Source organism: Hevea brasiliensis, chromosome 12 (assembly GCF_030052815.1).
Source record: "Hevea brasiliensis isolate MT/VB/25A 57/8 chromosome 12, ASM3005281v1, whole genome shotgun sequence".
NCBI lineage: Eukaryota > Viridiplantae > Streptophyta > Magnoliopsida > Malpighiales > Euphorbiaceae > Hevea > Hevea brasiliensis.
In genome coordinates, this window is record NC_079504.1 from 2934102 (window position 1) to 3035182 (window position 101081).

A 101081-nucleotide genomic window follows, 5' to 3' on the forward strand; every position below is an offset into this window, starting at 1 on the left:
GCAAATATATATATATATATATATATATATATATATATATTTCAAATCTCCACCGCACCATGTTACTGAAAAATCAGTTTAGTAAAAGATTGGCAACGTGTCAGTCAAGTAATATAGATCAGAAGATTAGTTTGGTGAAACCAACCTGAGAGGATCACTTCCTTATCTTACGGCAGATGTGTCTGTCCGAGTGAGCAAAATTTTCAAGTTTTCTTGCCCTAACATACATTACCGTGCAGAGGCGTGTCAGTAGGCTCAAAAAAAGGTGAAAGAAGACGCTTCTTCTTTCTTGTGATACAAAATCCCTATTTCTCTTCCGTCGGACTAGTCAAGTCTAACATAGATTCCAGCTAAATTCTCTCCATTCTTTGGATCGAAACGCCAAAGATCTGCAATTGCACCCTTGCTTGTACAAAATATATGGCAACAACAACAACACACTGACCCAAGCTTCTCCAATGGCAAACACCCGCAAAGGCAAGTTGCTTTCTTTTCTCTCTCTGCTTTTCATTTTAGCTGCAATTTCGGGGAGCTGCTCTAGCTCGGTACCTGACGATCACCACTCTCCTGACCATGAACCTGAGACTGATACTACCTCTCAATCCTACCAGCAACAAGTTTTATTACATAAACTTGAAGAATTAGTGAGGAACCTCAGTGAAGTAGTTGCTAGATTAGAAACAAAATTATCGGAGTCTGCCAAAGTAGATGTATCTTTAAAGGGTACTCATCAAAATTGGGAACAAGATAGGGTTAATCAGATAAAATCCGATAGTAAAAGATCGGTTATTAAAGTCCAAGAAGAGGGTATGGGTATCAAGGGAAAAACTCGAGATGAGGAGAGGGCAAGAGCAGTATCAGTTACAAAATACAGTCCATTTTGGTCAGAGAGGTTTCAGTTTGTGTCCGCAGTGAAATTAGATTCAGACACAACTTGTATTAATGTTTTGCCATTTCGAGATTACGAGGGTCTTAGTAAGTATGTTGCTGTTGGGGATGATCAAGGCAGGGTTTATGTGTTCTCAAGGAATGGGGATGTTTTGATTGAGCTTTACACAGTGTGTGATTCGCCTGTTACTGCAATGGTTTCATACTTATCAGTTTATAAGAATGAGAGTATTGTGGTAACAGGACATCAAAATGGTGTGATTTTGGTGCACAAGGTTCTTGAAGGTCTAAATGGAGAGGAATGGGGCTCATTGTCTATGGAAAATGTCGGTAAGTTTATTCCTACTGATCACTCGGAAGAAGGTTTAGCGATAACTATTTTGGAAGTGCATCATGTTGGGAGATCGAGGTATATATTGTCATCGGATGCTGGTGGGAAGATTCGCGTTTTAAGAGAAAATGGGACTGTACATGGTTCTGCTATACTGACAAGTAGGCCACTTGCATTCTTGAAGCAAAGGCTTTTGTTTTTGACGGAGAATGGTGCTGGGTCATTGGATTTAAGGAGCATGAAAGTCAGGGAATCAGAATGTGAAGGATCGAATCATACTCTTGTTCGGAATTATGTTTTTGATGCTACAGAACGGTCCAAAGCTTATGGATTTACATCGGAGGGTGATTTGATTCATGTATTGTTGTTAGGAGATATAATGAATTTCAAATGCAGGGTCAGATCCAAAAGAAAGTTTGACATAGATGGACCCATTGCAATGCAAGCCATTAAGGGTTATTTGCTTCTTGTCAATGAGGAGAAGGTTTTTGCATATAATGTTTCGACTCAACACTATGTTAGGGTTAGTGGACCTCGGCTTCTGTTCTCTGCTGGTTTGGATGAGATTAGGTCATTGTTTCTAAATTATCAAGTGGTGGATGCACGTGTAGAGTGGAGAAGGGTGATACCCTTAATAGCCAGTAACCGAGAAAAACTTGTTGTTCTTGGCCTTGGGGGTGGGTATGTGGGAATGTATCGCTCTAATCTTCCAGTATTTAAAGGAGAATTCAATACAATGCTATGGACAAGCCCGGTGTTGTTCTTCATAGTCTTTTTATTTGGAGCATGGCAATTCTTTGCTAAGAAGAAGGATGCACTTACGTCATGGGGACCGGATTATCCTTTTAGCTCCACACCAACTGGAGCTCCAATAGGATCTAGCTCTGGGGACCGATCAATTGTTGATTCTTCTTCAAGAAGAGATGAACTAGTGGACTTAAGGGCTGGTGGTTTGAGAGGTCCATCAAGGAGGTATGTTTCACCTTCACGATATCCCGGGGGAACAACCACCTCCTTTACGCCGAGCTCTGCTGATACCACCTCCAGATCTACTTCTGTTGATCCTAATTATAAAACTTCGTCGGAGCTAAAATATAGGGGTCCAACCCTGGAGTCTACAGGTTTTCCTAAAAGAAGAGAGAATCTATTTGTAAGCAATGAAGTTGTGGATGATAGCAGTTGAGTTGTAAAATCAGTTCCTCCAACAAAAAACTTAAGGTGCTGGAATTCTTTCTAGTACAGTGCATTTGGTATCAGGGAGACTTTTATGAACTTTCAATGCTGTAACTTAATTTCCTAGTTGCTTCAAGGAAAATTAATGATGAAAAATTCTTGTTCTGAAGTGCCTTGCAATATTTCCATTTGCCAGATTTATTCATTAGAGGCATTATTAGCTGCTCTGGGGGGCATCGAGTCCACTTTCTATTAGTCCGGCACAATGCGTCGTCTTAAGAATGAACGGTCAATTCGATTTAATTTATCAGACTTATTTTAAATTTAATTTCAGTTATATGTTTTATCTTTAATTTTAATTTAACTTAACAATAATCGATTAAGAAAATAAATAAATAAATAAACAAAGTCAAAACCCGATAAAAGAGAAATTATAAAATTTACAATTTTGTTTTTAAGAAATATAAATAAAGAAAAAGAGATCGTCACACTCACTACGGTTTTTATCCAACTTCACACCGCGCCTCTTTCTCAACTAACCGAAACAGTACACTCATTCTTCTAAAAAAGAGCTAACATCTCTAACGGCTGCTAATATCATTTTGCTTCACTTCTTAATTCCATGACCTTTCTTGCTATTGCCAACTAATTTCGATCATGGACGAAACCGATGGAAAATTTTCCTCGCCGCCTGATATTCCGTCCAGCTTGAATCGGATTAAGACTCGCTGAGTCCTCTCAGTTCAAAATCGGATGTCTTGACTCAGTCCAACAGTTATGTATCTTCAAGGCCTGCCTTGAACGGGAAGCAGAAGCAGAAAAGCATGTTTCAAGGACGTGCAAAAGTTTCTTCTTCCAGAGAAGGTTCCATTTTCTCTTTTTAACTTTGATTTGCTGTTTATTTTGTTTTATTTAGATCCTCGTTCTGTTTCGGCATTGGCTAATTTGGTTGGTTCTCTCGGTTTTTGGTGATAAATCGTATTTTTAGTTAATTGAAGCCATATCAAAATAGCGGTGAAGGATAGTGTAGATTTTCAAAATCCAGCTTGCTTTTTTTTTTTTTTGGTTCTTTTAGCCAGTTTGTCCTGTCAATCTTTTTGACAAGTGTTTTAAGCTGTGAGTTAAGAAAATAGGAATCCAATTGGCAGCACTGTGGAAAATTAATTGCAGAAGAAAAATTTTTAGAGAGGGAGGGAGTTGATATGATTTTAAGTTGCACCGGGATTTTCAGGATTTATTAATTTAGCTATTACTGTAGAACTAGCTTTTGGAGTTAGGCCAGCTTTAATGTTGGGCCACCGCAGACTTGAAGTACAAATGTTCATGCCTGGGTGCATATATTTATGCCTGAGTGAGAAAGGTTGTATTGTCCCACCACCTGGCCATTAGTCGCTACATCCATTGCCACTCACTCACTATTATCGCTATAAATAAATTAAATATTGAAATAAAATTATTGTTACATTACATTATATTACTTGCTTTTTTATTTTGCAACCAAATATGAGAATAGAATTACAATTATATTAAATCATTCATTTTATTACATGATTGATTATATTATATTGCGTCGTGTTCTACCAGACGTAAATTAAGAGTATTGTGCAAAATCTTTTACCTGGACTGTTTTAGAGAATTCCACATAATGACTGCATGGGAATGTGCTTTTTTAAATGATTTTGCCCATTAAGAAGTTATGCTGAGATCATCAATTGTCAACTGGCACTTGGCTCCAACAAAATTGAAACCATCGGTTTATCCCTGATGAGGTTTAAGAAAGGTACCATATGGTTAAGTACTTAAGTTTTTATTATGTAAGGCCCCATACCTTGGCATTTTGGTGAATGATACTCTTTGCTCAAAATATAATGTTTATGGTTCCAAAAACTTAAGAAATGCAAACTTAAGCTTGAACGGAAGTGTTTTTCTTATTTTTTGACTTATTTTTTGAATTATAGTGGTTCCTCCTTTAAACCTGGAGTGTTGGTTCTACTAAAGAATTTTGAAAGGAACTTAAATAGGAAAAAACAATGCACTGGCTTCTTTTTGGCCTCTTTTAATTAAGAAATATGGATATTTCCTAAATTAGTAATTTGACCATTATTCCATCATTTGTTCCTTTAAGGAGTTACTGTCTTGTTATTATGAAGACTTGTGGGTTCAAAATTCCTCCTATGAGCTCTTAGGTATAATTTGAGGGTTTTCTATTTGTGGGCAAATGATGAAATTATTGCTATATTTTGTTTCTGCTATAATTGGACAAATTGGCAAGGATGACTTCAAGCATTAATTAATTAAAATGTTATATTACAAACATACCTCTTTGAATTTAAAATATCTTCTCTTTGTTTTTCTTGTTTCTTGATGAGGAATTTTGATTTGTGTAATAAAATGAATTGATAATTGATGCAAGTTGGTTTCATATTTGTAGAACTCCATAAACGAAAGAACATAATTCGTTGGTTCACGTCATATTTTTCCAAGGATTCTAACCAAGTTATCAGTGATATTTCTGCTAATATTGAGGTGAGCTTTGTGTAAGGATGCTTTGGAGACTAGTTTTTTAGTTACTCCAATGTGTGAATATACTTTGTACTTCGCCAGATAGTATTAAATAACCCATTCTCCTAATTTGACAGGGAAGAAGCATGAAAGCTAAGATTCTGGATAAAAAAGAATGAGCAGGAAGCAAAATTTCCAATGGGGAGGATTATCTAAATGGAAAACAATCTTCTCTGGAGAGTCTAAGCCGAAGTAAAATGCCAAAAGGCTTAAAAAGTTTTTCCCATGAATTAGGGCTGAAGGCCGGCATTCCACCTGTCCTCCCTTGAGCTCATAGCTAAAGTGATTTGAAGGTATTCTTTAATAATTCACTTAAGAAGCTTTTGGTATTGGATTGTTCTTTTTCATTTTCATAGGCAAGAGTAAAAGGGAGTGAGAATGAGTAAGATTGTACTTTTAGTGGTATGTAAATTTTTTTATTGTTACATCATTCCTTAGTCCTCTACTTTTACAGTCTGTTGTTTCAGTGATTACTGAACTCCCACTTTTGGTGGTTTATTTACATTTCTTTGATGACATATAAGGACGGAGACTAGTTATGTTATAGCTGATCCTATTGATATGATGCACAGTAAATGAACACTCATTGATGAGACTTCTGATACCAAATAATTTTATAGCATGTGATGAGCAAATTGCCAATTCTTTTGGTGCCTATGTCTATGTGCATAGAAAAAAAAAGTAATTTGCAGTTTATCAAACTTTACGATGTAAGCAAAACTTTTTTTTTGTGCTTCCATTAGTTGACATTAGGAACTATTGAGTTCACTGCATTCAAGATTTGATGGTGCCAAAGAAGTGGTGAATGCAGAACTGGCTAGTTTTGCAGGGGATGCCATGGATGTCCTTGAGAAAATTGACTCTTCATTGCAAAAAGAGTTGAAAATGGGAGAGGATCTTCTGATTCTGGCTCAATTGTTCATAGAGATGAACAGTGCCCAGTTTCGTGTCAAGTGTGAAATAATTGATCAAGATCTGACTGAGAAAAGACAACAGTGTCAAACAGGACTCCTGAAAGTGGCTATTTACTCGCATGCTTTTATTACTGACACGCTGCACTAGACTATTGCAGTTTCTGAAGGATACCGAACCTATTGATGAAAAATCACTTTGTAACTTCAAAAAGTGTCTAGAAAGTGTTCCTTCTGTTGAAATGAGTTGGATTGCCTCTCATGGAATTGGTGATTCTGGTCTTGGTTATGCTTTAAATCAGAAAGGTGATGCCAAACAAAAGTTGCAGGGACAGGATAATAATTTATCTTCTCTTCCTGAGGCAATGTGCATCACATACTGATTGCACATGATGGGCACATCTAGGTCTGGTGTTTAAATTGTATGGTTCTACCAATTCTTATAATATAAAAAAACAAAATAATTATTCAGCTTGAATATGCCAGTTTGTGCATTAAAACACAAGCTTATATGTAAGAGTGTCTAAAGCTGCTTGTGAATTTAGACGTTAGTCTGCTTTCATATTAATGTTTCCCTGAAAATTCTTTCCAATCTACTCTTTTAAATAATTGTTTTGGGAGCTAAATTAATCAATTGATCCATTAGCTATAAAACCTCTGGAAGGGCATTTCTAAGTTTCTTCTTCTTATGGAGTTGATCTAATATTTATCACGTGAAATTTCCCTGCACCCCTATTTCTTGTAGGTTTGAATTCTCTATCTGCATCAGCACTCAGCTGTTGGAACACCTGACTATCTGGCACTTGAAATTCTTCTTGGGACTGAGCATGGTCTGGTTGCAACCTGAATTTAGGTTTGTCTGGAGTTCCCAAGGAGTTGTATTTACCTCCTGCTCGTTCATGCAGGTTATGCCACAGATTGGTGGTCTGTGGGAGTAATTTTATTTGAACTTGTAACTGGAATTCCACCTTTCACTGCTGAACGTCCTGAGGTATCTTTCATACTTGACTCTTTTCTTGATGGTCCTAAATTCTAGTGGTTAGGGATGACAGCAATTTTTTTAAATGTATTACCATAAACATTTTCATTATAGTGTTTTACATCTGTTGAAGCAGCACCGATTGATTCAGTATGAGTTTTCTGGATCCTATGATACATATGGTTGCATGGAACTACCCCTGTACTGCTATTTACTGTCTTCAATGTCTTACAAACATCTTAATTTTCTGTATGAACTGTCCCTTGGATCTTTACGTGAAAATGAGTTTCTTTATTGGGATTTAATTGGCTTTAATCTTGGGGCTGCATATCGTTCTTGATAGCATGATTTACTTCACAATGATGTTACTGAATTTGGAATTTGGATTATGAATATGTGAATGGGAAAAATGAGGCATTGTAGAAAAGATCTCTCCCTCTCTCTCTCTCTTTTTCTAACATCATTTCTGTATTGGTAAGAGCTGTACTGTTATAGAATTATGAATGAATTATATAGAATTATGAATGAATTATATAGAATTATGAATGAATTATCCACTGAAGTGGATGGAGGATATGAGAAATATGTTTTTTAATTTTTAATTTTTTAAATGGCTGCTCATATATTGATTATGAACTTATATTTATGAACCTTTAATTGCAATGTATGTGTATACCCACCATGTTTACTGCTCTCTTTGCCTTGCCTGACCTGTTTCCTTTAAATAGATTCCCTAATTTTTAGCTCTTTTCTCTTTGTGATGCAGATAATTTTTGACAACATTCTTAATAGAAAAATCCCCTGGCCTCCTGTTCCAAACAGCATGTCTTATGAGGCCCAAGACTTGATTAACAGGTTGGCAATTAGCTTTGAATCTCTAAGCAGTTGTTTGCATAATTTATTTCTAGATCCTTTGAAGCATAGTGTCATTTGCTTTTCCTTAAAGTCGTCATTTTGTTTAAATTGTTGAGTGTGAACATGGCAGATGGTCCTTAGATTTAAAAAGGCATTGACCTTGTTACTATATACAATGACTACTAAGATGCTTAGCCTCTTTTTGGGAGAAAGTTTTATAAAGTGACAAGATTTTTCAATGTTTCAAAACCTTGGATTTGTGTTTAGGAAAATTCGTGATTTTTTTAAAGTAAGGTTTTTGGAAACTCAACTCAACTCAACTAAGCCTTTATCCCAAAAATTTGGGGTCGGCTATATGGATTCGCTTTCTCCACTCTAAACGATTTTGGGTTAAATACTCAGAAATGTGTAATGCTTCTAAGTCATGTTGTACTACTCTCCTCCAAGTTAATTTAGGTCTAGCCATTTTTTTCTTTCTATCCTCTAACCTAATGTGCTCTACTTGTCTAACTGGAGCCTCTGTATGTCTACGCTTTACATGACCAAACTACCTTAATCTCTCTTCTCTCAACTTATTCTCAATTGGCACCACTCCTACCTTTTCTCTAATACTCTCATTACGGACTTTATCTAGTCTAGTATGGCCACTCATCCACCTTAACATTCTCATCTCTGCAACTCTTATCTTAAACGCATACGACTCCTTCAGTGCCCAACACTCACTACCATATAACATAGCCAATCATATGGCTGTACGGTAAAATTTTCCTTTCAACTTATTGGGAATCTTGCGATCACATAAAACTCCCGTAGCACATCTCCACTTCAACCATCCGGCTTTAATCCTGTGACTAACATCCTCCTCACATCCCCTATCTACTTGAAGGACTGAGCCGAGATATTTAAAGTAATTACTTTGGGACAGTACCACTCAATCCAAACTAACTCCTTCCCCATCACTAGTTTGGCCTTCACTGAACTTGCAATGCATGTATTCTGTTTTCGATCTACTTAACTTAAAACCCTTTGACTTTAGAGTACTTTTCCAAAGCTCTAGCTTTCTATTGACTTCTTCTCGCGTCTCATCTATCAGAACAATATCATCCGCAAACATCATACACCAAGGAATACTCTCTTGTATATGTTTCGTCAATTCATCTAAAACTAATGTAAAAAGGTAGGGGCTTATAGCTGATCCTTAGTGTAATCCAATTGAGATCGGAAAATCTCTTGTGTTCCCTCCAACTGTGCGCACAATAGTAGTTGCTCCTTCATACATAACTTTCAACACTTGTATGTACCTAATAGATACCCTCTTTTGTTCTAACACACTTCATAAGACATCTCTTGGAACACTATCATAAGACTTCTCCAAATCAATAAAAACCATGTGTAGATCTTTCTTCACATCTCTATATTTCTCCATCAAACTTCTAATGAGAAAGATCGCTTCCATAGTTGAACGACCGGGCATGAAGCCAAATTGATTGAGAGAAATAGTAGTATCATGACGTAGTCGATGCTCCACAACTCTCTCGCACAACTTCATAGTATAACTTATGAGTTTAATTCCCCTATAGTTTGAGCAACTCTGTATGTCTCCCTTATTTTTAAAAATAGGTACTAAAATGCTCCTCCTCCATTCATCAGGCATTTTCTTTGAATTTAGAATCTTATTAAATAATTTAGTTAACCATGCCACTCCTATATCTCCCAAACACTTCTGCACTTTAATTGGTATTCCATCGAGTCCACAGGCTTTACCCACTTTCATTCTCTTCAGTGCTTCCTTTACTTCTAAAGATCTAATCCTTCTAGTATAATTCACATTCTTTTCTATTGTTCTATAGTCTATATTCATGCTATTATCATTTTGACTATTATTAAAGAGATCATTAAAATAATTTATCCTTCTTTAATGTCCTCATCTTTCACCAACATTTTTCCTTGTTTATCCTTAATGCACCTAACTTGATTGAGATCTTGACATTTCCTTTCTCTCATCCTTGCTAATCTATAAATATCTTTTTCCCCTTCTTTAGTTCCAAGTTTCTTATATAACTTTTCAAAGATTTGTGCTCTTGCTTGACTAACTGCCTTTTTTGCCTCTTTTTTTGCTATCTTGTACTGTTCATATGTCTCATTATTATCACATTTAGGTAATTTCTTATACCATTCCCTTTTTCTCTTCACTACCTTTTGTACTTTCTCATTCCACCACCATCTCTCTTTTGAGGGTGGTCCATGTCCTTTAGACTCTCCAAGTACTTTTCTAGCTACTTCTCTAATCTTTGATGCCATCTGTATCCACATATTATTGGCCTCCATATCCAGCTTCCATGCTTCGGACTCGAGAAGCTCATTTTTGAACTTCACTTGCTTTACTATTTTGAACTCCCACCACTTTGTTCGAGCTACACTATTTCTTTTGACCTTACTTGAATTGTTCCTAAACTTGACATCCAAGACCACTAACCGTTGTTGACTTGTTAAAGCCTCTCCTGGAATGACCTTGCAATCCTTGCATAGAGTTCTATTTGTCTTCCTGGTTAAGAGGAAGTCGATATGGCTTCTATTTCCTAATCCACTTAATTGGTGGATTGAGAAGATTTTCTTTTTAAAATCTCTAAATACCTTAAAAAAAATTTTTTTTTCCTTCCTCTCAATCAATAAAAAATTATAAAAGTTCAAAAATCATGAAAAACCTTATTTAAAAAAAAAATTACTTTACAAAACCTTACTTTACTCCACCTCTTCCCAAACAGAGTGCTAAGATCCATATAAAAAGTACAACATAAAAAACCATCAATTATTTGAGTAACATCTGCCTTGAATTGCATGATAATCTTTTCTATTTCAAATCTTATATCTACACACTTTAAGAAGTAAACATTTTAAACATGTAAACAAGTAATTTTAGGTCTTTAGTGTATTTGTGTCTTAGGAAAAATAAAAAAATTGCATAATTTGCATGGCTTCAAGTGAATAATCCTACTAATAAACTTTTTGTGTATTTTGTCACGCGTCATGTTGTGACACTAAAGTTGATGTCTTTGAATTTTCAATATTGCTCATGCTGTTCTAAAATGTGTCTACCTTCATTCATATAGTTCATGTATCATCTACAACACATTCATTGCCAACGTCTTGTCACCAACTCATACCTGCTTGTGCAACTAAGGCCAACACTCGCATATTACCATTTTGGTGTGACAAATTTTTTTTTTAATGCATACATCTCGCTAAGTATTATGTGCTAAATTTTCTTTTTGTGCATGTGTTATAGCATGTTAATTTTATGGTCAAAGAATTACTCAGTTTGAATTATTTCTTTACAGGTTAATTTCACATGATCCAAATCAACGCTTAGGAGGAAATGGATCAACAGAGATTGTATTTCACTGCCTGAAACTTTGTTCATTGACAATGCCTTTTTTTCCTTTGGGTACCATGAAAACTCAAAAAAGAAATAATGAATTTTGGATAGTTTTTTAATACCTTGCATTGATTATCTTATAGGTTAAATCACATCCTTTTTTCGGAGGAGTGGATTGGGACAATCTTGCATTGCAAAAGGTACTAATCCATGCTGCTTGGTGGACTTTAGATTCATAATTTCTTAACAACTATGATAGACCACTTTACGTCAGTTCCTTTTTTTTTTTTTTCTTTTGTATTGTGAAGTAATTGATAAGTACTTGAGAGGAATGATTAAATGAAATCCCTTGTGACTAGCAAATCTGTCCCATGACAATCTTTTGAACGACAAAAGTATACATTGGTAGAATAGGTCAACCAGAGAAGAACTTTGGTTAGTGGGCATGCTGCTCCTCAAAGTCCAGGATGTGAAAAAATACTGCTTTAGTTGGATATTCATTTATGCGTGGTAAAAGTGCTCTTTTTCTAGGATAAATGGCTTTAGCTTAAAATATGTGTGCTTGGTTAAGTCCTTGCAATAAACTTAGCTTGCTTCATCATCTTCTTCCTGTGTCCATGTGTTTAAAATGTTTACATATTTCTAAAGTATATGTTATTTTCCCCCCTTTTTGGAGTTTGGTAAATTTTGTTAACTTGGCCTTAATTTTGTTGATAGGCTGTCTTTGTACCAAGTTCTCTCAGTGCAGATGACACAAGCTATTTTGTGTTATGATTTTCTCAAATGTCTAGGGGAATGCCAAATGATAGAAATAGTGGCTGTTCTGAAATTGATGGTTATGACTCTGTTGCATATTAGCCTGCACACTTACTAAAACAAAGGAATAAGGAGAGAGAGATAGAAATAGATGAGAAAAGAATAGAAGTAGATGAGAAAAGAGAAGATAGTAGATGAGAAGATAGAGAATATTTCAGAGATGAGGGATATTTTTTTATCATTAATGATCTTGGATAGTCTCCTCTTTACAATTAAGTTCCTATTTATACTTCTTTGGATCCTATTTATACTTCTTTGGATCCTATAACTGGAGAGTAATTACAATTGACTAGTACAATAAAATCTTCCTATTTAACTACTGGACTAACCCCCTAACTGCTCTACTCCTTACTCATAACATTCCCCACTACTTGACATCATTCTTGTCCTCAAGAATGAAGAAAAGCTGGAAATGGAAATGAATTTTAGGTGCTGCCTTCTCATCAGCTGACAGAATGTGAAAATCCCACATAGTTTCTTTTGCTCGCCAGTTAATTCCTTGAATTTTGGAATACCAAATGTTAACTTCCATCATATGCTTTAGCTGAAATGTCCCATAGAATTGGCTAAAAGTTGCGGGTGATAGTATGAACTGTTAATGAACAAAGAATTTTTTTTTTTTTTTCTCCAAATTTTCCTTGCTTGTTCCTTAAAGATCATAATACCATTTGATGGCTAAACTTTCTTCCTTTCCCTTCTTGATATTTCCCATTCATCTTCTATGAGACTTATAGGATTACAACAGCTGAACTCACCATCTTGGCTCCTAAAATTCTGCCACTTGCTTACAGTAACCACATTGTTTGTAGCTCCTTTATCTTTCTTGTTTTCAGGAATATCCCCAAAAGTTTGTGCAGCAAGAATTTCATGATTAGCTCCTGCATTCCCCATTGTCAACTCTAGTTTAGCATCATCATCATCTTTATCCTTCTCCTCCTCATATTCCTCTCTTGCACTAGACAAATCAAAAACAAAATCCTGATCTTGCTCCATCTCAATGCACTTGTCTTTCTTATTGGAAGTTTCATCAAAGAAATCTTGTTCTTCACTTAAATTTTCAAGAGGTGGATCCTTATTATTAAAGACTGCAACATTCTCCTTTACCACTTGAATTGCTTCCACCACTTTGTCAATTTTCTCTTGAAATGACTTCTCATATTTCTCTAATTTTTGTAATAACAATTCTTCCTGCCTTTTTAATACTCTTTCAACAACTTCCATAATCCTATCAAGTAATTTTGTTCCCAATGATGGTCTTCCATGATCATCTTGTAGAAGGCTGAGTAGGATATTGGAAAATTTTATTTCTTAGAGAAGAAAAATTATAGGAACTGGGGAAGAAAAGTTGATGCAGAAACAAGGATTTCAAGAATTTCAAGAAAGAATAATGAGAAGAAATTAGGGAAAAGGTGGAGGAAGAAACAGGTTTCTAGAAATTCAAAGAATTTCAAGAAACAGGTTTCTTGAAATGCAGGAAGTGAAAAAATTAGAGAAAAGAAACAGAAGAAAGAACTAGAAATTGACAGAAGAAAGAAATTTGATTCAAGAATTCAAGAAAGAAAGAAGAATAAAAAAGAAATCTGAATAGAGGAAAGGGAAGAGAAATAGAAGAAAGGAGAACAAGAGAGGAAGAGGATAGATAAGAAAAGTAAGAACAGAAGAAGAAGAGGAGGAAGAAGAAGAAGAATAGAGGGAAAGAAGGAAGGAATTTCAGAGAAGAAGAAGAATTAGAGGGAAGAAGAGAAGAATAGAAGAAACCTGGCATTTTGAGGAGAGTAATCTGCCGTAGATGCAACTCCCATGAAAAAATTTTTAGTAATTGCCCACCAATCTAACAGCTCTGATACCAATTTGTTACATATTAGCCTGCATACTTATTAAAACAGAGGAATAAGGAGAGAAAGATAGAAATAGATGATAAAAGAATAGAAGTAGATGAGAAAAGAGAACAGAGTAGGTGAGAAGAGAAAGAGAATATTTAAGAGATGAGAGATATCTTTGATTATTAATGATCTTGGATAGTTTCCTCTTTCCAATTAAGTTCTTATTTATACTTCTTTGGATCCTATAACTACTCTCTATAATTACAATTGACTGGAGAGTAATTACAATAGACTAGTACAATAAAATCTTCTTATTTAACTACTGGACTAACCCCCTAACTGCTCTACTCCTTACTCATAACAGACTCATCCTCAAATTCTGGAGCTGAGATATACATAATTAACTCCTAAAGTAGACTGCTTATAATTCTGATTATATTCAGGGGACTGCAGCATAAAATGTTAAGTGAGTCTTACAGGAGAAATTTCCGGTGATGCTTTCTGCATATTAGATATTGTGGGGACTCATGACGGTTTTTCATGGCATAGTTCTAGCTTTTAGGCACCTATATTCAGCAGATGTGTAGCTGAGGTCTCTTCGTCATTTCTTTCTGGCCAAAAGGCTTCTTTTCCTTTTTTTTTTTTTTTTTTTTGGGTGAAAGTGCTGTTGAATACAACCAGAATGAATGATGAATTTTCTGTACCAAGATGAAAAAATTGATTTTAAACAGTCTGATTCCTTCTATGGACCGGGAAAGAGCTTTTCTTTTGGGTGAGAGAGAGTGGAAGAAGTGGTGGTGAAGGGTATCCAATGTGATTAGATTGAGCTATTTGACCAGTTATTCATTTGTTTTAAGTTTCTGATGTCAGGATTGAGATCTGATCGTTTATCTTCTGTTTTCTTCTGTTCAGATGGATGAATGTGGTGACCTTGCAGAGTTTGATTCTTCTCCACTCTCCTTGATAAATTTTTCTTTCAAGGTAAGGCTTACTAGCCTCTTGACTGTTAAGTCATTTCTTTTCTTTTCTTTTTCTTTTTTTCTTTTTTTTTTTTTGAAATGCCTCATTTCTTTTCAATGGGACTCAAAGATTACCAACTAAGCTTACTTTGAAATTATTGCCCTGTGCTGTCCCTATCACCAAGTACTAGTAAATATCCCAGATTCTGCACTAGTGTTTATACTTTAGTCGAATCAACCACATTCTTGGAATTCGGCTATTACCACCGCACCGTAATAATCAACACTACGATAGATCCATCACCTGCCATTAGAAATGCAGCAATTCCCCTCTCCAGCCTACCGCACCGCCACCCACCCACCCACCTCGAAGGAGGAAAACGATAACGAGAAAAATAAGACCGCAAACCATCAGAACGGCATATTTGTTGACTAAAGTTTACTTTGCAGAATCTGTCAGTTTGTAAGAGCAAGTCGTGGTTAATGAGAGAGATTCAGCAAAGCATTCTCCATCTAGAGCTTCAGACACATGGAATCACAGTAATGAACATATTTAACAGGTAATTTGTTTACAGTGATTACGTGCTACGAATATTAAAAGAAAGGGATAAATACTCCAATAAGGATTTTTTTTTTTTTCTTTTACAGCTCATAGCTTTATCTCGTAAATTAAAATGATAAAATATTTTCTTTGTACAGAAAACAATAAAATCAAAGGAAATAAAAATACTCCTTTTCATTGTATTTTGAAGTTGACAAATGATTTTTCTCCCCTCAATTTAAGCGTGTGAATATCAAAGCCTACCATCCAACATTGTGATGAGATATTTTTTATTGAGGAAAGAAGCTCATTTTTGTCCTTGAATTTTTTGTTCATTTTTAATCTTGTTCACTTTTAAGTATCCCAATTTTTAAATTTAAACTCAAATTTACCCCTTTCTACATGGAAGTAATTAATTCATATTTTTAAACAATTAATATTAAAAAAAATGAACTAATTTAAATTTAACTCAAAATGTTTGGCTAAATTGGATTAAAAATTTTAAAATAGACAAACAGGGGCAAAAATGAGGGTTTATCTTTTTAGCAATATGGTACTTAAGGTGGCCACCAATTCAATCAGTTCCGTTTCTGTTTTAAGGGGATTAAATTTAAACTGTAAAATCTCTTTAATTTTTTTTTATATTTTAACAGTTAAAATTTTAATTTTTTTAGAAGAAAAATTCAAATTTAATTTAAAATTGGATTGATTCAAAACCAATTTTGGTTTTATTTATTTATTAATTTTTTTATACTATGGTTGGATCTCGGGAATAATCCATACGTAATGGTCCATATGGAAAGAGAAAGAAAAATGAAATAAGATTTGTTTGAATTATAACTTGTTGCATTATGGAGCTAATAAGCAGCACACTTGGGCGCATTTTCAAATGAATGTGCTGAAAAAAAGCCCAATCATGAATAAATATATATTAATATTAAAAAATAAATGAAATATCCACCCCCAAAAAAGCACGCAGGTGAAATAATAAACCAAGAATGGATCACTAAAATTGGTAAAGTTAATTCTGAATTTTCTTGACCACAAAAAAAGGTAAACAAAAAACTACAATCATAACTTTCACAAAATAATGCTATTATCATGGACTAGTCGTCTTTTAAGCTTTTTGTGCAAGAAATTCATTTCTATCTGCTGACTGGTTAAAAAAAAAAAAAAAGAAGAAGCTCACACAGGGATTGATAAGCCCTTTTTCGCCATGCTATCCAGGACATCATTCAAGGCCTGACACAAGCCAACAATCTGCAGTGTAACGACCAGGACAAAGATTAGACATGAAAAATAATTAATACAAACATTTCAATCCTCAAACAAATCAAAATTCACTATGCCATTAGCTTATACCAAAATTTATATTCCATCTCCGTGATAATAGCAAACAAGGTTTTTCTTTATGTGGATTTGGGGTTGTTGGAGATTAGCTAAGGCTTATTGTTGAAGTTGGGCTTGAACCATGTACATTAAATTTCATCAATGAATCTCATTTTCGATTTAAAAAAAAAAAAAGGTTGATAATGACCTGTTGATCCCATTGCTGCAGCTCTTCAGAATCATCCTCAAAGTGAATGACAGCTTCCACCTGATGTAATAAAAGTTCAGGCAGATGCAATATATATTTAAGAAATGAGTTTTCCTAATTCAACAAAGCCAGAAACAAGGCAAGGAGAGCCTCAGGCCAAATAAAATCGATAGCAATGAGATATTGGCAACTTAGTCATGATAGAACCTTAAGTTAGAACATTTTTAGAAGTTGATACAAATTCTAAGGGAAAATTAATCAAGCAAAAAGTAGAAACCTATTGTCCAGTTTCTCAGTTCATTATTAACAAACTGCTATCATACATGCAAGCAAGCCTCAAATGGATGATGACATTTAAATTTTGCAAATATTACTATTTGGTCCAAGTAGCAAAACTAATTATGATCAGACCAAGAAAAATTCTTGTTAGTTTGAAACTAATGAAATTTAGCAAGTTGGAATTAGAATTTTTAGAATTTGACACCTGATCAATTGATCCCCTCATTCTATCCTCATAAATCATTCTTGATGCTATCTTTTCTGCCTGCAACCAAAAGAAGCAATGTTTTCAAGTTTTGAAAAAATAAATTAAAACATGAGTGTATCCTCCATGTGTGTGCATGTACATGCAAGAGAAAAACAGAGAGACAAAGGGAAAGAAACACCTCAAGGTCAAAATAGAACAAAGACCCACACTACCAGAGCATTTACCAAAAGCATTGCAGATATGGTAAATGCAGAGCATAGAATTTGAAGTCCTCAACAGGCACAAAAATTGTTAAAGCTTACACAATTTATAGTCTTAAATAAACTAGTAAAGGTAAAGCCAATCAACATCAAGTTTACAGCCAGTAATACACGGGCGAAGAAAGTTGGAGAAGCAAAAAGAAGCAACAGCAAAGTGCACACAAGAAATTCAAATTCTAATCAGATTGTAAAATAATACCAATGGAGGATAAAATATTGACTTGAACACAATTAACTTTATGAGTATTTGGTAAGCTGATGCAATATGCTAAAACAATGATAGAACTAAGAAGGGAAGAACGACATTATTAATTTTCAATACTCACGAAATTAGGATAGAACTGTACCTTATTTGGAAGAATTCCCAGCAAGGTGCCCAATTCATCAAAACTGTGGCCAAGAAGTAAAAAAACAAAAACACTGTTTAGTTTAGTATAAAATCACAGGCAAGGAAAATCAAGGAAAAATGAAATCTAAAAGCATCATATTTCCAACCTTATATTTGTGTAAAGTTTACTTGCACTCAGAAGATTGTGCTCAATCATAGCACGATCCAGAACAGTAAAATTGTCTGGCAAAAGAGCTTTCTGTTGAGCCACCAAAGAAGAGGCATTGATTATAGCTTACAATGTTAAATGAATGTAAAATCCTGAAATACAGTAGAAAATATGTCTACAACCTGATGTGCTTTTAATTCTTCAGCAAATGCATCAATTTCAGGTTTTCTCAAAATTCTCTCTAAATAGACCTGGTAAATTTTGCATAAGATCTCCATTAGCAGAAACTATAAGGCATTGAGAAAAAAGTAAAATGAAACCTGCAATACATTGGTGCAGATGTGCTGCACACATGCAAATATGTGTGTGCATGTGTGTGTGTGTGTGTGTGTATGTGTGTAAGAATGTGTGCATAGTAGAGAGAGCAAGTGAGAACCTTTTGCAATATAGGATAAATTTTTAGCTTTGAGCATCGCTCATCCTGCACCATATCTCAATGCATCAGTATCTCTTGCAAATGCATAATGCAAATTACATTTACATACGAACTTCTTATCAAGAAAGTATGTTAACCTTGTACAAAGTGGCAAGAACACGAGAGCGTTGAGGACCTGCCGCAGCCAAGATTGTACATGTCACAGCAGCAGAGAGAGCTTGTTCCAAAGCTTCCTCATCAATGGTTCTTCAATGAACACAACAGAAATTTAAAAATAAAAAAAAAAAAAAAAAAAACACTTTGTTCCAAGTGCTATCATTTTCAGAACAATAAAATAAAGTAGTATTTAATAAATAACTTTCAGTATTACTATAAAAAAAATAATATATCAAAAATAATAATAATCATAACTTTCAGTTTTACATACTCATCTCCTATCTGCCTCTTCTCAATCTGAGATATATCATAATAACGCAGTGCAGCTTCCAAAAACTTCCTCTTCAAGTCCAAGATCCTGGCGTAACAAACCTGACAACAAAACAGGAGAAAGCATCCTCAACAAAACAATAAAGCTTCTATCCGTGTACTAAATTACCTTCAGAGAATGTAGAATGATGCTGAACCTTGTATTGTAAGTTCAATACTTCGTGCTGGCTGTTGCTAACCAAAAATGACGCTTTATTGATGAAAGCCTCAGCATTAACTGCATCATCATCCTGTAAAAATACGTGATAAAAAAAAAATTGGTGACTTTAATAGTTTTTGAGACCTTAGAGTGAGAACAATTGGCTAATCCTTCCTCCAGGGATGTGTTGGATCCGAAAGAACCAGTCCAAGCTCTAAACGAATCTTAAAATACAAGTAATAAATTATATTTTTGGTTTCAAGGTTATCAATCTGCTACGATTAAAATATCTTCAGCATTAACAGCTGAATTAGTTTGCAGGAAGTGGTGACATGATCAGGGTTTTGAGAGTTTACAGCAATGGGATAGCACAAACTGATGAGTGCAGGCATAAAACATCTCAACCAAAATAAGACTTAGATCTAGGCAAAATAATCCATCTGGTCACTGATAACTCTATGACACACCCAATAGAAGGCATATCGATGAAGTTTGTTAAATTCCACACAAATTCCAACGTTTTCGCTTGAAATACACCTTCACTTGCTTTGAAAGGTTTTGTAATAACAAGCATCTTGTTACAATTATTGCTGCTTAAGATAGTGCTTCAATATGTCCTAACACATTAAATTATATATTAAAACAATATCCAAAATCAGGCCCAAGGGCAAAAGGACTGCTAATTAATCATTCACCATATAAGCTAATCAAGGATGATAAAGTCAATACCTCAAGATATAATCTAGCAATTTGGACACACTTTGATAGCCTAAATGTATCATCAATGACCCTGATGAAGAAATCATTTGAATACATGTATTGTCAAATAAGCATCATTAAAAAAAATTAAATGAAAAGAAGCATTATAACACTTCCATGGAAAAATAGAAAAAAATCTTACTCTCAGACCTCATTCCAGAGTCCAGATCAATGCCACTGAGCATCTGAGCTGCTTTTGACCACTGTTGTTCAGACTCATATAACTCGGCGAGTTTCTCTCTAATTACTAAAACCTGCAATTCACAGAATCAAACAATTGCTTGTCAGTACAAAGACTTTAAATTACAAAACTTACACCAAAAAAAAAAATGATGTTACAGATAGTTAATTGTCAACTACAAAAACCATATGATCAATCACATATATAACTAAACCCAGAACCCAAAAAGGAAACCAAAGAAACGTTCAAATGTTTTGACTATAACATGGAAAGCAATCTAACTTGGGAAATAGCAATTGAGCAGAACAATCTCTCGCGTGGAGACCCATTTTATAGAGAAAATAGTAAGAGAAGCTCCTATTTTTATGAAACTATAAACCAATAAATGATCTAAAACTAACCTGTTCTTCGAAAGAAACAACCCGAGGTTGAATCTGAGCAAGAGTATAATGAGCAATCTCCTTTTGCGTCTCCGGCTCCAATCTCCCCAACTCCTGCGCAAAAGTCTGTAATAGCTGCCTCGAGACTACCAATGGCACATCGTCCGACAACACTGCAAGTTGTTTTCAAACTATTAGCAATAAAAAAAAATAGCGTAATTGAAAAACAAAATCAGAAAAGAAAAACCTAAGTGAATAGCAAAACAATAGTGCGGGAGAAAGGTACTGTGATCGATAAACTTCTTGGCCTGAAAGATGTCGTTTGACGAGATGACGGAAGCGAGAATGTGCTTGTACTGTTCGATCTTTTGCCTCTGGTCTGCGATTGCAGAGGCGCTCGCAAAGGCACTCTCCATGGCTGTTAGATTTTTCCCTTTTTCTCCTCCAATTTCGACGAAACCCTAAACCCTTTCAATTTTCTAATCGGAGAATTCTCGGCTTCCTCTGCTAATAGCTACCGGTACAGTTTCTGCGACTTTACGGTGATGGTGGTGATCTGTACGTTGGTTTTTACAAGGCACGGAGCGTTCTTGTTGGCGTTTTTCTTACACCAAATCAAGCAAGTACACGTCATAATCCATCTGCTATTTTTACAAGGTGCGGAGCGTTCTTTTGATGTTTATCATTTAGCCAATCGAGCACAAACATTTCATAATTATTCTGTGGCAAAGTTGTGTATTTGTGATGCAGTACATTAAATATGCCACTTTCTCAATTGGTAATTTTGTACAATTTATTTGGAAATTTTTTAGAATTAATTTATAGAACTTTTGATATTTCATAAATATCAAGTAAACTTCTCATTGTTTTTTTTCATATATCTGTCATTAATTTTTTTATTCAAATTATTAAATATAATTTAAATTTTAATAAATTGAAATTAAAAAATAAGACATTTATTTAATATTATATAAGAATGAATTTAATAATTATTAGATTAAAATTTTATATTAAAATTTATGTAAATTTAATTAAAAATATATATAATAAATATATAAAATTAAATTAAAATACTAAATTTTTAATAAAAATAAATATTTAATTTAATAATTACTTTTTTAATAATTATTAAACAGCAGATAAAAAAAAAAAAAAAAAAAAAAAAAAAAAAAACACAATTTTATATAAACTGAAGCTTAAAATAAGCGCATATAAATTTTATGTCGTCGGAAGGCAGCATGCCTAAAAAGATAATTAATTGAGATTTTTAACTTGGATCGGGTTACAACCCGATATTTGAAATCTCGCACGTTATCATTTATCAAATCCATCGACCCGACTCGATAATGAAACTCTAAATCAATGGACCAAGTCGAAAGCCGATAATAAACGCCAGGGAGATTTTAAAAGAAGTGATTTTTCTCTGTGTCTTCGTCTTCCTCTGAGATTGCAGTCAGCTCTATACAGGTTATCAACGTAGATGATTAACTGTGACTACCTTTATTAGATATTTTCATTTCTCTCGTTGCTTGATTGATTCTAACTGCATGTTTATCACTCCTTGTGCGCAGGTTGGAGAGCTATGAACTGGATTCAGCGCAAGATCTATCTGTATAATGTCACTTTTGGTCTCTACATGTTGGATTGGTGGGAGCGTTGCCTTTTCAGTATCCTTTTTTCCTTATTGTCACTGGATTTGATTTGATTTATGTGCTCCATGCGATGTGTTTTGAAGTTTAATTTTATATGATAATTGAATGGAAGTTTTATTAACATTTTCTTGTGGATTTTAAGGATTCTTTTGTTAGCGTTCTCTATACATATATACCCTTTTGAGTTTCTGAACTTTGCCAGATACTTTGGTTGTCGTGCTTCTGTGGTTCATTTTCTACAATGGATCGCGATATGTGACTGAGTTCTGTAAGAGGTAACAGTGATGACACAATTTTCTCTCAATTATCATAATCGAATTATTGCAATTGGCATAACTGAACTATTAGAACTACGAATCTACAAAAAAAACTGCTAACTTTTACATAACATTGGGATGAATTTAAAGTAGAACTTTCATATCCTTGAATTTAGCTGCCATCAGGAAAGATAGGTTTTGGCTCATCTGGAAGTTAGATGAATGGATGGAGTATTCATTCACGTTAAAAAAATAATTCCTCTTTGTTGAATTCTTTTGGGGCTTATCGGTTCTTATTATCCATTTTACTTTTTTTTTTTCTTTATGATCATTTAATCGCTATATTTAACAAAGCTTTCAAACTAAACTTTTGAACATCTGAGTGATGTGGATTTTGAACTTGAATGATTTCCTTTCACCTATAGTGATTTTGGAAAGTGTGATGACGTGTGTTTGTATTTCTTGCATTTTCCAACACTGCTTAATAGCCTTAATTGAGGTAATGGAAAACTTCTACATTTGACTCACTTGATTGGTTAAGTACCTCAATCTTACCATGCAACATAGTCTCTGAGTGTTAGAAACTCCTTGCCTTGGTCCTCCTGGTAGGATAATGTTTATTTGTGTGCTCACTAAGGATGGTTATTGGTTAAGTGCCTCATTCTTTCCATGCAACATAGTTTTAGTGTTAGAAACTGCTCCCCTTAGTACTCGTAGTGGGGTAATGTTAATTTGTGTGCTCACTGAAGATGGGCTTTTACTTGTTCATGTTGTTAAGCATGATAAGCTTTACAGGGATTGAGGGAATCCATTTTTTCTTATAAACTGGTATAATTGGATTTTCATGAGCAATCCATGGCTTGCATAATATCTCTTACCAGTATGAAGGTTAGCTTGTGGTTAGATGTCAGAACCATGCTTCTTCGGCCTTTTGATTTTGTTGCTCTTTAAGAGCTTCATACTTTTTGCTCAGATTCTAAGACACTCTTACATAATCTTTGGTCCTCATCCAATCCTTGGAAAAACTGGGTTCCTTCCTTCTGTTTAGACTCATAAACCAAATTTTGTTATCATCACTTCTCATCTCACTCCACCTTTTTCCATGCAAAACAGCCCATGTACCTTGGATTTCGCTAGGCTGTCCTGCATCAGCAGGTGCTGAGCTAAATAGGCTCATTGACCAGAATGAATGTTTTGTATTCTCTGTACAGACCTGATATTGACTGTCATTTGAGTAATCACCTGAATTCATATTTTAGCCTTTGATAGTATTTGTTGCTTTTAATGGTGCTTAAGTGCAGCAATGTTTGCTTATTAGTTTTCTGAAACCCAAATGAGATGGCTAGTTATAAGATAGACTTATTAGGTTATACTGAATTTTTCATTGGTAACTAGCAGAAAAGTGTGTGTGTGTGTATAATAAATTTTGATTATTAAATTATTTTTTGTTTAAAATTTTTGCTAAATTAATTTAATTTAAATACATTTTCTTTTGTTTTAATATTAACTTTTTAGATTAATTTATGGCAAAATTATTTAAAAAATATATATTTTTAATTCTTTTTATACATAAATTAATGATAGTTTATATAATTACTTTATTTAAAATATAGTTACATTATTTTATTTACAAAAACAATTTAAAATTTACTAATGTTATTAGTCAAATAAACTGTGTAACACTAAATTACTACCTAATCTGATAAGATGATAAACTTAGACTATTTTAACATTTGATTCATTGATCAAATTATTGTATACATCCTATTTTTTAATTTGGCTTAAGTTAATATTTCCAATTATTCTTGCTTGTAATCAAATTTTCGATGTAATTCTACTTTTATGTATCTTTGACATTTTTCGGTTGCAAAAAAATGTTGTTATTTAACTAAAATAAGAAAATAATCCAATGCAAAAAAGCAAATAAAAAGGAAATGGGAAAAAATGATTGTTAGCCTCTTATAGTGAAGATTTGAAAGATAACTCTCAACTTTTTAAGAAAAAATTGCATTAGCTAAATAAAAGAGCTAAGATTGTGTAGGTTGACTTTATATTAATTGATTACAATATAATATTAATTTTTATTTGATTATTTTAATTTAATTCATAATTTGTGCAGGTTTAACTCTTTTTTTAACAAAAAAATTAATTTATTTTAATTTTGTTGTGCCTAATGGAGTGAGAAAAGGAAAATAAGAATTAAAAATAATAAAATTTGTGAATTAAGACCAATAACTCTTGAAAGAAGCAATATGAATAATAAAGCAAATTAAAAGAGGATTTAAGAGCAATTAGATAATGAGAGAATGCTTGGTGAGAAAAATATTTGGCGTGTATTAAATGACAGAAAAAATATTAACTAGAGAGATAGAGAAAATTCAAATTAGATTTAATTAAGCCATTAAATTATTGTTAATTAAAAAAACATTATTTTCTAATTGAAAAAAATTTCAATGTTGCTATTTAAAATATTAAAATTCTAAAACGCTATCTATAAACTTTAGCCAAATAAGTTGGCAGTTCTCTCAAATCAGTGGCTTTAATGGCCATAAATTTTTATTTGTTTATAATAATAATAATAATAATAATTCTTAATTTTTTATAATTTAATGAAATATTAAACTTTTTGGATTGGCAAATTATCAACAATTAAATACTAAATATAATTGCAGTAAATGTATTTAGAAATATTCCACTAAATGGTTTTGATTTTTTTTCAAAGTAAATATAAGTCTTGATTTTACTGCTATTAGCATTTTCAAATTAAAAATTAAGGAACATAATAATTGATGATAATTATATTTAGTAATTATGTATTATAACTGTTTAGAAAATACAAAAAAAATTAATGGATAGGAATTTACCTTTAATAATTAGACATATTTTTTTAAAAAAAATTCATCATTAATTTCTCACAAAAATTCAAATATCCTTTGATACTTGTTTCTAATTTGAAAAAAAAAATATTTAAAAAAAAATAAACTTTCAGTTATGGTAATTATTGGATAGTCATGATAATATTCATTGAATTTTGAAATTAAATGTCTTGGGTTGATAAATCACCAACAATTAAGTATTACATTTAATTGCAATAAATGTAGTTAAAAATATTTCACTAAACGGTTTTGATTTTCCTATAATTCACTAAACGGTTTTGATTTTCCTTTAAAATAAACGTAGCTCTTTTAAAAGAAAAATTATCATCAATAAATACAATTTAAAATTATCACTTCGCATAAGTATAATAGATTTGAAAGCCTATATAGCAATACTAAGGAAAACCTACATGTTTTATATATATAGATAGGTTTTATGTATAGGATATCATAAATTAATGTTCAATTTTCTTTAAATTATTATTATTATTATTATTATTATTGTCGTCGTCGTCTTTTAAATTATTTATATTATTATTATTATTATTATTATGGAAGGTGACATGTGATAAATAATGTTTTTGCATAAATAAATTTATAAAAAAATAATATAAATAATTTATAAATATTGCATTTAATCATAAAATGAATTAATTTTTAAAAATCAAATTTTAAAAAAATAATAATTTGAATCATAAAAGTTTAGATAGTAATGTAAATAATAATGATAATTAAAAAAGAATTAAATAATAATTAATATAAAAGAGAATTATTTATGTGATACATGGCAAGCTCTTCAAGAAAAGTGTCATATGGCAGTATTACGAGAATGCCTATCTGCTTTATATATATATATATATATCTCAGTGTGTGCGCGTTTGCTATTAAATAAAATGAGGCTGGACTAGTGCATGGTTAATTTTATCTCCTTTAAAGCATCGAAATTGTGAGACTTGACAGCATTGCTCATTGGAAACTTTGTATCTGGCACTTGCAAAGTCAATTGTGGAATGCTACCTCATGTCCTTAAGCCAATGTATGGTTATAAGTAAAAATGTCTATCTTTTTCTTTTTGTTTCAGGCATCTGTGGTGAAGCTCAAGCTCAGATGTCAATTTGGATGATTGCAATTGTAATGGTCAAGTAGAACGTTGGACTGTTGCTGTGGCATATCACATCTATTTGCTTGAAAATTTGCCTTGTTCTTCTTCCTAAATTATACCGTACACCTTGTAATAATCATCTATACCCTTGTCCAAGATTTGAAACTTTGTTGTTGTAATTATTTGAGCTTTTCTGCTCATTTGCAATTTGCAAAATTTTCGCATTCAGCTTAACACTGCAGACCTTATTTTCTTTCATTCAATTATCCTGTGTGTTCTTGATTATATCTTGCTTGTAACCTGAGGAAGGGTCATAGCACATGTTAAACAACATATTCAAAGAAGGCAACTCCAAACTTGGAAATCAACTGTAGAAATTACAGAGATTATATTCAGTGCATGTCGTTTTAGATGGAGTTTAGTACACAAATTAAGATTCATGCCCATGTGATTATTTGTACTGAAGTAAACAAAAATTTTGATACTTGAGCTTTAAAAGAAAATGAAAAGGCAGTGTATGGATGGTGTTGGCTTTGTGATGCAAATCCTACGTCACTTTGTCTCTGATCTCTCTTTATGTTTGCCCCACCTCGTTTGCCCTATTAGGACGTTGCTAGCTTCCCACCAAGTTCCATTAGTTGTGTAATTATGCGTTTATTCTTGTGAAAATAGGAACTTTTTGTTTTCTGAAAGGACGAAATGGTTGCACAAACTGTATTCAACCTCTCAACACGTAGTCAAGTACGCAAGTTCATGTCCATCTTGATATAGTGCTTTAGTGGGGGAGCCGAAATGAGAAAGGATGGGACTTACTGATAAATCATTGTGTTCTAAAGAATCATCATGGCACCATATAATCTCATCAGCCTCTGGAATTTGCCCTTTCAATGTGGTCAGGAAACGCTCCTTTGCATTGGAAATGCCTCTTTCTATGTGGTTTTTATTTCCCACCCTTATAACCTGCTGAAAAATTAAAACCATCGAATCTTAATTCTCGGTCGTTTGCTATACTGGTATCATACAAATGCTGAATCCAATCATAGCCATAGCCAGAACTTAATCATTTAATAATAATTGTTTTATTTTGCAAATCATATTAATTTCCTGATCAATAGTATCTCAATCTTTAAATACCAAAGCAATGTGATTCTCATAACAACAAAAATAATAAATAAAAATATGTCGAACTTTTATTTTTTTAAAAATGTTAGTTTTTCTTTAGTTATTTTTGGGTGGCTAGTTTGGGCTACAGTTTCGTGCTTGCTTTATGTTGTGGTGGATAATTTCTTTCTGCATAACTCCAAGAGATTTCCAATTTTCCATATGACAATGAATGCGAACCAAACAACTAGTACAGCCAGAGAAGTAGACAGTGTAGTAAACAGCCTGTTCTTAGTTCTTACCACATCATGCGGTTGTGGTGTTTTTGTGTCTGAAATAACAGATAAGAATTTCTATACATGGTGTTGGACTTGAACACCTTCATTTACTGTTAATAGCAAATGAAAAGTTCCCAAGGTTGACTCTCTTTGTCCCTATTCCCTTCTCCCCTCAATATGTAGCAGTAATTGTTGGCTCTAAAAATGCATCAACTCAACTCAACTCAATTAAGTTTTTATTTAAAAAATTTGAGGTCGGCTATATGGATTCGTTTTCTTCACTCTGAACGAATTTGGGTTAAATCCTCAGAAACGTGTAATGCTTCTAGATCATGTTGTACTACTCTCCTCCAAGTCAATTTAAGTCTACTCCTTTTTTTTTCCTTTCTATCCTCTAACCTATAATGCTCTACTTGTCTAACTGGAGCCTCCGTATGTCTACGCTTCACATGGCTAAACCACCTCAATCTCCCTTCTCTCAACTTATCTTCAATTGGTACCATTTCTACCTTTTCTCTAATACTCTTATTACGGACCTTATCTAAAAAAGCATCATTATATTAAAAATATATATATTTATTTAAATATTTTAAAGGATTTATGGGCAAAATATATTAAATTAAAGTTAAAAACATGCATGTATTGGTCATTGACCCTTGCACTTAAAGGCAGGCATTTGGCCCCCACAATCTACATTATATCAGAATTGTAAGATTGGATTTTATGGAAATACTCTTTTTGTAAAGGAGGAAAAAAGTTATGGAGGGCAGCGATGTGCCCATCAAGATTCGAGGTGCCTACTTCAATGAGAAAAAAAAAAAAAGAAAGAAAAAAAAAAGCTACTAAAAGATAATCAAATTAGTGATCATTGCTTGGGGGACCTTTCACTCAATTTTCCTTTTTGACATTATAATTGTTCTCTGTGCTTTTCTCATAACTCGCAACTGTATTTTCACTATCTAATGTTTTTCCCCCTCTTTTTAGCTACTGTTCTTATTTTCATTAATCTTAGAAATTTGTTAAGAATAAATAGCCACTTTGTGGAGAATTTGAAAAGGAATTCTCATTTCTCAACAATAAACACACGTTTATCATTACTAATGGAAGACTCCTAAGTAATTACATGGCAAAGTCAAATTTTTAGATTATCTTTTACTTTAATCACGTGACTTCAAGTGGAAATTTGTTGACTAATTTCATATAATTAAAAGATTTAATCGAGCCTATATAAAAATTTTTCATTAGACATGTAGTAGTACAATGAATGAGAGAAAATAAAGCAGGGAGGTGGTCCTTGAAAATTATATGAGACAAAGAGAGAGGTGGTGGCTTGCCCGGCGGCGCCGGCCCTTCCTCCGCCGCTGTGTCTCTGTGATAGGACTAGCAATTTTACCAATTCTCAAGCAAAACCTCCAAATTCTAAAGTAAGTTTGTTTTTTCATTGGCGGAGCCCAAAAAGAAATCTGAACGAAGGAATATCCACTGTGGTGGAATGGATGATTGATGAAACGTGGAACACAAAAAGAAAAGGGGTAGTAAATTTAACCATTAATAATTTTAAAAAATAATTCTTTTTTTTAATAAAAAATAAAATTATAAACTTTATATATTTTAAATAATAAATTACAAAATAACCTTAGGCCCATCAACTTTGCGTTTTATTCATGCTTACGGATTAGAGAACATCTTGTCATTCTGAGTCATTTTCCCACACACGTCCAATCAGCTTTCTTTGAACATAATCAAGCCAATTTTGAAACCATTGCCTCTTTGATTTCTGTTTTTATCTACATGTAGCAATCGCGTGCCCCATGTATGATTTATCCCTTTCATCCTTTTGTTTACATTTCTTGTTTTCTCCTCCATCTATTAATCATCATTCCATTGTTAGAATATTAGCCTGATTACCATCATTATTTGATTTGAGTCAACACCAAATTCAAATTATTAATATCCATTATATATTACTCTATTTTATTTTTTTTTTAATTTTTTTTAAAAATAAGATTACTTTAATTTATAAAAATGAGAAGCTTATATTTCTTCTGAATATAAAGAATTATTGAGCTTTTTATCTTATATTGAAATTGGTGGAGGGCAAAGTAGCTTAGTTGGCAAATTGTTATTAAAAAGTCGAAAACATCCCCACATTGGGTAATCATTTTAAATTTGAATTAACGAAAAGGGGTTTGGCCCTGCCTCAGGTTAGTCAGGTACGAATAGTCTGATTATGCTGGAAAGGTATACCTCTCTACATAAAAGGACAACATCAAATTCACCTTTTTAAGTAAAAAAGATGAAAGATTCATTTAATTTAAAATTAATTTTTAATATATATTTTTTTTTAGAGCGTAAACTTTTGAATGAATATATTTTTAATTAATAATAATTTATTTCTTTAATTTAAAAACTTTTTTATTTGAAAGAAATAAAATTTATATATAAAATTGTAAACTAATTTAAAATGTCAAATCAAAGGCGAAACAATTCACCATGCACCCGAATCGAGCCACTTCAGCTGCGCATCTACGTAGTGATCAATAATTGAACTCCTCATTGGCGATACCATCAAGATTGCGATGAATAGGCATACATGGGGTCATCGCTCTCCCTCTGTCTTCGATTAAAAGAATGCCTGTGAGCCCATGAGGAGTTGGAAGGACCATTTGTCAATGGTAGAGTACTGACGTACTGCAGTGCCTACAAACAGAGATAATTGAGGCTAGTATTTTTAACATGCCGAAAATGCCCTAAAACCGCAGCATTATTCACGTAATTGCCACTGAGCTTCCTGCCTAAGCTGTGCTTGATCTTCTCATGCTCAGTTTTGCTTGCACACGAAGGTAGGCAAACAGATTTTTACAGATCGCGTGCTTTTAATAAGGGCGCTAATCCTCGTACTTACGGTATTGAATTCGCATTTGTATCATTGCATGGAATGTGTTAATTAAAATTTGTTTTTATATTAAATTTAATATTTTTAATCACAATAATTTTATATTAAAATAACAATAAGATAAGTTTTATAAAATTGTTATTAGATTAGTTATAATATATGAAAGTATAATATATTCAAAAATGAATATAGCATTGAAAATTTATTAATTTCAAATTAATTTTAAAATATTTAAAATAACAATTTTATAAAAAAAAATAAAATTTAATTTCCATGCTAAACAACCTATTCGTCTTTGCAATAATGTAAATTGATTGAACTAAAATTGAATTATACATGGAATTTTTTTTGAGTTTTGACAGCAAAGAAAGCTGCAAATCTATGTGCTGATTTCGACCATGAATAGAAAAAAAAATATATTTTGTCTATTTTCTACGATTAAAAAATGGTGAGGAAATTATGTATTTAAATTTTTATAATAAATATATTTATATTGCATTAATATAATAATACTAAAAATTTTTTATTTAAATCAATTTATCATAAATTTAAAATATAAATATATAAAATTAATATATTTAATAAATAAATTTTTTTTATATATTATATATCTTAAATTATAATAAAATAAATATAAAAAAAAATTCTAATTAATATTAAAAATTAACTATTTTTATATATGATTATGTTTGCCTTCTTAAATCTTAAATAATTAGTAATTCAATTTATTAATTAATGATAATTCGTTTTTAACATTTAATTATTAATAACTAAATTTTAATAAATAATTATAATCTCTCAATTAAATAAATCATAAGATTTAAATACTTTTTTTTTAATATCGGTAAAATGATAATCAGTGAGCTAATTAGGCAATCGGACAAGGTTTTGCATCAAATTCACGATAATACCACAACGTGGACAAAAAGCGTAGAAATCACTTCGTGTTATTCAACATAAAAAATTAATGTCTTCAAACGGAACAACGGTAAACCAAAATGTAAATATTTGTTCACCCTCATTACTCACACCATCACACGTTCTGTTCTTGTCGAAAACCCCATTCTGTCCCTCCCTTTGAAGGGTGAAAGGAGAGGCAAGTCATGGGCTTTATTGTCTTTTTACTACTAGTGCTGCAAAATGTTCAAAAAAATTACAGGAAATTAACAAAAAAAAATTCCATAGCTTTTTCTGCGCTATAGGACAAGCACCGCCTCGTCCGACTTCGTCCGACAAATGTCAGCAACAAGGAGACGTTGACACGTGGACGGTCAGATTTGATTGAGCAGCCAGAAGGAGAGTCATAGCTCAGGCATCAGCCCTTAACCATGGTTAGACATACAGGTTTCAAGCTTTAACCATGGTTGATTAGCGCCGCTTTAAATCTTTTTTTTTATTACTTTTTCCACTTCATTCAAATCCTCTCCACTGTCTCTGTTTCTGCCATCTCTCTCTCTCTCTCTCTCGATACGGAGATTAGTATGAACTGAAAAAGCCGCCTTTGGGGACCGTGAACCACCGGTCACCGACTAAGTTGAATCGGTGTTTTGTTTCGCTTCATTTCGAGGGAGTTCAGAGGGAAGAATTTTGTAAAACTAGGTCCTTCTGTTTTCCTATGGAATGATCCAATTGCAGAGAAACAATCAGTCTTTATGCATTAAAACACCAATTGTAGTTAATTGGTATTTTGTGTTAATTTAGAATTCATTCGTCCAGAATAGGTAGGTGTAGCTAGTTTTGGCTGAGTTCACCATTTGCCTTGGTAATTGAGCTTTTTGATCTAAACCCTAAAACCCTATATTCTACGCTTCGACACTGACAGAACTGGAAGGGTGTAGTCACCTTGAGGTTGATTTAGCTTTGAAGGAAATAGCATGGTAGAAGTTGAAAATTCATCTCAAATGACAATTTCTACTGCTTCTGGAGAAGCCACCAGTGTGTCTTCTTTTGGTAATCAAGCGGCGCCACTCTCAGTGCCGCCACCAAAGAAGAAGCGAAACCTCCCTGGAATGCCAGGTAAATAATATTTTACCATACCTCAGAAAAATCAAGACTTCGTATTTCTTTTGATATTTCTCAAATTTCTACTTTTACCAGTCTAAGAATTTGTATCACTGTGCTTCTGATGCTGTGCGTTTCAGATCCAGATGCTGAAGTGGTTGCGTTATCGCCAGAGACCTTATTGGCCACAAACAGGTTTGTGTGCGAGATTTGCAACAAAGGATTCCAACGAGACCAAAACCTCCAGCTTCACCGCCGCGGCCATAACTTACCATGGAAGCTAAAGCAGCGAACCAGTAAGGAGCCACGCAAGCGGGTCTACGTGTGCCCAGAACCAACTTGTGTTCACCACAATCCAACGAGAGCTCTGGGAGACCTCACCGGCATCAAGAAGCACTTTTGCAGAAAGCACGGCGAGAAGAAGTGGAAGTGCGAGCGTTGCTCGAAGAAATATGCAGTGCAGTCAGATTGGAAGGCCCACATGAAGACTTGTGGCACTCGAGAGTATAAATGCGATTGTGGCACTTTGTTTTCCAGGTTCGTAATCCTTTTATCTCTGATTCTGCTTTATTACATCTTTTTGGGTCTGTCTTATTTGTTACTGATATTCCTGTTTGGTGTTTTTGCTTTGGAATCAAGGAGGGATAGCTTCATAACGCATAGGGCATTCTGTGATGCCTTGGCGGAGGAGAGTGCGAGGGCACAAACCGTAACGACTATGGGTAAGGAGGGGAATACGAATGTGAAGAGCGTGGTTGCTTCACCACCGCCTCCACCTCTTACTCCATCCACTACTGTGGTATCTCCGGGTCTGTCGGTTCAAAGCTCAGGTAAATAATTAATTTGATCTCTTAGTATTTATGTATACGCATTGCCTAGCTTTTTCCCCCTCTAGCATTTATATATTCATTGATTAGTTGTGTAGGTCAAAACAAGGAATGAACTACTTCGGATTTGATTCGTGTGTGTAAGACTCTGTGTTTTAATTTTCTTTGTGGCTGGGAAGAGAAGGTTTTATGTGTTATCTACTGGGATTGGTATTTTATAAGCGCGTCGTCTTATATTGGTTGCTGTTCTCGCGTGGATATTAGGTAAGTATAAGAAATGTGTTGGGTGCGTGCATTTTCTCTCATAAAAAAAAATAGAGAGGGGGTGGAGGGGAGGAGCGATTTGCTGAAGGGGGGAGTTTAGTTATGATTCACGGGCACTGCAGGTTGCACGTTCTAGGTAAAAGCTCAAACATCGAAAAGCTAATAAAGGGGATTGAGATTTGAGAGAAAGGACGCCATAATTGCTTCTCGCTTTTACTTCTCCAATGTAGCTTTAGAGTTCAAGATGCTAACTTCAATAGCAACTCCTTTTATCATCTAAAAGTACCATCTTTTACTCCCTCATGGAGAATTTATTTAGGTCACTCATTTTCTCTTTGTAAGTGTAGTTTTTTTTCCTCTTTTCTTTGGTTTTATGGTCTTTTTCTTACATCTCTCTCACTTATGATCACAGAATTAGCAGAAAATCCAGTTGGACTTTCGGCGGCAACACCAGCAACTACATGCTTGACAGCCACGGTTACAAGCACCAGCTCCACCAGCAATGTATTTGCCAGTGTATTCGCATCCTCAACGGCAGCGGCAATCTCACAAGCAGCATCCCATGCGTCATCAGCTTCATTTTCCAATCTTCTTTGCGCCTTAACTAGCGCAGATTGCGCAACTACAATACCAACACCCAGAGCCATAGAACCTCCATCGCTTTCGCTTTCCTCTTCTCTTTATCTCTGCAACGATGCCTCCTCCCTCTTCGCAGACCAAGAACATCGACACTATACTCAGTCTCCCCAACCCGCCATGTCAGCTACTGCATTGCTTCAAAAAGCAGCACAAATGGGTGCAACATCATCAAACTCATCATTTCTCCGTGGCTTGGGATTGCCAGTTTCATCTTCCTCTGGTCGAGATATCAACGGCAATCAATGGGATGTAAAGCCAGATAACAATGCTGTTGCAGCTGGGCTTGGCCTAGGACTCCCGTCTGGAGATGTTATGATAGGTTCATCTCATTTGTTTGGGAACAAGCCGACCACGCTTGATCTTCTTGGGTTGGGCATAGGTACTGGCTCCGCTTTGCTAAATCCCTACGGTGGCAGCTTCAATGTTGGAGCAGCAGCTGCTGCTGCTGCTGCTGCCGCCGCCGCCCCATATGGAGGAGGGAGTTCTGAAGAGACATGGGAAGTTGCACCCGAGAAAAAGCCAAATGGGTCAGCCTCGCATTAGCGAGCTTCACTTTGCCCAGGTATTTTTATGACGGGTGAAAAAGTTAATCTCTGCTCACATCGATCTCTTGCATTTAGTTCGTTTTATACGCTTTTGTTTCTCAATATAGGGAAGGCCAGAGAAGGTCTATAGAGTAGTTTTACAACGTAAGAGGACTTTCTCATTTTCTTTGTAGTTTTACTTTGTAGTTTTACTCAAATATATATATATATATATATATATATATATGTATACTTTATGGGCACCTGGGTGCTTTGGTTTAATTAAAAATCTGAGAAACTCGTGTGTGGGGAAAGCCTGTACAGTGAACTCGTGTACGTAGTGAGCAAAATAGCAAATGTAAGTGAAACTACCTTGAAGTGGTAGTTGCTTTTGGTTCATTTCTCGTCCTCATCCTCCCAGAGAGAAACATGGGTGTTGCCTCTTGTTTTTGGCTAATAAACTAGTAATAATGTAATGACGCTGGTTTAAGAGATGGCTGAAGACCTAAGACATTCATTTGTTAGTTCCAAACGACCTTTATGTCGTGAAACTGTGAAAGTGACGCACATGTTATATGAGCCTGACGTGTTTATTGGAGGATAGCTGTATGTGAGCAGAATTTTGGTCAAATGGATGGGGTCCGACAATCAAATATAGTAACTGATTTTTTATGTGAGTTCATTGTCAGACTGGCGCAGTGTAGTGTATTCAATACGGTGAGTTGGCAACTGCGTCCGTGTCATTACTAGTGGGTCCCTTCGCTATTATTGTTGGCGGCCCCATCTTTCCCGTTTTCTGCTTTGCGCTCGTGGCACTGGTAACGTAGGGCCTCAGCTGGAGGGGAATTTATAAATGCGTATTAATCTTTTTTTTTTTAATTAAAATGCCATACTGAAATAATTAAAAAAAATAAATTTAGAAATTTCAGTTTTCTATTCCAATAATTATTTTAAAAATAAAATTTAAATTATTAAAAAAAATAGAGAAATTAAAGAGATTCATATTAAATGAAAAATAATAGAGATAATAAATTTATTTTATGAATAAAAGTTAAATTATTTTGTTAAAATATTATTGAAATTATTTTTATGAGGGGATATAGATATTTAAATTTTAAATTATCTATTATATTTATTATGATTATAAGTTTTGTTTACTCTCTTTTATTTTAATTAATAATTTTTTTAATTAAATTTACACATTAAAAAAATATCTTTATACAAGTTAAAAATAAAAATAAATAATATATTTTTATTTTAATATTTAAATTAAAATTAAAAAATATAATATATTATTTTATTATAATTAAATAAATTATGAATTTGAATTTAAATTTGATTAATTAATGTATATATAATAATAAATGATTAATTAATATTATAATTTTAAATAAATTTAATTGACTTAATTAAAAAAATATTTTTTATAAATAAATTATTTATTTTTATTCGATTAAAATAATTAAATAATTAATTCACTAAAATGTTTAATCAATCTAATGTCACATTAATTGAAATATATATTTAATTGAATTATTTAAATAATAATTATTATAGTTGATCCAAATATATATATGAATAATACGATATAATGTGATATATTATATATTTAATTAATTTAATTAATTAAAATATAATATTTATTTTTATTCGATTAAAATAATTAAATAATTAATTAACTAAAATGTTTAATCAATCTAATGTCACATTGATTGAAATATATATTTAATTGAATTATTTAAATAATAATTGTTATAGTTGATCCAAATATATATATGAATAATACGATATAATGTGATATATTACATATTTAATTAATTTAATTAATTAAAATATATATTTAATTGAATCATTTAAATAATAATCATCACAATTGACTCAAAATATATAAAGTGAGTTGATTTAATTGATTCAAAATTATATGGTCAATTAACATAATGTGATATGTTATATAATCAATTTATTCAATTTACTCAGTTAATTGCTCAACTGACAAAAATATATGATCAATGTAACATGTCACATGTTTAATTAACTAAAATATATGATCAATGTAACATGTCACATATTTAATTAACTAAAATATATGATTAACTAAAATATATGATCAATGTGATGTCGCATACTCAATTAATTTAATTAACTAAAATATATATTTCATTGAATCATTTAAATGATAATCGTAATTAATGTGATATTATACATAATCAGTTGATTCAATTTACTCAATTAAATGTTTAATTAACTAAAATATGTGATCAATGTGATATGTTATATACTCAGAATAATTCAATTGATTTAAATACATATTCAATTGAATCAATTAAATGATAATTGTTATGACTCTAATATATGTGATCAATGTGATATCACAAATAATTAATTGATTCAATTAATTCAATTAAAGCTCAATTAAATCTCAATTGACTAAAATGAATGATTGAAGTGACATGTTATATATTCAAATTGAATCAGTTAAATGATAATTTTCGTAATTGGCTTAAATATATATATGATCAATGTGGCATGTCACATACTCAGATTGATTCAATTGACTCAGATGTATATAATTAGTATTGACATTACACATAATCAATTTGATTTAATTGACTCAATTAAAAACTTAATTTACTAAAATACATATTCAATTGAATCAATTAAATGATAATTGTTATGACTCTAATATATGTGATCAATGTGATATCACAAATAATTAATTGATTTAATTAATTCAATTAAAGTTCAATTAAATCTCAACTGACTAAAACAAACGATTGAAGTGACATGTTACATATTCAAATTGAATCAGTTAAATGATAATTTTCGTAATTGGCTCAAATATATGTATGATCAATGTGGCATGTCACATACTCAAATTGATTCAATTGACTCAAATGTATATAATTAGTATTGACATTACACATAATCAATTTAATTTAATTGACTCAATTAAAAACTTAATTTACTAAAATATATTATTAATTTGACATGCAACATACTCTAATTAGTTCAGTTGACTCCAATATATACATTCAATTGAATCAACTGAATTATAATTTCACAATTGACTTAAATATATATGATTAATGAGACTTTACACGTAATCAATTGACTAAATTAAAAGCTTAATTGACTATAATATATAATCAATATGACATGTCAAATACTGAAATTGATTCAATTGACTTAATATATATTAAATTGAATCAATTAAATTATAATTTTTACAATTAATATAATAAATGTGATATGTAACATGCTCAGTTTATTTGATTGATTAAATCATATATTGAATTAAATTCATATAGATTCATCCTATTTACTCAAAACAAACAAGCATATTAATTTATCTAAAATTCAATTTCCTATCATAAATCAAATTTAAATTAATTTTAAATTGAATAATTAATTAATTTAATTTAAATTAAAATCAATTTTGTTTAAAAATGAAATAATTAAATTTAATTAAAGTCCGAAATTAAAATTAAAAGTGAGATGAATAATTTGATTTAATTAAAATTAATCATAATATTAACCGGCCATTTTTTTTAACTAAACTAGCCAGATTATGTCACGACCTAACCTATGGGCCGGACCGGCACTAGGACCTGGGCCAGCCTAAAGCCCCCGAGGCCCGTAGTAAGCCTAACTGTTCATTTACCCAATTCTAAGGCCCATTTGGGCCCAATTTCAAGAAAACAAACGGACAGAGTCCGGCCATAAAAATGGACTTTCCAACGGGGAGTTTTTGACTCACCCGACTTGTAAACACAATATATAGTCATTTGGGGAGCTCAGCTCACCCTCCACATACTCATCAACATAAAAATAAATGGGAGCTCAGCTCCCTCATCCAATCCATCAAACATGCATAGCATATTAAGTTTTCAGGTCCCAAAATAATAATTTAGTTTACAGACCCAAATCAATTAAACATTTCTAACACATGCGGAAATTCTAAGATTTAACAAGTTTATACAAACAGTAATAATTGACCTGCGAGGGAGAAAGCAGGTTAACCTCAAAAAATATCCTCTTGTGGCCTGTAAAAATTTTTGAACAGGAGTGAGCGTTCGACTCAGAGAGTAAAATATCAATTTTAACCATAATCTCTATAACTATCTAAAACTAATGCAACCTGTGGAATGAAGTGCAACATCAGCAATAAATTCACATCATAGCATCAAAAAGGTAATTTGGAGCACTCACACACCCTGTAGTATCAATCATAACATATGGGAGCTGATCCCCTATACAGCTCTCTTAAATCCAACCTGGTGCCAGCGAATTACTCAAGCTCGGACTTCCACTTAATAACCAAATCGAGGGTCCCAGCGAATTACTCAAGCCGTGACTACCCCATCCTATCCATAGTCCACACCACATCACACGCACGCCAACGCACGCACACTGCTCCAAATTACCACAACAACATCCATGGCACATCAACAGTTATGAATGCAACATAAATCGTGCCTAGAGTTTAACTACATAAATATATGCATATAAGTGATGCATGGGCATGCTTGAACATATAATAATATCGAAATTACAATTAAAATTAATATTTTACTCACAGACTTGACGGTGGTCACTGAGGCGGCTGGGCGGAGGAAGAAGGCTGTCCCGGCTCACCTGACAATTTTTATTACAATCATTTAATAAATTTGACTCAATACAAACAAAGAAAAAGACCAATACGTCCTAAGTCGTGCCGAAAATCCGGCAGAGTCTCCCCTATACCTAGGACCTACCCAACCTGCAAAAGGGTTCAAAATACACTTCTATACTCACAATCCATATATCCACAACTCAATCACATCACACAGCCCCTCCTGGGCCCATCAAATCAATCATCCATCACAATATGTAAAATTTCAATTTAGTCCCTATAATTGATCATTTTTGCAAAAACTGCCCAAATCAGCTCTAAAAATTCTAAAACTTTGCCCCGCGGTCCTTAGCAATATTACTAAGCTATTGCAAAAAGAATCATAATTTTCTAAGCTACCACGAATATTTTACGGATTTTTAATCCTATTTAAGCACTAGAAAATTACGAAAAAGCAAGGTTCGGGTTTACCTTTGCCGATTCCGACTTCGGGGACGCACTCGGGACGTCTGACAATGGGGGGTAGCCAAAACCTCGGTCCAATTCGGAGACTTTTCCAGATCAGTCCGTTCGCCGAATTTATGAACCGGCCAATCGTCGAATTTCCGCGAATCGAGGAAACTTACACAAAGCCCATAACACGGGGGTTAGTACATAAATTTTTCAGAATTTTCTAAGCTCATTTAATGCTAGGAAAAACACTGCGAAGTTCCGTGGGACCCATCGAAAAACGGTGTCGAAAAAATTCAAAATTTATGTCGTTGCGAAGCTCTTGACGAGTGGAGCATGCTGGTAGCCTCGGTTTTCTCGTGGGATTCACGGTTTTCGAGAAATCTAGCCCAAAAGTCGAAATGGGCTAAAAACTTCCCGAGCAAAAATTGGACAAACCGCTCGATGGATTTCGGCGTTCTTGGTGTCTATGGAAAGCTCTCGCCGAGTAGATGATTTTAGACACAAGACACGGTCCAATTGGTGGCCGGATCGGCCGGATTTTGGCCGGGAAAGCCGAAACGTCGCGCTCGCAGGGGAGGGGAGTTCGCGCTCGTTTCCGGCCGTTTAGGGCGACGACGGCCTACCGGGATACCGGGGAGGCAACACGGCGAGAGGGGGACGCAGGAGGCGGTGGCGGCAGGGGAGGGGAGGAGAGAGAAAAGGGAGAGAGAACGACGTGCGCGGGGAAGAAAAAGGGAAGAAGGAAAAGGTGTCCAGGCGTCGCGGGCGTTCCGCCGTTTGGGCGGGCACGGCCTGGGATACCGGGAGGCGCGCCGTGAGGGGGACGCAGGAGGCGGCCGGGCCGTGGCAGGGAGGGGAGGAGAGAGAAAAGGGAGAGGGAACGACGCGCGCGGGGAAGAAAAAGGGAAGAAGGAAAAGGCCGGTCCGATTCGATCGGTCCGATCCGATCCGGTTCGATTCGGCCGGTTCGATTCAGAATACAAAATTTTGAATTTTTACTCTGCTTCGGGACCGAAAACGAGGTCCAAAAATTCCGAAAAAATTCCAGAAAACTCAAAAAAATACATAGACTCCAAATATATTTTTAGTTTTGCCACGTGGTCTTTAAATTAATTTTTAAAAATAATCAAAGTTTATATTTTTGGAAAATCGAACCCGATTTTTAAAATCCGAAAAATCTCAAAAAAATTCCTAAAATTTAAATAAAATTAAAATACCAAAAATGCTCATAAAATTTAAAATTTTGGGGTGTTACATTCTCCTCTTACGTAAAATTAGTCCTCGAATTTTTTACACAAGGCGTAATAAAGCACATGATTATACATTGAGCAGATATGGGTACTTGCACGCATGTCCCGCTTTGACTCAGTGCACTCTTCCACCGATCGACTCCTCCACAAAACCTTAACCATAGGGATCTGCTTTGGATCTCACTGTCTCACTTGGTAGTCCACTGCGCACAGTGCTCCTCAAATGTCAAGTTCTCCTTAGCTCTATCACATCCATTGCGAAGACATGAGAAGGATCGGGAATGTATTTCTGAGCATGGAGATGTGAAACACGGATGAACGTGAGAAAGGTTGGGTGGTAGCTCCAACCGTGAGGCAATCGCTCCAACTCTATCCGTAACCTCAAAAGGTCCAATATACCGAGGTGCCAACTTGCCCTTCTTTCCAAATCTCATGACTCCTTCATTGGAGAAACCTTAAGAAATACATAGTCGCCCACGCAAACTCCACATCCCTTCGTGCGGGTGCATAACTCTTACGCTTCATCAAGGTCGTTTTTGATCGTTCACGATTAAAGGAACTACCTCAAGTGTCTTGCACTAGGTCTATATCATGCACCTTCGCTTCCCCCATTTCTGTCCAACACAGAGGAGACCTACACTTTCTTCCATATAATGCCTCATAGGGTGCCATCCCTATGCTGGAGTGATAACTGTTTTTGTAGGCAAACTCCACCAAAGCTAGCTGCTCATCCCATTGACCTCCAAAATCCAAGACACTCATGCGAAGCATGTCTTCCAGTGTTTGGATTGTCCTTTCGCATCGCCGTCTGCATCGAGGGTGGAAAGCCGTCTTGAAGTTCAACTGTGTGCCAAGTGCCTCCTGCAACTTTCTCCAAAACCGAGAAGTGAATCAGCCCTCGTCGAGATATTATGGAAGCCGGAACTCCATGCAATCTGACTATTTCTCGAATGTAGAGCCGGGCATACTATGCCACAGAATATGTAGTCTTCACAGGTAAGAAGTGAGCTGATTTGGTCAAGTGGTCTACAATTACCCATATCGAATCATATCCTCGCGTGGTACGAGGCAACCCAGTCACAAAATCCATAGTGATCATTTTCCACTTTCATTCTGGGATAGGGAGCTCTTGCAGCTTCCCTGACGGTCTCTGGTGTTCAAACTTCACCTTCTGACAAGTCAAGCACTTGGACACAAAGTCTGCTATGTCTCTCTTCATGCCATTCCACCAATAGCTATCTTTCACATCGTGGTACATCTTGGTGAAACCTGGTTGGACACTGTACAGTGTGTAGTGTGCCTCTCGCATGATTTCATTCCTGAGGTTGTCTACATCGGGCACACATATCCTAGAACCTTGTACTAGGGCGCCATCATTGGCAAATCCAAACTCACCACCTTCACCTTGCTGTACTCTCTCTATAATCTTCATCAATTGTTGGTCTCTGTGCTGGGAAACTCTAACTCTGTCCCTCAAGTCTGGCCTCACTGAAAAGTGAGCCAACAATACCCCCTCATCTAAAAGATCTAGGATTAAACCTTGATCCATCAACTCATGTACCTCCTGAATCAATGGTCTCTTCTCTACTGAAATGTGCGCCAAACTGCCAGAAGATTTTCTGCTCAAGGCATCTGCTACAACATTGGCCTTCCCAGGGTGGTACTGGATGGTGCAATCATAGTCTTTCAGAAGCTCCATCCATCTCCTTTGTCTCAAGTTTAAATCCCTCTGCTGGAAGATGTACTTCAAACTTTTGTGGTCGGTGTATATCTCGCACACTTCACCATACAGGTAGTGTCTCCAGATTTTAAGTGTAAAGATTACAGCCGCCATTTCCAAATCATGGGTGGGGTAGTTCTGCTCATGCCTCTTCAGCTGCCTTGAAGCATAAGCCACTACCTTTCCACTCTACATCAAAACACACCCTAGGCCAACTCTGGAGGCGTCACAATACACGGTGTATCCTTCACCACTCACAGGTAGTGTCAATACAGGGGCAGTGGTTAGACACTCCTTAAGCTTCTAGAAACAGCCTGATCGCAGGTCTATCTTGGAAAAGAATCTAGCTCCTTGGAGCTGATCAAACAAATCATCGATCCGAGGAAGTGGATACTTGTTCTTCACAGTCACCTTGTTCAGCTGTCTGTAGTCGATACACAACCTCAATGACCCATCCTTCTTTCTCACAAATAGAACAGGAGCGCCCCAAGGTGAAGTGCTCGGACGTATAAAACCCTTGTCCAAAAGCTCCTGTAGTTGCTCCTTTAGCTCTTTCAATTCTGCTGGTGCCATCCTGTAAGGTGGCATGGATATGGGATTTGTACCCGGCACAACATCAATACAAAACTCTATTTCCCTTCCTGGTGGCAACCCTGGAAGCTCCTCTGGGAAGACATCCATAAATTCTCTGATAACAGGAACATTTTCCATGCTGACACCTTCTATAGATGTATCTCTCACCAATGCCAAATACCCTTGGCATCCACGCCTCAACATTTTTCTGGCACTAATTGCTGACACCAAGTTATATGGAGCTACGCTCCTGTCACCATCAAAGCTAAACTCTTCCACACCAGGTATGTGGAAATACACCTTTTTGTTCCTACAGTCTAAAGTGGCATAGTGAGTTGCCAACCAATCCATCCCCAAAATTACATCAAAGTCCATTACTGGTAGAGGGACCAAGTCTGCTGGGAGGATCTTTCCATCCACTACTACTGGGCTACCCGGAAAAACCATGTCTACATCTATGTTGTCACTAAGTGGGGTAGCTACCGACAAAGGACATTCTAAGGTTGTAGGGTTTCTACCCAACCTCATGGCAAACACAGGGGAGACAAATGAGTGCGTAGCACCCGGATCTATCAAAACACGAGCCTCATAAGAATAGACCAGAAGAATACCTGCCACAACTGCATTTGAAGCTTGAGCATCCTGGTGGGTCAGGGTGAAAACTCGAGCTTGACCCCTACCCTGAGTGGCAGAACCCTGATACTGACTTCTACCTCCTGATCTGCCTCCAAATCCACGTCCCCCTTGTCCTCGACCCTGTTGGCCACTGAACTGACTGCCTGCCATGTTGGAAGCACCCGGATACAATTGTCAAGGAACATTCGCAACAGAACCTTGTGACCCCATCTGTGGCTCGCTGAACACGGGGCATTCTCTAGCAAAGTGACCTGGTTGGCCACACCTGAAGCATACTCCTAATCCCATCAAACAAGGTCCTGAATGTCCTCTTCCACACTGTGCACAAGGTGCCAAGGAGGATCCTGAACTGCACCAGGCTGTACTCGAACCGTGACCACCTTGGATCTGCACTCGTGCAATCCTCGTGGTCTGTGTCTAAAACAACTTTTCTTGCTCCTACCCTTTCCTCGGTAATTACTCTGGCCACCACTATCAGGAGTACCCATTTGGGGAACACCTGAAGAACCCTCTGCTTTGTTTTTTTTTGCTCTTCCGCTGTCATCCACAGCATAGCTAATCTCAATCTGTCTGGCTCGATCAACCACCACATCAAAAGACTGATCCGACATCATGGCCAGGTTCGCATACCTCCTGTCAAGCCCCTTTAGGAACTTCTTCACCTTCATAGTTTCTGTAGCTACTGCTGTAGGGGCATATCTGCTCAATTCCAGAAATTCTGTAGCATATTCATCTACAGACCTGCCATTCTATCTTAGGGCCTCAAAGGCCCACTGTTTCTGATCTCTGAAGCTTTCTGGCATAAACTGATTGATGAAAAGTTCTACAAACTGAGCCCATGTCAAACCCTCCATCCGGGGTAACACGTAGTCATTCATCCATTGTCTAGGCATAGGCCCCATGACATGCTGCATACACTCTATCAGTCTTCTATCACCAATCAGTAATTCTCGCTGCCGTCATAGGAATCCAAAAACCGGTATGCATCGTCTGACACATCATAAGTACCAGGCACCAACTTCTTAAAATTTATGATCTGTTTGTAAGGTTCCCCTCTTGGTGCGGTGGACTGCTGCTGCTGTGGAGGGTGTACCATATATTGCGCCATCATATCGATGGTTCTCTGCAGACCAGCTAGAGTAGCTGCCATGGGGTCCATGGGACCCTGTGCCATAAAAGACTATTCCTGAACTGTGGGCAGCTGCTCTTCTACTTGAGCAGCTCTAGGCCTCCTACCCCGCCTCCTCGGGGCAGGCGCCTCATCCTGTGCTGACACCTCGTCAGGCACATCTGGTTCTGGTGCAGTGGCAGCTCTCCTGCTTCTACGCATTTTCCTGAAATTCAGCAGCATTAGCCCACAAAATTCAAAACTGCACATTACACAGCTCTATAGACTCATATTTATACACAATATATGGGGCATAAACTAGAAGCAAAGACGACAATGCAAGACGAATGTGGACCCTATTTTTCCGCATGTGACTCCTAGTAGACTCTTCCCAACACTTTAGACAAACATTCCCTAAGAATCTGGAGCCTAAGCTCTGATACCACATCTGTCACGACCCAACCTATGGGCCGGACCGGCACTAGGACCTGGGCCAGCCTAAAGCCCCCGAGGCCCGTAGTAAGCCTAACTGTTCATTTACCCAATTCTAAGGCCCATTTGGGCCCAATTTCAAGAAAACAAACGGACAGAGTCCGGCCATAAAAATGGACTTTCCAACGGGGAGTTTTTGACTCACCCGACCTGTAAACACAATATATAGTCATTTGGGGAGCTCAGCTCACCCTCCACATACTCATCAACATAAAAATAAATGGGAGCTCAGCTCCCTCATCCAATCCATCAAACATGCATAGCATATTAAGTTTACAGGTCCCAAAATAATAATTTAGTTTACAGACCCAAATCAAATAAACATTTCTAACACATGCGGAAATTCTAAGATTTAACAAGTTTATACAAACAGTAATAATTGACCTGCGAGGGAGAAAGCAGGTTAACCTCAAAAATATCCTCCGTGGCTCAGAAAATTTTTGAACAGGAGTGAGCGTTCGACTCAGAGAGTAAAATATCAATTTTAACCATAATCTCTATAACTATCTAAAACTAATGCAACCTGTGGAATGAAGTGCAACATCAGCAATAAATTCACATCATAGCATCAAAAAGGTAATTTGGAGCACTCACACACCCTGTAGTATCAATCATAACATATGGGAGCTGATCCCCTATACAGCTCTCTTAAATCCAACCTGGTGCCAGCGAATTACTCAAGCTCGGACTTCCACTTAATAACCAAATCGAGGGTCCCAGCGAATTACTCAAGCCGTGACTACACCTCGAAGGATCGGGTCCCAGCGAATTACTCAAGCCGTGACTACCCCGTCCTATCCATAGTCCACACCACATCACACGCACGCCAACGCACGCACACTGCTCCAAATTACCACAACAACATCCATGGCACATCAACAGTTATGAATGCAACATAAATCGTGCCTAGAGTTTAACTACATAAATATATGCATATAAGTGATGCATGGGCATGCTGAACATATAATAATATCGAAATTACAATTAAAATTAATATTTTACTCACAGACTTGACGGTGATTACTGAGGCGGCTGGGCGGAGGAAGAAGGCTGTCCCGGCTCACCTGAAAATTTTTATTACAATCATTTAATAAATTTGACTCAATACAAACAAAGAAAAAGACCAATACGTCCTAAGTCGTGCCGAAAATCCAGCAGAGTCTCCCATATACCTAGGACCTACCCAACCTGCAAAAGGGTTCAAAATACACTTCTATACTCACAATCCATATATCCACAACTCAATCACATCACACAGCCCCTCCTGGGCCCATCAAATCAATCATCCATCATAATATGTAAAATTTCAATTTAGTCCCTATAATTGACCATTTTTGCAAAAACTGCCCAAATCAGCTCTAAAAATTCTAAAACTTTGCCCCGCGGTCCTTAGCAATATTACTAAGCTATTGCAAAAAGAATCATAATTTTTTAAGCTACCACGAATATTTTACGGATTTTTAATCCTATTTAAGCACTAGAAATTTACGAAAAAGCAAGGTTCGGGTTTACCTTTGCCGATTCCGACTTCGGGGACGCACTCGGGACGTCTGACAATGGGGGGTAGCCAAAACCTCGGTCCAATTCGGAGACTTTTCCAGATCGGTCCGTTCGCCGAATTTCACGCACTTGGCCAATCGTCGAATTTCTGCGAATCGATGATACCTACACGAAGCTCATAACACGGGGGTTAGTACATAAATTTTTCAGAATTTTCTAAGCTCATTTAATGCTCGAAAAAACACTGCGAAGTTCCGTGGGACCCACCGAAAAACGGTGTCGGAAAAATTTGAAATTTATGTCGTTGCGAAGCTCTTGACGAGTGGAGCGTGCTGGTAGCCTCGGTTTTCTCGTGGGATTCACGGTTTTCGAGAAATCTAGCCCAAAAGTCGAAATAGGCTAAAAACTTCCCGAGCAAAAATTGGACAAACCGCTCAATGGATTTCGGCGTTCTTGGTGTCTATAGAAAGCTCTCGCCGAGTAGATGATTTTAGACACAAGTCCCGGTCCAATTGGTGGCCGGATCGGCCGGATTTTGGCTGGGAAAGCCGAAACGTCGCGCACGCAGGGGAGGGGCGTTCGCGCGCGTTTCCGGCCGTTTGGGGCGTGGCCTACGGGATAGATAGGGAGGCGCCGGCAAGGGGGGGACGCAGGGGAGGCGGTTGGCCGGCGGCAGGGGAGGGGAGGAGAGAGAAAAGAGAGAGAACAGGGAGAGGGAACGACGCGCGCGGGGAAGAAAAAGGGAAGAAGGAAAAGGCCGGTCCTATCCGGTCTGGTTCGATTCGGCCGGTTCGATTCAGAATACAAAATTTTGAATTTTTACTCTGCCTCGGTACCGAAAACGAGGTCCAAAAATTCCGAAAAAATTTCAGAAAACTCAGAAAAATACATAGACTCCAAATATATTTTTAGTTTTGCCACGTGGTCTTTAAATTAATTTTTAAAATTCATCAAAGTTTATATTTTCAGAAAATCGAACCCGATTTTTAAAATCCGAAAAATCTCAAAAAAATTTCTAAAATTTAAATAAAATTAAAATACCAAAAATGCTCATAAAATTTAAAATTTTGGGGTGTTACAGATTAAATGACATAAAATTTGACATGTTGTACCCTATACGTTTTATGTAATATATACGATTTTTGTCAATTGGTGCATAGTTGAGGGAAAAAAATAAAAAAGCCTGCAAATGATAAATATTGGCTAAAAGAAAATTATTTCATCACAAATATAGACTATAAGAAAAAATAAATGTGGATTATACTCTTTAAATATATATTAAATTAAATCAATTAAATTATAATTTTTATAATTGATACAATCAATATGACATGTCGCATGCTCAGTTTATTTGATTGATTAAAACATATATTGAATTGAATTCATATAGATTCATTTTATTTACTCAAACTAAATAAGCATATTAATTTATCTGTCACTGTCTAATTCAATTTCGTATCATAGATAAAATTTAAATTAATTTTAAATTAAATAATAATTAATTAATTTAAATTAAATTAAAATTATTTTTATTTATTAAAGTCTGAAATTAAAATTAAAAGTGAGATAAATAATTTAATTTAATTTAATTAAAATTAATCATATAATTAACCAACCATATTTTTTTAACTAACACAGCCAGATTAAAGGGCAGACTTTACACATTTTATGTAATATACATGATTTTTGTCAATTGTTACAGAGTTTAGAGAAAAAATAAAAAAGCCTACAAATGATAAATATTGATTAAGAGAAAATTGTTTTATCATAAATATTAATCAAATGAAAAAGTACATGTATTATATTCCTTAAAGCTTTAATAAAGTAAAATTAAAATAAATTTTCAAAATTAAAATTTAAATATTAGATATATGTTATTAAAATTAAAATAATTATACATGTTTTTTTTAATGTATGTAGAGAAAATAAATATAAAAAAGAAATTTAATTTTTTTTCTTTGAAAATAAAAGCATAATTTATTATTATTTATTAGAAAAAATATATAATTAGAGAAAAAATATTAAAAAAAGTAAAAGATGAAGAGAAATTTTATTTCTAAAAATATAAAAAATAAATAAAATATTTTATATTATTAAAATTTTTTAATTTACATTAATTATAAATTCATTTAATTTCCCAATCATTATTATTATTTTGAAATAATTTATTATCATTATTGTCGTGTGATAATAGAAAGTGAAGCTCAAGTTATCAATTGTGGACCTCACGATTGACAAGTGGTAGATCAACTGTGAAAATATCAAAATCCAATAATTGAATGTGCAAGGCTTTTGACATGCAGTGCAAGGCTTTGGCATGGAATGAATTCGAAACTTTACGGCTTGAAACTAATGTTTTAACACGTACGATAACGTTGATAATTTGTGCATTTTGTCAAATAAAGTTGGTCATTCTTTTGTTTCATAATGTCTTAATTCAAATCATGGAATTCTATTTGTTGGACTTGATCCACACGTACGTTAATTTTTGGACGTTTAACTAACTTCATTCATTTTAAAAAGAATTTTTTCCTTATAATATTAATTATCCATCAACATTTAATATTGGATTTTGATATAAAATATTCTACCTACCACTATTTATTTAGGGAAAAAATAATAAAAATATATTCCAGCCTAAAATTGTATCAAATTTTTAATTAATAGTGTGCCTTTTTTTACTCATTTTTTATTTTAATTCTTAAATTTTGAGAAAATAGTTATTTAGTATGAATTTATATTATATTACACTTTAGTTTATAAATTTTTAAAATAAAATATTTATTTTTTTTAATTTTAAAATGTAAAATAATTTAATTATTAAAATAAAAATAAAATAAAATAGATTTTAAAGAACTTAAAGTTTAATTACTAGCCAATCACAACAATAAGCAAGGCGTAAATGCCCCTAACTACATTCCGATCGCCAGTAACTCGGCGGGCGTCTGCATTCTATACGCTGAGGCTCAGTGAAAATCAACGTCGTCTTTGAACCGCGATGGGCTTCACCGTGTGGCTCCATTTCAGTTTTCACTACCATTTGTGGTTGCGGAAATATGGATTGGAAAGACATACCTGTGCTGTCTTGGGTCGAGCTAGAGGACCAAGTTGGCTACATCCGATCTGGGCATGATTAAGGAGGTTTCTGATGAACACTGGTGGTGGGAATTTAAAGAAGGTGTGGCGCGCAAAACCCTCAGGCTAAGCAGCTACTTGAGGACGAAGAGCTTGTTTCGCAAAACCCTCGGTTTAATGAATAAACTTATATTTAATTGAAACTTAAATTTTATTTTTTTTTTAATTTATTATATAAGATATTACATACTTTAATAATAAATTTATAAATAAAAATTGAAGAATGATAATAAAAAGATTAGTTTATTAATTAACACATCAAATTCAGGACCCTATCGGGTGTATCCTTCAGTCCTCTAGGATAGTGAGTCTAAATACATAATTGCATACGGTAGGGAATCTAAGGCTGAGCTATGTTGGAATGCTCGATTGTCCTTTATTTATCGACAACTTTCTGCAACTTTCTACATAAGAGAACTTAATTAATCATCGACACAGTGCAGTTAATTGTTAAACAATGTTTCAGGGGAAGTACAAAAAGTTTAATATTACACTATGGCTTTTTTTAAAAGAATTTTATGTGAAGAACTTTCAGTCTGCACCACTATATGGGTTTTAAAAGCAGTGGCTGGTAGATCTGCAGACTGCATTGCATCAAGAATGGCAAATCAAAGCCCTGGAAGAAGTAATTCAAGTTTGCAGAGAGCTTCCCACTGCAGATATTCTTGGTGAACTTGAGATTGTAAGTTCAATTTTAAATTTGTCAAAAGAAAAATTCTCTATTGTTTCTCACATTTTTTGTTGTTGCTTATCCGTCTTATATCAAACAGATAAGCATGATATTAAATGGAACACTTCGACTCTACACTCCATTTGTTGGTTTGATTAGGCAATTAAGCATAGAAATTAAGCTAGGGGACCTTGAAATTCCTGCAGGATAAGAACTTGCGCTGGCCTTAAGCAAGGCTCATCTAAACTTTAGAATATGGATGGTAGATGCTGACAAGTTAAGTCCTCAGAGATTCAGTGAAACTCGAAAACATTCAGCCATGTTTTTCCCGTGGAATTCAGGCCCTAGAATGGGTGTGGGACAGAGTTTAGCCATGGCTGAGATGAAAATTGTTATAACTATCATCATTCGCAATTCTCTTTGTGGTATCACCAACATATCATCCTCCAATTAATTTCCTGACGGTATGCCTCAATATTCTCCTCATGAAAGTCTGCAACTAACAATTTGCTGCAATTTGTTTTACTATATCTCCTAAACTTGTACACTCGATAGTATGGGTTCCCTGCAAAATTCAAGGCCACATCCGAAAGCAAGGCATAGGAGGCCTAGGTTATCTTACGATAGAGGAAAAAACAAGTATTGTATGGGAAATTCTGGATCTTATTGATAACTGCTCAGTATTTTATATACAAGAATAATGCACGCAATGCAACTGCTACAGACAAGTAACTTCTCATAACAAACTCTCTACTAGCTGTATTCCAGCTCAGCACTACTACTACTTGCCTAACTAATTTCCCGCTATAAGTTAAATATTCTCTACAGGTTACCGTCCGATCATAGGGAATTCGTAGGAGATGAGACGTAAGACGGCGGAAACGAAGTCGTAAATATCACACGACCACAACGTCCTGCACCGAGTGGTTCCAGCTTACCATACCTGGTCTAGCACGTATGGAACTGGTTTGGACCCAAGCCCAGTTTGGCAACAGCAGACCCAGGCATTCTTACGAACACACATGGATCTCCTTTGTCGAAACAGCTCTTGGGAGAGGGACTCGCTGAGCTTAGGGGCGAGAAATGGAGCAATTAAAGGTGAGTTTGTGACCCACCCACTCTTTCCAATTTTATTTTAATTTCTTTTTCATCTCCAGAATTGCTACACTATTGTGAGTTGTCATGAATTCAATTTAAATCGTTATGGTTTGATTTGAAGTGGTTATTACTTTGATTTAATTTAATTTATATTTTTTAGTCAATCAAGATTAAGACAATTCAATAGTGTCTTTTAAAAAAAAAGAAAGAATAGAGTCTAATTAGATTGTTTGATTAATTTGCTGCTATCGATTGCAATTCAATTTAAATTTAAAAATGACTAGTAATCAGTAAAAAATTACGATTTTAGTCTCTAATTTGACCAGTTCGGTATATCTGATTGCAATGAATATGAGTTATTACTTTGATTTAACTTAATTTATAGTTTTGAGTCAATCAAGATTAAGACAATTCAATAGTGTCTTTTTTTTTTTTTTTTAAAATGGAGTCTAATTAGATTGTTTGATTAATTTGCTGCTATCAATTGCAATTCAATTTAAATTTAAAAATGACTAGTAATCAGTAAAAAATTACGATTTTAGTCTCTAATTTGACCAGCTCGGTATATCTGATTGCAATGAATATGAGTTATTACTTTGATTTAATTTATAGTTTTGAGTCAATCAAGATTAAGACAATTCAATAGTGTCTTTTTTTAAAAAAAAAGAATGGAGTCTAATTAGATTATTTGATTAATTTGCTGCTATCGATTGCAATTCAATTTAAATTTAAAAATGACTAGTAATCAGGAAAAAAATTACGATTTTAGTCTCTAATTTGACCAGTTCGGTATATATCTGATTGCAATGAATATGAGTTATTACTTTAATTTAATTTAATTTATAGTTTTGAGTCAATCAAGATTAAGACAATTCAATTGTGCCTTTTCTTAAAAAAAAAAAAAGAATGGAGTCTAATTAGATTGTTTGATTAATTTGCTGCTATCGATTGCAATTCAGTTTAAATTTAAAAATGACTAGTAATCAGTAAAAAATTATGATTTTAGTCTCTAATTTGACCAATTCGGTATATATCTGATTGAAATGAATATGAGTTATTACTTTGATTTAATTTAATTTATAATTTTGAGTCAATCAAGATTAAGACAATTCAATAGTGTCTTTTTAAAAAAAAAAAAAAAGAATGGAGTCTAATTAGATTGTTTGATTAATTTGCTGCTATCGATTGCAATTCAATTTAAATTTAAAAATGACTAGTAATCAGTAAAAAATTACGATTTTAGTCTCTAATTTGACCAGCTCGGTATATATCTGATTGCAATGAATATGAATTATTACTTTAATTTAATTTAATTTATAGTTTTGAGTCAATCAAGATTAAGACAATTAAATAGTGTCTTTTAAAAAAAAAAAAGAATGGAGTCTAATTAGATTGTTTGATTAATTTGATGCTATCGATTGCAATTCAATTTAAATTTAAAAATGACTTGTAATTAGTAAAAAATTAGGATTTTAGTCTCTAATTTGACCAGCTCGGTATATATCTGATTGCAATGAATATGAGTTATTACTTTGATTTAATTTAATTTATAGTTTTGAGTCAATCAAAATTAATATAATTCAATAGTGTCTTTTTTTTAAAAAAAAGAATGGAGTATAATTAGATTGTTTGATTAATTTGCTGCTATTGATTGCAATTCAATTTAAATTTAAAAATGACTAGTAATCAGTAAAAAATTACGATTTTAGTCTTTAATTTGACCAGTTCGGTATATATCTGATTGCAATGAATATGAGTTATTACTTTGATTTAATTTAATTTATAGTTTTGAGTCAATCAAGATTAAGACAATTCAATAGTGTCTTAAAAAAAAAAAAAAGAATGGAGTATAATTAGATTATTTGATTAATTTGCTGCTATTGATTACAATTCAATTTAAATTTAAAAATGACTAGTAATCAGTAAAAAATTACGATTTTAGTCTTTAATTTGACCAGTTCGGTATATATCTGATTGCAATGAATATGAGTTATTACTTTGATTTAATTTAATTTATAGTTTTGAGTTAATCAAGATTAAGACAATTCAATAGTGTCTTTAAAAAAAAAAAAAGAATGGAGTCTAATTAGATTATTTGATTAATTTGCTGCTATCGATTGCAATTCAATTTAAATTTAAAAATGACTAGTAATCAGTAAAAAATTACAATTTTAGTCTCTAATTTGATCAGTTCGATATATATCTGATTGCAATGAATATGAGTTATTACTTTGATTTAATTTAATTTATAGTTTTGAGTCAATCAATATTAAGACAATTCAATAGTATCTTTTTATAAAAAAAAAAATGGAGTCTAATTATATTGTTTGATTAATTTGTTGCTATCGATTGCAATTCAATTTAAATTTAAAAATTACTAGTAATTTGTAAAAAATTATGATTTTAGTCTATAATTTGATCAGTTTGATATATATCTGATTGCAATGAATATGAGTTAATTGGAAAGATACGAAAAATAGTAATTTTTTATATGGGGACAACCAAATATTCAACTCATTTATTTAAGTGATTGCAAGTTTGAGAAGTTAAGTTCTCTATATATTGCAACGGTTGGGTGCCAAAAATGGTGCTTATTACAATGATGATATTGGAGAAGTGGGAGAAAAGAAGAGCAGGGAAGGATGAATTCGAGATGGAAGTACACAAAGAAGTTCATACTCTGTCAGCAGACATCAGGCTTATTTTGGATTGCTGTTAAGGAAATTAATTTTTTTTTTATTATATTGATTAAAAAATATTAAAAGTTAAATTTAATAAATTTTAGTTACGATATTAAGATAATAAAATAATTTTTTTAAAATAATTTTTTTAATAATATTTTAAAATAATATTTTAATACAGAAAAATAGCCTTTATAAACCAATGCCAAAAAACAGTTTTGTAGAGGGAAAACGCAGTTTTGCGATACAAAAACAGCAAATGCATATTTTCTTTTTGTCCCTGGCTATTGTTTCCATTCCAGGGTACAGGTGACTGACATTCAACTCACATGCTCACCATACTTCCCAATTTTATTTTTCACTTGCAAAAGCCTTGAGATGGCCTAACATTCAACTCCAAATAATTTGAACCCGGGTTTTTACCCACCAAGAAAAACAGAGAGAGGTGGAGACTAGTCAGGGAAATTCGTTAACCAATACGAAGGCTAACGAAAGAAGAGCAGAGATGATAGTAAAGAAGATAAATTTTAAGTAGAGGAGATTACAGACGGATGCAAGACTTTTTACTTTGCATTCAAGGAAACTAGTGCTAATATCTTGACTTGGGCACTATGAAAGTGTATTTAAGACCAAATTGCCCCTAATCGAATCACTAGGACAACTATTTGTATCGTAAATAACACGCCATCGACAGTGTCAAACCAGTCCAAAATTAATTGTATTTCCTTAATGAGCACCCGTCCAAAGAAAAACCTCAAGCCCTTTTAATGCTTTTAAACTCCGTTGTCACTTTCTGTGAAATTAGGGTTTCAACCTTTCCCCCACAAAATTTGTGCTTGCAACCTAACTTTCTGGATTATGTCCTTATTATCGTTCTGGCGATCGGGAGAGGCGAGAGTTAGAAAGAGCTGATAGGGGAAGTAGAAAGCCTCGTGTTCCTTACCTAACTCCTTCAAGACTCATCGACTTTTTGAAGCTTCGTTGTTTTATTGGCTCATTTACGAGATAAGAGGATCTGATTCCACAGTTTATATTTCTGGTTGTTTTCCATAAAGGTGCGTTGTATTCTATATTTATGATTTTTTTTTTGAAAAAAATTTCTGGAAATTTATCTGTGGAGGGACTCATATATTTGATTTGGTTTATGTTTTTCTTTGTTTCCGTTCTTTTGGATTTTTTAATTACTTATTAACATGAATGACTCGTGTAATTATTATTGCTTGGCTTGATTGATTTAACTGAATTAAAAGTGGTGATCTGAAAGTAATTAATCAAATTTACAAGAGCCCAGAATTTATATATAAAAAACCAGGTTATATATATTTGTGTGTGTGTGTGTGTGTGTGTGTGTGTGTGTGATAGATTCATAGTATTGCTTACTGAGCAGTTTCATACTTGCTATGATAAATTATTCTGGCTGGTATACTTAATTTGCTTACTTTTCTTTGTCTTACAGGTTTGTGGGGCAAGATGATTTATATGATAGTATTTTAACGTATAGATGTGCTGAAGGTTATGAGATTGTATTTTGTATATGGTGGTAACAGTTCTGTTTTTTGTAGTAGAAAGGGTTCGAGCAAAATTTCTTTGTTTAAAGGGTTAAGATGCCATCTACATATTTTTCAAGATTAAGAACTGCAGTACAGAATGAAATTTCGTGTTCAATTATAGGGAAAGAGTGTAGGCTCCAAGATTTAACTGAAACTCTAGTCGGCCAGGCAAAGTCTCGGTTTTACAGTTACAGATTATTTCATTCTGCACGAATTGTTTCGCTTGAAGACATACATGCACTTTTGAGACCTGGTACTCTTGTTGCTGCTCAATTTGATTCGCAATTAGTTAATCGTAGAAGGAATATCTCTGTTGTTGGAGCACTTTCTCGCACATTTTCTGTACCTTCTGTATCAGGCCCGTCAGTTCAGGTTTGTGGGTATCACATTGACCGCGCCCTTTGTCATACTAGTCAAACACCAGGCAGTGGGAAATTGCAGAATAAGCTAATGGCCACCTGTACGTCCAGGGCTATAATTGAATATTTCCAGGAGAATCTAACTTCAAGGGGTGGGCATCTTCCATTTTCAACCAACAAAGCCAGCATCTCTTATGACAGTAGAAGTTCCCAGAGTTACAGAAATGTCAGTATGAGTTTGAAGAACAGAAAGCAATCCACCGATTCTCCCATTTATGGATATTTTGGCTACAATATCATGAAGAAATGGTGTGACTTTTCTCCATACATAGAGACAGGATCTAGATATTTCCACAGCTCAACTCCTTCATGTTTGTCAGCTGGAACTGCACCTGATATAACCTTTGAGAATTCGGCCCATGAGGAACAGCTTGAAACTTCTGCAGTTTCCTCAGAACAGTATGTTCTTCAATGTTTCCATAATTCTGTTATTGAATTTTTTTGTTGCATCTTTTCAATGCTTGGCTTAGAAATATGAATTATTTAGTTACATTGCACCACGTGTTTGAAGGAAGGATTTTTTTTTCTTTTTTTTTTTTTTTAAAAAAAAAAAGAAATTTTTCAAAAAAAAAAAAAAAAAAGAAACCCAAGAAATGTTAATGAGTGTAAATGGCTGGATCTAACAATAGAACTTTGAGCACTTATGCATGTGCTGCTTGAAATTGACTTCAGGAAGAGTTCTGCTGGCAAAACACTGAAGCTAATCTCAGGATCTTGCTACCTGCCCCATCCTGATAAGGAAGAAACTGGGGGAGAGGATGCTCATTTCATTTGTTCAAATGAACAAGCAATAGGTGTGGCTGACGGTGTTGGTGGTTGGGCAGATCTTGGCATTGATGCAGGGCAGTATTCTCGTGAACTCATGTCTAATTCAGTATCTGCTATTCAACAGGAACCCAAAGGTTTAATTGACCCAGCAAGGGTCTTAGAGAAAGCTCACTCTAGCACAAAAGCCAAGGGTTCCTCAACAGCCTGTATCATAGCACTCACAGATGAGGTATGACATTTTCATTTTGATATCCTTTATTTTCAGTATCTGCACTGCCAGTTTGTGATGATGAATAGCTTTTTGGAATAACTGTGAGTCTTGGAGTATATCATCTCTTTTTAGTCATGGTGAAGACTATGCAGCCTTTTCTTTAGTTTGAGAAAATCCTTAGATTTGTTATTTTGTTAAATTACTAAATGGAGTTGGGCATGTTGAGCCCCATTCTTCATCTTGTCCTACTTTGCATAATCATATGCCTCTTTAATTCTTGCATTTGTTTTCATCCTCATTGATATTTCTGCTTAATTTTACTACAATTATTTATTATAGTAGTGGAAATTCCCTATCATTACCTGATTTATAGGAACTCAATTTCAGTTGATGTCATCTATTTAGGAATTCAGTATTACATTTTCATAAAAATACTATACCCCTTAATTCACCATAACAGTTATGGCTTGTGGTGGCTTGATGAACTTGAAAGGGAACTTTATTACTTCCTACCTTGTTGATATGTGGGCATTTTCTAACTTGTTTCTCCTTTTGATTTGATTTCACATTCAAATTTTACTTGTCTATTCATGACAACTTCCAATTTAATGCTACTCCACACTTCCACATAGTGAGACTTCTGGTTGTTCACTTTCTTGAAAGTTGAAACAAGATATTATTACTGAATTATTAGCAAAAAATGTTGATATTTTTTAGGGTCTCCACGCTATCAATTTAGGGGATAGTGGTTTTATAGTGGTTCGAGATGGATGCACTGTATTCCGCTCTCCTGTGCAGCAGCATGATTTTAATTTCACCTATCAACTAGAGAGTGGAAACAATGGTGATCTACCTAGCTCTGGTCAGGTTAGTTTGTGCATGTTCTCTTATAGTTAGGTGAAATAACTTAATCAAGCATTTTTTTTCTTAACAATTATTGAATGTTTTATATATAAAATTGGGATTCTATTCTGACATTTGGTTCTATAATCCATCCAAAACAATGGTAATCAAATGCAAGCACACTATTAAGCATTTTTTTATTAGAATAACTTTGATTTATGGAATGATTAGACAAGTGAAGCCCGTTTGTTTCAGGTTTTTACAATTGCTGTTGCTCCTGGGGATGTTATAGTTGCTGGAACAGATGGTTTGTTTGACAACTTGTACAACAATGAGATTAATGCAGTGGTGGTTCATGCGACAAGAGCTGCCTTAGGGCCTCAGGTGACAGCACAGAAAATAGCTGCATTGGCACGACAACGAGCACAAGATAAAGACAGGCAAACCCCATTTTCCACTGCTGCCCAAGATGCTGGATTTCGCTATTATGGTGGCAAGCTTGATGACATTACTGTTGTTGTTTCATATATTGCCAGTTCTGAAGATGTACGACTACCTATCTCAAGCATGTTTACACTTGCTATTCTTTATAATTTCTTTTCCAGATGCAACTCTAATTTTCTTTCGCCTCGTTAATGATTCTAGTTTAGCATGGTTGGCAGTTAGCACTAGAGAAATATGTAGAGCCATGTGTTCTGTTTCACATAATTTCAGTGTTGCATGCTCATTACTGTCTATCGCAAATAACTCCAAGTAACTGGGTTTTTTATGTTGTAATAATTTTTATGATGCTCAAAATGTTTCATGCATGCTCTTTATCTGCCTTAAGCAATATGGATTTCTTTTATGTTGCGAATGCTAATGTCCTTCTGTTTCAAATTATGTAGGAACAGCAATCTTCATAATTATCTCTCCCTTCTTAAGGATTTGCATGGATCCAGTTTTGTTGATAGGAAAATCAATTCGTATGCTGTGGGCATCGGATTTTGTTGAGCTTTGAACGTTGATCGAAGGTGCTTTCTACAGTCAAAAGTACAGTTGATGTAAATAGTTATTTCCTTATCTATTATGGTTTATTATTTTGCCGCTAAAGACAACAGACGGGCTTGCTGGACCATGTGCAATTCCAGCTACTGCCAACGGGGTTAGTTGAATTAATTAATAATAGTTTCTAAGTCATTTTGATTGTGTGGGATACTGTTTTAGTTGCAAATTAAACTTTTGTTCATATTATTTGGTGTAAAATAGAATTATAATTAAATATAAAATATTAAATATTGATATTACTTTTCTAGAAAATTATTATTTTTTAAAAAATATAATTCTAAAAGAAAATGAATTGAATTCATTAAACAAACGTTGCCGCGTTGATTTATGAAAATTATATGTACATTTGGTCTTTTCTAAGTAAATATCATTGGAGCTAGGTTTATTTGTTTTATTTTATGTTATTGTGGTTTTTAGTAAATTTAAGCTTGGTTATTGAATATAAAATGATGAATTTCTGCTATTTGATAAATTTCTTTTCTCACTTTTATTTTTGAAATAATTAAATATAATTTAGTGAAATATTTAAGATTGTGCTACAAACGAACTACTCTTTTTCATAATAAGCTTAAAGTTACTTTAAAAATAAAATTATTATACAGATTTAGCAACCAAATTTAATTTTCAGAAGTCATGATCTATCTATTTTCATTTTCAACTACCCAAACCTTACATAAAAATTTCACTTGTTCTGTCATTTTGGAATGGTATTCTCATCCAACTGCCGCATCAATCAAGTCTTGAAAAGAACAATGAGAACTCTTACTAGTGCACATCATGAAGCCTCTAGCCACCTTTCGATAGGATTAATAAGTTCAGACTCTGGTATCACTGTCAAGTTTAACGGATCTCAACCAAGCAAATGGGGAGTTGAATTTGAGCAAGATAGAAGGTATCATGATGGACATCTCAGTTTTTTGTAATGCTTTCAGAAACTTAGGATCCATCGTGTGAGTAGAGTTTGTAATTCAGCAGCCCATTTACTAGCTCGGAAGATCTTGCTTGATGTTTCTTTGTTGTGTAACCCATTAGAGTAAGTCTCTTTTGTACCTTCTCTGGCTTCTTCGTAGGTCTTTCAATAACATGTCAGACAAAAAAAAAAAAAAATGCCAGGTCCAGTGATAAGTTAAGACCGCAGCCAATTGCCCAACTATTGCAGTTAGGAGTACGAAACTGAAGTCAGGATAAATTTTAGCGACGAATAATGCAAAATAACCAACAAGTCAGTCTGTTTGTTCTGTACCCATTTAAAACAGATTTTGGATATATCTTCTAAGGTATTTGAGTGAATAAATTTTCGTATCATCATTGCTGTATATTTTGAATATATTTTTTTTAGAATTTTTAATATATTTTATTTTTTTAAAAAATAATACTTAAATTTAAAGGTTATTTAATAGAATTTGAATAAAGTCATAAAATTAAAGAGTGAAGTACATAATATGTTTATTAATCAATTTATATATTTTATCAAAACTATTTAATTTTTTAAATTCTTTATAATATTTTATGAGTAGTTAGTTTTATATTGACAAAAATATAATATTGCTATATTTGTATTTTTTTCTTTTATATTTTATTTTTAATTAATGATATATTTCTCTATTTTTATATAAAAAAATTAATAATTAACATAGAAAGCGAGATTGAGACCAAAGCCTGCGCTTCATCCAATTATCCTTGAATTAATCAACCGGAACCTCTTTCTGACTGGACCGACAGTCACGACTAGCGATGCCATACCATCTGGGCTACTATCCGTTGGATCATCAACTGAGTATAAAACAACTCAAAGAGTCTTGCCATCGTATGGGTAATATTTCATGTCTCTATGGTAGGTAATCCGCGAGACACCTAGTCAGACACACGTGATCTTATTCTCCGCTGTCCACTTGATTTTTTTAATATAACTGTTCTACGCGAAGTCTATTCTTTGGATTCGTGGAAACAACTAATTTTCCTCATGAAACAGTAAAAGGAAGGACATGATATGTAGAATGTAGTTTGTGTTAAAGGAGTTAACTTTGAATTTTCAAGCAGATCAATCCATTGATGCAATTACAGCAAGTTTCTTTCGCTCTGCGAGTGCATTATATACCCAGATAGAGAAAACCCATGGCGGGCTTGGGTCGTAAAGAAAAGGGTCAATCACTTCGCGGATCTCGAATCGCAATAGCCATCGTGATCGGAGTTCTTCTCGGATGCGTCTTTGCTTTTTTGTATCCTCATGGATTCTTTAGCTCCGATTCGACTGCCTCGAGCCATCGAATTGCTAAATCCAATCTCCAGGTTTGGATCTTTTCGCCTTTTAATACTTCAAAAATGCTCCCGCCGCTCTCTGTTTCCCACTTTTATTTTGTTTACTTATTTTTTCTGTCTTTGCCTCTTTGGTGCTGTGTACTGCTGTTGTTAAAGGAATTAAGCTTAATTTTGTGTTTATGTAATCTCTAATTGGTCTTTTTTTTTTTTTTTTTTTTTTTTTTTGTGTGTTTGTGTTAAACTTGTGAACTTGAAAGAGTTGACTTTGAGTGCCGTTGACGGGGGCTTGTTACTTTGCGAGCTAGAACTGAGTTTATTTTTAGTAATTCAGTGATATAAAAGAAACTGAGCTTTAATTTCATCGATTGCTATACTTAAATTTGTGAGTGTATGAGAAAGAGGAATTCATAAACTTCACCAATTGAAGTAGATAAATTTGTAGATGGGAATTGAATCAACGTGAAGCCATCCCTGCGGTATTAATTTAGTTGTGATGGTAGCTCCTACTGAGCTATGCCACCCCTTGTTCAATTCGTAGTTTTCTTGCTGCTTGCTGTGGCTCAGTGGGAGCGATATCAGATAATTATAATTGTTGGTTTGAACTTGGATTTCTAGATTGTAATTGAATATTTAAAAAAAAAATTGATTCATTTTATTGTCATGGGATGCTTAATTTGCTATTCTGAGTTAATTTTGTCTCATTGGGAACTATAGTTTGAATTACTTGCTGATGCCATAATTGTTGGGATGCTTACATGTGTCATTTTCCCTCTGCTTATTTGCTAGATTGACTCGCCTCCATGTGAATCAGCGGAACGAATTAAAATGCTTAAATCAGATATTGTCTCACTATCAGAGAAAAATGCTGAGTTGAAGAAGCAAGTAAGGGAGCTAAGTGAACAGCTGCGGCTGGCTGAACAAGGACAAGATCATGCACAGAAGCAGGTTTTGGTGTTGGGTAAACAGCAGAAAGCTGGGCCTCCTGGTACTGTGAAGGGTTTGAGAACTAACCCAACTGTTGTTCCTGATCCATCTGTGAATCCAAGGTTGGCAAAAATCTTGGAGGATGTTGCGGTTGGGAGGGAGCTAATAGTTGCGCTTGCAAATTCAAATGTGCAAAGCATGTTAGAGGTCTGGTTCACTAATATCAAGAGAGTTGGCATACCCAATTACCTTGTTGTAGCATTAGATGACCATATTGTAGAATTCTGCAAGTCAAATAATGTTCCTGTATACAAGAGAGATCCTGATAAAGGTATTGATTCAGTTGCAAGAACAGGAGGCAACCATGCTGTCTCTGGATTAAAGTTCCGCATTCTGAGGGAATTTTTGCAGTTGGGCTACAGCGTTCTTCTTTCAGATATTGATATAGTATACCTACAGAACCCATTTGATTATCTTTATAGGGATTCAGATGTTGAATCTATGACCGATGGTCACAATAATATGACGGCTTATGGATATAACGATGTCTTTGATGAACCTGCCATGGGTTGGGCTCGTTATGCTCATACAATGAGGATATGGGTTTATAACTCTGGTTTCTTTTATATAAGGCCTACAATTCCTTCAATTGAGCTTTTGGATCGTGTGGCTGATCGTTTGTCTCAGCAGCGTAACTCATGGGACCAAGCAGTGTTCAACGAGGAGTTCTTTTTCCCTTCACATCCTGGGTATGATGGGCTTCATGCTGCCAAGAGAACTATGGATTTCTATCTATTTATGAACAGTAAGGTCCTTTTCAAGACTGTGAGGAAAGATGCTAGGCTAAAGAAGTTGAAGCCAGTAATTGTTCATGTAAACTACCACCCAGATAAACTTCCAAGAATGAAAGCTGTTGTAGAATTCTATGTTAATGGAAAGCACGATGCATTGGAGCCTTTCCCTGAAGGATCTGACTGGTAGGAATATAACTACAAAAGATTACAGGAGAATTAGGTTTGGCCCGCAGATGGGCTCATCATATCACTTCTTGTTATAATTCACAAGATACAAGTGGTTAATTTGATTTTACCTTTGAAGAACAATGTGTGATGAATTTTCCCTTGTGTTCTCTTTCAGATTGGTTCTGCAACTTGAAAGTTTTGTTTTGTTCAGTTATCCCCATTGACTTGTTTTTGGTATATCTTGAGCACCAACATTTTCATCAATGTTTTGTCTTCAGAATCATATCGGCGAGCCCTACGAGCCATCTATGCAGTTCCTGGTCTTACAGGGCTGGTCAAGGCTGATTCAAAAGCCGTCCAAGAACAAATTTAAGAATATAAACTATCAGCAGAAGTCTGCAGAGCCTTTAAAGGCCAATAAGGCTTTGAAAAGTTGTGCTGATAGTTTATATTTTTGAAGTTGTTCTTGACGGGCTTTTGAATCAGTCTTTGACCAACCATGTGTGACAGAGAATTGCATGAATCATCCCTCAATTTTTTTTTAGCATGATGGATATGCTACGTTATGGAGCTCACATCCAAAGATTGGAATTTGTGACTGGTACTAGACCCGGCCATGATCCAGGTTGGGCCAAGAACCAGGCTGGAATCAGTTTGGTTAAATCTATTACTGGAGTCGATCAATGGCTGATGAGTCCTAACCGGGTTGGTACTGTCCTAGGGGAGGACAGATCTCAGTTGCTTCTCCTTGAACCGTGAAATAGCAGTCCAATCAGGTTTAAACCTTTTTTTTTTTTTTTTTCCAATGGACCATTGAATTATTTTAATTTTGATTGAATCAGAATTAAATGGAAGCTGAAACTGCCTTTACATTAGAATTGTCGAAATTGAAGTCAGGGAGAATGGATCCCCTACAATTCGGTTTAAGACTACACTCTCCACGTTTCTATCTTCAACTGGACATATGTAATAAGTACTAAACGTAGGGCCATAATTCATGTATTTACGGAGGGTTGCTTCCTCTATACTTATTTATTGCCAACCGTCCTGGGTGCTTATATTATTAGACAAATTTTGTTTTATTGGGAAAGGAGATCAAAGTTCTAGGAACATGTACATTTTTAATTTTGGTTTTGTTTTTGCTACTAATTTACGTGGACGGTAGGAGAGCAAGGTTTGTGAAAAAGCATATGTTGTGTCCAAAACTTGCGGTCATTTCACGGCAGTCGCAGGCTGTCAACCTAGGTGAGCTTGTAGGAAACTGACCCAAAACGAACTTGGTATCACAAGTTAACGGTCGCCAATAGAATTTTCTTTTGGAATTTTCTTCCCCTTAACCATTGTCCACACAACGCCTAAAGAAATCCTCTCTTGGTTGTAAGGATGGCAACGGGTCAGATTTTTACTGATACTCGATCCGATCGAACCCTAATAAAATGAGTTTGAGTAGTATATAGTTGTATTTAAGACGGATTCAGGTTTAAAATTTAATATCCGTATCGGGTTCGGATCGAGTTCAAGTTTTATATATTGGATATCCGTTATTCGAACCCGTTTATATAAATATTTAATTAAATATAAAATATATATATTTTTAATAATATTTATAAATTTTTATATATTTTATTTTATATAAAATAAAATTAAAATATTTTATGAAATTATTAAAATTTTAAAATATAAATTATTAATAAAAATAATTTTTTATATAGATTATTAATTAAATATATAAAATTAAACGAGTTCGGATATTTTTCGGATAATAACAATCGAGTTTTGGACGGGTTCGGATAGTTGACAATAAATTTTAATCGGATTTGGGACGGATTTGGGTAGTTGAGAATATTAATCGGATTCAGGTTCGGGTAGGGTGATTTTCGCGGGTCCCCTACCCGTTGCCTTCTCTACTAGGGTGGCTTCCAATCCCACTCAGCCACACCAACCTTAACCCCACCTTCTGTATTTTCTCTTTCAAAATCTTCACAATTGTTTGTACTCTCCTCCACCCCTCGTTAGAATTGTGATTCAAAATTCTAGTGAAATTTAGAGAGACTTTTTTTATAATTTGAGTTGAGAGAAATATTTTTATATAAAGTAGAACTCTTATTTTGGTGTTATTTAGACTCCTAATCAAATTATGATTGAAGAAATTAACACTGAGAATAATAAAAAATTTTATTTGACTTTCGACTCATAGCGTGAGGCTGTTGCCAATTATAGAGAGAAACTTTACCAATTGCTGAGGATTTGGGTCTGTCTATTAATGAGGGGTTCCTGCCCATTGCAGTCCCATGAAAGAAAAGAGGTATCTGTTTAAGGTAAAGGGCATAGAATTTAAGAGAGAGTAATTATTATCCATTGGTGATAGAGCTCTTACCCATATAGTTGAAGACACCTTTTGTGGTATATATTGCTGAGAATGACTAATTAATATATTTACTATGAGCACTTATGTAGTATGGGTTATCTTGGGTGTAATTGGGATGAAGGGTAGTATAGTTTGAACTTGTAATTATTATGATTTATTTATTAATAATAGTGAAAGATGATATGCCAATAGATGTAGCCCTATATAGAGGGTAAACCACGTAATATCTTGCTGAAAGAGACTAATTAATATATTTACTATGAGCACTTATATAGTATAGTATAGGTTCTTGGGTGTAATTGGGATGGTGAGTAGTATATTTTAAACTTGTAATTGATATGATTTATTTATTAATAATAGTGAAAGATGACATGCTAGTTGATCTAACCCTATGTTGAAGGTGAACCATATAAATATTGTTGGTTTTGTGTGTTTACTTTATTTCTTTCTGGTTTACACAATTTCGAAGTGCACATCATCCGCCTCCTCCGCAAAGCCTCCAAGTTTTAACTATTCAGATTCTCAAATCCCAAATCTCTGCTATTTTTGCTGCAACAACCAATACTCATTAGCTCTTTTCTGTTATTCCACAATCACTTGGCTGCAAAGAGATTTCCCGCCAAATTTTCTTTTTAAAGGTACTAGTAAAAATGAAGAGGTTTTATCACGAAGAGAGCGTTCTTTTGGGTTATAGCCCTCAAACATCCTTTATGAACCATCCAATTTCTTCTCCAAAGAGCCCTTGTAGAAACTCATCAGATATTGATTTCAACGATGTGTTTGGTGGCCCTCCAAGGTGATCCTTGATTTAGGAGGTGCGATGCAGCTTTAGTGAAAGTATAGATTCACAAGCGTTAAGGAGTGATGAGGAAACAAGTTCATATCGGCCCCGGTGATCTGGTCTGAGCTAGAAGCCGGTCTTTAGAGAGGAAGGTGTTATTAGAAGGCGATATCCAAGGGAAGACTTCTTTGATGATGTTTTTAAAGTCAAGGAGTCTTTTACTTCTTCTTCATGGAAGAACGATCGAGATCCATTCCTTCCACTCTAGGTTCGAGAGTCTAAGCCCTGTTCTTCCTATGCCACTAAGGGCTGAGCCCTTCACTAGTTCATCGCTGCCTGCACAATTCAGGTTTTGGATTTACTTCTACACACTGTTTGCTCATCACTTCATCTTAGAGCTTGTAGCTTACTTCACCTGATTAAGACTAATTAATTCTCTTATGGAGCAAACTATTTATATACTATTTCCTGATTACCAAATTGTATTCAATTTCCTTTTAAGTAGTTGGATAAAACTACGCATTTACTTGTGTATGGGTGTGTAAGGATCTTACTAGCTGAATATTTGTTTGAATTCTCAAAAGGCATATATCAACTACATGCTGCTAACTTTTGCAGCCTCTCTGCCAAACTGATTAAAGGATCTGACTTGCCAACTTTTGGATCCAGTGCCCGTAATCATCACAGAAATAAGGATGGTACTTCAGATGGTGTAAGCCTTTATTCATATTCTCCTCTGTCTAGATTTCAAGCCTAGCAAATCAAGTTGAGGAGTAGTCAAGAAATGATGTTTATTTCCATAGCCCTTTATTGCATGAGCAATCTCTTGGCAGTGAAGAGTTACCAAACTTTGTCAAACCTGATGAAAAGAACAAAGGCAATGATTTGAAATTGGATTCAAATCGTTCTAAAGTTCCAACGATTAGCGACCAGTTTCAGTTCTCTATTTACAAATGGGCAAGCAAAGGGGTACCCCTAGCATTGCCTGTTGGAGGAGGAAATGGTCCAAAATGGAAAGTGAAGTTTAAATTTGAGAGGTGCTCAAGTGCGTCTGGACGGATGGCATCTGAAGGTATGGAAAAGGAATTACCAACAGTGACTCCACAGGATATTGATTGCCCCTCATTCAATATTAGCGTATCATAAGATGCTAAGCTCTCTGAGATTGAACTTGATAAGAAAGAGAATGGTTATCTTTTCAATATAAGCACCCATAGTGGCATAGAACAAGGGCAGACTTTTGAAGAGGCAATTCTTCCTAAATGTGGACCTGAAATCCCAAGCACTCATCATGAAGATGGTCCCGGTAATGTTATCTTTCAGAATTCAAATAGATATTGAATGTGTGCATCGGTAGCTGCAGGGTTGCTGATATGGATGGTGACATGGCTAGCAGAGGTGGTTGCATATGTGAAACTAAGGCTGTAGGCTCAGGTTTGAATGCCAAGGGTCTTTAAGATCAGGTTGTAAGTGCTGCAATTGATATTCAATGCAACATATGCTCTTTGACCAAGTTTTTAGGAGATTTATTTTGATTTTCTGTTATTTACTAGCTGTTAAAGTTAGTAGCTAAAGTTTAGGAAGTTTGTTGCTTTTATTTCTGGTTTTTAGTTGCAAACTCATGTGTTTAAGCATATCATTATTCAATAAAAAGAATAACCTTCTCCCATTTTCTTTTGTTCCTAATATGCTCTCTTTCTTAGTTAAGTTTAGCTAAGCTAAAATTCCATCAAATTGGCATCAGAGCTGTCCTCTTAAAGGTACTTGTGAGTAAACCGAGTGAACCTCACCAAAAAGGCCTAAACATCTTGCTTCTATCCATTAAATAAATGGATTTTGAAATGCTATTCACAGCACTAGCACCACCAGTGTTTAATGGTGACAATTATCATGTCTGGGCAGTCAGAATGGAGGCATACCTAGAGGCAAATGATCTTTGGGAAGCTGTTGAGGAAGACTACGAAGTTCTTCCATTACCAGACAATCCAACATTGGCACAACTTAGAAATCATAAGGAAAGGAAAGCAAGAAAGTCAAAGGCAAGAGCTTCTTTATTTGTTTCTGTCTGATCAACAATTTTCACCAGAATTATGACAATGAAATCAGCATTTGAAATCTAGAATTTCCTCAAGAATGAATATGAAGGAGATGAGAGGATTAAGGGAATGCAAGTGCTGAACCTAGTCAGAGAATTTGAGATGCAGAAAATGAAAGAGTCAGAGACAATTAAAGAATATGCTGATAAGCTTCTTAGCATTGTCAACAAGGTAAGATTACTTGGTTCTGAATTTTCTGATTCAAGAATAGTTCAGAAAATACTAGTAACTATCCCTGAAAGATTTGAAGCTACCATTTCTTCCTTGGAGAATGCTAAAGATCTGTCAAGAATCAGCTTGGCAGAACTTCTAAATGCTTTGCAGGCCCAAGAACAAAGAAGAATAATGAGGGCTGAAGGTTCTGTGGAGGGTGCATTGCAAGCTAAATTGCAAATCAAGAAAAATAAAAAGAAGAATTCTAGCACACCAGAAGCAACTGCTAACACCAGCAACAGTAGTGGAGGAAACAACAAAGAATTTCCTCCTTGCAGACACTGTGGCAAAAAGGGTCATCCACCTTTTAAGTGTTGGAGAAGACTTTATGTTAAGTGTGATAAGTGCAACAAGTTGGGGCATTATGAGAGAATCTGCAAAAGCAATTTTCAGCAGAGGAATGAGGCTCAAGTTACAGACCAGCAGGAGGAGGAAGAGCAGTTGTTTGTAGCAACTTGTTTTGCAAGCAGCAGCTCAAGTGAATGTTGGCTAGTGGATAGTGGTTGTACCAATCACATGACCTATGATCAAGAGCTTTTCAAAGAGCTAGATAGATCAGAGGTATCAAAAGTCAGAATTGGCAATGGTGAGCACATTATTATCAAAGGAAAGGGAACTGTAGCCATTGAAAGTTACACAGGTACAAAATTAATTACTGATGTTTTGTTTGTACCTGATATTGACCAAAACTTGCTAAGTGTGGGACAGTTACTTGATAAGGGATTTAAAGTCATCTTTGAAGATAAGCAATGTCTAATCAAGGATGCCAATGATAAGGAAGTCTTCAGAATCAAAATGAGAGGCAAAAGCTTCTCACTAGATCCAATGAAGGAGGAACAAGCAGCTTATCCTATTGCTATGAGCAACACAGAGACCTGGCACAAAAGACTAGGTCATTTTCATCATGCAGCAGTCTTGTCTGTGCAAAGGAATCAGCTGGTTTAGGGATTCCCACATTTGGAAGCTGATGTGCCAAATTGCAAGGCTTGTCAATTTGGCAAGCAAGCAAGATTACCCTTCTCACAGTCAACTTGGAGAGCAACTGAGAAGCTGCAACTCATCCACACTGATCTGGCTGGACCTCAGAGAACTCCTTCACTCAAAAGGAGTAAATATTACATAGTTTTCATTAATGACTTCACCAGAATGTGTTGGATTTATTTTCTCAGGTTTAAGTCAGAAGTTGCAGGAGTTTTTTTGAAATTCAAGCAGTGGATTGAGAACCAAAGTGGCTGCAAGATTCAAGTTCTAAGGTCTGACAATGGCAAAGAATATACTTCAGAACAATTTAACTTATTCTGTGATGAAGCAGGCATTGAGCATCAACTCACTGATCCATACACTCCACAACAAAATGGAGTGAGTGAAAGGAAGAACAGAATAATTGTGGAAATGGTCCGGTGCATGCTCTATGAAAAAGGATTGCCTAAGGAGTATTGGGCAGAGGCTGCAAACACTGTAGTATTTCTATTAAACAGACTTCCCACCAAAGCAGTGAATGGGAAGACTCCTTTTAAGGCCTAGTATGGTTACAAGCTCTCTTTGCAAATGGATGCTTGTGGTTTACTCATGTGGCACAGATTAAAAGAGATAAGTTTGATAAGAAAGCTGAGCCTGGCATCTTTGTGGGATATAGCTCAATATCTAAGGCTTACAGAGTTTTCCAACCTCACACAAGGAAAATTCTCATAAGCAGGGATGTGCACTTCATGGAGAATGAGCAATGGAACTGGAATACTACAGAAAAGAAACTGATTGCTGATCCTATACAAAACCAGGATGAATTAATTGATGACCCTCCTGTAAGAGGCACTAGATTGCTCTATGATGTTTATCAAAGATTCAGTGTTGCTATTCTTGAACTAGCAGGATATGAAGAGGCTGAAAATGATCCAAGATGGATGGTTGCAATGCAGGAGGAGTTGAGAATGATTGAGAAAAATCAGACATGGGAGCTGGTTGATAGACCTGAGCACAAAAAAGTCATTGGTGTCAAATGGATGTTCAGAACCAAGCTGAATGCAGATGGCTCAATTAACAAGGCAAGGCTAGTGGTGAAAGGCTATGCTCAAGTGTTCGGTGTAGATTACTCATAAATTTTTGCTCCTGTAGCAAGATTGGACACTATCAGGTTGCTGCTAGCATTGGCTGCTCAAAATAGGTGGAAGGTATTTCAACTTGATGTTAAATTAGCTTTTCTCAATGGATATCTACAAGAGGAGATTTTTGTTGAACAACCGGAGGGATTTATTGTAAAGGGTCAAGAGAACAAAGTTTATCTTCTTAAGAAAGCTCTATATGGATTGAAACAAGCTCCAAGGGCTTGGTACAACAGAATTGATCAACACTGGCTGGACCTAGGCTTTATGAAGAGTTTGAGTGAGTCCACTTTGTATGTTAAGCATGCTGATAAAAATATTGTGATTGTCTCACTTTATGTAGATGATCTTTTAGTGACAGGAAGCAATGCAACACTTATTGAGCAATTCAAGAAAGAAATGACAAGGGCGTTTGAGATGTCAGACTTGGGAGCTATGGCATTCTTTCTTGGCATGGAGATCAAACAAAATCAGCAAGGTATTTTCATATGCCAAAAGAAGTATGCTAAGGAGATCCTAAAGAAATTTCAGATGGAGGAGTGTAAGCCAATGAGCACTCCTATAAATCAAAAGGAGAAGTTTTACAAGGAAGATGGAACTGAGAAAGTGGAGGAGATTAACTACAGAAGTCTTATTGGCTGCTTGATGTATCTCACAACAACAAGACCTGACATACTATATGCTGTGAGAATTCTATCCAGATTCTTACATTGTGCTAGTGAATTGCATCTTAAAGCTGCTAAACGCGTGCTTAGATATGTCAAAGGAACATTTGATCATGGAATTTTGTTTCAACAAAGCCAGGATTTTCAGTTTCTTGGTTTCTCGGATAGTGACTGGGCTGGTTCCTATGATGATATGAAAAGTTCTTCAGGGTATTGCTTCACACTTGGCTCAGGAGTATTTTCATGGAGTTCAAAAAAGCAGGAGATAGTGGCTCAATCAACTGCTGAAGCAGAGTTCATTGCTGCTACAGCAGTAGTGAATCAAGCTTTGTGGCTCAGAAAATTATTGGCTGATTTGCATATGGAACAGAAGGAAAGCACAAAAGTCTTTGTGGATAATCAGGCAGCTATAGCCATTTCCAACAATCCAGTTTTTCATGGACAAACAAGGCATTTCAGTATAAAATTGTTCTTTCTCAGAGATGTTCAAAAGGATGGTGTAGTGTGCTTGAAGTATTGCAAGACTGAAAACCAGCTAGCAAATATCTTCACTAAAGCTCTTCTTAGAAGCAGGTTTGAGTTTCTAAGAGAGAAACTTGGAATCTCCACCCACTGATGCAAGGAGGAGTATTGAATGTGTGCAACAGTAGTTGCAGGGTTGCTGATATGGATGCTGACATAGCTAGCAAAGGTGGCTGCATATGTGAAACTAAGGCTGCAGGCTCAGGTTTGAATGCCAAGTGTATTTAAGATCAGGTTGTAAGTGCTGCAACTGATATTCAGTGCAACATATGCTCTTTGACCAAGTTTTGAGGAGATTTATTTTGATTTCTATTATTTACTATCTGTTAAAGTTAGTAGCTAAAGTTTAGGAAGTTTGTTGTTTTTATTTCTGGCTTTTAGTTGCAAACTCATGTATTTAAGCAGATCATTATTCAATAAAAAGAATAACCTTCTCCCATTTTCTTTTGTTCCTAATATGCTCTCTTTCTTAGTTAAGTTTGGCTAAGCTAAAATTCCATCAATAGAGAAGCTCCCAAGTCTGAGTTAAAAACACTAAGTTCTCCGTTGATAGGTAATTATTTTGAAAAAGACCAATCATGTTCTAGATCAAGAGCATTGCTTCTCATTTAAAGTCTCAAATTTTAGATTTATTACTTATGCAGGCACTGATGAGATAACTATAGAAAATGAGTTAGAGGAAAGCAAGATGAAAAGCATCAAAAAATCAGCAGCAGTATTTGACGTTAGTGAGAAAGCAAACAAACAAGATGGAAAAGGAACTATATTGAATAATGTAGAAATGGATAAATCCATCTTGCAAGGTTCACCCACAAAATCAGGAGACAGCCTTGCAAAGAATCGAATTAGGGGAAAGGTCAAGGAATTTGTTAAAATTTTCAACCAGGAAGCTTCAAACAAACCCCAATTCAACGTGGACTCTCAAACTCAAAGCTCTAGATGGAATGAGAGAGTCAAATTCAAGACAGAGGATGATGCAAGTGTTAACTCAACTAAAGTATATGAGGAAGTGCATTTGCCCTATGTGAACAAGAACAATACACCAGATGCTTCAATCGTGGCACCCAGCTTTAGGAGATTTTTGTTTTGATTGCCCTCACATTAACAATTCATACAATAAAAAAATATTCTGAATACCAAAAATTTCCGGAAAAATTCTGAATGAATGTCATAGCGTTTCAGGTGGATGAGTTCCTTAAGCAGTTAGAGAACCAACATTCTGAGACAATGACCAACAACCACAAGTCCACAGATATTTCTTCTGGACATGAGGGAAGGTCAGCATCTGCAGGTACGTCGGAGTAAATTTTCGGTCAGATGATTGGTGTTGCCTGACTAAATATGTAGTAAGAATTAGTTATGATAAAATGATGTCATGCATGATCAGATTTAGGTCATTTCTAGTAGCTGGATGTTGAGTGGATAATGTTGGATTAGGGCTCCATAAATGATTGTCCTGGACCTTCTAATATCTACTAGAGCAAAGAAAGTGAAGAAGCATGAACGTATTTCACTTTTATCTGATTCATTATATTTTAATTACTTTGAAAGTTGGCTAAAATAGGCTTCCTTTATCAATGAACTTTGATTTAGTGGTACTAGAATCTCTAGGCCTATGAGGCCTCGAATTCAAATCCAAATGAAGTCTAATGAAAAAAAAAAAAGAAAAAGAAAAGGCTTCTTTTACCATGTGCAGTCAAGTGGTAATGTGATTCAAACAATACCCTAGAATCACATCAACCTTTGTCACTACAATGGATTGCTTTATAGTACTATATTCCCTTGTTTAAGTTTTGCCACATACAGTATTTGTAGCTGTTCAAGGATAGGATATGTAATAGATTGAAGTGTGGTTGTCAGCTCAGAAGCAATAGCAGGAGATCCAGATGATTCCTCCCAAGGGAATATCCTGATGTGCAATCATGTCTATTTTCACTTTGCAATTGTACATTCACTTCTTAGGGGAATTTTTTTTTTTTAAATCTCAACTTTACCGTTGCAAAGATAAATTAAACCTCATCTTTCTGTGTCTGCAATGGGTGCAGGCATTCTGTTAACTCCTTTATAAGCTATTACTATGTTGCAGCTTCTAACAAACTAATTTAAATTTGGCTTATGAGCAGATTCAAGAATTACCTCAGGATGAAGATGAACTGCCACAAGCTGGTGATGACAGAGAAGATATCCAAGTAATGTGGAATATACACCAATGCATGCCTATCAATTCTTTGGTTATGGCAGGAAATGCTAACTGGAGCTCATTTATTGCTGGTCATTAATGCTAAAATTCGGAAGTGTTCAAATGGAAAGGAAGGGAACATCCGTTCCCTGCTCTCAACTTTACAATATGTGAGTTAGCTGTTGTTAGAAGCTGATGAGCACTTCCCACACACACTTACACGAGAAGTAGGAAGAAAGAGCACACAAGTCTCATACTGAACTCCCTTAAATGACTTGATACATTTATCTTTGCTTACATGGATACTTACAGTGCTCAAAATATAACTCTATGCTCCAATTAATAACACCAAATGAAGCTTCCAAATTAATAACAAGAAGTGAAACTCATAAAACGATAAAGTTTTAACTTAAAAGAAAAAATCATTTAGCATTTTCAGTTTCTCAGATAAACTGGCAGCCTTTAATACTCTAATCATAACTCCTGGAGAGCTCCAATTGATGAGCAGTTTGATCCATGATAAACTAGAACGGCATAGCTTTCCAAATAGTCATTATTCACCAAATTTGGATCAGTATAACCCCTTCAAAATGACAGTTCATGGGATAGCTGAAACGCAAGTTTAATATCCAACAGTTGTTCACTTGAAAGATAAAATTTCAATTTAGAAGTGCATTACTGTTTTCGGTAGATCCGTTTTTTCCTACTGTATTTTATCATGTTTTAAGCCATATTTTCAGGCAATGACTAATTGAATAAACCTCACCTGCAAGGATAACTCCCTACATGTACATGCTACTAACATTTAGCCCTTTAAAATTGACATTGATTACACACGCAGGTTCGTTGGCCTGAAAGCGGGTGAAAGCCTGTGCCTCTTGTTGACATAATTGAAGGGAATGCAGTGAAAAGATCATACCAGAAGGCCTTACTCAGTCTACACCCAGATAAACTACAGCAGAAAGGGGCCACATCACATCAAAAATACACAGCAGAAAAAGTTTTTGAAATTTTTCAGGTAATATATATTTGTTTATTTCCCTCCAGATAATAAAAAAGCTGAACCAGGTTTATTAGACCAATTAATCTTTGGCAACAGTTTGGTAATGGTTAATTGATCGCAAAGTTGGAATATAATTAATAAAGGTTAATTACTCTTGCGCAGGAAGCATGGACCCATTTCAACTCACTCGGTTCAGTGTGACCAGGGAGCTCTCAACTCTCAAGTATGAATAGATGTTTGTTTTCATAGAAAAACACATGATAATATGATACATACAATACGCTTGTAAGAAAACTACATTTTGGAATATGCATAGGTATTTAGTGATGTGCTATGCGTAGGTATTTAGTGATGTGCTACTATGTATTGGACATACCTGCTTGGTTTCTGTAGTGCACTGAAGATGCCAAGCTAGGATTTTTTTTTTTTTTTAAATGCCTTGTTAATGTATCATAAACATTAATATTATAAATCCTCTTGCTCTACTGAGAAGTACAGAGTCTTAAAATTTGAAATCTGGCAAAATGGCAAAGGCATGAATAATGATCAATCAGTAAGTGGGTTTCATTAGTGCTCACTGGTAATCAATTGAAAGACGTTCCTGCGTTTGAATCGACATAAAAAGTATAAAAAGGTAAGGATTTTTTCATTTGAGAAAATCCAACTCAAGGTTTTACACTATTAAACAAAGAATATTTTGATATTATTGAATTAAATTCATTGCTAATTAAGGTTTATTTTAATTGTTGATGAAAATCAATTTTACTGTCTTTGTTTTTGTTTAACAAAGCTACGTCACCGTGAAAACCCATCGCTAATTTGAAACTTCTCATTTCTCTGTAATTTATGCCATTACAAGTTCTTTTTATTTTTTTAACATTTCCAGTTTTTTTATTTTTAAAAAAGAGAATTCAGTGCAGTGATGGGTCCCAGAAAGTGATTTTAGGTGGAGCGTGGGAGAGAAGTACAGTCGGGTGCGCAGCAATAAGTAATAGTAAGCAACTAAACAGCTTTTGTGCGAATAACGCGCTCGTCGTTTTATAAGGTCATTGGGACGGAAATCGTCGTTTTATAGCGGCACCACCAGCATCACAAAAGTCCGGGTACACGGGACGGGGCACCTAATATTTACAGAGGTTCCAGCTCCCACGTTGCTTTGTCTGGGCCTCAGACACTTGCCAATCAGACAAAAGTAGGACCCACTTCCCAATTGTATGATTAAACTTCGAATTTGTAAAAATTGAAAATAGATTCTGTCCTCTATGTTGAGTATATATATATATAGTATGATTTTCTATTCATAATTAAAATATTTATAATTAATTTTTACGTATTGAAATTAAATATTCTTTAAAAGACGTACATGAAGCGGTGGGGCCACCAATCACAGCCAGCTGTGTCTCTGTACGTAGAAAACCAGCAATGTTATACTTCAAAATTAATAAATAAAATAAGAGAAGATACACATGATATGATCACGTTGACTTATTAAAAAAGAAGCAGAACAGCACAGCAATAAAAGTATAAAATAGAGAGATCTGCTCAATCCTTTGGAAACGTAGGATACAGTAATTGCTTGCTGCTTGCTTAGAACTTTCATAATCCATCCATGTGCCCAATTGCCTTCTCTTTTCTTTGTGTTAATGGGATGATGTATCTCATCTCTTTAATGTAATTTATTAAAAATTATAATTAATTTATTTATTATTAATTTAAAATGATTACAATTTTTATATTTTATTCTATTAATCAAATAATCTTTAGGTATAAATTAGAAACTAAAATTATTTTAATTATCTTATTTTTTAATAATAAAAATGTATTTAATTTAGATTTTTGTTAATAAAATGGAATGTGAGAAATCTAAATTATACTTATTTGAAATTAAAAATAATTAAATTAAATTATAATTAAAAAAAAAAAAGATAAGAAAAGAAAGAGGACAATCAGGACATGACACAGTGGCACGCCTACAAAGGCTGGAAATGTCGTCATCCTCAGAATAATATCTCTTTTCTTTATTTGAAAATCCCATTTCTATCTCCACAGCTGAAAGGATGTCTTCCCCTGTGATTTAGCACTCAAAAGTTAAAATTTAGTGTTGCAAGCTTAGACCCAGACTGACACTCCCAGGGAGTTTCAATTTGCCCTTGGGCTTTTCCTCTCTAAATTTTTCTCCTTTGTTCTTTTCTACCAGAGATGAGTGAGTGCTTCAGAATCAACTAGGCCCCCTTTGTTAATTTTTTTTTAAATTATTTTAGCTGGTATTATTGCTTTCAACTTGGTGATTCTTTTGAATATCGCTTCATGGGCTCTAATGGCTGCTACTCTTTCTAAATTTGTGAGTTCTTCTACCCTGCTTTTCTTTTCTTTTCTTTTCTTTTTGTTCTTTAAGTTTTTATTTTTTTTTTCAAATGCTCTCTCTGGCTTCTTTTCCTGTTTGCATTCTGCGCTTTTCCAATTCTCATAGTTTCATTAGCTTTATATGGTCTGTTTAGTTCCTCAGAAATTCAAAAGAAAGTAAAAGAACGAAACTTTTCTCTTTTTCCCCTACTAGTTTGCGAAGCAATGGGATGTTGTGGGATTTCCCTTTCCTCTTCTGGGTTCTTGTGATTTTAACTTATCAGATAAAATGTAACAATTCTTTAGTGTTATATTCTTCTTAATTACTGGCTCGTGCCTATTTGATCTACTACATTTTTTGTGCTTCTACTCCAATGGCTTCAGCTAGATCTAAGGTAATTCCGGTCATTTATAAAATCTAAAGTTGTCACTGTTTTCCTCGAACATCCAACGAGATTCTTTTCCTTTGTGTTTTGAAGGCATTGCTGCAATTCAAATTATATGATGAGGATAAATATGCTTGTCTATAGTATTTAAATGGAAAATGTGGAACTTAATTGTCGAAGTTTGGAGTTTAAAGAAACTGAATTTCATAAATTTTTCTTTTGGGGCTGCTCCTATATTGAGAAGATCGGATCATGCTTGGAAAATGAGTACTTTGGATATTTAGCTGTTCTTATGGTATGCTGATTTATTGTAGGCTGTGATTCAACTATTAGTTCATTATGTTTTTGAGTGGAGTTCGGCGTCAATTTCCTAGCATTCATAGCTTGAAGGGGATTGCTTTTATTTTCTTCTGAACCGTAGAGTTCATGGGAATTTTGTACAAAACTACTTTATTTTGGGGGTTTTGTTTATATTTTGGCTAATCATTAGTTCTTTTTTTATTGCCAACTGTAACTAGTTAGATTAAGAATCTCTAAGTTTTGACTTGTCTCTGCCATATCTCTCTCTACCCCAGCTGATTTCAGTGGTCTTCAATAACTAATTTTCTCTAAATTATTTAGCTCAAGCAGTAAGGTAGAAAGGGTTCTTGTTGATGTTGAAACTTTAAATTGAGCCGTAGAGTTCATGGGAATTTTGTACAAAACTACTTTATTTTGGGGGTTTTGTTTATATTTTGGCTAATCATTAGTTCTTTTTTTATTGCCAACTCTTAACTAGTTAGATTAAGAATCTGTAAGTTTTGACTTGTCTCTGCCATATCTCTCTCTACCCCAGCTGATTTCAGTGGTCTTCAATAACTAATTTTCTCTAAATTATTTAGCTCAAGCAGTAAGGTAGAAAGGGTTCTTGTTGATGTTGAAACTTTAAATTGATTTTAAATGGGATTAGATGGAGGGAATTGCTAATGCCAGGATATGGTTTTTCCCCCCCTCACGATTATTAAAGTGGAGTGGCAGCATAGTTGATTTTTTTGTTTCTCTTTTGATACCTTTTGGAGATCAACTTTAATGAGAAATACATTGTTGATTTGTAAAAATACTAGCGTGATTTTGTCTTTTATCAATTTTTGGGGTAAATTGGGTCTATATGTATGATCGGGATGAAAAAGAAGTCTACTATAATCAATGGTGAGTTCTTATCTGCTTCACAACTGAGCGTCCACTTCTCTTATTAACCCTTAACATCGACCAAAAAAAAAAAAAACTATGCTTAAAAAGGCGCAAAAGAATCTACTAATGACGGAATAAATTTCTTAATGGGCATATGGTGTTCTATAATATATGCATGTACAATGATACAATTTGAATCAAGATCCTTTCCTACTGGTAACATTACTGTTGTACTGTGATAACTTTGCCTTACTACACATGAATTTGTGTGATATTCACTTGGAAAATGCAATTTATGCAGATAAGCCTTTAAAGCAGCAGCATCATTCCAAGAGGTGGAAATTACTTTGGCACAATCATTTGAGGAGAAATTTGTAGATTGATTGCTAGTTGATAAGAGAGCACAATTTTACACTTATCAAAGTATATGCGAGTCTCTAATCTTGAATGCTTCTCATGAATAGCATCCTTTAAGGGTTTCACTTGAGTCTGATCATCATTTCTTCATTGTCATTCTTCTCTTTGAATATGAGTTATTAGATTAGTGAAAAGATATCAATTGTTTAAATTACAAAATTCTCCCAGGAATTTTGCCATGAATCACTCATCCATCCAAAGAAATCTGAATATGATAAAAAGTTATTGAGTTATACCATAACTTTTCATATTCCATGATAATTGCTGTTGCATTGACAATCTGTTTCTATAGCTTTTTTCCTTTTTTTTAAAATCCCAAATATTCCATGCTTTAATGGCTTGTTCTTTATACTTTACTACATTTGCAGGTTGGTGACAGCAATTAATTGAATTCTGGCCTTCCCCTTAAGGAAATATGAAATTTGGTTCAAAGAAAGGATGGAAATCCATTGTGCCCCTTCGTTTGAAAGGCAAATCAGCCACCCGCTTCTTTTTGTTTCGCAAGCCACGGTCAACTAACTGTGGTCCAGGACATGCGCCAGTTTATCTCAATGTGTATGACTTGACACCCATGAATGGCTATGTCTATTGGGCGGGCCTTGGTATCTTTCACTCTGGTGTTGAAGGTAATGCTTACACGCTTCTATTTCCATGCATGCTCTGTAACTCTGTGCCTCAAAAATATGAACTAATTCAGAGCAAGAGAAGATTAATAATGGCTGGGAAGGGTTAATAAAAAGGAAAAAGGAAGGAGTGGGAAGGTGGGAAAAAAGAATTATTCTTCAACAATAAGTTTGAAGAGAGATGGAAAAGTTAAAGGAAAGAAAACATGATAGAAAATGAGGGGTAGACCTAGAATGGCATGGGTTGTTGTAGAAAAGGATTAAGCAGCTCTAAAGCTTTCTGTAGGTGAACTAATTAAAATGGAAGAAGATGATCCATATAGCCAATTTGAACTAGATTGTGATTATTGCTAGAGTAAACTTATGTGAAATTGTCAGTACTGTCATACAAAATTGTCTACTTTTCTCTCAGATCTTTTTGATAACATTATATGGACAAGTGGAAGTGCATCCTCATGTTTTTCATCCTTTTTTTCCCACTTTACTGTATGAAGAACCTTTTCTCTGCCACTTTTTCCTCCTATAAAAGCATGGTATAAATAAAATGAACAAGGAAGTTTTCTTTTTCCACGTTTCCTCCTACCTTTTCCATCCTTTTACTTCTTATCATGCAAAGTACAAATAAAATGAACAGGGATTTAGATTTATTTGTTCTCCTAATATGTTGATTAACCGACACAAATGTTATTCCGGAAAATAGAGGGTTAATGCTCTTCCTTGTTAAATTTCTTATTTATATTGCTCTCCAGTTTCAAGCCAAGTTCAGATTTTCTGATTGCCCAACATCTGTTTTGCAGTACATGGTGTAGAATATGCATTTGGAGCTCATGACTATCCTACGAGTGGTGTTTTTGAGGTGGAACCTCGGCAATGTCCGGGCTTCAAGTTCAGGAAATCAATATTCATTGGGACCACGTGCTTAGATCCCATTCAGGTCAGAAATTTCATGGAGCAGCATGCTGCAAGCTACCATGGTGATACATATCACTTGATAGTTAAAAATTGCAACCATTTCTGCAAAGACATTTGTTACATGTTAACGGGGAAACCAATTCCAAAATGGGTAAATCGACTAGCAAAAATAGGTATTTATCATATTACCCGTTGTCCAAGTTTCGACGATAATATTTTTAAATATTATTTGCATGATAACAATTTTTCTTGCTATAAAATTTGGATTAACCTGATGATGCATCTCTGGATTTTCATCATTATGAGACACTGCCACAACATCCCTAGTTCACAATTTATGGACATTCTCAGTGTAGAGCATTCATTTAGTGGTACTGAAGTATCCAAATTTAATGCAAATTGATTCTTGTACAAGTTTTGTTAGAAAAATCAATATGGTGCTAACCATATTAAATTAAGCATATTAACTTATAACCAACCTTATATCACTAGTTTATGTTTAATCACATGTTGCTCACGAATTAAATATAAAATTCACAATCTAAATGTACCTACATTGTAGATAATTCCTAAAGAAATTGTGGAGAATAAAGCACCTGATGAAAGCACCTTGATAGGATCAAAATCACACTAAGAAAAAATAGAATCACAAAGAAAATACTCTTTTTCTCTCCTTTGTGTCACTAAAATTATGCCAAAGAATGCAAAAAAATTTTTTTGCTCTTTTTCTTTGGTTTATATATGGCTCTATTTTCCTATTTTTATTTGGTGTCAACTTGTATTACCCTATTGTAATACTTTACGCAGTAGAAGTAGAGAAAATTGCTCCATGCAATTTTTATTCCGATAGGAAATCTGCTCATAATGGGCTCTTATAATAATAAAGTTCTAAGCCTTATATTTTGAGTTTACTTAAATAGAGCCCATCATGAGTGTTCGTGCCTTCAAGTTTCAATTTCAAAGTAATTTTCCTTTTAAAACAATTTGTGATCTTGCTGACATGTAAATTAGTTCTACTAGCAAGTTGGAAAAAAAAAATTAAAAACTAAAAATCTCACTGTTAAACTGTTATGCTTCCCTTAACTGACAATGTAATGGCTGACTGCTACGTCCTTTTATAGCAAGTATATGAATCCATGCTGAAACATTTCACCTTCTAAATGTTCATGATATTTGTGTTGACCATTTTTTCCCTTGTGTAGGTTCAATCTGCAACTGTATACTTCCCGAATCTCTCAAGATATCTGCTGTGCGGCATGATCCTGATGACCAATCTTATGATAGTGATAGGAGAAGGTTGAGAAGTGCTTTCAGCTGCTTGTCTTCAATCTCAATGCGACAAAAGCAGCTATCAACTTCTTCAATGTTTCTACAATCACCCTTGAAAGGCTGCCTTCCATGGGAGCTGAGAAGGTCTGTAAATGGATCCTTGAAGGAAAGATAAAATGCATGGAGAGTTTCTTTAGCATCTGTGGATACTTTGTCCATGAGCTAATGGGGGCAAAGGCTGAAATGAATGGTTCTGTGTCATGATTGTGTTGCTAGTCTGGTGTGAAAAAAGATTAAGATGCTAATCCAATTCTTCTTAGCCTGAGAAGAAGCTTGCCTGATCAACCCAGACGCCCTCATTTGAGTGTTCTAAGTTGTGCTTCATCTTTTATTATTATTAATGGCTGGCAATTACCACTTGTCTTTATTTTATTTTATTTTATTTTAACCAATAGATAAGGCTGTTAATTGAGCCATCTCATTTGGGCCTGAACATCTAAAGACGAAGGATAACAATTGCGGTCTACGGTCTGCCTTGGTCAAACCAGGGGCTACCCAATTAATTTCCCTCCTAACAAAAAGGAAGTAGCAAGCTAGCCTTAGAACTGGAGACATCACAAAGCACTGTTGCTAATGGGCAAGCTCCAAATACTCGGTGCATCATCATCCTCAAAGTAGCGTGATGACATCCTCTTTCATACTTTAGTTTTTGAATTGATAAGCTGCATGACTCAAACCACTAGAGGGGGAAGTTTTCCTTGAGCTAGGGCTTGAAGGGTGGTGAAGAGGGTATTCATGGAACCTATTTGATCATAATAAATCCACCATTCTTCACTTGCCATTGAGTGCCAAATTACAACTTTTTTCTGCTTTCCATTATACTACTTGCCCACGACGGGCTGTCCATGTTTACCTGTTGGCTCTCCCTACCACCACTCAAAGACTCGATTTTTTAGAATTTGAATACGAAAGTCATACGTAGAATTCACAACATAAAATCATTGAAGATTGAAGAAAACAAAAGAAAATGAAATTCTTTTTTTAACAAAGAGAATATAATCTTCAAAAGAAAAAAGGAGTTGTATGAGTTATGGTACATGGAAAAGCCAAGTCATGGTTGGGTGTGATGCTAAATATCGAGAGCTAGCCCAAGGTGAGAGCATCAACTCTCCAACAATAATGTTGGCCTCTATGAAAGAAATTTTATTCTAACAATGCCTAAACCTTTTAGTAGAACAATTCCTGGATCGCTACTAAATGACAAAGTGGAATCAAAACAAGTGGCCCGCTTCAAAAACGCCAGTATAGCTCCACATGGACCAAAACAATACTAAACATCCAGGCAAATACATTTTCAAGAAATGTCAACAGGAACACTGATACTGCACATGATTCTCTATAATTTTATATTTTCTGTTAATAATAGAATCACACAATGAATTATACAGACGGCGTATCCCAATTAGCATTGTCAAAATAAACCTGCAGGAATAGGAAAGAGACGCTTCAGTTTTACAGATGCAATGCTCTATCTAAAAGGTTTTCAGGGTGTAATTTAGTAAACTAATTGAGAATGCGTATACAACGCCAACTTCTTAAAATCCCGGAAGCTTTTAAATTAGATGCCTCAACAAAGATTCATCATCACATTTAAAAATGTATTCAATGGCCACAATTCCCATTCTGAGAATTTACAAGACAATAATGGCACATCAGCATCATTTGTTAGCCAAATGGGGAGAGAACCACCCCATGTTTTGCCTGTCATTTTATGAGAAAATACCACAAGAAACTAAGAAGCTCAACTGAGACTAGAAATCATTTGGGAGCAAGTCCATGAAATTATCAATCGTCTTTCTGATGCAAAACACTAGGCAGGCTATTATTACCATTGAGAGCAGCATGATATACTCGCTTCTCAGCTAGTCCAATATCTGACATAACTAAATCACCCTGCAGCCAAGACAAAAGCAAAAGACAAACTAATGTTGATATAAATGCCAGTTTCTAGATAAAACTATCAAATTCAAAAAAAGGTTTAGAATCAGCATATAGACACCTCCAAGAAATTTCAGATGTCCTTCTGGTTGCCATGTTTAAATGATACAGAAAATTATATTGACAGACAAATCACGGTCTTAAACAGGCAAGTTGGAACTGTATATAACTTTCTCATGGTTGACAAAAATCTTGAAGAGTGTGTCAACTTATCATGACCATTATGCGAAGACTTAAAGTAGATATAGATGCAAAAGGTTCAAATAACAGAGACTGGAATTGCATCACAGCTTCTATAGGTATATAAAATAAAAAAGAGCTAAGATTCTAACATGCATCTCAGCACACACATTTTGATGACCAACCTTAGACAATACTGAACCTTTGGGCCTTGAGGGCCTAAGGCACGAATGGTTCCCTCAACAAACAGTCATGATTCCAAGCCACAGGCTTCCATTCAAAGTTCTTAAAGGCATAGCTATTGTGTCCTATGGTGCAAGGCCTTCTGAGATTCATAAATATCTAAAAAAATTAACAAGGGTTATGAAGCTCGCAGGATGATTTCTAGCACAATGTTTAATAGTGATGTTCTAAGAAGATGGTTTTGTTTCATATCATAGCTCACTACTTGCCCTCCTGACCTTAAATGGGAAGTATAGGCTCCAGATCCATTAATTCATTTCAGAAATCCTAATATCAGACGTTAAATGGAAAAGCATACCTCACGAGCCATTAAACGTCGGACATTACAAGCATACAGCTTTGGGTCGTCCTTCTCCTCCTGTGATGGGTAGTAAACAGGTAACCTTTTCACTTCTATGTAATTTATGAATTGACAGAGGAGAAAAATCACATGGCGCACCTGCAAAGGGAAATATGTATAGAAAGTAAGATCAAAATTGAAAGGGTGTCATGGACAATGCATCATCTTCTCCCTGCATTATTGTTATAGACAAAGAGTTAAAAAGTAAAGTTGCTGAATGTGATTTCCCATCACCATCAGCAGTTTAGCACCATTTTTTTAATCATAATACATGAAAAAAATAGAGATCAACAAGATCGAAAGAAAAAAGATTCTGTGAAAAATCCAATCCTTGTTCATATTTTAATACATGCCCCCAATGTGATAGAACACCAGCTTCTTAATTTACTTCCTTGTAACAGTGTGGTTTAATTTGGACTTCAATTCAATTGTTTGAATTGTTAATCATGTTTTTGCAGCATCTTTAAGACAAAATGTGATTTCTCTCCAATTAAATGAAGTTATACTCATTTTAAATGAGTTCATATATCACTTCTGAAGCCAAGGTTCTTGCTACCAGTATCTAGAGTTCCTAGACAAGTACAATGAGTAAATTAGGCATTAAAATTTCATTTATGTAATTTCCAAGAACAAAAACTACTACACAATAACAGAAAGATAAAACTTTATTTTTTGAGCGTGTAGACCTTGATGCTGCACAACAATGAATAAAGAAGCTAATTAGATCGGTGAATTAACGAGATTTTATCAACTAAACTTGTTGAAAGCCATGCATACTTTGCTAGCATAAGAAAACTCACCCCAGAAATTGAATCCCAGGCAGGACTGAATCTCTGGTAAGGATATCTCAGAATCACTGGAAGCACAGGAACACCAGCTAAGAATGCACCTGTCTTGAATGGAAGAAGGAAGTCTCCATTTGTAGTGGTGCCTTCTGTAGTAAAATTGAAGAAAAATGAACTGAATGAGATGGGCCTTCATATATAGTGATTTAACAACTGTTCTATCAATCAACTCCCATAGTAGGTGCAAAGGTACATTAGTTCAATTTCTGCTTCATGATATGCCATCAAATGCTTCAGTTACATTTCAAAGATATTGATTTTTTAGAGAAATTATGTTCTAAAGTAGAAAGTGGTTATCCTTTTCCTCAATTTTGCCATGCAACAAAGTTCAGAAGACCAAGTAGCCCCAGATGACACAGCTGTTACTTCTTCACATATCAGGGATACATTAATTTTCTTTCTCTTTGCTACCCTTTGTATGGACCAAGAACAGCACATATTTTGGGGTTTATAGAAAAAAAATGTAGTTCATTCTTAAGTCATGAGAACACCAAAAGAGAACCTGGAAATCTCATTTTATGGAGTTACTTACACAAGCCACGGAATGTCCCCATGACTTATGCCTTTCCTATATCTTTGATTCCCATAGTAAATAATTAATTTTCTATTAAATTCTCATCTCTACTATTTCCTTGGCAATAAAAATCCAATAAATTAATAATTTCAAAAAATATTTACAAAAACAACTAAAACGTACTTCTGGTACTGCAAATCAATCTAATTTTATACTGTTGGCCTTAGAAAAAAACAAATTCAAATAACAGAGGACCAATTGCAGGAAAGCAAGAATTAGTGGCATTTCCTTCTAAGGTTAATGCCAGGACCCAAAAACAAGAAAACAGCTTGGAAACATTGAAGATGAAACTCCATAAACTGCTCTTTGTAATTGATGAACCAGGGGAGCAATACCAGGGTACATCATCCATATCATCAAGAAGGCAATGGCATTGTGGATAAAATTCTGAAATGCAATCCTACATATCTGTTATGTCCTTTAGACCACTTATTCATTATTATTTATGTGTTCCTCACAACTGAATGCAGTTTATTAAAATAACAAAAATGTGATGTCGATTTGAAAAAGAAAAAAGAAAGAACTAAGGAGAATAGAGAATATAAAGGTAGCAACATATTTCATTAAACATGCACCAAAAAATGGAGGACGCACTAGGAAAACATCATATCAACACTAACCAGGAAACAGCATCATCGTAGGAGCAGACCTATTCTGATAAGCTTCTCTAACTCTTTCAGTCACGAGACCTACAAGGAGTGGAGGGCATTGAAATCTTGTCAAAAGCCATAAGCTGAAGCTCACATGATAAGATGTTGCTTCAGCCAAAAGGAAGTAAGCATGTATATGTTCTCTTACTATAAACTATACAATTTAACAAAATTCATTAAGAACATATAGTTTTGGGGATCGGCATGCTTCTATCCCATGATCATGTCAGTTACCATGCAACATGAAATCCTGTATTAGTGCTCCTGTTTCCTAATGCAGACCTAATGTAAATAATTTTTTCTTGAAATGAAATTTTATTAGATATGCTAGTCCAAAAGTGGTGTCATGTTAACCTAGCAATGCCCAAGCACACTTGAAGTGGGTCAGAATAGCAGCTGGTAAACCATGCTACTCAGCTTCACCCGCATCAAAGCATGCAACACGGATGAGGTGCACTTAACATTCTCTGGAAATTGTCCAACCCACAAAATCAAACAATTGGGGGGGGGGGGGGGGGTTGCGGCGGCGGGGCGGCGCAGAGTGGAGAAGGGGGATGATATAATAAAGAATAAGACAAAAGACATCAACAATCTATCTACCTGCAACGCCCTTGAAGTCCGATGACTTTGACTCTCTCTGAACATAGACACAACCAAGGCACTTGCTGCCAAAAACAAGCCAGCAAAAGAATTAAAAGGCTTGAATTACAAAAGAAAAGACTTTATATAGACTTCCATGAAAAATTGGGCGAAAAGACAGCAGAGCTTCATTATTTTAGTGCACCCTTAAGACAATTAGACAACGCCCATATACAGTGAACTAACCTGATGAGACCAACAAGAGGAAGTTTAGCCACTGATCTCTTCAGCAATAAAACCCAGGATCAAAACAAAATTAAAAGAGAGATGCGTCAGTCGTGCCAGAAAAGCCTACAAATGTAATTACCACTTGAACTCCAATACTAGATAAATTCTAGATGCTGACAAACCTTGGCAACAAAACTTGGAAAAGAAGAAGACATGTGATACAAAATATCTAAATACGAAATATGATTAGAAATTATTGCCCCAGGTCTTTCGGGTTCTGCAGATTGATCTCTGCCCTCATTCTGTACAAAAAGTAAGAAGCAGAAAATGGAAGAGGGAAAAGAATTAGTTCACTCCCAACTACAGAGAACTCTGAAAGTCAGAACCCAAATTAAGGAGTTACCTATGCGCACAATTTAATATACAAAGATATCAAAGACAACAGAAAAAATGTTTTTCATTACGTTTTTTTAATTATAATAATTTAACATAACAGTCAGATAAATATCAAGCTTATTAAATCTCATACTGAAGCTTGAAATCATCAGGAGAAGAACCATAAACATGAAAAAATTTTCCTCAATAAGCGCATACTTTAAATTCCATTTAGTGCACCCAATACTTTTGGGTATTGGCTTCTAATTACTTTTGGGTATTGGAATGATGAGAAGAAATAGAAACCTAAAAAAGAAAACACGTTCCATGTTCACAATACAATAGAGAAACCAATAGCAGGTTCATTGAATGCGATAGATACAGAACCCATAGTCAACAGAAGGTCCCCAGCAGTAAAAATTGCACTTATAGAATAATTCGCACGAGATTACAAAGATTTCTTATACTCGCACTTAATGCGATTATGGCAATAATATCGTATACGCCGCGTCCATAAGAAAATAAAGTATACAGCACAAGAGTGAAAGATACCTGAGAGAAAGACTTGTCTTGAGGCTGCTCTACAATCCTATAGGTTTCCTTAATCCAACAAAATCCAAACAGGAAAAGCATAGCTCTAGAGAGAAAACTCCCGCACCTTACAATCACGTCCCTTCTCCACCCTCCCATATGCGCGAAATCCTCCTGCTCCTCCTCCTCGTCCCTGTTCGGAGCGGAGAACAGCGTGCAAATCCTACAAATCGTGTAATAAAATAACAATATTATCATTGCAAGCACAACTCGAATCGGCAACAGCGTCACCAACGAGATGCCTAGCAGGAACTTCTCCACCAAAGGCAGCTCGCCGCGTCCCATGGTCCCGTATACGTCGTTGCGTACGAACGCAGCGAATTTCTTCTCCAGCTCTTCAATACTCTCCGACGAAGACATCCGGTTAGCGTCGGATTTGAGGAGAGGACGATCATCCTTGGTGGAGGCATCGTCGTGGGCGGGTTCCGGTTGAGATTCGAGTGGGTGGAGCTTGGAAGGATCCGGATTCATATCTTCAAGCTCCGACTCCATTGTTTTATAGAAGAAAAGAAATAATGGTAATAATCAACGGATTGATTTTAGGGGAATAGAGAAGATTAAATTGGATTAGCCATGGCTGCTTCCCGTAAGTTGTAGATCTGAGTCTGAGAAAAGAGTAAGTGCCACGGTCTCTATCTCTATCTGTCTCACCTCTCGTGAAGGTTGCGGGTACGGCTTTGCGTAAAAAAATCCACGTCCACAATTATGAGCTGCGATCACATGTGCTTACGTACAGAGTACCATGGATAGTATTCTGTTCCGTCACTCACAGCAGTTGAGGAAAAACGCGGCCCAGCAGAAATGTCCAAACTGGTCTGCTCCGGTCTTTTTTTTTTTTTTTTTGAAGGAGCTACAGTCAATTCATAGTGTGGGCCTCAAGCAGATAAAATTGGGCCACGATTCCCTATATTTGACTATTATCCTACCTGGGTTCACCGCAAACGGTCGGTTCGGTTTTGAACCGAACCGAACCGATAAAATTGAAAATAAAAAATTAAAAATTTTAAAAATCGAATCGAATCGATTGATAAAAAAATCGAATCGAATCGAATTAATAAATATCAGTTCAATTCGGTTTTAAATCGATCAAACTGAAATTTATAAAATTTTATATTTTTAACGTTAAATCTAAATAATAAAAATATAAAAACAAAAAAAATTAGAAATTAAAACTCAAAAATCTTTGTAACACCCCTGATTTTTTATATATTATTATTGGGCTTCGTGTAGGTATCCTCAATTCGCGGAAATTCGACAGTTGTCCGGATCTGTGAATTTCCTACTGAACAGACCACTAGGAAAAGTCTCCGAATTGGATCGAGGTTTTGGCTACCCCACCATTGTCAGGCATCCCGAGCGCGTTCCCGAAGTCGGAATCGGCAAAGGTAAACCCGAACCTAGTTTTTAAGTAATTTTCTAGTGCTTAAATAGGATTAAAAATTCATAAAATATTCGTGGTAGCTTAGAAAATTACGATTCTTTTTGCAATAGCTTAGTAATATTGCTAAGGACCGCGGGGCAAAGTTTTATAATTTTTAGAGCTTGTTTGGGCAGTTTTTGCAAAAATGATCAATAATAAGGACTAAATTGAAATTTTTGCGTATTGTGATGGATGATTGATTTGATGGGCCCAGGAGGGGCTGTGTGATATGATTGAACTGTTGATGTATGGATTGTGAGTATATAAGTGCGTTTTTAGCCCTTTTGCAGGTTGGGTAGGTCCTAGGTATAGGGGAGACTCTGCCGGATTTTCGGCACGACTTAGGACGTAATTGGTCTTTTTCTTTATTTGTATTGAGTCAGATTGTATTAAATAAATGTAATATGATTGTCAGGTGAGCCGGGACAGCCTTCTTCCTCCGCCCAGCCGCCACAGTAATTTGTCGTCAAGTCTGTGAGTAAAATATTAATTTTAATTATAATTTCGATATTATTATATGTTCAGCATGCCCATGCATCACTTATATGCATATATTTATTTAGTTAAACTCTAGGCACGAATTATGTTGCATTCATAACTGTTAATGTGCCATGAATGTTGTTGTGGTAATTTGGAGCAGTGTGCGTGCGTTGGCGTGTGTGTGATGTGGTGTGGACTATGGATAGGGCCAGGCGATCACGGCTTGAGTAATTCATGGGACCCGATCCTTCGAGGGTAGTCACGGCTTGAGTAATTGGGACCCTCGATTTGGTTATTAAGTGGAAGTCCGAGCTTGAGTAATTACGGCACTGAGTTGGATTTAAGAGAGCTGTATAGGGGATCAGCTCCCATATGTTATGATTGATACTACAGGGTGTGTGAGTGCTCCAAATTACCTTTTTGATGTTATGATGTGAAAATGTTGTGTATGTTGCATTTCACTCTACAGGTTGCATTAGTTTCAGATAGTTATAGAGATTATAGTTAAGATTGATATTTTACTCTCTAGTCGAACGCTCACTCCTGTTCAAAAATTTTTACAGGCCACAGGAGGATATTTTGTTCTGGGTTAACCTGCCTTTTTACCTCGCAGGTTGTTTATCAATATTGTGTAATTTTAATTACTCCTAGAATTTTCGCATGTGTTAGCAGTAATTATTTGAAATTGGTCTGTAATATTATATTCATGTTGGACCTGTAAACTTAATATTTTAAGTCTGTTTGATGGATTGGATGAGGGAGCTGAGCTCCCATTTATTATTATGTTGATGAGTATGTGGAGGGTGGTGAGCTCCCAATGGATTGTTTATTGTGTTTACAGGTCGGGTGAGTCGAAAACTCCCCGTTGGAAAGTCCATTTTATGGCCGGACTCTGTCCGTTTGTTTTCTTGATATTGGGCCCAAATGGGCCTTAGAGTTGGGTTAATGAATAGTTAAGGCTTACTACGGGCCTCGGGGGCTTTAGGCTGGCCCAGGTCCTAGTGCCGGTCCGGCCCATAGGTTGGGTCGTGACAAATGTGGTATCAGAGCTTAGGCTCCAGATTCATTAGGAAAAATCATCTAAGTGTTGGGAAGAGTCTATTAGGAGTCACATGCGGAGTATAGGATTCTGTTTCGTCTTTTCCTGTAATTCTTTGTTTCTAGATTCTACGTTATACCTCGGGAAATATAAGATTACCTCAGTTAGTGTCTTGATTTTCGTGGAGTACATAGAAATGTGAAATAGAGTTAGTAGACGTGTGAGGTCTATCATGAGGATACGTACTCCAAGAAATGTTATATTTTTGTCAGTATGGGTTTAAATGGTGTGCCCATTTCATATAAGGCACGAGTACATAAAAGTGAGTCTTAAAAGTACAGTTGCCCTATATAAGGATGAGGATACCACTACTGGCAGTCATCAGTAGATGACCCAGTCAGAATAAGTTTGTGATAATAGAAGATTCATGAGAGATAAGAAATTAGGAGACCTAGTCTGTCAGGACGTATCGTAGTAACTATACAATGTTCTCGATGTCTGCTCTGTAAGCTGCAGATTACAGTACCGACATGAGATTATTGTGTAGAGCTGCGTGCATCCCCATGGTGCTCCATAATGAGGGTGTTTGAGATGGCTTCTGTTTTGGTACGATTATGCCGAGCGAGTTACGTATTTGCAGAGGAGTTGGGAACTCTTGGTTAAGAGTCTAGAGTTAGAATATTGAAAGGTCACAGTTGGGTGATAACTAGAGTCAGTGACTCAGTTACCCCAGCATGAGCTAGAGTTACATCAAGAGTTGCCAACAGACCAGAGGTTTCAGACTAGTTGCAAAGTAAAAAGTGACACCTATAGAGTGAGACCATCTAGTCTTCGGTATGGAATTTTGGATGATTTTTGCAGAATGCCAGACGTTTTGCTTAGAACTTAGTGAGAATAGGATACCTTGTGTGTATTAGCAAGATGTAAAGTGCAACCCTACTACCTAGGGAAGGTCGAAACTATGAATTGATGATTTATAGAGCTATGATATGATAAAAGAGTCATTAACTTGACATGGTTCTGGCAAGGTGGTAGATGTAGTACCTTTGTTGCAGCAAGTTAGGATATAGTCCTATCTTTTCAGAATGGATCGAAGGTTATTACTGATAATGATGACTTATGGAATAGTGTCCCAGATGGGACTGTAGAGTGTGGTAGAGAGTAGTTGGCTCGGGTATCCTGGAGAGGATACAAGTTCCATTATAGGAATCATATATAATCAGATCATGATGGATGTAAGTCCTTTGAATTGGATGACAGGTTTGGGTGCCCGGAATCTTAAGTTTTGGCTAGTTGAGTAAACATGGAAAATAATAATTATAATAGTGTTAAGAGTAATAAATTAGCGAAGATAAATCACAGAAGGCCAATGGATAAAGAAAGTGCAGAATGAAAGTTTGGACAATTGATTGCATATGCAATATAATCTAAATGCTAGTGGAAGTACTAGCTAGAGTGGTCAAAGGACCAAATCTGAGTAGCACAGACATATGATAACGCGAAAGAGACTCTGAAAGATATAGTTAGCAAGTACTGCTATTATGTTAGGAAAAAGAATGAAACCAGGGATAGAATAGTCAAGTTCTATTTTGGGTAAGACAAAGGAAATAAATGAAAGGACAACCTAAAGAGCGCATAATAAAAGGAACAAAGTTAAGATATAGGATAGGCTAAGCGTTATTCTTGGCAAGGAGAATGACAAGGATGGAAAACCCAAAATGGGACCACATTAGTGAGAAAAGTGATGGAGGTATGGAATACAATAATAATGAGTAAATGTTAGAAGGTGTGCGATGGTATTGCGGACTACCTAAATAGGTAGAGAAAGAGAAGTTAGTAAGCAGTAAGTTGAATAAAAGTCAGTCTAAGAGATCAAATAGGTATGATGAGAGGAAAAGAATGATAGATAATGACACATAGGTTTTAGGTTAGACTTTTGAGATAGTGAGAAGGTAGTTAGAGGTTCGTTATGAATGTCAGCAAACATTTTTAGTGTGATCAACGTAATCACTTTGTAGTGAAGCAATAACGACAGGACAATAGTAGGGGTAGAGCGAAAAGTGACAAGTCCGGATGGTTATAAATCACTAGAAAGTTCAAGGATCAAATTAATGACCCTAGATAAGGGTGGAATTAGTGTTGGAAGAATTTATTAGTGAGAGAAATCTTTCAGGAATCAACAAAAGTTAAGGGCACAATAAAAACGATGATAGATATGAATCATAGGTCGAGTATAAGTAAAGTTAATAAATTATAAAATATTATGTCAAGAAGGAAAATGGTACGGTAAAGGGTTCATGCAGATGATACCTTATAAGTAGAGCATAATTGTGCTAGGAGATGATGAAATTTGGAGAGAAAGACCAAGAAACTTAGGTGAAACGTTATAATATGACAATCGGGTGTAGTTGAATATAAGAGGATATTTTCTTTCTTTTCAAGTTTAGCTTGTGCTTTTGGTTCTAGAAGGTTATATGAGGAACAGAAACTGAGTCAAGGAGACCTAGTTATTGAGAGTTTAGTAGGCACAAATTCATACATAATTTCCTGATATGAGAATGACAGTAAGTGCATACCTAGTATTAAGTATGAAAGGACGAACAGAGTAATGACAGGAGTTAAATTGAGTTAGCTACTAAGGCTTGTGACTGTTTTAAACTATGAGCTAGATGAAGTACTATTTATGGATGAGTTTCAATAGATGAAATTGTTGCTGATGGGTAATTTGAGATTGAAGTTTAGAAAGCTATGGGCAGTATATATGATTATATTAAGGAGAATGAACACGTGAAGTATCTTGTTTGGAATTAAGGCATGACACATATTTCCTACATAGTGTTAGTTCAGATGGAACTTATAGTTTATGGGGCTCATATTCATCCAAGATGAGCAATTTCATACTAAGGATGGTAGGGAATGATAATGTTCTGATAGTTAAGTTGGGAAAGGGGTTACAAAAACGAATTTTCTATGGTTAATTATAAGTGTTACAAAAGGTGAAGAATATGCTGGCAGGAGTAAGCCGTAAGGTTAGAATTTTCGAAGTAATGGAACTAGTAATCAAGATAAGACTAAGAAATAAAAAGAAAGTTAAAGTTGATGATGTGATAGACGTCTTTGAAGGAAAAGGTGTAAGGATGAGATATGACTAAAATTAAGGAATAAGTACAGCAGGTTGAAAAGATACCAACAATACCAAAAATAGGAAAAGGGAAGTGGATAAGATGCAAAGGACAGGAAGAGAGCTCGATAGAGTCAGTTATAATGACGAGGATAAGGAGTGTCTAACCACTGCCCCTGTGTTAACACTACCTATGAGCGGTGAAGGATACACCGTGTACTGTGACGCCTTCAGAGTTGGCCTAGGGTGTGTTTTGATGCGGAATGGAAAAGTAGTGGCTTATGCTTCAAGGCAGCTGAAGAGGCATGAGCAGAACTATCCCACCCATGATTTGGAAATGGCGGCTGTAGTCTTTGCACTAAAAATCTGGAGACACTACCTGTATGGTGAAGTGTGCGAGATATACACCGACTATAAGAGTTTGAAGTACATCTTCCAACAGAGGGATTTAAACTTGAGACAGAGGAGATGGATGGAGCTTCTGGAAGACTATGATTGCACCATCCAGTACCACCCTGGGAAGGCTAATGTAGTAGCAGATGCTTTAAGCAGAAAATCTTCTGGCAGTTTGGCACACATTTCAGCAGAGAAAAGACCATTGATTCAGGAAGTACATGAGTTGATGGATCAAGGTCTAATCCTAGATCTTTCAGATGAGGGGGTATTGTTGGCTCACTTTTCAGTGAGGCCAGACTTGAGGGACAGAGTTAGAGTTTCCCAGCACAGAGACCAACAATTGATGAAGATCATAGAAAGAGTACAGCAAGGTGAAGGTGGTGAGTTTGGATTTGCCAATGATGGCGCCCTAGTGCAAGGTTCTAGGATATGTGTGCCCGATGTGGACAACCTCAGGAATGAAATCATGCAAGAGGCACACTATACACTGTACAGTATCCACCCAGGTTCCACCAAGATGTACCATGATGTGAAAGATAGCTACTGGTGGAATGGCATGAAGAGAGACATAGCAGACTTTGTGTCCAAGTGCTTAACTTGTCAGAAGGTGAAGTTTGAACACCAGAGACCGTCAGGGAAGCTGCAAGAGCTCCCTATCCCAGAATGGAAGTGGGAAATGATTACTATGGATTTTGTGACTGGATTGCCTCGTACCACGCGAGGATATGATTCGATATGGGTAATTGTAGACCGCTTGACCAAATTAGCTCACTTCTTACTCAGAAGACTACATACTGCGGGCACAGTATGCCCGGCTCTACATTCGAGAAATAGTCAGATTGCATGGAGTTCCGGCTTCCATAATATCTGACAGAGGGCCCCAGTTCACTTCTCGGTTTTGGAGAAAGTTGCAGGAGGCACTTGGCACACAGTTGAACTTCAAGATGCACCTTCCACCTCGTGACAGACGGACAGTCTGAAAGGACGATCCAAACACTGGAAGACATGCTTCGCATGAGTGTCTTGGATTTTGGAGGTCAGTGGGATGAGCAGCTAGCTCTGGTGGAGTTTGCCTACAACAACAGTTATCACTCCAGCATAGGGTTGGCACCCTATGAGGCATTATATGGAAGAAAGTGTAGGTCTCCTCTGTGTTGGACAGAAATGGGGGAAGCGAAAGTGCATGATGTAGACCTAGTGCAGTACACTTCAGAGGTAGTTCCTTTAATCAGGGAACGACTGAGGACAGCTTTCAGTAGGCAGAAGAGTTATGCAGACCCCAGACGGAGGGATGTGGAGTTTGCAGTGGGCGACTATGTATTCCTGAAGGTTTCTCCAATGAAGGGAGTCATGAGATTTGGAAAGAAGGGCAAGTTGGCACCTCGGTATATCGGACCTTTTGAGGTTACTGATAGAGCTGGAGCAGTTGCCTACCGGTTGGAGCTACCACCCAACCTTTCTCACGTTCATCCCGTGTTTCACATCTCTATGCTCAGGAAATACATTCCCGATCCTTCTCATGTACTACAGTCGGATGTAATAGAACTAAAGGAGAACTTGACATTTGAGGAGCAACCTGTAGCCATAGTGGACTACCAAGTGAGACAGCTAAGATCAAAACAGATCCTTATGGTTAAGGTTTTGTGGAGGAGCCAGTCAGTGGAAGAGTGCACCTGGGAGTCAGAACGGGACATGCGTAGCAAGTACCCTTATCTGTTCAATGTGTAATCATGTACTTTATTCTGCCTTGTGTAAAATTCGAGGACGAATTTTCTGTAAGGGGGGGAGAATGTAACACCCCTGATTTTTTATATATTATTATTGGGCTTCGTGTAGGTATCCTCAATTCGCGGAAATTCGACAGTTGTCCGGATCTGTGAATTTCCGGCCAGACAGACCAGCTACCGGAAAAGTCTCCGAATTGGATCGAGGTTTTGGCTACCCCACCATTGTCAGGCATCCCGAGCGCGTTCCCGAAGTCGGAATCGGCAAAGGTAAACCCGAACCTAGTTTTTACGTAATTTTCTAGTGCTTAAATAGGATTAAAAATCCATAAAATATTCGTGGTAGCTTAGAAAATTACGATTCTTTTTGCAATAGCTTAGTAATATTGCTAAGGACCGCGGGGCAAAGTTTTATAATTTTTAGAGCTTGTTTGGGCAGTTTTTGCAAAAATGATCAATAATAAGGACTAAATTGAAATTTTTGCGTATTGTGATGGATGATTGATTTGATGGGCCCAGGAGGGGCTGTGTGATATGATTGAACTGTTGATGTATGGATTGTGAGTATAGAAGTGCGTTTTTAGCCCTTTTGCAGGTTGGGTAGGTCCTAGGTATAGGGAGACTCACGGATTTTCTACGACTTAGGACGTAATTGGTCTTTTCTTTTATTTGTATTGAGTCGATTGTATTAAATAAATGTAATATGATTGTCGTGAGTGGGATGACCTTCTTCCTCCGCCCACCGCCACAAGAATTTGTCGTCAAGTCTGTGAGTAAAATATTAATTTTAATTATAATTTCGATATTATTATATGTTCAGCATGCCCATGCATCACTTATATGCATATATTTATTTAGTTAAACTCTAGGCACGAATTATGTTGCATTCATAACTGTTAATGTGCCATGAATGTTGTTGTGGTAATTTGGAGCAGTGTGCGTGCGTTGGCGTGCGTGTGATGTGGTGTGGACTATGGATAGGGCCAGGCGATCCACGGCTTGAGTAATTCTGGGACCCGATCCTTCGAGGGGTAGTCACGGCTTGAGTAATTGGGACCCTCGATTTGATTATTAAGTGGAAGTCCGAGCTTGAGTAATTACGGCACCAGTTGGATTTAAGAGAGCTGTATAGGGGATCAGCTCCCATATGTTATGATTGATACTACAGGGTGTGTGAGTGCTCCAAATTACCTTTTTGATGTTATGATGTGAAAATGTTGTGTATGTTGCATTTCACTCTACAGGTTGCATTAGTTTCAGATAGTTATAGAGATTATAGTTAAGATTGATATTTTACTCTCTGAGTCGAACGCTCACTCCTGTTCAAAAATTTTTACAGGCCACAGGAGGATATTTTGTTCTGGGTTAACCTGCCTTTTTACCTCGTAGGTTGTTTATCAATATTGTGTAATTTTAATTACTCCTAGAATTTCCGCATGTGTTAGCAGTAATTATTTGTAATTGGTCTGTAATATTATATTCATGTTGGACCTGTAAACTTAATATTTTAAGTCTGTTTGATGGATTGGATGAGGGAGCTGAGCTCCCATTTATTATTATGTTGATGAGTATGTGGAGGGTGAGCTGAGCTCCCCAATGGATTGTTTATTGTGTTTACAGGTCGGGTGAGTCGAAAACTCCCCGTTGGAAAGTCCATTTTATGGCCGGACTCTGTCCGTTTGTTTTCTTGATATTGGGCCCAAATGGGCCTTAGAGTTGGGTTAATGAATAGTTAAGGCTTACTACGGGCCTCGGGGGCTTTAGGCTGGCCCAGGTCCTAGTGCCGGTCCGGCCCATAGGTTGGGTCGTGACAATCTTAAGGTTCGGTTCTGTTTTCTTTGATTTTGGTTCGGTTCAATTTTTTTATTTCCTATATATATTAATAATTTCGGTTCGATTCGATTTTTTTAATTTTTTTATGAAAATAACTGAACCGAACCGATTAACTGAAATTATTAAAATTATAAATCAAACTGAACCAATTGAATTTTAAAACCAAACCGATTGAACCGAATTCAATCGGTTCGTTTCAATTTTTCGGTTTAAACCGAAAACTGCTCTCCCCTAATTTCACCTGAGAAGTAATTCGTAGCTAATCTGGTTAACGATTGTTGAATTCCTGATGACAGTTGACTGGCAGTGAACTGAGATGTTGGCTTGATTCTTTTTCTGTCAACGGCCATTGCTTTCATATAATTCTTTGGGAAGATGATCATGTCACGGCTATCTTCATTACGTTCCTTCTGCAACCTGTGACTTTTCAAAATAAACCTTCAAATGTCTGACGCCACCATGTTTTTAAGGAAAGCTATTAGCTTTATGCAATTCAAAGTCTTTTTGCCAAACAGAACACCACCTCTAGTATATTGTACATAACTATATAATTTAAAGGGTTAATTATTAAATAAACAGTAAGCTCAAAAGAATAATATTCTACTAAATACAAACATTTAATTTTATTTTCTTATATATAAAAAATAAGACCTATATTTTTTCCACTAAGAGAACATATACTCCAACAGAACATAATAGTTCCTCTATTTTACGTATGAGGACCACATCAATATTAGTTTTAGACTTTAGAATGCATCATCAAGCCATTCACACACAATCACGTCATCCTTGATTGTACTTATCATTTCCCATGCAAGTTTTTAACATTTTCCTTGCACTTTTCATATTTCCTTGCACTTTTTTAAGGAAGGCCACTCTTTATGCAATTCAAAATTTTTTCTTACCAAACTTACCATAGTTGTGCCTGTGTGAACTCGTGCACTGAATAATTTCTAATCTAGTGTTCAACCCCCTCAATATTGTGGGAATTAATTACCAGCAAAAAATTCAGTCTGGCATTATGGTTGTGGTTGAGTGGCTTGCTACCACTTTAGAAATATTAGCTTATTAGGGATTTTCTTTCTTTTTAAATCAATAGCAAAAATTGCACAACTTTTTACAATACTATTTCTCAAAATGCAAAATTCTGCTACGAGCACAACCACAAGCTAAATATTAGGACTGTCAACAGTATTCAAGCAACCATGAAATAAACAAAACTTATTTCCGTTGTCGAAAGCTATTGGTATAGGACGTAAAAATGGTGACTGTTTGTGTTCATTGTGCGTCCAGATGAACCAAACAAAAGGCAGGTACTTTTCTAAGGCACCTCCAGTGCATATGCATTTGTTCAATTTGCGCCTTCAAAAATCAGAGATTCAAAAGTTGCTAAATTGGAAGAAATATGGGAGACCAGAACTACATTGATTTTCATCTTAAATGAGCCATAGAAACTAAGGCCAATATACGCTATGCTGAATCCACAGTCTTGGGCCTCTTGGCCTTCATTTGGGACCAATTGGCTCCAAACAACTAAACTGTGAAAGGTACTAAACCTTAAGTTTCTTCACTGTGACACAAGTATTTGATCAAATGGCAACTTGAAGACCTTCACTTCCATACCAATTTTCCAAAATGAAATAAAAGCTAATACATAGCTAACAGAAGCTTCCCATTTGACTGCCAAAATTCTAGCCCATAAGTCAGTTCTGCTC

General features: G+C 35.4%; 7 protein-coding genes, 1 long non-coding RNA gene and 1 pseudogene across 18 annotated transcripts; 7 read left to right on the plus strand and 2 right to left on the minus strand.

The window, feature by feature from the left end:
• Positions 1 to 204: 204 nt before the first annotated feature.
• Positions 205 to 2561, plus strand: LOC110655774 (uncharacterized membrane protein At1g75140-like). The gene has a single exon (XM_021812231.2). It carries the CDS (start codon positions 459 to 461, stop codon positions 2400 to 2402), a length of 1944 nt encoding a protein of 647 aa, XP_021667923.2. The 5' UTR covers positions 205 to 458; the 3' UTR covers positions 2403 to 2561.
• A 321-nt stretch (positions 2562 to 2882) lies between these two features.
• Positions 2883 to 15414, plus strand: LOC110656410 (probable serine/threonine protein kinase IRE4; annotated as a pseudogene).
• Positions 15415 to 16194: 780 nt separating this feature from the next.
• LOC110655784 (COP9 signalosome complex subunit 4) lies at positions 16195 to 21101 on the minus strand. Its single transcript, XM_021812235.2, has 14 exons — positions 20663 to 21101; positions 20398 to 20549; positions 19966 to 20069; positions 19786 to 19846; positions 19055 to 19147; positions 18859 to 18959; positions 18569 to 18677; positions 18432 to 18476; positions 18178 to 18246; positions 17994 to 18085; positions 17846 to 17888; positions 17236 to 17295; positions 16752 to 16811; positions 16195 to 16474 (listed from the first exon to the last, which is right to left on the minus strand). The coding sequence occupies exons 1-14, from the start codon at positions 20790 to 20792 to the stop codon at positions 16400 to 16402; spliced, it is 1194 nt and encodes a 397-aa protein (XP_021667927.2). The 5' UTR covers positions 20793 to 21101; the 3' UTR covers positions 16195 to 16399.
• Positions 21102 to 21689: 588 nt separating this feature from the next.
• On the plus strand, positions 21690 to 26497 carry LOC110655793 (uncharacterized). The gene is made up of 4 exons (XR_002495024.2): positions 21690 to 21843; positions 21948 to 22043; positions 22231 to 22303; positions 26243 to 26497. It is a non-coding gene; the product is annotated as an uncharacterized LOC110655793 (long non-coding RNA).
• A 5454-nt stretch (positions 26498 to 31951) lies between these two features.
• Positions 31952 to 35192, plus strand: LOC110655799 (zinc finger protein GAI-ASSOCIATED FACTOR 1). The gene is made up of 4 exons (XM_021812248.2): positions 31952 to 32554; positions 32680 to 33076; positions 33179 to 33369; positions 34043 to 35192. Exons 1-4 carry the CDS (start codon positions 32413 to 32415, stop codon positions 34810 to 34812), a joined length of 1500 nt encoding a protein of 499 aa, XP_021667940.2. The 5' UTR covers positions 31952 to 32412; the 3' UTR covers positions 34813 to 35192.
• Positions 35193 to 55427: 20235 nt separating this feature from the next.
• Positions 55428 to 59740, plus strand: LOC110655808 (probable protein phosphatase 2C 55). Of its 2 annotated transcripts, none has more exons than XM_021812259.2 (6): positions 55428 to 55776; positions 56178 to 57089; positions 57363 to 57687; positions 58387 to 58536; positions 58768 to 59058; positions 59400 to 59740. In XM_021812259.2, the coding sequence occupies exons 2-6, from the start codon at positions 56326 to 56328 to the stop codon at positions 59415 to 59417; spliced, it is 1548 nt and encodes a 515-aa protein (XP_021667951.1). In that variant the 5' UTR covers positions 55428 to 55776; positions 56178 to 56325; the 3' UTR covers positions 59418 to 59740. The 2 variants fall into 2 exon arrangements, with proteins under 2 accessions (XP_021667951.1, XP_021667961.1); XM_021812269.2 differs by having other exon boundaries at positions 55434 to 55776; positions 59406 to 59740.
• Positions 59741 to 61375: 1635 nt separating this feature from the next.
• Positions 61376 to 63918, plus strand: LOC110655819 (arabinosyltransferase RRA3). The gene is made up of 2 exons (XM_021812280.2): positions 61376 to 61848; positions 62605 to 63918. The coding sequence occupies exons 1-2, from the start codon at positions 61675 to 61677 to the stop codon at positions 63721 to 63723; spliced, it is 1293 nt and encodes a 430-aa protein (XP_021667972.2). The 5' UTR covers positions 61376 to 61674; the 3' UTR covers positions 63724 to 63918.
• A 13729-nt stretch (positions 63919 to 77647) lies between these two features.
• LOC110655853 (deSI-like protein At4g17486) lies at positions 77648 to 83177 on the plus strand. 8 transcript variants are annotated; one of them, XM_021812354.2, is made up of 5 exons: positions 77648 to 77971; positions 79831 to 79952; positions 80326 to 80572; positions 81367 to 81654; positions 82684 to 83177. In XM_021812354.2, exons 3-5 carry the CDS (start codon positions 80362 to 80364, stop codon positions 82923 to 82925), a joined length of 741 nt encoding a protein of 246 aa, XP_021668046.2. In that variant the 5' UTR covers positions 77648 to 77971; positions 79831 to 79952; positions 80326 to 80361; the 3' UTR covers positions 82926 to 83177. The 8 variants fall into 8 exon arrangements, with proteins under 8 accessions (XP_021668046.2, XP_021668063.2, XP_057986817.1 ...); XM_021812371.2 differs by having other exon boundaries at positions 80357 to 80572; XM_058130834.1 differs by lacking the exon at positions 79831 to 79952 and having other exon boundaries at positions 80315 to 80572; positions 82684 to 82949; positions 83003 to 83177.
• Positions 83178 to 84039: 862 nt separating this feature from the next.
• Positions 84040 to 90121, minus strand: LOC110655830 (lysophospholipid acyltransferase LPEAT1). Of its 3 annotated transcripts, XM_021812298.2 has the most exons (9): positions 89315 to 90114; positions 88570 to 88689; positions 88406 to 88443; positions 88181 to 88245; positions 87551 to 87619; positions 86312 to 86445; positions 85470 to 85610; positions 84640 to 84703; positions 84040 to 84232 (listed from the first exon to the last, which is right to left on the minus strand). In XM_021812298.2, exons 1-9 carry the CDS (start codon positions 89843 to 89845, stop codon positions 84222 to 84224), a joined length of 1173 nt encoding a protein of 390 aa, XP_021667990.2. In that variant the 5' UTR covers positions 89846 to 90114; the 3' UTR covers positions 84040 to 84221. The 3 variants fall into 3 exon arrangements, with proteins under 3 accessions (XP_021667990.2, XP_021667981.2, XP_021668000.2); XM_021812289.2 differs by lacking the exon at positions 84040 to 84232 and having other exon boundaries at positions 84343 to 84703; positions 89315 to 90112; XM_021812308.2 differs by lacking the exons at positions 84040 to 84232; positions 88570 to 88689 and having other exon boundaries at positions 84343 to 84703; positions 89315 to 90121.
• Between the last annotated feature and the right edge of the window lie 10960 nt (positions 90122 to 101081).

What these genes read in the sequence shown, in the direction of transcription:
- LOC110655774 (XM_021812231.2), top strand. Translation starts at nt 459, where the DNA reads ATGGCAAACACCCGCAAAGGCAAGTTGCTTTCTTTTCTCTCTCTGCTT.
- LOC110655784 (XM_021812235.2), bottom strand. Translation starts at nt 20,792, where the DNA reads ATGGAGAGTGCCTTTGCGAGCGCCTCTGCAATCGCAGACCAGAGGCAA. An exon ending in TTGTTTCTTTCGAAGAACAG is followed by an intron (nt 20,070 to 20,397) that starts GTTAGTTTTAGA and finishes TGTGAATTGCAG; the next exon opens with GTTTTAGTAATTAGAGAGAA. An exon ending in GATCTGGACTCTGGAATGAG is followed by an intron (nt 19,847 to 19,965) that starts GTCTGAGAGTAA and finishes TTTCTTCATCAG; the next exon opens with GGTCATTGATGATACATTTA.
- LOC110655799 (XM_021812248.2), top strand. Translation starts at nt 32,413, where the DNA reads ATGGTAGAAGTTGAAAATTCATCTCAAATGACAATTTCTACTGCTTCT. An exon ending in AAACCTCCCTGGAATGCCAG is followed by an intron (nt 32,555 to 32,679) that starts GTAAATAATATT and finishes TGTGCGTTTCAG; the next exon opens with ATCCAGATGCTGAAGTGGTT. An exon ending in TGTGGCACTTTGTTTTCCAG is followed by an intron (nt 33,077 to 33,178) that starts GTTCGTAATCCT and finishes TTTGGAATCAAG; the next exon opens with GAGGGATAGCTTCATAACGC.
- LOC110655808 (XM_021812259.2), top strand. Translation starts at nt 56,326, where the DNA reads ATGCCATCTACATATTTTTCAAGATTAAGAACTGCAGTACAGAATGAA. An exon ending in TCATAGCACTCACAGATGAG is followed by an intron (nt 57,688 to 58,386) that starts GTATGACATTTT and finishes GATATTTTTTAG; the next exon opens with GGTCTCCACGCTATCAATTT. An exon ending in ATCTACCTAGCTCTGGTCAG is followed by an intron (nt 58,537 to 58,767) that starts GTTAGTTTGTGC and finishes CGTTTGTTTCAG; the next exon opens with GTTTTTACAATTGCTGTTGC.
- LOC110655819 (XM_021812280.2), top strand. Translation starts at nt 61,675, where the DNA reads ATGGCGGGCTTGGGTCGTAAAGAAAAGGGTCAATCACTTCGCGGATCT. An exon ending in TTGCTAAATCCAATCTCCAG is followed by an intron (nt 61,849 to 62,604) that starts GTTTGGATCTTT and finishes CTTATTTGCTAG; the next exon opens with ATTGACTCGCCTCCATGTGA.
- LOC110655853 (XM_021812354.2), top strand. Translation starts at nt 80,362, where the DNA reads ATGAAATTTGGTTCAAAGAAAGGATGGAAATCCATTGTGCCCCTTCGT. An exon ending in CTTTCACTCTGGTGTTGAAG is followed by an intron (nt 80,573 to 81,366) that starts GTAATGCTTACA and finishes TCTGTTTTGCAG; the next exon opens with TACATGGTGTAGAATATGCA. An exon ending in AAATCGACTAGCAAAAATAG is followed by an intron (nt 81,655 to 82,683) that starts GTATTTATCATA and finishes TCCCTTGTGTAG; the next exon opens with GTTCAATCTGCAACTGTATA.
- LOC110655830 (XM_021812289.2), bottom strand. Translation starts at nt 89,845, where the DNA reads ATGGAGTCGGAGCTTGAAGATATGAATCCGGATCCTTCCAAGCTCCAC. An exon ending in AAGACAAGTCTTTCTCTCAG is followed by an intron (nt 88,690 to 89,314) that starts GTATCTTTCACT and finishes CTTTTTGTACAG; the next exon opens with AATGAGGGCAGAGATCAATC. An exon ending in CCTCTTGTTGGTCTCATCAG is followed by an intron (nt 88,246 to 88,405) that starts GTTAGTTCACTG and finishes TGTTTTTGGCAG; the next exon opens with CAAGTGCCTTGGTTGTGTCT.